Genomic DNA, 130,677 nt, shown 5'->3' with positions numbered 1-130,677 from the left:
ATATACCCATCCTTTAAGATGCAAAGAATCTAATGCTTATCCAAGCTTTCACTGCTTAGCCATTAAGTCAATTATCATCCAAAGTTCCCAAACCAACTAATCAAAAGAGAAAGTCATACTCAAAAAGAATTCTAGAATAATCAATAGACAAAGTGTCTCTATATAGAATGATGAAATTTAATGAATGAATGAATGAATTTCCAATCCCATAGGCAAACTTCCTACTCCTATCTCCACTAATGTAGCAAGTACTATCAAGAGATCAAAGCTCTTTTTAGGGATGTAATGGGGCTAAGGGATTAAAATGAGGCTAAGAAAAAAAGGGTAAAAAGGATTCAAAGCATGAGAATATTTTCAATTTTAAAAATATAAGGTACACTTCTTATTTATTTATTTTTCTTTCCTCTTTTTTTTTTCTTTTTTTCTCTCCTTTTTTATAATTTTTCTTTTCTTTTTCTATTATTTTTTTTATATATAAAGAGAAAAGAAATACACAATGAAAATTTTTAAGTGCTAGCATATTTTACAAAATACATAAAATGGAGGGACACTTTGATACTTTAAGTTTGTATCTTGTATCTTCTCTTGATAATTGTCCTTAAAAATACCACCCCCAAACTCATTTCCTTTAATTACTTTGGGTGGATTTCTTTTAATTTGAATGACAGTAGTGAAAAGCACATATACTAGCACTTTTACAATATGACAAGCATTTCTTCTCCCTTTTGTTATTATTTTTTCCATTTTTTTTATAGTATACCTAATATTATAAATAATTATTCTCATGAAAGGGGTGAAGTGTTTGGTTTATTGGCTAGATAGCAATAAGGATTTCAAGAAAAATTTGAAATACAAAGGCTCAAAGGGGTTTACAAGAGTTAATTGTAATAAAAGGAAGGTTAAAAGTTTAAAATAAGAGGGTTGCAATCAAAGAATGCCTAATCATCTCTCTTTTCAAGTACAAGCTGGTATTTCACCTCGAAAGGTTTAGAAAATTTATTCTAGGATTGGTGAGATATCACTTGACTACCTTTTATCCTATAGCTCCCTCTAAACACTTCCATCTCTAAATGACTAGTTGGGTAGTTTTTTTGCTAAGAATATATAGGCAAAGGGTAAACACTTTAAAACTTGCACCTCTTAGGAAACTTTTAACCCACAAACCCAACCAAAGGTAAGCTAAATTACTCTTATAAGCAACTTCCCATAACTCAAAGCACTTGGTAAAACTTTTATTTCATAAATGCATGATTCCTAAAAAAAAAGAGTAATGCATTGACTAAATAAAACAAATCTATTTGTAATATCTATATGGTATGATTCCTAGATAATGTGCAATGAATGTATATATGTGCAAAATAGTGTATGCAATATATTTACAATGTATATGTATGCAAAATGGAATGAAATGTTCCTGTACTAAGTATGAAAAACTTTTTGCAAGAATCAAAATTAAAGCATTAATGCACACCTCCAAACTGAAAATGGGACATTATCCTCAATATCAAAATAAACGCAAAGATGGGATGGAATGCAAGAAGTTGGTGTATGAAAGTGCAACAAATTAATAAATCACAAGTAAGGGCTAAAATAAGCAAGTGCATAAAATAGACATGAAATATTCCATAGTTTTTAAATAGAAATAAAGCTTACTTATGATGGCAATGATGTATAACATGTTGCATAAAGGGAGAAGAATTTACCTTGAATGAAGAATTGGCAATTTGGAAACAATTAAGGTTGAAAAGTCCCTCAACAATGCTATTAAAGTGAATTGATTTATTAGAAATGAGTTGTTGCATAAGTTAGTGCATAGGCTGTGCAAAAACTATCATAAATAGTAAATTTTGTAGAAATGTGCGTTATGAATAGTATTTTCTGCACAATTAGCTAAGTAGCAGTAAAACTGTATAAGCTGTGCAATAGGCTGTGCGGTTTTTAGCAGAATGAACAAAAGAGCATGAACAGTGCTGCAACTTAAAAATGAATTTCAAAAACAATTGCTGGTGCCTAAAACTTAATTGAAATGAAAAATATCAACTACATAAACTCTATTAACATTAAAATTAGGACCAAACATAAAAAAATATACTATTTTTGCAAAGTAAAAGCACAAAATTCTGCTGTGAACAATAATTTCTGCACAAAAATGCATGTAAACAGTATCAATTTCTGTAAAACTGCTTTGTGAACAATAAATTTTACAGAATTTGCCTTATGAACAGTAAATTTTACAGAAATCTCAGCTTTTGCACTTAATAGGCAATATTAAAATGCTAAAAACCATCTCAAATGATGTCAACTCATTCTCATTCAAAGAATAAGCATTCTAAAGCCCAAAATTTAACCAAATTTGTATTTGCAATAAGAAATATCCATCTCAAAAATCTAAATTCAAACCCAACACATTAAAATCAAAATATACACACCAACTCAATCCTCAATTCCACAAATAAATGAATCATTCATCTTTTCAATCCAAACACACCCTCTGACATCAAACATTAACATCAAGTAAATAAGTTGGTTACATCACCTCAACCATTTATCGAAATGAAAAGCAAGAGATTAACTCCTTTAAATGATGCCCTTTTGCACAATTCAGCTTTTGACAATAACTCTCATTCTCGCCAATTTGACAAAATATGCTGCATAATAAGCACAAATCAAATTTAGAGTCAAATCAATTATGCAACCTAATAAGCACATATTAAAAGAATAGAAAACTCCTTCAATCTGTATTTTCTCATCTTCCATTTGACAAGCATCTGTACAAAGCCAAATTGGACAATTATCAAAAATTGAATCTAAGGGTGATTGAAAACTAAGAAAAACAAAACAAATAAAATCAAATTAACTAAAACAAAATAAAAAGAACTTGGAGTGCCTCCCAAGAGCGCTAAGTTAAGGTCATTAGCTTGACCCTTTCAGGTATGCTAATCAAAAAGCGGCTTCCTTCCATAATAATTGTCATATAACATGACATATGGATCTTGATATAAAGTGCCCTCAAGATTGGCAAAATTTGAAGCACATTTGCATGTAGCACAAACAACAATTGGAGTGGAATCACATGCTTGGGTTAAAGAAAGCTTAAGCTCATGGAGGATATAAAATGGTGAAGGAGGTATCCATGAGAGAAAAGGATCTTTCGATGGTGTATGTGTAAGGACCATCATTGAGCTCAAATTGATGGTTTTATCAATTTTCTCTACTACTAACTTCATTTCTGACTCATTTACATATAAGCCCTCTTCCAATGACCCTCCAAGGATAAAAGAGTTGTTTTCTTCAACTTTAAATTCCATTTCTTCTTCAAGTAACTTCTTTTCTTGTGGGAACTCTATTGGTAACTGATCTTCAAGGGATTTTTATTTTTCTGATTGAGGCTCCACTTCTTCTGCAGATTCAAATTCCCATGAAGTTTTGTCATAACTAAACTCATTGTCCCCATATTGATTTTTTAGTTCCTCCTCATAAGGTCCATTCATCATTTTGATTGATAGCTTATTTTTTCTTCATTGATGTTTCAAGATTATCCAATTTAACTACCATTTCTTTAAGTTTCATTCGTTGATTTTCTTGAATCTTCAATAATTGGTTAAAGAAACTTTCAAATTTATCTTCTTCCTCTTCAAGTCCCACTCCCTTCTCTTCTTCAAACTCAAATGGTTGGTATGAAATATTATATTGGTAGTGGTATGGAGGATATTGGTGACTCCAACCTTACAATGAAGGGTCCCAATGCCAATGGTAATCAAAATCTGCCATGTCATTCAATAAGTGAATGACATCCTCATGACCTCTTTGAAGAAGATGATCACCAGTTGCCCAAGCTCCATAATCTATCCAATTTCTTGTTGCTTCATCCAAACCATTGTAGAAACAAAGAATTAGAGGCTGATTTAAAAGGTTGTGTTTGAAAAATCTCTCTACCATATCATTGAATCTTTCCCAAGCAGTATAAAAGGGCTCCAAGTGCAGTTGAGCAAAACTTGTGAAGACTTGTACATGAAACATTTCAATTAACCTCACAAGATAAGCAGACGAAAACAAAATTAGAAATATAAAAGAAAAATTCAAAAAGAAAAACAAAAAGTAAAGTAATAATAAAGAAAATTAAAAAGAAAATGTTCAAATTAACTAAACAAGCAAATCATCTAATATCAAACAACAAAATGAAAACAACCAAAAACACAAAGTGAAAAGATAATATATAAAAATAAAAATCTAAAATAACTAAAACAATAAAAAATTCAATCTTAAACAAACAACTTTCCGGCAACGGCGCCAAAAACTTGATGTGGCCCAACCGCAAATGCACGGGTCATACAAGTAGTATAAAAAAGATGTCGTTCCCTCGAAGAGTTGTGTTAATTATTGAATTTTTTGATATAAAAATTGACTAATTTAAACTAATTTTGAAATTCAAGTGATAGATTGATAGAATTTGAGGTGAGAAATTTATATATGCAAAATTTAACAATCTAATTACCAATACGAAGATTCAACTAAATTAGCAGTAATTAAAATGAGCAAATTAAAATATGGTAAGAATTAAAATGACAAGCAATTAAATTTGATTAAAAATTAATAATGATAAAAGGGCGATTCCGGAGTTTGGGGATTCATATTTAAGCTATTTTGGGATTTTTAAATTGGTTGTCCAATCTTATGAAAATTATGGATTTTAAAGAGATTAATTCTTAAATCCTTTGAATACCCTTTCGAGTGAAACAAAGAATGCTTTAATTAACTTAATCCTACTTTCATGGAGTTAAAATTAATCAAGACCCATTAGGTTCCTTAATTAATCTGTAAAACCTCTTAATCCTTAGTCTATTTCTAGATCTAAGTTAATTAAGTTCAATTTCTTGATTATCTATCACAGGGTTTTCTCCTTTCGATGCTTCAACCATGAATTAAGAACAATACTTAATGGAATCCTATACTAAGTATGTCATTAAGCACACAAGAAATGGATAAAACCTCATAAAAACCACAAAATATGGATTACCTAATCAAAAGCCACAAAATATCTCAAATATTATATCCCAACTCCAAAATCTGTGAAAAACTACTCACTATCCATAATTATTACAAGAGATTCTGAGTAAATATGGAAATAGAACTTGAAAATATACTAAGAACTAAGAAACTCAATACAAGAAAGGTAGAAAATAGTGAAAAGAAGAAAAAGGATCCAAATCTGGTCCAGAAAAGGGAAGTGACGCCTCTTGCTCTGTTTTCTAACGTTTCCTCTGCTTCTCCCCCTTTCTTGTTCTTTCTTCTTATCACCAAAATGAGATAAGGACCCTATTTATATTATTCTGACAAGTAATCCTAAAATGGTGTGTTTGAAGTGAAGATTCACGTGTGAAAATCTTTCTGCCAGCTCATTATGAAGGATTGCACAAGTTGTGCAAGCTTCCTATGCAGATTTGGTGGTTTCAGGTGCTTCCCGTGATGTTGCATAAGTAATGCAAGCTGGTTATGCATATTTTTTCAAGCTTTGGAGTCCTCTGTGAAACTGCATAAGTGGACTGCATAAGTTATGTAGGCTCTTATGCAGATTTCGGCAGGTTTGAGAGCTCTTTCTGTGATGCTGCATAAGTGGGGAGTGGAATTGCATAAGTTATGCAGCAAGTCATGCAAGTTTCGGCCAAAGCAGTTGTCCCCGCGGTGAAGCTGCATAAGCAAGGCGTGAGACTGCATAAGTTATGCGGCAAGTTATGCAAGTTTCTGTGAAGTTACATAAGCAGGGCGTGTGTGACACCCCTTACCCGTCTACAGTGTAGCCGAGTAAGATATGCCACACAGTGTACCAGAACACCATATTTTATCTTAATTATTTTTTTTATCCTTCCTTAATTTATTTCTTCATGGTTATGAAGTGTAATTTGTGAAATTTAACTCATTTAAGTCATTATTGAAATTATAAATTTATTTGAGGTTCCGAAAATTTTATAGAAAATTCGGCAGAGTATCGGCTAAAAATGAATAAAACAGTTCTTTGGAACCTGTGAAAAACACTTCAAATACATTTTCAATCATTCTCAAACTCCAATATATCAACATAATATCCATATTTCTCAACTATTTCTCAAAAATTCTTCTATTTGTCATTCATTTATTTCATATGATAATCATATACAAATCATAAATAAATACTAAATTTTCATTTATAAACACAAATTACAAATATTTGCATTAATACCAAAATATATTACATGAGTTTCAACTATACATGATAAAATAAAAGTTTAATTACAAAATACCAAAATGGGACCTAGTGTCCTACCAATGCACTGAAGTCTATGAGATGAAATGGACACTATGTAGATCTGTATACAAGTCTCACCCAGTTTGTGGTCTACTGGGCTCTCTGGCCAAATCTTCAGTAGCTACGCGTTGCAAAAGCGACACGCTAAGCATAAAACTTAGTGGTGCCAATAATAAAAGAAAATATAATATGCAAATAAAAGTAAAAATTTCCTAGTTATTGTGCTTATAAGAAATAAATAATTACTAACTTATTGTTTAGTCGAAAGCTAATTACATCTTATGATATTAACTCTTTCTAGCATTTTATTAATCGTTTTCTTGATGATTTTGAGTCTCTTTTTATTGTAATCATTCTTATTCTTTATCTTGATATTTAATTTACTTACTTCCTTTAATAATCAATTCAATTACATTTATACTTTTTCATGCTCAAGTAACCTATACAAATTGACCGGACTGGATAAACGGGTAAACTAGCACTGGGTACCAGGTATCTCGAGCCGTCACACCATCGGTCACAATGTGTCTTCCGATGTGCAGACAGAATGGCTAATAAGTCACAAAAGCAATAAGACATAAAACCAAGTATAACATCATAATCAGTATGGCCATAGGCTATCATATCACAAAATGGCATGAAGCCATATGCAGTACTGCTATCAGAACCCTATTGGCATGCCAACCTATCCAAACCAATCACACTAGGCCTACTAGGGCATATTACAAAGTTATTTCTTGAATATTTGTACTTAACATATAAGGTTACTATTTATTTGGTCATTTAAGTCAAACTATTGACTTTCTCATATATAATAGTTACATGAGTTTTAATCACATAGATTTACCACATTTTGGTTCCCAAAAGTGTTGGCATTAGTTGCTAATCATTACTTCTAACCAATGAAGAATAAATCAGAAATTTTAGTTTTGGGTGCTAGAGTTAACTGTTCCATTAGGCCATTCTACAGTGAGAATTTAGCCAAATGTTCTACATTAAAGTTGTTCCTTATTGTGTGTAGTTACATTTTATTTTTTGAATCATCCCATTTGGAGTTTTCTAACTCAAGTTATAGTTATTTCACCATAACTGATCAGATTATCTTTACCCAAAATTTCTAGGCAATTTTGGTTCTGCCAGATTTGGTAGTTCAACTTTAGCTAGCAATTTCATTTGGTTAAGTCCAGAATTTAAGTTTGTGTTCTACATGAAAGTTGTTCTAATTTGCCGAAGCTTTCCATTGATATAAATTTCAGGTCAATTTGACCTTTCTACACTGAGTTATGACCAAATAAATGAACACTATTTATTTGGTCATTTTGCCTAGGTAAAATTGGTGCTACCCGGATTTGGTCAATTTTTAGGGCATCATAAGTTTGTTTTCTAGATAGGTTTCCTTCATCAAAGTTGTGCCATTATGTGTCTAATTGCATGTCCAATTGGCCTTGCACCAACTGAACTTACACAACTCAAGTTATAGCTACCCAAACATGCTGGACTCACATCCAGACCTGTAGGGCACTCAAGGGAGCACACCCAACCTTAAATCCAAGGCCACAATTTACTTCAATTCCTCATTATACTCAGCCAAATGGTCATTAATTGACCATTAGAACTTCCATTTACCATCAAGGCCAAACCCTAATATAGCTCAAAACCCTAATTTTCAATACCTCAATTCATGCATAAGACCTTATAATTCAACTTCTACCATATACAACTCATCAAGAACATTACTAATCAAATTTAATTCCATCAAAATCATAATTTCCTCAAGGTTCCTCATTGCTGCTGAAATTTATGGCTTTCAATTCCTCAACATATTCTTTCAATTCTTTAAATTTCTAACTCATTTCATACTCCTAACATCAATTTTAAAGAGAAAAGGAAGAGATATGGCACTAACCTTGACTTAGTCACTTTCCAAGACTTCAAAACTTCACTTTCTTCCTTTCTTTTTACTGTCCAAAGCTTGCTCTAGGTATGAGGATGAGTTTTTGTGAAGCAAGCTTAGCATTTTATGGTGATTTTTCAAGAGATTTTCTAGTGAGAAGATTGAATGAAAATGGTGAAAAGTGAGAGAATGGAGTTCGGCTGGAGAAGAAGATAGGTAGCAAATTTTTTTTCTTTTCATTTTTAACTCATTTATCTCTTTTTAATCGAGTTTTAAAGTGTGTGTTGCAAGGTGATTGTGTGGAAGTGGTTTAATGACATCATGTGATGTCAAAATTCAAATTTTCATCCATATTCTTTTCTTTTCTTTTCTACTCATTTTCAATTCAATTTTTAGCAATATTTATTCATATTTTATGTCATAATAATTATTTACTTAATTGGACATGTCCGTCAAAAATCATATCTGAAAACGGAATGACCAAAATGTCATTCGTTTTGCTTAACAGACTAAAATTATTTGTACCGATCTAAAAATTTTTATAAGCATTTTCTTGGCATTCTAATGCCATCGAAATCTCAATGACTCTTCTCTGGAGTCCCAAAAATTATTTCATGAATTTTCTCCAGGGTTTAGGGCTCCTAGCTATGAGGACCGCAACTTCCCATTGGGTTACCCATCGCTAGGGCACCGGCTCATTTAACTTGGTTGTATTTTATTTCTAAAATTTTTCCTACATTTTTCTTATTAATATTTGAGTTATTTATGACTCCTCACTCTAGTCTACATATAGTTCCAGTCATTCTAGCTATCCGGACAGACATTGGACATCGGAACAGTCGAATGTACGAACTAGCTAAAGTGAGGGTGTTATAGCATGAATCTGCATAAGTCATACAGTATGTTATGCAGGTTTTGGCAGGCTCACAAATTGCTTCTTCTCCATGTGCAGAACTGCACAAGTTGTGCAGCAGGTTATGCAGACTTTGGCAATTTTGCATTCTTCAACTTTCAAGCTTTATTTTAATATTTTTGGCTCAGAGTGCAACACCTTTCACTCGTCTACAGTCTAGCAGAGCAATAAGTGCACATTCAGTGCCGGAGCACCCTATCTTATCCTATCGTGTCCATTGTTAATTTTTAAACTTTGTAGAAAACATGTGGTAATATTTTTTTTTATTACAATTTATTTCTGTGAAAACTCGGACAGAACCTCCTCTGATTTATTGGCATCTGGCGGGTTTCAATAGTTACCTGTTAAAAATAATTTAATATCTGTATCATTTTTCCATGTACCATATCATATCATTTCAAGAAAATGAAATTCAGTTCATTCATATGAAAATTTATATACAAAAATTACAAGCTTTATTTACAGTCCAAAATATAAATTCATTTAATTACAATGTTCAAAATTAATATATATCTCATTATACATGACCAAAATACAAAACCTAAGTACATTGGGCCCTACCAAAATAAACACTATTGAGGTAAGTTCTGGACTATAGCAGATCTGGACAACTGTAATCAGAGTACTACTGTGGCGGTTGCTGCTATGGCGGCTGCTGTGTCTGGTCTGCAGTACCTACGCGATGAAAAATCCAACGCGCTAAGCAAATTGCTTAGTGGTGCATAATCTTAAAGCATAATAACTAAATGATTTAAAATGACAATAATATGTGAAATTTCATAATTCTAGGTCAATTGTATATTTCAATTGCACTTTGGGAATAATTTAATTATCAGTATCTTATCTGTGCATTTATTTCTTTCTCTGTCTTTTAAAGTCATATCAGTGGTCTCTTCATATAATTATTTAATTTTTATAGCTTATTACTTATGAGTCGTTTCATAACTTTAGCTACTCCATAGGAGCATATTAATTTACTGGGATCTATTCATATAATCAATTGATTTTTATAGCCTATTACTCATATCTGTGATCTTTTCGGTACTTAATTAAATTTAAGACTCATTACTCATATTTGTGCCCAAGTAACCTATAATAGCCTATAACGCTGGATACGCGGGAGTGTCTATCCTGTATAAAACTGTCATATCAGGTACTAGCCCAGCGAGCAGGCATATAATATTCTGTATACAACTGTCTATCAGGCACAAGGCCATTGGGCAGGCATATAATATCCTGTATGCAACTGTTATGTCAGGCACAAGGCCAGTAGGCAAGCATATAATATCTTGTATACAACTGTCTGTCAGGCATAATGTCACACCCCGGCTTAGGGGGCCCCAGCTCAAGCCCCTCTATGGGTGGCCTTCTTTGCCCGCCAGTCTCTAGAGGGGGCTGACTGACTCCTACAAGGCATGTCCCGCTTGTTAAATTAAATCTCTGCCCTCACTGGAAGAGGATTTTCAACCTATCACTCACATCGGTCTTGCCTCTCACCTCACTTGCTGTTGTAATGATCCGATCCTTCCGTATTGCTTATTATTGTCCGGCGCCTCACCTGCCTCCGGATTTCCTTTCATTCCTGAAAAATTCCCAAAGACGGAGGAGAAGTGAGGACACATATCTATATATATTTTCTTTTCTTCTCTTCGATGTGGACGGTGGTTTCGTTTCCACCCCGGCGTAAGTCAACCCCACAAGTCCCAACCTCACTCCCCAACACCCCGGGTGTGACATAAAGCCGCCAGAAATCATATCAGACATATTTTGTTAATCAATGATTATTCATGTAAAAATCATATCAGTGCATTCTCAGTCTTTTAAAATCATATTAATGCCAAATAACCTATAATAGTCTATAAAGACTAGATACACGGGAATATTCTATCCCGTATATATATCTGTCATATCAGGCACAAGGTCAGTGGGCAGACCGTTAAAGTTAGAAATATAATTATGCACAATGGCATCTGTCATGTTAGGTACAAGGCCAGCGAACAGGCTTTTAAAGTTAGAAATATAATTAGGCACAATGGCCAACGGACAGGCATACAGCCTGTAGAATAATCATATCAAACATATATTGTCAGTCCATGATTTTTCATGTAGGCAGTACTGCTATCTGTAATCCCTAATTGGTATACCAATCGATCCAACTATATACATATAAGCCTAGGTATACTTTGAGCAAATTAGTACTATTAAGCGCTTATAGTTTTATTATTTCATGCTATGTACTATTAAGGGTTCATAACATATTGTTATTTCACTTCATGTACTATCTATGCTTTATACCATTTTCATGTTATTATAATGGGAACATAGGTCCCAAGTACATATTCATATAACTTATGTATTTATTACTCTCATTATTTTATGTCACGTACTATACATATTCGTAGTATTGTTATTTCATATATGATGAAAACATAGGTTCCAAGTGTATTTTCATATGACTTATATGTTTAGCAAACCATTTAGGTAATTTATATTTTATGTATCAAATGATTTCATGTCACCTTATAGTGGTAAAGTAGGAAAAAGTGGAAAAAGTGGAACCCACATACCTGTTTCACATAATTTAGCATGTAGTAACTTATTAGGGATAAGTCAATAATTTATTTTAAGAATCTTTCTTTAGGTTCAGCTTTACTGTCTTGTTTTTGCATATCAAATTGAGTAATTTGTGGCTACTGTTTGGTCACACTTCCTCAATAGAAGTTGTTCCTCTATATCTTGCCTTTATTTTCCTTTTTGAATCATGTCATTTGGATTTGTATAACTCAAGTTATGGTCAAATAACCATAACTGGTTCAGTTGCAAATTCTGGTTCCTTTAGTTAGGCAGTTTTGGTATCATACTTTGTCAAATTATTTGGACAGGTTGTAGCAACATTTTGGCCTAGTGTTCTTCATAGGATTTGTTGCCCTATGTCTTATGGTCACTCAAAATTTCTAGTTGCAATTTCTCAAGTCATGTAGACTTACTTATAGTTACATTATTGGCCTGGACTCAAATGTCCTATACTAACATGATTTCCATTTAGGTCAGTAGCTTTGACCCAAAATTTAAGCTTCTTACATTCATAATTTGAGGAAGATGTCTAAAACAAAATTAAAGCCCCATTTCTTAGGTTCCCAAAACTATATGGCACATCTCCATTGAAGTTTTCTAGTGGTAGATATGCTTAAAAGACTATGCTGAAGTCAATGGTTATTTATGCACATTTCCAGAATTTATACACTAACTTGGCCTAGCCAATTGACCTACTTCTCTTGATTTCTGGGTTTTGGTCAAAATACCAATCTTGTAGGTCTATGTCTTATTGAAATTTTGGCACTAGTTTCAGGGCATTTGGATTTTTTTGGACCAAGTTATGGCCTCTTTACCAAAACTGGTCAAGTAGCCTATGTTTAGCAAATCTGGGCAGTTTTGGTTCTGGATAGTTTTGGTAGTGCAACTTAGGCAAGCAACTTGACTTGGTTAATGGCATTTCTGAACTCTAGTGTCTTCACAAAAGTTGTAGCCCTATATCTAAGCTTTCCAATGGTATAAATTTCAGGTCATTTTGACCTGTCTAGAGTGAGATATGACAAATGAAGGAACACTGTTTATTTGGTAAGATTTTATGGGTTCTCATTTGGTAATCTGGATTAGGACAACTTTTAGGTCACTTTTTAGGCAGAATTTAGACATGGTTTCTACATGAAAATTGGACCATTTTAGGTATAGTTTTACCTCCAATTGGCCTCATACCAATTGGGGCCACACAATTTCATTTATGGCTCAAAAGATACACTGCCCTCAACAAATACTTAACCTACACAAAAATTACACTTCTAATTATCATTCCTCCATCTCCCAAACTCCAATTTTGGCATTAATGGCACTTCTAACATTATCAATCATCTCAATTCAATCAGATTTCCAGCAATACAAAAGTCTCCAAGAATCAATTCACAACCCTAATTCAAATAGTCAAAGTCAACATTACATATTTCATAAATTTTTTTAATACATGTAACTTTAATTACTTATCTATCAACATCACTAATCACTATTGAGATGTATGAATTAATCACACTCACATGCTTCTCAAGGCTGCCAAAAATTCAACAATTACACAAGCCTCATCAATCAATCTCAATTTGTCAAATTCAAGCATATTCACAAAACCTTAATTTATCATCAATCCACAATTCAAGTTTCCCAATTTTCAAACATATTCATGTAAAATCACTTCCATTGCATTTAGATGCATCAACTAACATTAATAACCATCATTCTAGTTAAGAATTCATCAATTCTCAAGGAAATTAAGGCTGCCCAAAATAAAGCAATTAAACAAGTCTTCAATAATTAGTTCAATCCCTAATTTAATTTTCAATCTCCAACATACACATACAATTAAATTCTAGTACATATAATCACCTTAATCAACATCCCAAATCATCATTTACATGTAAGAAATAATCAAACTCCCTTACTTTTCATGGCTTCCAAATTGAGAGTGTTCAATTACTCATCAAATTCTTCCAATTTCTTAGCATATCAACTTAAATAAACCTCAATTCAACTTTTAATGAAGCACGAAAGAAAAATTATGCACTAACCTTTAATCAAGAATTTTCCAACCTTTTATAACTTCAAAATTTTCACTTCCTTTTGCTGCATATATACTTCCCATGGTGTGAGGACAAGTTTTTGTGAAGGAATCTTGTGGTTTCACGTGGAAAATGGTGGGATTGGGAGCTTGCATGGAAGAGCTCTCATGGAGAAATTGGGAGAGAATGAATTCGGCAAATTGAGTGAAGGTTGAAGAAGATGAGAGTTAGTGGATTTAACTTGTCATCTTGTGCTTTTATATCTCCACTAAGTATAATTAATTAATTATAATAATTAAACTTTTCAATATTTCAATTAATCCCCTATATTTACTTTAATTACATTACACATGTAAATTTCATTTTTCATGAGATTTTCAAAATTTAATACTACTCATTTTTAATGGACATTTGGGTCAAAAGTAAACTCTAGGTGTCAAATGACCAAAATATCACTATTCGGGTTATAGTCTCATTTTTTCGGTAATACCGATTTAATTCTTGATCCGTCGGTTCTTTTAATTTTCATTTTCATCGATACCGATTAACTAAATTTTTTTTGACATTTTTAATGTCATTTGTATCTTAATAGACCTTTAATTATGTCCCGAAATTATTTTTCGGGGTTCCTCACGGGTCTGGGGTCGTAAATTGTCTGCAGTGACTTTCCGGTGCGGTCACCCAACATTGCAGTTCCAGTTCATTTAACCTAATTACATTTCATATCTTTTATTTTCCTTAATTTTTCTTATATTTTCTTATCATGTATTCCATCATTTTATGTCTCCTCACTATCATTAAGTGTAATTCCTTGCATTCTGACTGTCTGAACAGACGTTAGTCGTCGGAATAGTATAACGTACGGACTACCTACGGTAAGGGCGTTACATGGAGAATCACTCCTCACTGGCACAATTACTTTTTAGTCCCTCAAAAATACCATTTTTACCTACAAAACAAAACAAATTACAAATTAACCAAAAAATTGACAATTATAAAAAATTATCTAAATAACTAATAAAACTAATTAAGAGTGACTAACAAATAAATGAAATGGTCATAAAATTTAACCTAAATGACTATGCAAAATGCATGTATCAGTGGGTGACCACACTTAGGCGTAGCAAGGCACCAAGCATGCCTAGGCGAGATATAGCCATGGTTCAGCAACAGGTTGCTTTTAAAAAAAAAAAAAAAAACCCAACCCCAAAGCCTACCTCACAACCACATATTATCGACCAAAGAAAAAATAAATAAAAAGGAGGAGAAGAAGAAGAAGAAAGAGAAGAAGAGTCATTCACCATCTAGCCCGCTGCCTTCCATTCTCCATGTATGCTCTTTTTTCTCTCTTTTTCTTGCTTTTTCTCTACTTCTGGTCTTCTTCTCTATTTTCATTGGCATGCTTTTCATGCTGTTACGCTGCCCTTTTTTTTTTCTTTCATGTTTCCTTTCTTCCTTCTATCTCTTCCACCTTCTTCTCTTCTTTGACTTTTTACAATGGATGTATATATGAAGTTGTGAATCCTAGACCTAGAGTTTGTATTGTAAATGAAATTGCTGTGATATTATTATTTAAATTTCTTGTTGCGAGTATGTGACATGAGTTATTTGTGAAAGAATTTGCTGTGAGTATTATTATTTAAATTTCATATAATAACGGATATTGAATATAAGTGGTTCTGCACTTTTATCTCTTAAGCGAGGTATTGATAGCACTTTACCCTTTAGTAAAGATCCATTAAGCTGGAAATACCTATAAAAAAAAAAAATCATACTGAATATGACAAACCCTTTCTTGGTTTGGAGTCGCTTTTGGTCATGGTATTGGTATGTTAGTTATATATAGGTTTTATTCTGCCTACCATATAATTCTGGCACTATAAACGCTTCCTTAGCTCATTCACATTCCATAATCCATATTGAAATCATGCATATGTTCATTATGTGCTCAAGTCATTGCAGATTTTTGAAGTTTCTTTTAATCACTTTTGTTATAATGTTTAATTTTGTATTATTTGCAAATTTCTCATTTATTTATTTTTATATATATTTTTTAAATTTTGTGCCTCACCTCGTTCAAACCTTAAACTCCCGGATTTTTGACACCTTGATATGCTTTGAGCCTTTGATAACTATGCATGAAGACAAAGTTAACTTTGTGATATAGTTCAAGATATCAATATAAAGCAAGTTGCAGCATCAGTAAACAACCTTAAACTGAAGAAAATAACCTAGCTTTATCAACAGCTAATTTAAATCATTAAAAGTGCTCTCAAATATAGGCCCTAATTAAAGCTCTCTGCTATATTAAAACAAATCTTTCTTGCCTCCTTTTCCATACGTTATGTAGAAACTGGAGCAAATGTATCGTAACAGACAGGACTGCTATAGATAAAGAACAAGACAGGCTCAGTCAATTGCAATTATTATAAAAACATGTCCAACCAGTCCTCTAATAGTATAGAAACTCTGTGATCTTTTTAGCACAACCAGCTTATAGAAACTCTTTGCTCGTAAGAACAATACAGTAGCAACAAGAATTCCAAGTACAGTGGTAGACTGGTAGGCTGGCAGCTAAGCACTGGATTGCTCCAAGCATGTGCACCACTGGTCCATCAAGACCTCCACCAGTTGCAGTAGCTGCGTATTGATTAATTAATTAGATATTTAAATAATTTTTAAACTAACTTTTTATTAAATTTGCAATTAAAAAAATTGAATATAAATTTAAAATGTCCTATAAAATGGTATTATTTGAAATCAATTTCAAATAACTTATCAACCACCTTCATCATTCTAATTAATTAAACAATGAAACAACTTTTATTCAGATAATTTCAATTAAAATCAAATCTAAATTCTTTATTTCAAATGATTTTATGAACATAAAAAACAAACTAAAATTTATATGAATTTAACAAGTAGCACATATTGCATTTTCAAGAATTTTGATTTTTTTTTAGATTTAGTAAAATAAAATTTTGCAGTTCCAAGAAGTGTTTATTGCTAGAATTCCTCATATTGCTGCAGCTGACAAGGTTACCTGTTGCATTTAAAATGAATAATTCCATCATTTCACTCTTTACACTAAAAAAATATACACTCGATCACTTAATTATTGATCTAATAGCACATAATATTATAAGAAAATAATAAATAATAGTGAAATACAAACCAGCCAGCCAATAAAAGCGGAGCACATTCTCCCTGAATTAATACAAACTCTCCCGCATCATGTTCTCTAAGAATGTTGTACCCGTCTAAGCACAACCACCTGATAGAACCTCCTTGTCCTAAAGAACAATGCAAGAGCAACAAGAACCCCAAAGAAAGTAACAGATGCCATGATTAGAAAAGACAGCATGAAGCAGTGAGTTCCAAAGCACGTGTTATCTTCACTGGTTGATGCCTTATCATAAATGTACCCGATCACTCTTACAGAGAAAATATATGATCCAAGAGGACTTGCTATGGCAATGGTGTTGAATATAGTACCCATGTGTCCCACACCAAATATTTCAGAACAGATTGTAGGCATCAATGACCATTGTGAACCATAAGAAACCCCCACAAGGAATGAACCCAGGTACAAACATTTAGTAAAACCTGAGGCAATAACCATATGGCCGATGGCCAAAGTTGATAAAGTGATAACCATGAATAAAGGCCTTGCCCAGCCACCTCTGTGCAAGAAAATATCTGACACAAACCCAGCTCCAAAACGGCCAAGAAAATTCCATATACTCCACAATGAAACTAAAGAATTTGTTTCAATGGTTGTGTAACCAAGGGATTCTCCTACTTGACTGATGTTATTTACTGTAGCGAGCCCAGATCCTAATCCACAAATCGTAGCAATAAACAACAACCAGAAGTTTACAGTTCCCAAGGCTTGCAAGAGATTCAGGTCTTCTTCATCTGACGGATTTCTGTCACCAGTAGAAGCCTTTGCTTGACCCTCACCACTAGGCAATGCACGATAATCTGTAGGATTCTCTGCTGTAGAAAACTCAGAATATACTTTTGGCTTTGGTTTGTAACCCCTCTCTTCCAATAATGCTTGTGCAAATCTATCAGAGTTCTCCCTCTGAGCTCTGACTGCAATTCCAAGAGGAGAGGCAAGAAGAAACAGCAAGACTGCAAATGTAATCATGCGTGACCATAATGGCAAAGCAAGGATGTTCTCCAAAAAAATGTTGATTGTAAGATAAGCAGCAATGATCAGAGCAACTGCTGAGAAAGCATTCAAGTGCTTCTTGTCATCTTTTGTGTTTGTGTCATAGTTTCTTACCAAATTCATAAGCAACAGAGAGACCAACGTTGGTGTCAGTGCAAGTAGTAGAATGTAAGTACTTGGGTTACCCTTGCATGCTGTCTCATAAAATTGGATTAGTATTGCTCCACTCAAACCAAGAAAGCCCTGAACAAGAACGCAAAATGGCAAATTTTTATCACAACTCTATTAAAACCTGCCAATTTTAACTTCAAAACAAATTTTAATGGCATTTATTAACATATTTAAGGTGGTACCTCTCTTAACAACAATGCTAAACACACCCTATAAAATCTGCAAATGGATTGAAAAATAAACGTTTTCACATGTATTCATTTGGAAGCACTGGAAGTCCTATACAGGGGCAATGCTGCAATTCCATTTTCCATTTGCCTAATAGTTTCATAGAGAACACTCATATTCTAAATAGGACTATTTCATATAAATTGGAGAAAAATATAAATGGATTTAACCACTTCTAGGAAGGGGTGTGCAATTCTGGTTCGGATCGGGTTCTACCTAGGAACCAGAACCAGAACCAAACTAAAATTTCGGTACGATTCCGGTTCGGTACGATTTCGGTTCGGTTCTTCATTGTTTTGGTTCCAATTCGGTACAGTTTTCGATTTTATTTCGATTTTTGGTTCTTGAAACAACTTTATATAATTTTTTTCTTAAAAAGTCATATTTGAATTGGCATTTAAACTTTGAATTGTATTATTAATACATAATATATTATATAATATATCTTTTAACTATTTTTAAATTATATAATCTTTAACTATAAAGTGCATTTATAATTTAGGATTTAAATATATTATATAATATGATAGTATAAGCATATTACAATATACATTTCAATTATTTATTGATTATTTAATATTTAATTATAATATATAAATATAATTATGAATTAATATATATATATATATATATATATATATTATAATAGTACATTTATAAATAAGAATTATAAGGGAATCTAATGTATTTATAACTAAAATTATTAAGAAAATATAAAAAAATGAAATATAATATTAGATTGTATTTAGTTTATAATTATAATTATATATATATATATATATATATATATTTTAAAACTATATAATACAACTAGAAAAACAACATAGAAAAATCATATATATAAATTTGATTATTTTGGTTATTTTTTCAGTGAAGAATTAAAAACAAATAAAAAAAATACAAATTAAAGTATCAAAATAACTTTATTCGGTTTTCGCTTAGAACCGTGCGAAGCCTACTTCTAGGAATGATATACATCAGTTTATTTCTTCCAAGAGGGACCATTTCATATGATTCTATAATATTTGACACGAAGTACATCTGAATGCCAGAATAGAAGGGGGCAAAAATATGCTACACAGAAAATGAACTATATCTGTTCTGTACTGACAGATTCATTGAATAGACGAACTAAACCACCCCAAAAAAGACACAGATAGATGTGGATGCGTCAAAAAAATCTCATTATTCTGGGTTTTCTCAGCATTTCATCGATTTTTTCTCATCCTCAATTACTTAAACAAACAAACACAATTCCCCAAAAATTATTGAGTTCACAAACAATCAAAGCAAAACTCCAAGCTAAACGAGTACAATTAATGGAAAAAAAAAGTATGAAAGAACAAACGAAGTGTGACGCTGGCTTACCTTCATTATGCCAACAATGGTCCCACCATAGTCACCGAAATTGTGGACGCCGCTCACGACGTTCGAGGTGTTGAAGAACGTCTGCGCGTGAGCCGCCACCCACATGAACAAACACATAAGCGGCACCGGCAGCCGGGGAATCAACCCATTCACGGAAGCCCAAATCACGAAATACCCAATGAAACATTGGATCGCCCCCGCCGCATGGACCAGCCATGGCCCGCTAAAGAATCCGAGACGGCGGTGGTTGCGGTGGAGGGTGACGGCGGAATAGAGAAGGCCAGAGAGGACACCGGCGTTGGCTCCGATATCCTTGAAGACAGAGACGGTGTCGAGGGTTGATTGGTCGTAACCTTGGGTGGACTTGAGGATGGAAGAGTAGATGCCAAAGGTGTAGGATGCACCGCAGCTGCACTGGATCCATATGCTGGCAACTGTGGCTATCCATTTCGATTTTAGTATTTCTCTGTCCATCTCTCCGTCCTTTTGGCGCTCTGACTCTGAGCTGTAGGATATGTTTCGTTAAACGGTTTACTTTAATTTTTTATATAAAAAAAAAGTATTTTTAGTTAATTATTGGTTTTTTTACAATATTTTTTTTTTTAGAAAGATAATATTTATTTCCTTAGCTTTTAAGTTTTAATACACGACAACGCCATGCATATGTTCATTTATTCTTTTAATGGAAGCCATTAAAGCTCACAATGAGTTGTCTTGCTCTTAATTTACGATTAATTTTTTGCATTTATTTTCCACGTGGCAAAATTCTGCTTAGTCCTTTATATGAACTTCCAAGATTATAGTTGTTTTGTATGGTCTTTTTTATCACTGTTGAACCCCTAGCCAAGGCTATTCGTGTATTGAGTCTTAATTATAATTAAATAATTTATTTATATATATAATACAATTTTTAAAACTCAGCGTACATTATAAATTTTCATTAAGGAGTAAAATTTGTTAGAGCAAACTTTCAAAAAATAGACGACGTTCACACTTCAACCAATACCTGTCTGGACCATATTTGCCTCATCAATGAGAAGTGGCTCCATCTTCAGGCAGGCCTTGATAGTGCTCCCACCTCAAGTCCAAGCTCACATCCATCCACAATGTATCCATCCTTCCCTTGAGCCTTTACCATCCACACTGGCCCACCCCAACAAAAACCAACCAACCTTTCTCTACACCTAAGATCTCACAGTAAGCCCAACAACATCATAACCCCAAAAGAAACATTAAGCCCTTTGGACTCGTGCTTGTCCTCCGTTTAAAGGTTTGTTTGGTATTGGTATTGTAATTACTATTAAAAAAAATTATTTTATTAAATATATTAATTAAAAAATATTAAAAAATAATTTTAAATTAAATTTAATAATTTTAATTATAAAAATATTAAAATAATAAAAATATTTTATTTTAATTATTTTTTTTAATATATAAAATAATACTTTTATTTAAAAAAATAATTTAAATTTTTTAAATTCGATGTCAAATAGACACTACATTCTTCACTTTAATTTTGTTCTATTCAAATAAGCTATCTTTTATAAATTATACTTCTTAAAAAATAAATTATTTAATTTATAGTAAATAATTTATTTTTTGAGAAGTGAAGGAAAAAAAATGACTTTTCATTATATGAGGGAGGAATGAACACTTACTCTCTATTAACTTTTTTTTTTTTCACTTCTTAAGAATTTGAACAAAACATAAATTTTTACATAATAATTGTACTTTGCTTACATTATTTTTTTATATCTTATATACAAATAATACAAGATTATTAAATTATTTTTATTATTTTCTTTTATCAAAATAAAATAAGATCGAATATTTGTTTTGTTTTTGAAGGAAAATATCAGTGAGGTTGTGAAATGATTTCAACCTTGCAACATGTAACACCCCAAAATTTTAAAATTTATGAGCATTTTTGGTATTTTAATTTTATTTAAATTTTAGGATTTTTTTTTGAGATTTTTCAGATTTTAAAAATCGGGTTCGATTTTCTGAAAATATAAACTTTGATGATTTTTAAAAATTAATTTAAAAACCACGTGGTAAAACTAAAAATATATTTGGAGTCTACGTATTTTTCTGAGTTTTATGAAATTTTTTCGGAATTTTTGGACCTCGTTTTCGGTCTCGAGGCAGAGTAAAAATTCAAAATTTTGTATTTCGAATCGAACCGGCAGAATCGAACCAGACCGGATCGGACCGGTCTTCTTCTCTTTTTCTCCTCCCTCCCGCGCGTGATGGCCCTCTCCCTTTTCTCTCTCGTTTCTCTCTCCTCCCCACCCCCAGCCACCACCACCACCCAAATCCGCCGATCCGCCACCGATTGGATCGGTCTTGTGTTGAAAATCATCTACTAGCTTTCCATAGACACCAAGAACGCCAAATCCATCGAGCGGTTTGTCCGATTTTTGCTCGGGAAGATTTTAGCCCATTTCGACTTTTGTGCTAGATTTTCGAAACCGTGAATCCCACGAGAAACCGAGGCTACCAGACGCTCCATTCGACGAGCACGACATAAATTTAATTTTTCCGACATTGTTTTTCTGGGTCCCACGAGCTTTTTTCGAGCATTTAATGAGCTTAGAAAATTCTGAAAATTTTATATAATAACACCCGTGTTATGGGCTTCGTGTAGTTATCCTCGATTCTCGGAAATTCGGCGATTGACCAATTTCGAAAAGTCTCGAATTGGACCGAGGTTTTGGCTAGCCCCATTGTCGACGGCGTTCAAGTCGGAATCGGCAAAGGTAAACCCGAACCTTACTTTTTCATAATTTTCTAGTGCTTAAATAGGATTAAAAATCCATAAATTATTCGTGGTAGCTTAGAAAATTACGATTCTTTTTGCTATAGCTTATTAATATTGCTAAGGACAGCTGTGCAAATTTTTATAATTTTTAGATCTTGTTTGGGCAGTTTTTGCAAAAATGATCATTAATAAGGACTAAATTGAAATTTTGCGTATTTTGATGGATGACGATTTGATGTGTGATATGATTGAACTGTGGATATATGGATTGTGAGTATAGAAGTGTGTTTTGAACCCTTTTGCAAGTTGGGTAGGTCCTAGGTATAGGGAGACTCGATTTTCGACTTAGGACGTAATTGATCTTTTCTTTGTTTGTATTGAGTCGATTGTATTAAATAATTGTAATATAATTGTCTATTCCTCCGCCCGCCTCGGTGACCACCACAAGTCTGTGAGTAAAATATTAATTTTAATTGTAATTTGATATTATTATATGTTTAGCATGCCCATGCATCACTTATATACATATATTTATGTAGTTAAACTCTAGGCACGATTTATGATGCATTGATAAATGTTTAAGTGCCATGATGTTGTTGGTAATTTGGAGCGCGTGCGTTGGCGTGCGTGTGATGTGGTGTGGACTATGGATAGGGCGGGTAGTCACGGCTTGAGTTCTTCACTGGAACCCGATCCTTCGAGGGTAGTCATGGCTTGAGTTCTTGGGACCCTCGATTTGGTTTATTAAAGTCCAGTTCTTCGGCACCAGTTGGATTTAAGAGAGCTGTATAGGGGATCAGCTCCCATATGTTATGATTGATGTTACGGGGTGCGTGAGTGCTCCAAATTACCTTTTTGATGTTATGATGTGAAAATGTTGTGGATGTTGCATTTCACTCTACAGGGTGCATTAGTTTTAGATAGTTATAGAGATTATGGTTAAAATTGATATTTTACTCTATGAGTCAAACGCTCACTCCTGTTCAAAAATTTTTACAGGCCACAGGAGGATATTTTATTCTGGGTTAACCTGCTTTTCTACTTCGCAGGTTGTTTATTAATATTTGTGTAATTTTAATTACTCCTAGAATTTCCGCATGTGTTAGCAGTAATTATTTGAATTTGGTCTGTAATATTATTATCATGTTGGACCTGTAAACTTAATATTTTAAGTCTGTTTTGATGGATTGGATGAGGGAGCTGAGCTCCCATTTATTATTATGTTGATGAGTATGTGGAGGGTGAGCTGAGCTCACCAATTGACTATATATTGTGTTTACAGGTCGGGTGAGTCGAAAACTCCCCGTTGGTAAGTCCATTTTATGGCCGGACTCTGTCCGTTTGTTTTCTTGATATTGGGCCCGGCCTTAGAATTGGGTAAATGAATACTACGCCTCGGGCTTTAGTCCGCCCATAGGTTAGTCGTGACACAACAAATTTTCTCTATTGCCAAATTTGTCTTCCAAGTGAAATGATATCAAGTCTTCCAAGTTCCATGTGAGCTTTTGAAATCGATAAGATCTTCTAAGTGAAATGATTTCAGTATTGGCGAGGTTGTGAAAATTTGTTCTCCGAGAGACAACCCATTTTATATTTTGTCATTTACTTTATTATTCTGATCATACGACCAGGTGACAATTCATACTAATTTCATGCTACTGTTTTAACAATTCATAAACATGAAAATCTATATTATTTTTATCAAATACAAATCCCTCATATGATTAAATAATTATAAATTTTATTAAAATATTGAAACGTAAATGCACAAAAAAAAATCCATCTATTATTGCAACAAAAATTTCTCTCCCGCACCTCCCTCTTTAAAATGTTACAATGAAATGATTTTCATAGTTTATTTTATAAAAAAAAAACAGAAAAAACAAATATACAGCTATATTTATAGTTTCACCTCGTTTGGTCGAGGGTAATTAGAATAAAAAAATTTTAAATTTTTAAACAGTATAAAAATTTAATTTATTTAATTACTAAAATTATTTAATTTGACAAGGGATTGATGAATCCACTTTCATGAGCCTAACCCGATTAACTTCCTGAGCATAAAATTCTTCTATTTCTTGAAGCAAACCATGTACCATCCAAAACAAATCAACAACTGATTTTGAATAAACCTTTTTTTAATTTTTCTATTTTTAGTTTCTTGATATAATAATATAGACGAAGGTCGTCACCGGTCAGGTTCACAAGAAATTTTTAGGGATTGAGGCCATAGCAGGGCACGTGGAGCCAGTGGCAGAACACGCGCCAGACCCTAGTTGAACACGTGCACGTGTCGCCACAAGAAGACCTTGCATAAAAAAGTTTGTGTGTATATTTTATGGTTTATACTTTATACAATTGACTTAAACCTCACGACCGTTGCGTCATGATGCAAGGTACGGAAGGCGTGATTCACCGCGCTCATTAAGATAATCGCCCTTATAATCCGGTTGAGGCCCCGGAAAAAAACTATATTATTTGCTAAACAAATCTAAATCCACACTCTTTTCTTGCGCGTTACTCGCACTTACCAGTCCTTTAGTAGAACTAGAAGAACCTCAGTTTGCACTTTCTGTTGGTAATGGAACATGGAAAATGAATAAATAAATTATTTTTTAAATAAATTATTTCATTAAGTAGACAAAAAAGAATTTGATTCCGCGCAGCGGCGGCCTACCGAGATGAGAATCTACGGGCTCATGGAATTAACAGCTGTAATCCGGCCCAATAAAATTGGGTACACCGGATAAAAATGGAGTCCCGCCATTTCGATATTAGGCGCACTTGGGAATAAATTGTCAACCCCTAAAAACAAACGCATCCCGCCATTGGACGTTTGGTATAACGTCTGTGTCACCCTCGGTGGCAGCAAATATACAATCCTTTCTTTTAAAATTTATACCTTCTCCGAGACACGCCCAAAATACACACTCGTCATTCAAAATCCATACATCTTTTTATATCCATCCCTTTCCCCCACTGCCAATTCTTCACCCTCTCTCGCCGTTCATGGTGTCTTCTTCTTATTTATATGGGTGGCGGAGACGACGCTCCAAAATGCCCGCCGGACAAGGACGATCAAGCCACAATGCAACCGTTTTTGCCGGTGGTGGAGGGGGAGTTGGAACCTTTATTCGATGTCCCCCTTTCCGATGCTCCTATACTCTTTCTTGTCTTTTTCCACAAGGCACTGCGCCACGAGCTCTCCGACCTCCACCGCTTGGCTGTTATTGCTTCGGAGAGTGTGTCTAGTAAACGCGATGTTATACTTGATCTCCGTCGGAGATTTGATTTCTTCAGACTTGCTCATAAATATCATTCTGCTGTGGAGGATGAGGTTAGCAAAGCTTTTTATTCCCTTTTTTTTAGTGCACAATCCCTTTTTTTTCCCGTGAAAATGAAGAAAGAAAGAAAAACAACTTCTGTTTTCCTTCTTAATTAACTAGAGAAAAATAATGAATTAGCGAAAGAAATTCAATTTTGGCTAAGCCAAATTGATATTTATGCTTAATTTAATTAAGTCATAATTTATTACCTATTCAGCAGCCATACAGAAAATTAACAAATATTTGATATTTCATATCGTTTTGAGCAATGACAATTATGTAATGATAAAATCTTACTCTAATTGTGCAAATTGATATGCATTAGTAAGAAATATTAACTTTCGACTTAATTTTGAAATTGGTTTCTTAATGTTTAGTGCATTAAATTTATTACTTGCGATACTAACTGACAGTTATACCAGAAAATAAAAACTTACACTTTCAAAAGATCGAGATAAGCTTGCTGTCTTCATGATAAATGGTATTAGCAAAATGAGATTTTTATTAAGTTTTTGGTGCTTGTGATGACTTTATAATACACTAATATATCATTTTCTTGTGGCAGGTTATCTTTCTAGCATTAGATGCCCACACAAAAAATATTGTACATAAATATGCTCTTGAACATAACTGTATAGATGACCTCTTCGACTCTGTTTACCATTGCTTGGATACATTGGTGGATGTAAATAAGGACAGTTCTGAGACTTTTCAAGAACTTATATCATGCATTGGCACCATGCACTCCTACATTTGTCAGCATATGCTGAAAGAAGAAGAGCAGGTAGATAGTCTTTACTTTCTGTTGACAATAGTTGTTGAATTACATTATTTCGTCTCTCAATTCTGCTTATAAATTCTGGTTAGACATTGAGGTTTCTTGTGAAATTTTGTTTCTCAATATGTTACAAACTAGTGATTTTCCTCTTGGTGGTACTTTACAGAACATGTGAAAAAAAGGTTGAACTCCAATATCTCAATAATTTTGTTATGGAAAGATACCGCAATTAGATTATATATTAAAGTAATATTAGATTCTAAACTCTAAAGCCATGTATAAATCAAGCTCTAATCACATGTTAGCAAAATTAGCATATCTAGTGCATGAATTTAGAACACCAAAAATTAATTTAAGCTGAAGTAATCATGCTTCTGCTTTGATGTTTGAAATGGTGTTTGTGTCTTGATGCAGTGTTTGTGTCTTGATCTATGGTATTACGTTACTGCAATCACAAACTCAAGAACAAATTATATTATGAAATTAGAAGACTAGATACTTTCAATGGGACTAGCTTAAAAAGTAGTGCTAGGATGGAGAGAGAACCTAGCCTATTTATAAAGAATCCAATGGAACTATTCATAAGAAGTCCTAATTGGATTAGGCTTACATTTTTACTGTCACATCATACTGTCTCCCCATAGATGTTTATAAGCGTGTAACACATTGGATCATAGTCATAGAAACTCAAATTTGGGCTTTGTTTGTTTCACAGAAAATAACTTGTATATGGAAAATAACTTGTATATGGTAAATATTTTCCAAGGAAAATGTTTTTGGAAAAAATATTTTTCATAAAATTATTTTTCATTATTTGGTTGTAATGTTAAACTAATGGTGTGTGTTGCTTCATGTATTTAGTGTTATCACATTTTAATAAAATTATCAAAGTCTAGAAAATATAAAATGACTTTCTCTTTTGAAAAGAGAAAACTATTTTCCTTAAAAATTACTTAATTTTTCCTTTGACTAGGAAAATATTTTCCGTTGACATATTTTCATGAGTGCACCAAAGGGCTTAAATGCTTGAAAATAAGAAAATTATTTCCCATGAACAAATGGAGCTTTGATTTCATCTATTCACCAGAATAGTCCACTATTAATGGTAGCTCATAAATATTTTATAAAAATTTCTAAGAATTTTGTTTCTCATTGTGTTACAAACAATTGGTTTTCCTCTTGCTGGTACTTTACGGATTATGTTGGGAAAACTTTCACATTGTTGTTGAGATTTAATCCATTACTCCATAGGACTGGCCTCCTTTATATATTGAAGGCTTTTTTTTGGCATTGTGGAAACTTTTTAAAGGGGAAGAGGTGTTAAAGTGTTTAAACGGTTGACATCTTGTACTATAAAACATGCACTCAACCAATGGACCACTGGTCTAATGGCTTTATACGTTAAAGATGAATTTATTGTTTTAGACTTAGTCCCTCATGAAAATTTCAAAAGTGGCCTTTTTGTCCTATATAATTTCATTATTTAATTCTATTCTTCTCTCTGCATGTGGATATCATTAAACTGGAACTACTGCAGGATACTGACTTCTTGCAAGCAAATTTAAAAAAAGAAAAGACAAGAAAAGAAAAAATGGCTGTAAGTTTTGACATTGCATCAGAATCAAGTAATCTTAATGGACACTGCCTGCGAAGGCTCATTGTATGCTAGAAGCTACAAATCATCGATAGCCTTCAAGAATCATTCTTTGCCAACCCAACCAGGCCTCCCATTTTTTATAATGAATATTTGGTTACTATTATTATCATTAAAATGGAATATTTGACCACATTTGCAATTAGTAATCATTAAGTGTATTGATAGTTTGTCATTTTGCCGTGCATATGTTGATAAGAGGGCATTTACCAAGATCTAAAATGAGTTGTAGGAAATGGGTACAAAAATCATATATCCTTTAACAATATTTCAAGCACTACAGTCTCATTATTAATGATTCCAACATCTTTTTTTTTAAATTATTTTTTTGTGCTAAATATGCAATTATGAGGAGGTGCATACATGCATGGGGTGCAGGTTTTTCCATTGCTTCTGGAGCATTTCTCTTCAAAAGAACAGGCTTCACTTGTGTGGGAGTTCTTTTGCAGCATTCCTGTAATCCTGCTGAAGGAATTGTTGCCATGGATGATCTCCTTTCTCAGTCCAGAAAAACAAGTGGATGTGACACATTGTATTAGAGAAATTGTACCCCAGGAAAAATCATTGCAGGAGGTATATCCTGAGCTAAATTCTAATTTAGTAACCTTTCTAATTGGTGATCACATTACAGTGTTGCTGCAGGTGGTAATTTCTTGGCTTTGTAGGAATGATCGATCCTCGTTTGGGGCTTTCACCAAAATTAGAAAAGAAGCTCTTGATGGATGTATGGAAAGTATACTGAAATTGCACTGTTCTGAGAATCCATTGAGAGAACCTAGGCAATTAAGGAAGATGGGTTGTGTCCCAACTTCTATTGGAAACAATATGGTTGAATATCTCCATCTATGGCATTGTGCCATCCAGAAAGATTTGAAAGAAATACTGGAAGAGGCATATCAAAGAAGAAACACAAGAAGACTCCTAAATATAGATTCACTATTAGCCCAGCTGAAATTTCTTGTTGATGTCATAATTTTCTACAGGTAATTGGTCTGACTGCTGAAGCTTATGTAATTGACAAAACTGCAATAATAAACTTCCAAGTATAATGTGTTGCTGATTTTGTTTCCCATGACATTTTATCCATTGTGTTATGAATCTTTTCCTTTTCATCAATTTTTGCATTTCTAATTGAATTTTTTGTGGTAAACAGCAATGCATTGAAGAAATTCTTTTACCCTGTGTTGAATAAAGTTTCCGACAATCACTTGTCTATAAGCTCCAGTGACCAGTTCTCCATTGAAAGTCATATAGGAAGTTTACATCAGTTGCTACAGTATGATACTAAAAATGGTTTAGGTTTGTCCCAGTTTGTAGAGAAGCTTTGCCAGGAACTAGAGTCCTTTGTGATGGATATTGGCAAACAATTTTACTTTCAAGAAATAGAGGTACTATATTGTTGTTTATTGATTTTTTATTTTTCTGACAAATCTCTTCACAGTGCTACTTAGTATCGGCGAGCAACCAACTATTACAAAATGTTCACAACATTTTCATTTGACAAGTTTCAGTTTTTCCCAGGTATTTCCCCTTATTAGCAAGAACTGCAGTGATGATACACAACGGGAGCTTTTGTACACAAGCCTTTGTCTGATGCCACTAGGACTGCTAAAGTGTGTGATTCCTTGGTACGCAGCACATTTGTCCGAGAGTGAATCCAGGTCCTTTCTTCATGGCATAAACCAGCTGGGAGATAATTTTGCCGATAAATCTTTTGTATCCGTCTTACTTGAGTGGTTCCACATTGGTTATTCAGGTAAACCTTCTGGAAATTTTGGAAAGAACTTGCAGAAAATATCCAAGAGTACATGCTCATTTCTGCCTGAGCAAATCAAGGAAACTATTGGATGTTCCTCCTTTTACTCAAACAAACAACCTTGTGGAGAATCTAAACCTAGTATAACAGAACCGGTCACTGCTAACAAGGGCAAGACCCTTGTTTCATACTCTTCTTCGGAATCCCACAAAGCTGAAGCATATGAGATGCCCTATGCAAGTGAAATAAATCTGCATGTATTTTTTCCTGGAACAAAAAGATTGTTGCGCTCTTTTCCTAAATTACCTGGTGGAGAGAGTTCTGCAATTTCCATTACAGAGGAACCAAAACCAATGGACCTCATCTTTTTCTTCCACAAGGCTCTCAAGAAAGACTTTGAATACCTGGTTTCTGGTTCAGCTCAATTGGTTGAAAACATCATGTTTCTTAAGGAGTTCAGTCAGCACTTCCATCTTTTGTGGCTCCGTTATCAATTTCATAGTGGTACAGAGGATGAAATTGCCTTTCCTGCTCTGGAAGCAAAGGGAAAAGTCCAAAACATAAGCTACTCCTACACTATTGACCACAAGCTTGAAGTTAAACATTTCCATGAGATTTCCCTCATTTTAGACAAGATGTCTAAATTGCATATTTCGGTTTCTAGTGCTGATTCCTGCCTGCAGGACCGAAGAATGGTGAAATACAATCAGCTATGTATGAAACTTCATCATATGTGCAAATCAATGCATAAATTACTTTCAGACCATATTCATCATGAAGAAATTGAACTTTGGCCCTCATTTAGAGAATGCTTTTCTATCCAGGAGCAAGAAAAGATCATAGGACTCATGCTAGGGAAAGCAAAAGCAGAAACATTGCAAGATATAATACCCTGGCTGATTGGCTCCTTAACACCAGAGGAACAGCTTGTCTTCATGTCCTTATTGCGCAGGGTGACAAAGAACACAATGTTTGATGAATGGTTAGGAGAATGGTGGGAAGGGCATGATACTGCCCATGTGGCACCGGAGTCAAACACTTTGTGGACTGCTGATCCACTGGAGATAATCTCAAGATATCTATCTACCGATGCTCTTGAAGAACAAGGTGACATCCTTTGTGACAAGGGCATCAAGTTAGATTGTTTTGGTGCTAATATTGACATGCTGGGAAAATGCAATTTGGATGATAATGCAAAGGTTTCTAAGGGAAACCAAAATAATGAAGGTTCAAAATCCGAAAAACTTGTTAGTGAAATTGAAAACAAGACATGCAATGAGGTTGCTGGTGTGACAATTAAGGTAGATAAACCAGGTCAACCTTTTCAATCAAATCCAAAGTCTGGACATCATGAGCACCTTTTGACCACAAGTCAAGATGATCTGGAGGCTGCAATAAGAAGGGTGTCTCGTGACTCTTCCTTAGATCCTGAAAAGAAATCATATATAATCCAGAACCTGCTCATGAGGTTGATATTAGCATTTCTCCTTAATTAACCATATAAAATTTGATTCTGACCATTGCATACACTCACACATGAAGAAACCATATAATCATGCTCTTTTCTTTAGCAATGCTAATATGTTTGATATGCACTAATAGAACTGAAAAGTGGAATCCATGCTTTTCAGTCGTTGGATTGTTCAACAACGTATATCTCACCCACAAGCAATCATTTCAAGTAATGGAGAAGAATTTCCAGGGCAGCATCCGTCTTACCGTGATGCTCTCAAAGTAACCATGGGTTGCAAACACTACAAAAGGAACTGTAAACTTGTCACTTCCTGTTGCAATAAGCTCTATACATGCATACGTTGCCATGATGAGGTGGCTGACCATTCAACAGATAGGTAGGAACGAGTTTCTACCCATGCTTTTTCAAAGTTTTTGCTCTCTCTTCCGATTTTTTTTTTTCTCCCGTTGCTTCTATCAATCACTTTGCAGGAGAACTATTACAAAGATGATGTGCATGAAATGCTTGGCTATTCAGCCAATTGGACAGACATGCTCGACTGTCTCTTGTGACAATTTACCAATGGCAAGATATTATTGCAAGATCTGCAAATTGTTCGATGATGAAAGGTAATCCGGACTGACCTACTTTTCTTAACTGTTTCCATAAAGTATGTGCTAACTGCTATATACCACATCGATCATATGGAGACTTGTGGTTGGATAAACCCTTGGAGCCTCTTCCCACTAATGATTCGCTTTTAGGAGTTCCCACAGTTTGTTAGCAGTTTCTTTTTTCTCTTCTTTTGGACAGGTTTCTGGTGCTAAAGATAAAATAAAATAATTTATAAGCTAAAGTAACTTAAAATTAAATAAAGGGGAGACATTTTATAATTTCGTTACTAAAATTTCAAATTTATTTGATGTTTGAGCATTTTGTGTCATTCTTGTTCAATGTTTTTCATGTCAAAAACTATCATAAAAATCAGGTTATGAAAAATATCATCACTTAATTACAGCAATATGCAATTAATTTGCTACTTATTGCCCTATTTAAAATTTTCAAAATCTCACTTTGTGATGTGACCATGGTTGAGCAGCTGCAATTCACAGCCCATCTCAATGATATTACATTGATTGTCATAATTTTAGATTTTTCAAACGATTATGATTAATTGCATGTTGCCGTAATTCATAATAGATTATAACAAAGACTTCACATCCACAAAATGCATAGCTGATCAAAGTTTGTTGAGCATTGAGATTGGACAGTAAGTAGACATTTCATCTTCTTACTTAGCCAATCTATAGCTTATCCACCAACCACCAAGATGGTTGTATGTCCTCCAAGGCCCCAAGAGTTTCTCTTTTATTTTTATTCATTTCTTCTTTTGATAAATTTTAACAACACTTCAACTCCTCTATATTTAATAGTGGACTTGTTAAGTCTAGATTGGTTTAGGATTTTGACGTAAAACATCTATAACAGGGAAATCTACCACTGCCCTTTCTGTAACCTCTGCCGAGTAGGGAAGGGATTGGGCATTGACTACTTCCATTGCATGAATTGCAATGCCTGCATGTCACAGTCTCTTTTAGCACACATATGCAGGGAGAAATGTTTGGAAGAAAACTGTCCAATTTGCCATGATTACATTTTCACATCCAGCACTCCAGTAAAAGCACTTCCTTGTGGTCACTTGATGCACTCAACATGTTTTCAGGTATTCAACTTCGATTACTGTCCATTTTTTTTTCTTCATATGTCTCATATGTTTAGACAGTTTTAATGTTGCTTGTGATGCTTCTGCTGCCAGGATTACACATGTACTCAATATACATGTCCAATCTGTAGCAAGTCACTCGGAGACATGCAGGTCTGTTATCATGCATTTTCCTTCTTGTTTCCTCTGAGCAGTTCAGTAATTATATTTTGTTATGATCAAAGTTTACTTTCATCCTGCAATCCCTGAATCTAAAATTAGTTTTTCCACGTGTTTAACTTCTATCCTCTCTCTCTCTCTCTCTCCCCCTTCTCTCTATTGATGGAATTCTCATTTCTGTCCTGACTGATTAAGGTAATGTTAAATATGAAGTGGAAGGAATTGATCTGCTGAATCTTAAAAGTTCATGATTCTTCACTATAAGTTTTGCTGGGTTTAAAGTTCTGAACTCTGAAGTATGTCTGGACCAGTTACGAGTAATCGAAATTTTCTATAACCAATCATTTGTTGGTCATCCTTTCTCTGTCAATGTCATGATAAAACAAGGTCCATGTCATTCAGCCAAGGAAATTCAGATTTAGGAATTATTTTGATGTAGTTTTTAATTTTAAAATTAAGATCTTTATTTCAGATTTCTAGTGCAATTTCTATTAGGAAGTTTAGGAATTCTATTATTATTTAGGAATATTTGAAGAGTTCTATTGGGTTTAGCATATTTCTAGTTAGTATTGGTTTAATGTTTTCCTATTTTGGGATTACTAATCCTATAAATACCTATGTAATTTAGGTATTTTTGTAGAGATTATTATTGATATGGACAATTGGAAGTTAATCGAAAATTTGAGAGTTTTATTTCCCCTTTAGCCTACTTTGTGGTTCTACGTTAATTTGATGCTGTGCTTTGTGAGAAAATAGAACAGAAGAAGAATATTGAGAAGGATTGAAGAGCTTTATTATTCTCTCAAGTCAATGGTATCAATTTATAATCTATACAGGACAACTAAATAGGAAATACAATCCTAATTAAATACGTAATTATAGTCACAATTCTAGCACCTAAATATATTTACATAGTCACTACAGATACACGTATCCTAGCTATTTATGGTACATATCTTAACACTCCCCCTCAAGCTGGAGCGTACAAATCATATGCTCCAAGCTTATTGCAAATATATTCAATCCGAGAGCCTGTGAGAGATTTTGTCAGGATATCTTCTAATTGGTCATTTGAGCTAACAAAGCTAGTGGCAATATACCCAGATTCAATCTTTTGTCTGATGAAATGACAATCCACCTCTATATTTTCGTTCTCTCATGAAACACTGGATTAGAGGTAATGTAAAGTGCAGCTTGATTGTCACAGATTAGCTGCATTTGTTTAAGTTCCCCATACTTCAACTCTTGGAGAAGTTGTTTCAACCATATAAGTTCACAAGTTGCTAAAGCTATAGCTCGATATTCTGCTTCTGCACTTGACCTAGCAACCACATCTTGCTTCTTACTTTTCCAAGAAATCAAATTACCTCCAATCATAATGCAATATTCTGAAGTAGATCGTCTATTTGAAGGAGAACCTGCCCAACCTGCATCTGAGTAACCAATAATCTGTGAATGACCCCTGTCTTCATATAATAGGCCTTGTCTTGGGAGCTCCTTTAATATATCTGAGTATCCGAATAACTGCATCCCAATGACTACTACATGGTGCTTGAAGGAATTGACTAATCACACTTATAGCAAATGAGACGTCTGGGCGTGTGATTGTAAGATAATTGAGTTTTTCAACCAATCTCCGGTATCTACTAGGATCCTCCAATGGCTCTCCCTGTTCAGGAACAAGTTTGACATTTGGATCCAAAGGAGTATCTGCGTATTTATAGTCTAACATGCTCGTCTCTAGCAGTATATGCAAAGCATATTTCCTTTGAGAAATAGCGATACCTATCTTGGAGTGTGCCACTTCAATCCCCAAGAAATACTTCAGCTTCCCAAGATCCTTAATCTGAAAATGACTGGACAAGTGTTGTTTGAGTTTTGAGATCTCAACATGACCATTTCCTGTAATAACAATGTCATTAACATAAACAACGAGATAAATGCACTTATCATGGCCATTATGGTGGAAAAATACTGAATGGTCAGCTTCACTCCGAGACATTCTAAATTGTTGGACTACAGTACTGAACCGTCCAAACCATGCTCTCAAAGATTGTTTCAAGCCATATAAAGAATACCATAGGCGACACACCAAACCAGACTCCTCCTGAGCAACAAACTCTGGTGGTTGCTCCATATAAACTTCCTCAGCTAGCTTGCCATGTAAAAAGGCATTTTTGATATCCAGTTGATGAAGTGGCCAATGATGGATGGCAGCTAAGGAAATAAGAAGGCGAACCAAGGCAATCTTAGCCATGGGAGAGAAGGTATCATTGTAATCGAGGTCAAAGATCTGAGTATAGTCCTTTACAACAAGGCGAGCTTTAAGTCTATCAATTTGGCCATCAGGCCCCACCTTGACTGCATAAACCCATCGACAGCTAACAGTAGATTTGCCTTTCGGTATTGGCATCAAATCCCAAGTGCCATTGTTATGGAGAGCAGTCATCTCTTCAACCGTTGCATTATACTATCCTAGATGTTCTAAAGCTTCTCTAATAGTCTTAGGTACAGATACATTAGACAAAGTGGTGACAAAGGCACAGTAGAAAGGAGACAAACGATGATAACTCATAAAATTATAAATAGGATGAGGATTTCAAGACGAACGAATACCTTTTCGGATGGCAATGGGAGGAGTAGCATCGTCTGTTGAAGGCTAGACCGGAAAAGGTGAAGATGAAGGAGGGCGAGAGTCACCAGGAGCCAATGTTGTGCTTGTATCAAGCAAAGGAGTATCAATGGTGTTAGTGGGAGGATGAGAATGACGTGAGTAGACGTGTAGAGGTGGTGGACTGATTGGTGGTGGAGGAAGCGTAGGAACTGGTAAGGCTGTGGGAATAAAAACCTTGGATGTGGTGTTGGAGAAAAAATAAGGAGATGTTTCAAAGAAGGTTGTATCAGCTGATACAAAGTATTTATTTGTAAGTGGATTGTAGCATTTGTAACCTTTTTGAAGTCTAGAATATCCCAAAAAGACAAATTTTATTGATTTGGGCTGAAGTTTGTCTTTGCCAAGAGTGTGATCATGAACAAAACAAATACAATCAAATACACGTGGGGACAACTGATGGGCATCTTGGTAGAGAAACAAAATGGAATGAGGACTCTGATTCTGCAAAACAGAAGAAGACATTCGATTAATTAAGTAACAAGCAGTAAGAATAGCATCTTCCCAAAAACGAAGAGGAACATTATGGTGAATGATTAAAGTGCGGGCAGTCTCAACTAGATGACGATTCTTTCGTTCGGCAACCCTATTTTGTTGAGGGGGTATAAGCACATGAAGTTTGGCGAGTAATACATTGAGAAGATAAGAAATGAGTAAAGGGAATAGACAAATATTCTTTTGTATTGTCACTACAAAGTATTTTAATAGAAATACCAAATTGATTACGTATTTTAGTAGAGAATTTTTGAAATATAGAGAATAATTCAGAACAAGTTTTCATTAAAAATAACCAAGTGCGACGAGAATAATCATCAACAAAAGTAACAAAATAATAAAATCCCAAAGTTGTACTAATACGACTTGGATCCCAAATGTCTGAATGGACAATTTCAAACATGGACTTAGCCCTATTATTGACTCGCTTAGGAAAGAAAACACGATTTTGTTTCCGAAGTTGACAGGACTCGCATTCAAAAGAAGATAAACTAGAAAGACTCGGAACTAATTTTTGCAATTTGGCAAGACTCAGATGACCCAGACGATTGTGAAGAAGATCAACGGAAGTGGTAGAGGTAAGAGCAACTGGAGAATTTGAAGTAGAAAGATGGTACAACCCTTATGACTCATATCCTACTCCAATCATTTTCCCCGTACTCTGTTCCTACACAACAACAGAGTCAGTTATAAAGGTGGGATAAATTTTGACAACCGTCCCTAAACTTATCTAGTATAACATTATAGTCCTTCAACTTAAAAATGCAACATAAAACCCCTTCAACTTTCAAATTTTGCACAGTAAAAATTTTGCACAGTAAAATCCTTCTAACCTCTAATTGTCGGTTTTTCAGTTAGACGCTGACCTGAAGAGTTCGAGCGTGGAGCTTAATCAATATTTCTCTTTTCTCTCTCAAGTTATGTGTAAATTGAATTCTTTTTCTCACTGTAAACAGAATGATTTTTCAGGTGCAGAGAGAATAATTTACAATTTGAATAAGAGAGGAGAGAGAAATATTGACTAAGAGCCATGTTGGGGCTGTTCACATCAGTTTTCAATTAAAAATCAGTAATTGAAAGTTAAAAGGATTTTACTGTACAAAATTTAAAAGTTTAGAGCGTTTTATGTTACGTTTTAAAGTTTAAAGAGTGTAGTGTTATAACCATATAAGTTCAGGGATAGTTATTGAAATTTATCCTATAAAGATGACAGAACAATTGAGATTTTTAGTCAATTTACTAATAGAGATTAAATTATATGAGCATTCTGGAGTGAACAAAATTGTGGTTAAAGAAATAGATGAAAAGATTTTTACTTCTCTTATGCCCTTAACTAAAGTTTGTGAACCATTAGCTAAAGTAACTTTAGACAAAACCGGAGGAGAAACTAGAGATGAGAAAAGACTTTTGTTACCAGATATATGATAAGAAGCACCAGAGTCTAAGATCCATGGACCAGTGAGCGAAGACCTTGTTAGACAAGCAAAGAAATTACCAGAATGAGCACTACTAGAAGATTGTTGTTTGGTTGTTTGATATTGCAAATACTCCTTGTAATCAGCTCCAGTTAATATAATAGAATCTGACACTTGATCCTTTCCATAAGATAATGGGAGAATACCATTTTCACCGGATTGAGCCATATGAGCAGTTGATCGGCCCATATTATTTGACTGAATGGGGCGTGGTGGTTGACCATGAAGGGCCCAACAAGTGTCTCGAGTGTGATTACTCTTATCACAATAAGTGCAATGGAGCCTTTTACCCTTGCCTCTCTTATAAGTACCCTATATTGGTTGGTTTCCACTTTGTGCATCTAAAACTGAAGATTCAATTCCGGAGAAATTATTCTTATTGAGTGAAATGCGTAGAAGCCTGGCAGACACATCCTCTAGAGTGGGAACAACCGGACTAGTTAATATCTGGTCTCTAACAGAATCAAGGTCAGGTCTTAGTCCAATCAATGCCAAAACCATGAAGAACCTGTCCCGCTGTTGCTCAGAAATATTATCAGTACATGGCAATGATAGAATTAAATTCATTTTTCAGTGATTCTACCTGTCCCAAATAACTAGACATATCTTGTTGATTTTGCTGCAGATGAACCATATCTGATACTACCTTATAAATATGTTGCACATCATTTCTATATAAGTTTTTCGTCTTAGTCCAGACTTTGCAACAGGTTTTACAAGACTGAAAAATATTAAGTAATTTTGGGTCTAGAGAATGCCACAAGAGACTACATAATTGAGCATCAATCTTAGTCCAATTAGCTCTATTTGTTAAAGCTATATCTATGGCATTTTTAACCAAGTGGTCATCATAACCCTGCCCCATAAACCATAATTCCACTGATGCAGCCCAAGACATATAATTTTGACTTTCTACTAATTTAACAGTAGTAATAGCTAGTGAATTACCAATGGAAGAAAATATGGATTTGAAAATCTCAGAACCTGTGTTGGAGGCTGTATTGGAGGACTCCTTAATCTCAGACATGTTGGCAAGAGAAGCACACTGAAATATTGCTCAGAAATATGTCAGAAAAGCCTACTGCATGAAGAGGTAGTGACAAAAAGGTGAGAAATAGGTGATGGGACCAGCGTTGTTGAGGTCGCCTAAGGCCGGTGAGTTGATGGGAAGAAGCGCCGACGAGAGACGGTCGTTAGAGAGGGCTCACGCACTGGTGCGTGTGACGGCGGGCTGACGGTTCGTGATGGCGCTTGTACCAGAGTTTTTTGCCGGCGGTCAGTCGAGAGGCCGATACTGGGCTACGTAATCCACTAAGCTAGGCTATGACAGCCGCGGACTCCCAGAAAGTGATCGGAAAAAGAGGGAAAGTTCCTCCCTATGAGGACTTCGTTTCATATTTCAAATCAGGCCCACCGGGGGCTCTGATACCATGTGAGAAAATAGAACAGAAGAAGAATATTGAGAATGATTGAAGAGCTTGATTATTCCCTCAAGTCAATGGTGTCAATTTATAATCTGTACAGGATAACTAAATAGGAAATACAATCCTAATTAAATACGTAATTATAGTCATGATTCTAGCACTTAAATATATTCACACAATTACTACAGATACACATATCCTAGTTATTTATGGCACATATCTTAACACGCTCATCAAAAGCTGTTAAGTTTAGAAGATAATTTGATAAACCAATCTGATTCTAACATAGTTATTTTCATATTCGGTTGATGCATGGAATTTCTATATCCTATGATTGTGAGCTAGAAGGATCGAAGCTCATAACCATTTCCATTGATGTTTAATTTCTGTCAGCTGACAATTAGGCGGAAATTTTAGAAGCCTCTATTACATCTCAATTCTTTATCAACTTCAATTTCAGAAATTTTGTTCATTTTCACCAAGATATTCAGTTCTGTGTGGATATAAGTCAGAGGCCAGTTAGAGCACTAAGGAACATTTATTTTCTTGCAGTGACTTGGATTTATCTCAACTTTTCACCTGCCATTTCTTTAAGTCATATGAATTGCCAAGCGTTTAAAGCCTTTTCTTTGGCTGTTTTAAGTTTTATTCACCAGCTATTATGATTTGATTTCTTTGCTATTGTTGAAAACTTTTAAGTTACATAAGAATGCCTTTCAGGTGTATTTTAAGATGTTGGATACATTGTTGGCGGAAGAGAAAATGCCAGATGAATATTCTGGCAGAACTCAGGTTCTTGATGCTCTTTTCCTTATTTTTCTTGCATGATCTTATTAATTTTTATGTTTACTTCTATTAACTATGAATGCGATTGCAGGTCATATTATGTAATGACTGTGAGAAGAAAGGTGCAGCTCCTTTCCATTGGCGCTATCACAAATGCCAGTACTGTGGCTCGTACAACACGAGGCTTCTATGATGCTTGCTCAATGTGAGTCGTTAACTTTTCTTCAGTTACTACATCTAGAAATATGAGCTTGTATAATCACTGTTTTATCACTAGCATCGAAAGAGATCACTTGAATCCAATTCTTCTGAATAATTCGGTTGTAGTTCCTTGTACTCAAGGTCTTGTTTCTTATCCACGATGTATTAATTTGAAATTCAGATACTCGTTTCTTGATCATAAACTGAAAAATTAATTCTCAAATCAATTAAAGAAATTTAGATTCTCTACAAGAGGGATTTAACTTTACTGGAAAAAAAGGAAGGAAAATAGAAGATCAAAATTGTAGAAGGTACTCTATAATGTGGTTTGAAGGGAAGGGGGAAAAAATAGAAGTATTGAAATCACAGTACTTTTCTCCAGCTCACTGATGAATTTTATCGAAGGAAAAACATGGACATTATCATTTCTGTGCAGTTCATTCATCACTTGACACTCTTCAGTTCATTATCAGCAACATAATGGATTGTATTGTTTCCTTCAGTGATTCTTCTGAGCTGAAATATAAATTTACATCATCAAGTTGGAAACCAATAAGAAGTTGAGCAATAAATATAATTTAAAGCATTTTATAATTGTTTCTGCCTTCAACTCCATGCTAATACCATATCTAAAGCTTAGACAGATGTGTAGCTATTGAAAAAAGGGCCAAATGAGATTCTACAACTTCAGTTTTTAGAGAACATATTAATGAATGATTAAGCAGAAGCAAAGTAATAGATTGTATCTTGCCTCATAGGCATCTTTAGATTCTGCGTCTTGTTGGATAGCTAGTGACTGTGAGGCAACCAACTGAGACTGAATTGCCATGGAATTGGCATTATCGTTATTATTAGTTGTAGCATAGAGTTGCTGAACCCATAAAGAATTCCCTAAATAATACTTACTTAGAGCTATAACTGGCGTTGCTGCTATTCGAGTTGGAATGTTGCCATGAAACAGGGAAAGCTGTTACAGCATTGTAAGTGGAGGGGGGTGTGACTGAAAAGCGGAAGAGAATTACTAGGAATCATTGCCTATGTGTAATGAGTTGTGCGTGAACAGCATGGAGCTTTCTTGAGCCTGTCTAATCTGGTAATGGAGCTGAAAGATGATGCCCTGACAGCCATGAACAGAAATCCATCTCGAATACTGGCTTGGTAAATAATAGAACGCATTGCTTCTGCATGTTGAGAGGCTTCAAGATTTTCAAGTAACTTGGTAATCTTTCTTAAGCCAAATAATTTATGGGCATTCTGAAACAACTGAGGTTGGCCATGAGGGAAGTAAGTTGCCAAAAGACATTCTGAGGAGCACTTTCTCCTTTGATATTTGCAAGAAGCACAGGCTGGTATGGTGCCACCCTCAAGGTTCATATTTCTAGCATCAAAATTTTGGAAAACAGTGTGTGCTACAGTTTCTACAAGGATCGAGGACAAGATAATAAAAATGGCTAAATATATAGCAGAGACAGAGGGAGAGAAGATTGATATGCTTGTTGGTGTTGAAACAGAAATTGTGACATTTTTTATGCTGATGAGGTCTTATATGAGCAGATTTACTAAATGTGAAGAGACTGAGTAAGAGAGAAGATTGAATATCGAAGAGAGAGCGAATTTGGTGGAGTTTTGCTGTTTCTTTTAAGGATTATATTATGACCATTACGGACAAATGTTGATAGTGTAGCAGAGTCCTATTTTTTGGAGCCATCTATGGTCAATCAATGCTTCATACTGACCCATCTCTTGTTAAAATTTGGCTTTTAATCTTTTATTTTTTCTTTCCAAGCCATGTCTGTCGCACCTCTCCAATCTCATTGAATTCTATTACTATTTGACGTAGCATGAAGCTCAAATAGAAACACACTTTATGCACAAGAGTGAAAATAAAAAGAGAAATCTCTGCTGAATTTTTATTAATAATAATCTGTTTCTCAAATTACATGTAAATAAGGGTATTTGTAGATATTAATCTCCTAAACTTAATAAGAATGTAAAATTACTAAATAGGAATTTTAGATAAACTAAAATATAATGAGAAGATATAAACTAAATAGGAAAACTAAATCCTAAATAAACTAGGAAAACATTAATAAGTCCTAAAATAGAAACACACTTCATGAACAAGAGTGAAAATAAAGAGAGAAACCTCTGCTTAATTTTTATTAATAATAATCTGTCTCTCAAATTACATGTAAATAAGGGTATTTATAGATATTAATCTCCTAAACTTAATAGGAATGTAAAACTACTAAATAGGAATTTTAGATAAATTAAAATACAATAAGAAGATATAAACTAAATAGGAAAATTAAATCCTAAATAAAGTAGGAAAACATTAATAAGTCCTAAATAGAGTAAAAGACTTCCTCATTCATTTTAATATAATCTCTATAACTGCTAAAAGTCTTCTCAAGATATCTTAGATAAATTAAAACCATTGGAAATTAAAATTAGTTAAAAAAATGTTTTACCTTGTTGTCCAAGCCCTGCATAACTATTAGTCCAAATTGTTAATGCATAGATGAACATATCCAAAAATTAAACCTTAAAGCCCAAGCCATAGACCTCAATATCATAAGAACAGGTTGCATATTTTAATTCCAAAATATTATCTATTAAATGATTCTCATTATCGACAGAATGCGAATGCTTTTCTAATTCCAATTTGAATTTTAAATAAGAAACCAGAGAGTTGTTGAGTGAAATTTCATATCATAGATGACCTTTTTGACTCAGTTATTCAATTCAGGGACTTGTATCATGCATTGCATTGCAGTTTGGCATCAGGCACTCCTACATTTGTCACCATATGCTGATAGACATTTGAAACCATTCCATACTAAATATTCGTTAAAAAAAAGTGAGTTTTGATTATGATTTTATCAAGGTGTTTTTATTTTTATATTTATATTTTAACTCATTGTTACTTATTGCAATTGTTATTAAAAGATTTATGTTTAATTGTTTTATTATTTTGTATTACTTAAAATTAGACGTATGAATTGAGGGTAAATATCATCTTGAGAATCTTAATAGCTTACTCTTTTATATCAACTTAATATATTTAGAAATATTATTCTTAAAGTGTTTGCTCATATTTTTATTTACATTATGTTGTGCTGTAATTATGCTATTTTAAAATTTTTAATTGTACATATTTAAATTAATTTTTGTAGTATAATTATTTTGAATTAATCGAGAAATATGTTCTAACATAGAAGGCAAACCTGTTGAATATATACAAAGAAATCACTCTTAGCTTGCAAATCAATTGGTTAATGCGGTTTCAATAGAGCTAAATAAAAAAATTGAGTTTCAATAGAGCCAAATAAAAAAATTGAGTTTCAATAGAGCCAAATAATATATATATATATCATGAACAAGGGAAAAAGAAAATCTTAGATAAATGGACTTTGAAGAGTAAGTTGGTTTAGACTGGGTCACGATTTGAGTTAGGCTTGGAGTCGGTCTGGTCAAATTCGAGATTAAAATTGATTAATGGTTTACGAGTTGGAATCATATTAGAACTGTCTTGGGGGATAGTCAGTCTTGGTCCCTCCCCTCCTTGAATTGGACTGGATTATAACTGCTGGTTCGACCAAACGGTCTCTGTTCGAACCTAGGGAAGGAAAAAAAGTTCTTAAAAAGAATCGTATCAAAATAAAAATCCTTTTCGAATTGGAATCAAAATCTGGTCAAATTTGAGACCAAAATCAGTTAATGGTGTTCAAAATTGATCATTGGTTCATGGGTTAAAACCATCTTGGGAGATAGTTAATCCCGATTCCTCCCTAACAGGAATAGGAATTGTAGGAAATTGGCTCTTATGGTCCAGTCCAATTCAAGTCATAAAACCGAACCAGATTTGCCCGTGGCCTGAACTAATTTGGTTTTTCACCTCCATAATATATATCGTTTCACAAAATTGATCAACCTCCAGGTGTCCTAGAACAATTACAGTTATTGAAAACAAGAAAAGTGAGTAACTGATTCTAGAAATTCAGGGTTTTACAGAATGGTTAAGCGTTAAAATGAAAAAGAAGAAAAGAAAAATAGAAGTTCAAAATTATAGAATGTACTCTATGATGTTGAATTGAGGATAAGGGGAAAAAAAAAGAAGAAGAAGAAGAATGGAAATGACAGTGGTTTAGTTTGTCCAGCTCGCTGATCAATTGACACTGGTAAGACTGAAGCATGCAGCAGCACTCTTCAATTCATTCTCAGCAACTTGCTCAATGGATTGTATGGTGTCCTTCAATGATTCTTCCGAGCTGAAATATTTAAACCATCAAGATTGAAACCAACAGAAGTTAAACTATAAATATAAGTTATAGCATTATTTAATCATTGTTTCTTCCTTGTAACTTCATGTTAATAACAAAATCCAAAGTTTACACAGATGTAACTATCGAGGACAAAAATAGCCATAATTTTCTTGTCAAATAATCAAATATCTATGTCATGATAGTTTAAAGAACAAATTAATGAATAATTACCTTGACTCATAAGCCTCTTTGGAATCAATGTAGGATTGCCTGTCATCTATAGTATCAAAAAATGGATGAATTTCATCGTAATCTTGAACAACTTCTTGTTGAATAGCTAAGGGTTGTGAGGCAACCAACTGAGACTGAATTGCCATAGGATTGGTATTATTATTATTATTATTATTGGTAGTAGCATAGGTATGTTGAACCCACCAAGAATTGCCTAGATGATCCTTGGAATCTAAGTAACCACAACTATAACCAGCGTTGTTGCTATTAGAGTAGGAGTGCTGCTGTGTAACAGGCGAAGTAGTTACAGCATTATAAGGCTGAGGAGTGGTAGGGTGACCAAAGATTGAAAGGGCATTACTAGGAGTAGCCATCCCTAATTCTAACTGTGAAGGGGCATCATCAGTTAAAGAAGAAATCTGATGCTGTTGATATTGCTTGTACATGTCAAGTTGTGAATGAACAGCATGGAGCTCTTCTTCAGCTTGCCTAATTTGGTAATGAAGCTGACAGATGATGCCCCAGCAGCCATGAACTGGAAACTTGTCACGAATATTTGATTGATAGATAATAGAACGCATTGCTTCTTCCTTTTGACGAGGTTCAAGATTTTTTAGTATTTTAAGAATGTTGCTTACACCAAATAATTTATGAGCATTTTGAAACAACTTTGGTTGGTCAGGAAGGAAGTAAGGTGCTAAAGGACACTTAGAGGAGCACTTTCTCCTTCGATATTTGCAAGCAGCACAGGCTTGGCTGGTGCCACCCTTAAGGGTCATATTTCCAGCAGCATCAAAATCTTGGAAAACAATGTGTGTTCAATTCTGCAAGGACAAACCAAGAAGAAGAAAATGGTGGTGGTGATAATGATATAGCAAGGAAAGAGATGGGAAAAAAATGGCAATGAGAGAAAGAGAAGGTTGATGATTTTGAAACAGAAATGGGTAAACATTTTAGATGCTGAATAGGTCTGATATGAGCGGATTTGCTGGATGTGAAGAGACTGATTAAAAGGGGAAGATTCAATATTGAAGAGAGAGAGCGAATTTGGTGGGGTTGGATGCTGTTTCTTTCAAGGCTTATATTATGGTCATTGGGGACAAATGTCGATAGTCTAGCAGATTCCTATTTTATGGGCCATATATGGTCAATCATTTGCTTTACACTTCTTTCTTACTTTAAACGTGGCATCCACAGGTTTAGGAGCCAGATGAGATCTCCTATGTCTTATTCACCTTGTTATCAAGTGTAAGTTATGCATGTCCAGATACTCTTTAATTTTAATTACATACAACAAAGATGAGATCAAAAAGCGATTTTCTTAACCCAGAACGCGGTCATAAAAGTTGCATCTTGTTTCAAAAATTGATACTCCTTTGCCTTCTTCAAGGGCAAGGCATTTAGAAAGGACAGATTAATGTAAGTAGCATCATAGTATTACTCTACGTTCATTTCAATTTTTTTAAAAATGAAACTGGATAGTTGCTTAGTTTCATAAAAGCATTCACATATATATATATAGTATAATATTAGAGCTTTAGTACTTCAATATTAGGACTATAAACTGCAGTGACTGTTAAATATCGTGTTTCTAAATTAAATGTTTCACGCATAAAATATCGAATGGGGTAAACTAGTACAAGTCTTAAATCAACCAAGGGAATGCAGAATGAATGAATTCAGTCTACATCAGAAATATACTTTCATGAATAAATTGCAAGGATATGAATATTTTGTTGGGAAATTTTTCTTACAAAAATATACAATATTTATTCTCTATTCCTCCCATCACCAGATATGAAGAAAGAAAAAGAAAGAAAGAGATACCAACCAGAGATATGCAACAATGTAACTAAAAAAGAAACAAATTTACTATTAATTCCCCATTCTCGTTATATGATATGATCATATTCAACAACAATAAGCTGCCTGTGGAAAGTTAGAAAATCTAAGGGACCATGATGTGACCTATACAGAACCTCTTCTAAAGGGGCAAAAATTCTGAAAAATTGTTCATCCAGAAGAGAGTTTCGATCTAATTTTAACTTAATTCCCCACTTACAATTGCTTTAGTATATGCTCCTGGCAATAACCGATCATTATTTGTCTCATGAGAAGCATCATAAGTTCTTTCAATGCATTCACAGGCAGGTAACCAGGAAAATGCTGCTCTTTTTCTCAACCAAACCACCTTATTGGACAGATCCATGAAAATTCCATGCAAAAATCTCCATTACCCTGTCAAAAGTTTTCTGATGCAAGAGTACCAAAAATTTACACCTTCAGTCTCTTGTGTTACTGATTTCTTCAAGCCAAAAGAAAATTCTCTTGATTTGTTATTCTTCCCTGAGAAGGCTTGTATCAAAACTTACAAGTTCTTCAAAACAAAGCTGTATGTTTCATCATATGAACTGTGTCAGGGCAAAGCCGCAATGCATCACTACAAAAATCTCACCCCATACAGCAATCAAATGTCAAGCCATGCCGAACTCAGTGCTCTCTTGTGTAGAGAATAATTCGATAAGTTCCACTAACCACTAGTTTGTAGCTTCAAAGAAAAGAACCTGAGGTTGCAAGTGTCCTCTTTCACACATGGAAAGAACATCCGCCCAGCTCCCAATCACCTAGAAACAAAATTCACACTTTAACACCTAAGAGACGTACACAATAAAAAGTCATGACTTACAATAGAAGATGAATTCACCTTGACAGTCTTGTCATCATACATAATCCATCGTTCATGCTCCTGACTATAGGCAAAGCAATGATAATGTTGCCCATAATAGCATACCTAAAAGTAGGAGTAATACAAGTAATAAATATAATGCAGCCAATCACGTTCCATTGATAATATATCAATAAAAAAATTCATGATATAAGCATACATATAAGAGAAGGCCAATGTCTGTTTGAATATGGAAGCAATTTTATATACCTATCATCCCCAATGCCAACCTTCCACACCACACACACCCCCCCCCCCCCCACCAAAAAATAAATAAATAAATAAATAAATAAAGCGGTAGGCCCCCATCCAAAAATAAATAAATAAATAAATAAAGGGGTAGGCCCCCATCCAAATGTGATAAGCTTTTTATCCAAAAAAATAATATAACAGATGATCATTTAACCATTCTTACCACTGAAACCAAGCTATGCATGTTTTTTGGATCTAGACCACGGTACAGAACGCTGATATCTATCTCCGTGCTAAGAGCTGCCAATGTTGCTGCTATATCCTCAACACTTTCACATGTATTTTGCCATCCCAGAACTGCAGCATAAACATATGCATAATTTTGAGTGTCCACATGAAAGCAACAGTAATCAACTAAGTACAAAATATTTTTGTTGCTAAGAAAAAATCACCTGCTGTAAAAACATGTGGTTGAGTCGACAGAATATGATGGATATAGTTAAGCTTCCCACAACCACCAACATCAGGATCACAAGCTAATTGATGATTCATCTCTACTAGATTTAATAGCTCGTCAAAAGAGTTTTCAGAACACATGACCTGAATGGTAAGGAAAAGTGAACAGTTCAGATTATCAGTGATTATACAAAACTAAAAACTCCAGTGATAAGTGAATACACGAAACAAATTTACCAGCAACACAAACCTTCATTGTCCGGAGGGCACTGGCATTTATATTATGAAAGAAAGAAGTGTACTTCAGATGCCTGGACTCCAAACCACAGCTATAGCAATTCATTTGTTCAAAAATATTCATTCCAAAAAGAGAATGCGCTAAACAAGCATTGTTTGTACAATCCCAAGACCCCATGGCGTTGCTTTCCACTGAATCAGAATCAGAAACACTTGAACCGGAAGTAAATGCTCGATGAAGGCAATCAAATATTACAGCCAATACTTCAGATGCATCATTCATCTGAGCCTGTTCATGTGATTCTTAAGTTAATGAGCAAAAAACAAAATCACAATGAAGCAAAACTTACAATACAAAGTTCAAGAGAAATGCCTCCTGGAAGAAATTACTATCGGGATACAAGTTGCTCAGAGCTATCCTCAGAGATGTAGGAGCAACAGCTTCTCTTCGCATATCTGTAGATGCTGTGCTCAGAGCAGTGAAGATATCATACAATGCACAGACAACACAGGGGTCCCCCACATGATCATGCTCTGATGTTGATCTCTGCAAGAACTCCTCTCGAAACCGTCTTAAATGCCATAAGGACTGAGCTTGGAAGAAAAGACAATCAAAAGAGGACACAGAAAATGAATGAGAAAAGCATATGTGAATTGATCAATCCCATAAATAAAGAAGTTATTGCATGGACAATACCTGTATGATAACGTTCAGAAAACAATTGTATTCACCAACGTCATTCTGCAGGCCTGTACCAACCACATCAGTTTCATTCACATTTTCAATTGGAATTTCATTCGGTGAAACACCAGAACCGTTAACTTCCAGAGGTATATTTTCTGGCATCCCCAAACTTGAAATCAAGGGTGTTTTCTGACGCACTTGGAATGTGTCTGGAATCAACAGAAATACAAACGATAAGTGTACAAATATTTTTTATTCAAGAATCAGCAAAAGGAAAGTAGAATGTTTAAGATGCTGAAAAATGTGTTTAGATGCATGAGATATATGCAACCTCCAAAAAGGCATTCACCCAAGCTTAAGCTAGAAGTTAAAAGCCAGGTCAGGCTACATCAACTACTAGCATAGTAAGATGTGTAATCACTTGAGATTAAGCCGCGCAATTATAACAAAAAATAAATGTATCCTGCCTGTGATAAAATTCATATGCTAATTGCAACTAAAAGTCTAAAACCAGTCTCCCTCCATGTATTTCTTCAAGCAAATTGTATTGGGAAATGACAATTATATGTCGATGATCACCATAAGTCAATGAGCATTTATTGGCCTTTCTTGCAACACGTGCATGCATATCGATTATTTGTGAAATAAGATTCACTAGCATGCCTGTTGGTGCTTAAAGTAAAATAGAAATGACTGCAGGTCTAAGTGGTAATCCCATAATTATGAAGCACATCAATTTCTTATCTATAGAAAAAATAGTTAAGTAAATAACAAACTCAATGAATATTATAAGGAAACAAACAAAACAGACTGACTTAATTGCCCATGTCGCTCAAAATTACCAACAAAACTTGGTTTGGAAAATTGTAGTCCTAAAAGGCTGTCCCATCCTACAAAAACAGACGATAACCTCAACATATTGTGGAGCTTCACAACTCCCAGAAAGTGATAGCAATATGCCATTCTGCAATTTGACAACTGCAATATGCTAAAAATAATATTACTGAAAACCTAAATGAAGTATAGATAGTTCATAATTTCAATCAATAGGATTGCAGGATTTGCATCTTGGTACAGAAATCCCCTCACATGAGGATTCAGTGCCATAAAATTACCCATACCATAAAAGCAAAGGCTACAAGTTCCAAACAGATAGAAAAAAATTGGAAGTAACATTGAAGTAGCTCCAAGGGCAAAGGGCATCAATCTCAACTCTCAATATAACTTATCTTGTTCCCTCATAGTCCATCATTCACCACATAAACTGATAAAGAGTGTAATAATAACAAATAAATAGTGAAAGAACTTTTTACCAAGGCTTTGGCGCACAGCCTTTTTAAGGTCAGCTTGAAACCTTTCCTCATCATCCTCCTCTGCCTGTAATTGTCTCAATGTCCTAGTTCCATTGTCCCCTATATTAGGATTAACTGGTTTCAAATAGACAATCCATGATACAATCAGTTTCAACTTCTTTCTGATTGAATGTAAAATGGCTCTAAGTTATGATGGCAAAATAACATTTGCTAATTCTAGATAACCATTGTCAAGGGGCAACATCTTAGGACAGTAGAAATGAAAAAGTGCAAAAAGAAAAGGAAAAAGAAGAAGAAAAAAGCTGAAGGACCATAATAGTATAGTAGATAAATATAATTAAAAAGTGTATTTCCCATGAGAATGTTAAATAAGCAAAATAGTTAATATTGCTATAACAGAGATGCTACCCTATGTTCAACATTCACAAGATAACTTCAGAGAAATTATTCATGTGCCAATAATGATTTCATTCCAACAAACCAGAAACCTCTCAAACAACCCATTTCAATATATCAGTCTAAGTCAACATTAAATTTCAAGCAAGCAGTGAGAACTCAAAGAAGTAAGAACTAACTTACGACATATAAAACAATTAATTTCCCCAGAGCATTGAAGGAATTAATGAAACATTAATGAAACACTATTAGATGACATGGCAAACTAATATTGACACACTTCATGGTATAACCAGGCCATTTCAAATTCAAGCAACTGTGGTTGATCAGATCACTTTAGAAACATTTAAGTCCACTCATATGAATTGCTGTCCCACGTTAGTTTGGGAAAAGGTATTTGTGCTGAACATAAGACTTGGCAAATCACCTCCCCTTGAGCTAGCTTTTGGGGTAGAGTTAGACTTAGTCCATTTTCTCTACATGAACTTTTCTATTCATCATGAAGTCTGTACAATAAAGAATGCATACGAAAAATAATCACAGAGCAGAAACACATACCACTTCCAACTTCAACATTATTCTTTTCTAATGAAACTGGCTGAAATTTTCCATCAAAAGATCTAGTGGAACTCTTCTGCCGCCTACCTTTCCTTCTTGTCCGCCAGTCAGAAGGCAAAAGACTATCATCTGCTGTTCCTTGATTAGTTGGAACTGCAAAATAGAGAAAATGAAAATGTTTCCAATAATTGCAGCAAAGCCTAGCCTCATACAGAAACTTTATTCTATGATGCTAACCTTCGTTTACGTTTGTGTTATGAGTAAAACTATTCATTTCATTACTAGATATTGAAGATTTGACTGGCATTGCCGCACTATCCACCATAGGCATGACTTCTATATCATTGGGAAACCCATTCTTAAATGTCAAAGGTTCCTGAAAGTGAAAGTTAGTAAGGTTCCCTTTAATGTTCAAATGAAGCTCTCTACATAGAGCATAAAAGTAGTCCAGGTATAATCTGACATTCATTCAAGAATGCCATTAGCACCAATTTCTATCTCATTAGATCAAGTTGAACGGGAGAGCCTCAAAAACAAATGCTTACCAATGGCTCATGTGCATCATCAGCACCACATTCCAAATAATTATCAGGCAGTCCAGCCACCTTTTCTGGAAATGTTTGATTGGATTTCTTATGTTGTTGTTCAGCAAGGTGCTTCAGTTTAGCCTCATTCTCAATTCGTCTTTGATACTCCAGGGTTTCTTCTAGTTTTCTTTCCTCTGCTTCAAGCTCAATTTTACGTCTACATTCTTCCTCCTGTTGTTTCAAGTCCTCGCAACTCACTGAAAAAGGAATCTCAGAATCCGGATCACCACCGGATGGAACTGGAAAGGAACTGTGGCAAGAAACAAATCAAACGCAACAGCCTGTACTTACTATTTGCATTCATGATATGTAGGTGCAAAATAAAATGGCAGCACTCATTGCAGAAAAGCAAACATAGAGGTGCAAAGTGAGATCAAGTGGGACACGTACCTTTCCTCAGCAGTCTCATCATGAAGCAAATGCTGCTCATTGCCAAAAATAGCCTGAAACGCAAAAAGACATTAGAATGGAATTACCATTTATGAATTATAATATCAATCCTACAATGAAAACTTTATATAAAACAAACACAAACACATACAACCAAAATAATGAATTTGAAACCTTTGAATCTTTGCTTTTCCTGTATTCTCTGTTCTTTTTTTTATCCTTTGCCTTCTCCTGTGTATTTCTCAAATTATCACTTCCTCCTCTAGCAATCTTCTTAGAATCAAGTGCCAGTTCTGCTAAAAATGCTTCTCTTGCAGCATCAGACTTCTCTGTGGCATCCTTCTCAGCTAAATCCTCCAAACGTGCCTGCAAAAGAGAATTGTCAAAACATATAGATAAAGGAAATAGCACTCAGAAAAGTTAAGGAACACCACAAAAAGTTATAATTATTCCAATACAAACCCTCATGTATGACTTCAATAAAGGTAATAATATCAACAGATAATCATAGGCAGAAACAGGTTCAAGTTTGAGTTCCAACTGCTGCATCCCAGTTACATTTCGCATGATTCGAGCATCAATTTTGCTCAGCTGCATGACCAAACAACCAAGTTAAAGTAGCAAGAATCATTATCAACACTTGTCACATACAAGAGCTTCTAGACCAAAAACACTGACCTCTACTGATAACTGGTGTTTCTGTCTCCGAATCACAACTTGTATACAAGTGTCCATTTGATGCACATTGTCCTTGGTTTTCCAATTATTGACTTCACCAGATTCCAAGTCACACAACCCAGAACTCATACCACTGTAAGTATCCTCATATCCAAATTGATTGCCATTCAGATCTTCTGCTTCTTTTAATACATTTGCTATGACATCTAACTCAATCCGACTGCTATTAAAAAAAGCATCATTTTCATTCTCGACAAGATCATCCCTCCGCCTTCTAAGTGCATATTCATAGCAGCTACGATCATGTGTATCAGTTTCCCCTTTCTTAGTTTCTTCAAGACAGAGATCCTCCACAGCCTGCAATGCTTCCTCGTAGCTTAAATGCTCACATTTTCTCTCACAAAGGCTCTGAAGGTGGTAAAACTCCTTCTCAAGTGTCTGAAGAATTTCCACTCCCTGGTGCACTTTCTCTTCCTTTGTACGCACCCATGATTGCAATTGCTCCCCACTAGAGGGCCCTGCAAATATCCATGAGAGCAAAGCATCAACATCAGGTAGAATCCCATTTCCATGGCCAACATTAGTAGAAGTTGCTGTGGCCATATTATCAGGAAGACATTTGCCAGGAGCACATTCAGATTGCAATAGACATTCATCAAGGTAGATACACAACACATCACCATCAAGAACAATTTTCTCTTTTATCTCAGGACTTTGAGTAGCACTTACATCATCTATTGTACTACTTTTTTCAGAATATCTTCCTAAACCACAAGAATGAGACAGTTCCTGCAAGAATTTAAGGATCTTTTTAAGCTGTGATGCTCCCAAAAAGCAAATGCACAAGGGTGTCTGGTCCACGCCATGGTTTAGAAGCTGAGAACCAGAAGCAAGAGTCTGTAGCTCATCCATTGTAAGTTGTATCACCTTGTTTAGATGGCTTGCAGCAAGATACTTGCGTTTAATAAGTGCCTCAAATACAGCACGAATTTTTTCAAGGAGCTTTCCTCTCTCAGAGTCCTCTGATAGCGGCCAGCTATCAATAGAGTATGCCATAGAACCCTGGTTTCCATCACACTCTTTGCACTCAATACTGGAAACTCTATCTGCATCATTGCTCCCTTTAGTAAAATCATTATAGCCATCCCTTGAATTTTCCTTCTTTGGAGAAGAATCCCACGCATCATTGAAGCAATCATCACACTCCTCATTATGACTCCCCGAGTAAAAATCCTCAACAATGTCTGCATCTTGGCATTTCCCTTGACTTCCAAGCATCTTGACTGCAGAGGAGATATCCAGTGGTTTCCAAGAACAATTAAGAATCATCTCAATCCACTCATTGTCAACACTCTGGGGCAAAACTGCTTGCATTTTAGGCATAAGGTTCCCCATATGCTCTTGCATAACGTGATGTATATGACTCTCAGAATCTGCAAACTTCTCAAGGCATCTACAACACATCCAAAACCTCCATGCCTTATTCTCCTCTGCAAATGCCAATGCCTCATTTAAAACCTCACTAGCCAAACCATCCTTGGATGACCCAAAATAACTCTTCAAATCACAGACCGTAATTTTTAATAAATCCCTCTTCATTTCCATGCTCATTGAGTTCCAATATGACCGCACCCAATCCTTCCTATCCTTGTTGGTACCACTCTTCCTCACATTAAACCCATACTTCCTCCTCTCTCCTCTCTTATCATTCCCTGATGGCGCTTCCACTCCCTTTTCACCCCGCTCACCGTCATTGTGTCCCGAACTACTCTCTAATTTCTGCTGCAATAATCTGGCAGCAGCGACCCTAACTTCGATCTCTTTCCGCCTCTCTTCAGGCGTCTTTGTAGCCTTTTTAATCTCATTGGGCCTCCTAGTTTGCAATAACCTAAGCTCCATAGGATCCTCGGTGGCTCTCCGTATGGGTATCAATCTAATTTCTTCCCCAGTCCCTAAGTTCTTCATCCAAGTCGAAATTGAAGCAATGCTCGATTTCTGTTTCAAGCTCCTCAGCTCACTCTGCACATGAGTAATCCTCGCTTCCGCAGTTGTTATCTTCTGCTGGCTCTCGTCTTGCAAGCTCTCCTTGGCAGGATCAATCGGGTTCAAGATATCCAAGGCACGTTCACACTCTTTCATAACCTCCTCGTAATCCTTCCCATCATTTGCGGCCTCGTAGAGCAAATTAGCGTAGAAATGCGCGAATTCTATCGAGTTCGGAGACAATAAAGCTGCTCTACGGGCGGCATCGATCGCGTTCTTCAAATGCCGCTGTTTAGCGTTGGGGTCATCGATTATCGAGGCCAGCTTTACAGAGACCGTACCCTGCACACGGTAAATTAGGGCTGCGTGCGGCGAGTTATCACCGTGCCGCATACCCGACTCCTTCATGAGACGGAGGGCTTTGGTGTGATTGCCGCGGCGGAGGGCCGTCAAGGCCCGCTCACATTCAATCTTGATTTTCGAGTAAGAGGATACGTCTGATTCAGGAGAAATAGACGGTTCGATCTTGGCAATGGAAAGATTACTCAGATTCTCAGCTTCATCAGCTACCGCCGGAAGTTGTCTTGAACGAGCAGTGGGGTTGCGCTTCTTATGCCCCATCAGTAGCGTTTATTACAACAATCTGATCATGATGCATATAACCGTCTCTATGTACAAATAAAATGTGTATTGGTTGTAGAGAGAAGAAAAAAGGAAAGACTTACTGGAGAGGGGAAAAATGCAGGGGTAAGTGGGAATTGGAATAGAGTTGCCAGCGACGGCAACGGTGAGTGGAGGAGATGGGGCAGGCGATGAAATCTAGGAAGAGAGCGGAAGATGAGCGACAAAGGAAGAAGAAGAAGAAGAAGAAGAGAGGCTTGATGAGGGAAATGGAAAGAAAAGAAAGAAAATCAATTAATTATTTTATTTATTTATATAAAAAAATGTATAATATAAATAAATTTTAACTAATAATATCAAAATTATTTTTAAATTAAAAAATTTGAAATTTGAATCTTATTCATAATTAAATGGATCAAATTTTATTATATATAGAAAAGAAATATATAATTAAAATAGCTATTTTGGCAATTATTTTCTACCTCGTAGAAACAAAAAAAAAAAAAAATCTTTCTTCATAACTAAAAATATAAAGCAGCGATAGGTATAGAGATTAGACTAAAAATGTTGAAAATGTTTACATTTTAAATATTAATAAATTATTGTTAATGATATTTAAATTATCAAAAGAGGAAATTTTTAAATGCATTAAATTAATATTAAAAAAATATAATTTTAAAATAATTTTTAAAAAATTTAATTTCAAAACTCAAAATTATTTAAAAAAAAACTTGAAAATATGGTCGGTCATAGGAAAGAATATAAGAAAACTTTATGAGGCAATAAACACTAAAATTTATTTGAAACTCCCAAGTGAAAAGAGAAATTTCGTCACATTTTGCATATGGGCATCACATAGTCCTCCATAATTATTTTATTTATTACTCTTTTTGTCTAGTTTTAAGTGTTATCCTAAAAAATAAAAAATAAAAATGCTTTACGATCAAATTGATCAATAGGGGTATAATGGTATTTTTGACGTTTTACTTATATTTATTAAAATTATATTAATTAAATGTTATTATGTAATTATATTAATAACCTTTAGTTTGGGGAAAGATAATATTTGAAGCATTTAATCAAAATGCTTGTTTTCAATACAGTATATTTCTAATGAAACAACTTTTTAAAATTTATTGGCTATTGTTTTTTATTTAATTAATTAATTCATATTATATCCATGAAAACCAATAAAAAATAAATAAATTTTCATTTTAATTTCTCACAGCATTATGTAAATTTTTTTAACAAAATTAAAATTATGATTTTGAAATTACATCATTATGTAAATTTTTTTTTTCTTTTAAAAGATGATGTATTGTGTATATCTTTACTATATGGTACAATTTAATAAATATTATCGAACAGACACACTGATAGATTTTGACAATAATATATCATATTTTCGCTCAATAATAAGGTAATAACATATTTTTTATTATAATAAAAAAATGATAAAATATCATAATTAAAACATTAATTTATTAATGCTATACATTTTTTTCTTAAATGTAATATTAAATTAAATATAAAATAGTGTATGGATTAAATCATATGTTTAAATTATATATGCTATGCAAATTATAGTTTCATATAATTAGTATATAACACTTTAATATATGTTAGATCTTTCATCAATTATTCATCATAATTCAATTAGTATTTAAATCAATTATGAAGCATATTATAATTTAATGTGATATGTATAACTTAACATTATATAATTAGTACATAGCGCTATAATATATACGTTAAATCTTTCATCATCAATTGCACCTTATAATTAAATTAATACCTAAATCAATTATGAAATATATTATAATTAAATGTATCATGTATATCTTATCTCTATATAATTAGTACATATTACTATAATATGTGATAAATTTTTCATTTTTTGTTTATCATAATTCAATTAGTATACTTAAACCAATTATTAAATATATTATAATTAAATTTACTATGCATACCTTAACTCCAAATAATTAACACATAACATTATAATATGTGCTTGATTTTTTATTAATTGCTCTTTATAATTTAATTGATACTTAAATTAATTTTGAAACATATTATAATTAAATATGCTATGTGTATTTTACATAATTAGTACAACGTATTAAATTTTTTATTAATTACTTCTTAATTATGATTCAACTAGAGTACGAATTTAAATCGTATAATATATATATAAAGGAAAAAAAAGCTAATCTATCGATCACTAGAAATCCTTAAAGTTAATGAACACATTCCTTTTGATGCCAAATAATTAAAAGTAGCATGACATATATTTTATAGTATTCATCAAGGTTTTCAAATTTAATCTGATCAAAAATCAATTAAAGCATATAATTAAAAGTTCAAAGTTTAACAACTAAATTTTAATTGGTATAATATTAAATAAATATTAACAATATTATAAAATTAAATATTTATCTGAAAATTATAACATTACATATTATAATTACTTGGTGTATATAAATATTTTAAATAACTTAAAATTTTTAATTTAAATTTATATTTTGTTTAATAATATTTTATAATTAAAATATTTGGATTTAAATGTTATGTTAATAGAATTGTTGATATCAATAAAAATAAATTAATTAACAAATTAAAATTTTATCAAATAATAAATAGAAATATGTATTGTATTGGTGTAGAGTTGTTGATCCACAAAGTTCCTCGCACTAGCTGCTGTAAATTTTTTTTTTATTGGATAACACTAGCATTTATTCATTCTCAATCGTCAAAATTTGAATTACACCAATTTTCAAGAAAACAATAATAAAGATTATGATTGTAATTTCCATCAATTCTTAATGCATTAATATAAGGTTGAAAATTACAATTTTTTTTACTTCCAATAATGCCCCATTTGATCTGGATCAATTTGATCCATTTAGCATTACTAAAAAAAAAAATTCCTACTTTATTTATCTTTTTAAAGAATTAAGAATATACTAATTGTTTATTTTATACTTATTTATTCTTTATCATATTTGTCTATCTTGCTAAACATATAAGGATATTTTAATTAATTATTATTATTATTATTATTTTTATAAAAATAAAATTATCTAATTGTTTGTAAAAATTTCAAAATATACTTAAAATGAGACAAAGGGTGTAATAATAAGAGAGAAAATCATAAAAAATCTTACTAAATCAAGCACATGAGTTAAATAATCTAACCCTAAACCATGATTAAAATTCTTATATTATGTTATTATGTCTTGGACATAATGCTTCTGGGAGCAGAACTGTTGATTTCTGCAAAAGCAACGTGGACAATTTAAAATACCCTTCAACCTAAATTCTTGTAATTTTCATGCACGTAGATTTATTGCCCATCTAATTATTTAAAATTCAAATGGTGGGTAAAAACCCAAAAACAAAAAGAATTCATTATAAATGATTTATTTTTTTATAGACTATCATAATATTAGCATAAATTCTATAATTAAATTGAAAAAAATTTAATATCATATATAACAATTAATATTTAATGCCATATAACCATTATTAAAAAATATTATACCAATTAATCATGTAACAAAGTTTATTAATTTATTTAATGTTTTCCTCTTGCACTGACAAAGTTGAAAAGCCCTTTCTTTCTGCCGTATAAAAAGAAAATGAAAAGCCAGTTACATGGCAAGAACTAAAATTCAACCAACTCAACCATTGGCAGAGGAAGAAACCTCCCCATTTCTGTTCTTTTCCATGCAGTGCCGGCTGATTATAGATACAGCAGTCAGTGGATAGACGTTAACTAGTTATATCTTTACCGTGTTGCAAAGGACCTTGGCAGAGGTAGGAACCTCCCCATTTCACAGGTGCACATGCTCACGCATTGCAACTTTACACATTGGAGCTGCAATCAACCAGATAATCATGTTCACAAATAAGGAGGAAAAATGGCTTTCTATTACTTATCTGCAATCAGATACAGGATGGAGTTCAAAGACAAATCACAGTGAGAAAATACAATGTCATCCAACTCTATGATTATATCCAGTTGCCCTAATACAATGCAATCCAACCCTATGCTCTATCTGCTGCTTATAGATGAACCAGTTAGTGCGTAGAAGTTATCTCGTATCTTGAAATGCATAAATACATAATTATGATCATGACACCGCAACAAAATTGTGCATAAGCAAAAACAAAAATAAAAACAAGCTACTTATAGTAAATGCATCCGCTCTACATAAGATTGGAGCAACCACCTGCTAAGAGGCTCCCCACACCCAACGAAACACCCAGAATTGCCATTTTCATTGACAAAGGGAAAGCTGAAAATATGCAGCAATTCTTGCACAGCCTGCCGCACTAAAGAAGATCCTGTCACCCTGCTTCTCCGGCCCCATCCAGTCACTATATCAATACGACTGGGACAAATCCCTGAGACTAGCATCTGACGACGAAACCAAGCAAGTGTCCTAGACAATGCTGTCACAGCAGTACCATCAGACATAACATGCAAGTTAATAAGCCAATAGCAAGAACTCTTCTCTTTGACAGCATCAGGATATACATTCTTCTGTGAAGCAGCCTCCCAAACTGAGCCAGCCTCCTCCTTGAGCCCTGACTTGTGAAGGAAATCAACCACCGCATCGATGAGTCCCCTTTTGCTCTCTCTATCTTCACTATGTATCAGATCCAAGAACTTGCTCACATGATCACGCACATTTTGACCATCAGGTCCAGCTGATGGCAAAGATAACAGGAACAAATGTGCAGGATGGCCCGTGACTGCCATGAGTTCACAATAAATTCCCATGTCGTGTGGTGAGTGTGCCTCTGTACAACAACTTAGAAGCAATGTATAAGTCTGCAAAGAAGGGTTTAAACCCAAATTCAACATGCTCTGCAGCAAGTTATAAGCATCTGCAAGCCTGTGCACACGTAAGAATGCACTCAGAAGGGAATTGCAAGTGGGCACATTTGGGCGTAAGCCAGTATGGAGCATGGTCTGATACCATTCCCAAGCCTTTTCAACATTCCCAGCCTTTCCCCACAAGTCTACCAGAAGGCCATAGACAGGCTCATCAGGCACCCAATTCTTTCTTTTCATCTCAAAAAAAACTGCTTCTGCTTCATGAAGATGACCACAATGTCCAAGAACCTCCATAACTATACTATAAGTTACTTTGTCAGGTTCAAATCCAGCATTCTGCATGTCACGGTAAAGCTTCAATGCACTCCGGTAATTCCTTGCCTTGGCTTGCAAAGCAACCATGATATTGTAGGTGACTAAATTTGGAACACATCCTTGTTCCACCATCTCACAGAATAGCTTGTGGGCAGCAGCTAAATGGCCAGCCTTTCCAAGGCAGTTTATTATAACGCTGTAAGTGAATGTGTCCGGTGAAAGGCCAGCGACTTGCATCCTTTGGTACATCTCCATGGCAAAATCAAGAAACCCAGCTTTAGCATGAATATCAATGAGTGTGCAGTATGTAACACGATCAGGTTCACACCCTGCCTTCTGCATTTGGTTAAATACACCAACTGCTTCATTCAGGTAGTTTGCACGACCATAACTGTGAATAAGACGATTATAAGTTACAACATTAGGTTGGCATCCATCCTTGACCATCTGATCAAGCAATTTATTAATTGCACCAAACTGCTTTGCACGACCAAGGATGCCAACCATGGTTGTGTAAGTATGGCCATCATGCTTGAACCCAGGTTGCTGTTTTAACCAATAAAAAAAGCCAAGAGCAACTGTGTGATCTTGAAGCTGCTTTAGAACTTGGTTTGCTTGATATGCATCCATTGAAAAATTAAGATTTCCAAGAGCCTTCTCTGCTGCAGGACCCCACCTCAGTTGTTTCAGTATCTGACAAACATTTTCCACAATGCGTCCGCTGCTTGCAAACTGTCTGGTACTTGGCACCATTACAGCTGTCATTTTAGCATCCCTTGAGAGTGTTCTGTAATCTTCACAGAAGCGCTCCCCAATCTTTGCATCTGGAGCCTGTACATGGGCATTAAAATTTGTCATGAACCGATTTGATTGACCTTTCGGTCTCTGAGGTATATTCCTCCTTTTATCACATGAACCTGAAGCTATGCTATGATTTTTCACTGAACTACCAGCAGTAGTACTTGAAACAGGTTTGGAACCTGCGATAAAACTTGAATTTTCACCTTTATCCTTAAAACTGTTATAGTTACTAATATCAGACTGGACTACTGCCTCTGAAGATGGTTTTGGATAAACTTTAGAAAAGTTCTCTCTCCTGATGGGTTTCACATTTGAAGATTTTAGAGTGGAATGTGGCCTGGTGGGGTCAACCATGCAGTTTTTAGGTGAGTTAATTCCACTTCCATCAGATATAGGAATTTTGTAGGTTACCAAATCAGATAGAAAACTAATTGTTGCAATACCTGCTTTCACAAACTGGTCTGAAATTGGAGGTGAAGGGTGTGCAACATCTTTCTCAACTGTATCAATGCAGTTGGCATAGCTAACACAAACTGATCTCCCAGAAGAGCTAGGAGCAGACACATCTTGGGACAAAGTTGGATGCTCAATACTATCAACTTTATGACGACCCAACAATTTTCCAGCATCTCCCAAAACAGAGGTTTGCACACTTGCTGAAGTTTTGGGTACTACGGCGGATGGCTTCTTTACAGGTAGAACACTGCTTCTTGTTTGCTGCTTTCTTGGAATACAGTTTTCATCTTCAGAGCAAGTGCATGAACTACCATCTGCTGCACTAGACCGTGATCCATTAAGAAAAAATGACCTTGCATTACTGGAAAGGTTACTAAGCTGCTTTGCTCGTAACATGATTCACAGAAACACCTGTAATAAGAATGATTCCATGAAAGATTAATTATAATGACTATGAACTTTATAATATTCCGAACATCCCAAAAAGTAATTCATATGTTTTGTTTGCTCATGTACTGACATCAGAAATAGAAGGAATAGCCTGCTCAACTATCCACAAAAGCCATATTCCCATAGCGGCTACAAAATGCGATTTGTAGAGCCATCAAACAACCCAATCACCAAGGTAATAAAATGACATTTAAAAATAACTTCAATATTCTATTTGCAAAAAGGACAATGAAGAGAATAATAAAAATGCAACTTCTTAAAACATCATTGATGTGCTCACATTCACCAAAGCACTCAAAAGGAATACATGAGACTTCAAAACAACAACAAAAAGTTTTAATCTCAAACTAGTTGGGGTCAGCTATATGGTTCTTTTTTCTCCATTCAACTCTATTTGAAATCAATTCACTCACATTCATCAAAGCACTCAAAAATAATACACAAGACTTGACAACAACAAAAGTAGTCTTAATCTCAAACTAGTTGGAGTTAGCTATATGAATCTTTTTTTTGCCATTCAACTCTATTTGAAATCAATTTAACATCAATATCCAAAAATGGTAAATCTTTTAATACTATTTCCCTCTATGTCATTTTAGGTCTCTCAATTTCCCTTCTCACTCTTTTCACCACTAACTTATCAACTTCCGTTCTAGGGTATTCGATGCTCTATGTTGGATATGACAAAACCATCTTAATCGACCCACTCTCATTTTATTCCTCATGTGTGCCAAAGCAAGCCAGGAAGATTAGCTATCAAATAAAGCAATTCATAATTGTAGCACAAAATGGACATTCCATTTTTCATGGGATTACTATAAGATGGTAATTAAGGGGGGAAAAACAACTTAATGTCTTGGAAGAATCAAGGCATAAATCAATTTGTCATATCCACTACTAGCCAAATAGCCCTCTCTATTTTCACTACTCCTAGTTCACACTCACACCACTCTATACATTTGATGCTAAGAAATACCTTCCTCCAGCCCATAAATAGGCTGCAAAGGCCCTCCAACTTGTACGCATCCAATTAAAAAGGCAAAATCTTAAATAGAGCTTCGTTTTTTGAACCATCACATAATTTTCATGTTGATATCACATACTACAACACCCTATATAATATTCATGTTGATTCCACCTATAGTTGATGGTGTCAGTGCAAAACCATAGTAGAAAAAAGAAAGCAAATAGAGCTTATTCATTTCTAGAAATGTAAAGTTAACATAAATAAAGCACATTTGAAGAGGACCAAGAAAAAAAATGGTGGAATAATTATATTATTTATGCAATCATACTTTAGCTTTCACACACTCTGTTTCCCTCTTCCCCCTGTCCCCCTGAATTGCGTTTCTTCTCTCTCTCTCTCACCTCACATTTGTATTTCTCATAACAATTATCTTCCCCATTGTGTTTCTCATTACAATTATCTGTGCATAAAAGGTAGGAGTAGTACCAATTGAGGATAAGTTGAGAGAAAGGAGATTAAAGTGGTTTGGTCATGTAAAGCGTAGACATACGGAGGCTCCAATTAGACAAATAGAGCACATTAGGTTAGAGGATAGAAAGAAAAAAAGGGGTAGACCTAAATTGACTTGGAAGAGAGTAGTATAACATGACCTAGAAGTATTACACATTTCTGAGGATTTAACCCAAAATCATTTAGAGTGGAGAAAGCGAATCCATATAGCCAATCCCAAATTTTTTGGATAAAGGCTTAGTTGAGTTGAGTAAAATAATCTGTTTTTCATCCCAATGCCCTTTTTGAGTACTGCCTTTTATCATTTTTGTTTGAAGTAGCACTTCTTAATACTAAAAAAGAAAGTCACATCCTACATTTTTCCCCATGATTCATGCATTTATTCAGTAATTTATCTCTAGCAGCCAATAATTAATTCATTCTGCTTTTCTAACTATATGGGCCTTAGCAGAAAACAAAGAGTGGACTAGCCTTGCAAAGATGACATGTTTACAATCAAACAGGAAAGCAAGTCAAGTGTTGCAGTGACAATCACTACAAGGATCATGGGAGTGAGGAAGATAGCGCATGTCAGGAACCATGTAGAAGCAGAAGATGTAAACCTGATGGCAGAAATTACATAAATGAAATGCTAATGGAGCTGGCAGTGATGGAAAATGCAGTGACAGCAGCAATGATATGCAAACTTTATGTCCTGTAACATATAATTAAAGGTCTAAAGGGAGCATATGCATTGATAAAATGGTGATTGTAGCAGCTGAACATTCCTGCAGCAACAATCACAGTATATACACCCAGTCCTGCCACTAGCCCCCAACCCCGAACAAAAAGAGAAGGTGGAATGTTCTAAATCAAAATCGGAAAAAAGGTACTTCAACAAAGAACAATGTTAAATAAGATGATCCGCTCATTAATTTAGAAAATACTTTGTCATCCTTAATAGATGGCCCTTAGCTAAGGAATCATCTGTCAAAATGCATATCACTATCAAAACTCCACCATCAGCAACTAACTTAACAAAAACACAAATATTGTATTATCAAAATATTTTCTTTCGTGCATGAACACCATACGAGCATTAATCGCATCAAACTTGCACGCCAAATAAATAATAAGCAAATTACAATGAACCCATGAGAAATCACCCATATAGGCCAAACACAAACGAGAATGGGAAAAATAGAAAAACCGACCAGCAAAATAACAAAGAAAACAAAAGAAAATTAAAAAAAGAAGAAGCAAAACAGCTTAAGCCCAATAAACAATGGCGATGATATAAGGAAACAAACATATCTATTTCAATGGTGGTTGGGAGTACCTGAGGTGATAAATAAGCTTCTCGACGAGCTTAGATAGAGAAAAGAAAAGTAGAGATTTTTCTAATTAGGGATGGGGCGGGGGAGGAGGAGGGAGACAGGCAGAGGCGGCTGTCCTCTCTCTAGCATCAACTCATGGGGTTTTTCTCCAAGCAAGTGGGGCTGGAGAGGGAGGGCGCATCTTTTTTATGTTTTTTACCCTTCTCCATTTATCATGAAGTACTTTTGTTTTGAAATTATTAAAATTTAATAATTATATTATTTAATTTTTTTTAATTTAATTCTATTAATTAAATGCTCTCAAAAATAAAAAATTATCATCTCTAATTTAATCAAAATTAAATTCACTGCCCAACCCCAACCCATTTCATAGCTTTAGATTTTAGATTTTTTTTATTTTATTAATTTTTAATTGAGAGATATTTCTCAAAAATATAATATTTAACAATTCACCACTTGAGCTAATTTATTTCTTTTGCTTTAATTGCATAAATCTGGGCCTTTTAATTAAAAGTGTGTAAAGACAAAAGTAGATGATATCAGCAATGGAATAATTTTGGATTTGAAAGACTTATTTTTCATGAGTGCGCAGTGGGTGACGAGCAAAGATATTGACTCTGGGCATTTGGCCATGCGGATCGATTTTGTTGGGAAGATTGAGAATATGCCATATCCTGAGTGTAATATTCGAGAGATGATTTGGACTTTTTTTTTTTGTGGGCATGAATTTTAGATATAATGGAAAAATAAAAATATCTGTGGATCAATTTTTGAATCGTATTTTACATTCATTATTAATTTTATTTTTTTTATAAAAAAATAATTTATATATTAAAATATCTTTTATAAAATTTATTTTTTAAAAATTATTTTTTATAAAATTATTTTTATATTATTTAATTATAATATTAAATCATTGATAAATATTTATGTTGTGTATATATAAGTGTTAATATTTTAATAAAATTATTATAATTTAAAAATTAATTTTTTTTAATAAAGGTAATTTTTTTTTAAATGACTTAATTTTATCTTTAATCAATTTTCATTGATCAATTTTAGGTCTTATTTACTAATATTAACTGTTTTAATAATTATTAGTAGTTATTAGTTATTTTACTAACAATTAGTTCTTAGATATTAACTATTAGTGGTTAGTTATTAAATGTAAAAATAATAATATAATTTTATTAACTTTTATTAAAAATATTTTCTCAACTTTTAAAAGTTACGAGAATTAACCTTTTATGAACCATTCCTTTAATTTCTAAATATTAATATAAACACTATATTATTGAAGGGTACAAACAAAAAAGATAATATTTTAATTATAATTAAAACATTAGATGCTATATTAAAAGTTATTATAGAACAAAGTCTCAATAAATATCCCAAACATTAAACGTGAAAGAAAATATTTTTCATGGAATAAATAAAACTTTAAATATTTAAAATTTTTAGTTTATTTTTGTCTTAAAAAAATGGCAATATTATAAGAATAATAACCATATTTTATATAAAATTATTTCTCAAAAAATCATCCAACGGGCAACAAAGTGGGTACTAATCTTTTGCAACGAAGTATCACTATTGCAATTTTATTCATTTGAAAAAAACAATAATAAATTAGTGTCACGACTCAACTTATGGACTGGACCGGTACTAGGATCTGGACCAGCTTAAAGTCCCTGAGATCTATAATAAGCCTAACTATTCTTCAATCCAATCCTAAAGCCCATTTGAGCCCAATTTCAAGAATTCAACCGGACAAAGTTCGGCCATAAAATGGACCATACAACGGAGAGTTTTTGACTCACACGACTTGTAAACACAATATATAATAATTTAGAGAGCTCAGCTCACCCTCCACATACTCATAATATCATAAAATCCAAGAGGAGTTTAGCTCCCTCATCCAATCCAGTCATGCATGCATTTAATAGGTTTACAGATTTAATATAACAATATATTACAGTCCCAAACTAATTAAAACACTCTTAACACATGCGAAGTATAAAATTTGACTAAATTGTATCAAATACATTAGATATTACCAATTGACCTGCAAAGAAGAACAGTAGGTTAGTCACAACAAGTAATCCTCCTGTAACCTGGAAAAATAAGATAAACAGAAGTGAGCGTTCGACTCAGAGAGTAAAATATCAATTTTAAACATAATTTCTATAGCTATCTAAAGCTAATGCATCCTAAGGAGCGGAATGCAACATCATCAAAATTTTCATACAAATCACATCATAACAGTAAAAAGGTAATTTGGAGCACTCACACACCCAATACTATTCAAACAGTAAATATATGAGAGCTGATTCCCTACACAGCTCTCTTAATCCAACATTTGCCAGCGAGTATCTCTCAAGCCGGACTTTCGCTAATAAACCAAATGCGGGGGCCAGCGAGTGTCTCTCAAGCCGTGCCTACCTCGACTTATCCATAAAGGACCGGGTCTCAGTGAGTGTCTCTCAAGCCGCGTCTACCCATCCAGTCCATATTTGATACCACACACCACACGCACGCCAACGCACGCACACTGCTCCAAATTTCCGTAAACAATAACTATGGCACTTCATCAATTATGAATGCATTATAAAACGTGCCTAGTGTTTAACTACATCTATACATATTTATAAATGATGCTTAGGCATGCTTGAACATATAATAATATTGAAATTATAATTAAAATTAATATTTTACTGATAGACTTAAACCGAGGTCATTGTGGCGGCTAGGCGGAGGAGGAAGGCTGTCCCAGCTTACCTGACAAATTTTATTACAATTATTTAATATATTGACTCAATATAATTTTGCAAAAGACAAAAAACGTCCTAAGTCGTGCCGAAAATCCAGCAGAGTCTTCCCTATACCTAGGACCTATCCAACCAGCAAAAGGGTTCAAAATGCACTTCTATATCTACAAGTCATACAACCACAACTCAATTATATCACATGGCTCCTCCTGGGCACATATAACAGTCAACAACCATAATTTGAAAAATTATAATTTAGTCCCTATAATTACCCTTTTTTGCAAAAACTACTAAATTGAACTCTAAAAATTCTAAAACTTTTCCCCGCGGTCTTTAGCAATATTATTAAGTTAATGCAAAAGGAATTATATTTTTATAACCTACCACGAATATTTTATAGATTTTTAATTGAAATCAGGCACTAGATAATTAAGAAAAATGAGGGTTCGGGTTTACTTATACTAATTCCGACCCTGGAGACGTGTCCGGGATGTTTAAAAACAGTGGGGTAGCCTATACACTCAACCCAATTCTGAAGCTTTCCTAGTAGTCTGTCTGCCTGGCCTGAAATTGCAAACCTGAGCAACCGTCGAATTTCAGCGAATTGAATATACCTACGCGAAGTCCACTACACGAGGGTTAGTATATAATTTTTACGAAATTTTTTAAACTCATTTAATGCTCAGAAAAAATACTGAGAAGTTTCGTGGGACCCACTGAAAAACAGTGTCGAAAAAATTTGAAATGGGTATTGCCGTGAAGCTTTCGACGAGTAGAGCACTCCAATGCTCTCAGATTTTTTGTGGGGTTTACGGTTTTCGAGAAATCTAACCCGAAAGTCAAAATGGGCTAAAATTTCCTGAGCAAAAATGGACAAACCGCTCAATAGATTTTTGTATTCTTGGTCTCTATGGAAAGCTCTCGAGGTGTATATGTGTTTTGGGACAAGACCCGGTTCGATTGGTGGCCGGATCGGCCGAATTTTGGCTGAGAAGACTAAACATCGCGGGGCGTGTAGGGGGAGTTTTTAGGCCATTTTCCGGTGGCCTGGAGTGTCGGCCGGCGAGGAGGGGTCCTAGAGGTGCGACGGCGATCAGGGAAGGCTGGGGTGGTGGCTGGCCGGCTAGGGGAGGAGGGAGGAGAGAGAAAAAGGAAAGGGAAGTGAGGGTGTCGGGGCGCCCGGGGGAAGAAAAGAAGAAGAGAAAGAGGGCCGATCCGATTTGATCGGTCTGACCCGGTCGGGTTCGATTTGGTCGATTCAATTTAGGGTACCCAAAATTAAATTTTTACTCTGCCTTGAGACCAAAAACGAGGCCCAAAAATTTCGAAAAAATCCAAAAAACTCAGAAAAATTCTAGAGTCTAAGTATATTTTTAGTTTTTCCACGTGGTCTTTAAATAAATTTTTAAAAATTATCAAAGTTTTATATTTTTTGAAAATCGAACCCAATTTCAAAAATTCAAAAATTTTCAAATAATTTCTCAAAATTTAAATAAAATAAAATATTAATATCCACCACAAAAAAAAAATAATTTAAAAATTAGGAGTGTTACATTCTTCCCCCCTTATAGAAAACTCGTCCTCGAATTTTTTATACAAGGCAGAATAAAAGAATAGAATTACACATTTAACATATAAGGGTACTTGCTATGCATGTCACGCTCTGACTCCCAGATGCATTCTTCTACCGATTAGCTCCTCCATAACACCTTAACCATAGGGATATGTTTCGACCTTAGTTACCTTACTTGGTAGTCCACTATGGCTACTGGCTGCTTCTCAAACGTCAAGTCTTCTTTAAGCTCTACTATATTCGGTTGTAGCACATGAGAGGGATCTGGTATGTATTTCCTGAGCATGAAGATGTGAAATACAGGATGAACATGAGAAAGGCTGGGTGGTAACTCCAACTGATAGGCAACTACTCCAACTCTATTAGTAACCTCATAAGGTCCAATATACAGAGGTGCCAACTTGCCCTTCTTTCCAAATCTCATGACTCCCTTCATGAGAGAAACCTTCAGGAACACATAATCACCTACTGCAAACTCTACATCCCTCCGTCTGGGATTTGCATAACTATTCTGCCTGCTGAAAGCCATTTTCAATCGTTCCCTGATTAAAGGAACCATCTCTGAAGTGTACTGCACTAGGTCTACATCATGTACCTTCGCTTCTCTCAAATCCATCTAACACAAAGTAGGCTTACACTTTCTGCCATACAATGCCTCACAGGGTGCCATCCCAATACTGGAATGATAACTGTTATTGTAGGCAAACTCTACCAAGGGTAGCTGATCATCCCATTGACCTCCAAAATCCAGAATATACATACGAAGCATGTCTTTCAGTATCTGAATTATCCTTTCAGACTGCCCACCTGTCTGAGTTGGAAGACAGTACTGAAGCTTAACTGCGTGTCAAGTGCCTCTTGCAGCTTTCTCCAAAATTTAGAAATGAACTAGGGCCCTCTGTCAGATATTATGGAAGCAGGAACTCCATACAATCTGACTATTTCTCGAACATAGAGCCTGGCATACTGTGCAAAATAATAGGTGATTTTCATAGGCAAGAAATGAGCTGATTTAGTCAGACAATCCATAATTATTCATATCGAATCATATCCTCACGTGGTACAAGGCAACCCAGTTTCAAAATCTATAGTGATCATTTCCCACTTCTATTATGGGATAGGGAGCTCTTCCAGCTTCCCTAATGGCTTCTGGTGTTCAAACTTCACCTTTCTGACAAGTCAAACACTTAGACACAAAGTCTGTTATGTCTCTCTTCATGCCATTCCACCAATAGCTATCTTTCACATCATGGCACATCTTGGTGGAGCCTGGGTGGACATTGTACAGTGTATAGTGTGCCTCTCGCATGATTTTATTCCTGAGATTGTCCACGTCAGGCACACATATCCTGAAACTTTGCATAAGAGCGCCATCATTGGCAAATCCAAACTCACTACCTTCACCCTGCTGTACTCTTTCTATAATCTTCATCAATTGTGGGTCTCTATGCTGAGAAACTTTAATTCTGTCTCGCAAGACTGGTCTCACTAAAAAATGGGCTAATAATACCCCCTCATCTGAAATATCTAAGATCAGACCTTAATCCATCAACTCATGTACTTCCTGAATCAATGGTCTCTTCTCTGCTGATAAGTGCGCCAAGCTACCAGAAGAATTTCTGCTCAAAGCATTTGTTACTATATTAGCCTTCCCAGGGTGGTACTGGATGATACAATCATAGTCCTTCAGAAGTGCCATCCATCTCCTTTGTCTCAAATTTAAATTCCTCTATTAGAAGATGTACTTCAAACTCTTGTGGTCTGTGTATATCTCGCACACTTTACCTCACAGTAGTGTCTCCAGATCTTTAGTGCAATGATTACAGTCACCATTTCCAAATCATGGGTAGGGTAGTTCTGCTCATGCCTCTTTAGCTACCTTGAAGCATAAGCCACCACTTTTCCATGCTGCATCAAAACACACCCTAAGCCAACTCTGGAGGCATCATAGTACACGGTATAACATTCACCACTCATTAGTAATGTCAACACAGGGGCTGTAGTTAGACATTCCTTAAGCTTCTGAAAGCTCTCCTCACAATCATCTGTCCAAATGAACGAAACATTCTTTTGAGTTAACTTAGTTAGGGGAGCTGCTATCCTGGAGAAATTCTGCACAAAACGCCTATAGTAGCCAGCTAGGCCCAGAAAACTTCGCACCTCAGTAACTATTGTAGGCCTAAGCCAATCAGTTACTGCCTTAATTTTCTTGGGATCTACTTGAATGCCTTCACTAGAAACCACGTGTCCCAAGAATGAGATGCTTTCTAGCTAAAATTCACATTTTGAAAATTTGGCATATAGCTGGTGCTCCCTCAAAGTCTGCAACACCATCCTCAAATGCCACACATGTTCTTCCTCAATCCAAGAGTATACCAAAATGTCATCTATGAATATGATGACAAAACGGTCTAGGAATGGCCTGAACACCCTGTTCATCAAGTCTATGAAGGCCACTAGTGCATTAGTGAGTCCAAAAGATATCATCAAGAACTCATAATGACCATATCTTGTCCTGAATGTTGTCTTGGACACATCCTCATTCCTGATTCTCAACTGATGGTAGCCTAATCGTAGGTCTATTTTGGAAAAGAATCTAGCCCCTTGGAGCTGATCAAACACAACCTCAAGGACCCCTTTTTCTTTCTCACAAATATAATAGGAGGCCCCAGGGGGAGGTACTTGGACGTATGAAACCCTTGTCCAAAAGCTCTTGTAGTTGCTCCTTTAGTTCCTTCAATCCTGCTGGGGCCATCCTGGAAAGCGGCATTGATATGGGGTTTGTACCTGGCACAACGTCAATGCAAAACTCTATTTTCCTTCCTGGTGGTAACCTTGGAAGCTCCTCAGGGAAGATATCCATAAATTCTCTGGCAACAGGAACATTTTCAATGTTAACAGCTTCTATAAATGTATCTCTCACCAACGCCAAATACCCTTGAAACCCACGCCTCAACATTTTTTTAGCACTAATTACTGACACCAAGTTATATAGAGCCACGCTCCTGTCACCATCAAAGCTTAACTCTTCCACACCATGTATATGAAAGTACATCATTTTGTTCCTGCAGTCTAAAGTGGCATAATGAGTTGCCAATCAATCCATTCCTAAAATTACATCGAAATTCATTATTGGTAGAGGAACCAAGTATGTTGGGAGGATCCTTCCATCCACTACCACTGGGCTACCCAGAAAAACCATATCCATATCTATGTTATCACTAAGAGGGATAGCTACAGATAAGGGGCATTCTAAAGTTGTAGGGTTCCTATCCAATCTCATGGCAAAAACAGAGGAGACAAATGAGTGTGTAGCACCCGGATCTATCAAAACACGAGCCTCATAGGAACAGACTAGAAGAATACCTGCCACAACTGCATTGGAAGCCTAAGCATCCTGGTGGGTCAAGGTGAAAACCCGAGCTTGACCCCTACCCTGCATTGCAGAACCCTAAAATTGACTCCTACCTCCTAATCTGCCTCCAAATCCATGTCCTCTTTGTCCTTGGCCCTGTTAGCCACTGAACTAACTACTTACCATGCTGGAAGTATCAGGATACAATTGACGAGAAACATTTGCAATAAAACCCTGTGACCCCATCTGTGGCTCGCTGAACACGAGACATTCTCCAGCAAAATGACCCTGCTGGCTATACCGGAAATGTACTCCTGAACCCATCATACAAGGTCCTGAATGTCCTCTTTCACACTGCGTGTAAGGTGCCAAGGAGGATCCTGAACTAGACCCAGAACTACTGTAACCCGAACTGTGACCACTGCTGGATATGTACCTTGGTCTGAATCCTCGAGATTTGTGTTTAAAACCACCCTTCTTATTGTTTTTACTCCTTCCTCTGTAGTGACTTTGGCCTCCACTATCCGTGGTACCCATATAGGGAACACCTGAAGAGCCCTCTGCTCTATTCTTCTTTGCCCTTCCATTGTTATCTCCTGTATAGCTAATTTCAATCTGTCGAGCTCGATCAACTACCAAATTGAAAAACTGATCAGACATCATGGCCAAGTTTGCATACCTCTTGTCCACCCCTTTTAGGAACCTCTTTACCTTTATACTTTCTGTAGCCACTGCTGTGGGGGCATATCGACTCAGTTCCAAAAATTTTGTAACATATTTATCTACGGATCTGCCATTCTGCCTTAAGGCCTCAAAGTCCCACTGCTTTTGATCTCTGAAGCTTTCTAGCACAAACCTATTGATGAACAGTTTCACAAACTGAGTCCAAAATAATCCCTCAATACGAGGTAGTACGTAGTCTGTCATCCACTGCCTTGGCACTGGCCCCAATACATGTTGCACACACTCTATAAGCCTCCTATCAGTCAACTGCAACTCCATCCCTTCCTGTTTGTAGGAGTCCAAAAACCGATAGGCATCATCTGACGCATCATAAGTACCAGGCACTAACTTCTTGAAATTAATTATTTGTTTGTAAGGTTCCCTTCTTGGTGCGGTAGGCTGCTACTGTTGTGGAGGGTGGACCATATATTGTGCCATCATATCGATGGTTTTCTGTAATCCGGCCAGGGTAGCTGCCATTGGGTCCATAGGACCCTTGGGGTAAGCGCCTCATCCTGTGCCGACACCTCGTATGGCATATCTCGTTCTGGTACAGTGGCAGCTCTTCTACTTCTATGCATTTTCCTGAAATTCAACAGCATTAGCCCACAAAAATTCAAAACGATATATTACACAGCTCTATAAACTCATATTTACACACAATTATGTAAAGCAAAAACTAGAGGCAAAGATGACAATGCAAGGACGAATGGGGACCCTATTTTTCGCATGTGACTCTTATTAGACTCTTCCCAAAACTTTAGACATATACTCCCTATGAATCTGGAGCTTAAGCTCTGATACTACATTTGTCACGACCCAACTTATGGGTCAGACCAGCACTAGGACCTAGGCCAGCATAAAGCTCCCGAAGCTCGTAGTAAGCCTAATTATTCCTCAATCCAATTCTAAGGCCCATTTGGGCCTAATTTCAAGAATTCAACCGGACAGAGTCCAACCATAAAATGGACCATACAACGGGGAGTTTTTTACTAACTTGACCTGTAAACACAATATATAATAATTTGAGGAGCTCAACTCCTTCATCCAATCTAGTCATGCATGCATTTAATAGGTTTACAGATTTAATATAACAATATATTACAGTCCCAAACTAATTAAAATACTCCTAACACATGCAGAGTCTAAAATTTGACTAAATTGTATAAAATACACTAGATATTACTAATTCACCTGTGAAGAATAAGAGTAGTTTAGCCACAATAAGTAATCCTCCTGTAGCCTGAAAAAATAAGATGAACAGGATTGAGCGTTCGACTCAAATAGTAAAATACTAATTTTAACTACAATTTCTATAACTATCTAAAGCTAATGTATCCTAAGGAGTGGAATGCAACATCATCAAAATTTTCATACAAATCACATCATAACAGTAAAAAGACAATTTAGAGCACTCACACACCCAATACTGTTCAAACAGTATATATATGGGAGCTGATCCCCTACACAGCTCTCTTAATCCAACCTCTGCCAGCGAGTGTCTCTCAAGCCAGACTTTCGCTTAATAAACCAAATGCGGGAGCCAGTGAGTGTCTCTCAAGCCATGCCTACCTGACTTATCCATAAAGGACCGGGTCCCAACGAGTGTCTCTCAAGCCGTGTCTACTCGTTATATCCATATCCGATACCACACACCACAGACACGCCAACGCACGGACACTGCTCCAAATTATTATAAACAATAACCATGGCACTTCATCAATTAATAATGCATTATAAAAAGTTCATAGTATTTAACTACATAGATACATATTTATAAGTGATGCATGGGCATGCTTGAACATATAATAATATTGAAATTATAATTAAAATTAATATTTTATTGACAGACTTAAACCGAGGTCACTGTAGCGGCTGGGCGAAGGAGGAAGGCTGTCCCGGCTTACTTGACAAATTTCATTGCAATTATTTAATATATTGACTCAATACAAGTTTGAAAAAGACTAAAGACACCCTAAGTCGTGCCGAAAATCCGGCAGAGTCTCTCCTATACCTAGGACCTACCCAACCTACAAAAGGGTTCAAAATGTACTTCTATATCTACAAGCCACACAACCACAACTCAATCACATGGCCCCTCCTGGGCCGATCCAACAGTCAACAACCAAAATTTAAAAAATTATAATTTAGTCCTTATAATTACCCCTTTTTGCAAAAACTACCCAATTGAATTCTAAAAATTCTAAAACATTGCCCGCTGTCCTTAACAATATTATTAAGCTAATGCAAAAGGAATTATATTTTTTTAACCTACCACGAATATTTTATAGATTTTTAATCAAAATTAGGCACTAGATAATTAAGAAAAATGAGAGTTCGGGTTTACCTATGCCAATTATGACCCTGGAGAAACATCCGGGACGTCTAAAAATGGTGGGGTAGCCTATACTCTCAACTCGGTTCTGAAGCTTTCCCAGTAATTTGTCTGCTCGGCCCGAAATTGCAGACCTGAGCAATCGTCGAATTTCTGCGAATTTAATGTACCTATGCAAAGCCCACAATACGAGGGTTAGTATATAATTTTTACGAAATTTTCTAAACTAATTAAATATTTGGAAAAACACTGCTAAGTTTCGTAGGACTCATCGAAAAACGATGCCGGAAAAATTTGAAATGGGTATTACTGCGAAGCTTTCGACTAGTGTAGGACTCCAGTACTCTTGGATTTTTGGTGGGGTTTACGGTTTTCGAGAAATCTAGCCCGAAAGTCAAAATGGGCTAAAACTTTTCGAGCAAAAATTGGACAAACCACTCGATGAATTTTTGTGTTCTTGGTGTCTATGGAAAGCTCTAGAGGTGTAAATGTGTTTTGGGACAAGACCCGGTCTGATTGGTGGCCGAATCGATCGGATTTTGGTCGGGAAGACGAAACATCGCGCGGCGCGTAGGGGGAGTTTTTGGGCTGTTTTCCGCTGGCCTAGAGTCTAGGCCAGCTGTGGGGAGGAATCCTAGAGGTGCGCCGGCGACCGGGAAAGGCTGGGGCGGTGGCTGGCAGACGAGGGGAGGAGGGAGGAGAGAGAAAAAGGAAAGGGAAGTGAGGGTGTCAGGGCGCGTGGGGGAAGAAAAGAATAAGAGAAAGAGGATCGGTCCGATTCGATTCTGCCGATTCGAAGCAGGATACTTGAAATTGAATTTTTACTCTGTCTTGGGACCGAAAACGAGGCATAAAAATTCTGAAAAAAATTTCAAAAAACTCAGAAAAATTCGTGGAGTCTAAATATATTTTAGTTTTACCTCGTGATTTTTAAATAAATTTTTAAAAATCATCAAAGTTTTATATTTTCGAAAAATCGAAGCCAATTTCAAAAATTTGAAAAATTTCAAATAATTCCTCAAATTTTAAATAAAATAAAATATTAATATCTACCTAAAAAAAATAAATTTAAAAATTAGAAATGTTACAAATAAGATAAATTTTTTATTTTTACTTTTATTTTATTTTATTTAAAAAATCCAAAGCTTTTACCAATTGTTTGAATAAAACATAAATGATTTTTTTAGGATAAATAATATGTATGATTTCTTGAAAGCGAGAATTTATTTATTTTAAGTACGACTTAGCTTCGAGGTTAAGCCAAGTTATGGCCACAAGCATAGGAATTAGCTAGGGAATCATATTATAATTTGATTAATTAGTTTAATTAATAAATTTGTTTATTTTAAAAATCTTACATTAAAATTAATATTGCATCATACAAAGAAATGGACACATTGGCAGTTTTCCAATTGGACATTTCCTTTCCATTAATTTCATTTTCGCATGTAAAGTTTAAGATTATATTTCTTTTCTTGTCAATTTTCTGACTTTAAAGTTTGAACAATTCAATAACTTGTAAACTTTAACTCTCAAAACTCATGCTTTCAATAAATCCAAAAATAAACCTTTTAAAGGTAAAATTATAATTTCACCTTCTTTAAATTAATTTTATGTTATATGTTTTTCTTTTTCATCAAAATAAAAGGTGGAATATATATATATATATATATATATATATATATATATATATATATATATATATATATATATATATATATATATATTTTATCTTCCTTCACATTTATTTTATTTATTTACATTTTTTCTTTTATTCTCTTTATTTTTTTTAAATAAAGCATTAATTTTAGAATAAACTTCAATTTTGTCATTGAGAATTAATTAAATGTACAACTTAATATATGTAGTTTTAAAATTAATGTGCTTTACATCTTAATAAACCTACAAGTTAATTCATATCATTAAAATTATATTAATTTTCCGTTAAATTTAGCAAAAAGAGCAAAAACACTCTTAACTTGTTTATTTTTTTCAATTTGAAATTAATTTAATCATGAAATTTTATTTTATTAATAATTAATCTTGTATTTTTAAAATACACATTTCATTAAATGAAAAATTTTAAAACATAATTATTAAAAATATAAATTAATTACTTTAAGGTCTTTAAAAATTTTGATTAATTACAAAATCATATATGTATTTTACAAATTGATCCTTAAAATGTTATAACCATTTATAAATGAGCCACGATAATTTTGTAAAATTTTATTTATTTCATTATTATTTTAACAATATATAAATAATTATATATTTATCAATTTATAATAATTTCATACATTATATTATATTATTATGTATAAAAAATGAAAAATATAGTATGAATCTAAATATAAATTGTTAATAAGATAAAATATCAATGATTAAATTATTTGAAGACTGAAAGTAGAGTTAAAGGTATTTTGATAATTTTTGTTAAATTTAACGATAATTCTAATGAGAGGAACTAACTTGTAAGTTTATTTAAATATCAATGACTATATTACTTAATTTTAGAACTATATAAATTAAATTGTAGATATAATTAAATTTTAAAAACTAAAATTTTAATAAAATAAAATATCAGAACTTATGTTATTTTGATAATTTTTATTAAAATTAATAATAATTTAATTAAAATTTTTATAAATGACTAAATTATTTGATTTTAAATTTAATTTTAAAACTATAAAAGCTAAGTTATTTGTTTAACCAAATTTTGAGACCGAATTATAATTTATTTTTAATATTATGTAGTGAGAATAATTATTCTCTTGCTAAGTCAAGCTTATATTGATTTCAAGGATAGGAAAATAAAAAAAGGGAAAAATTCCGTAATTATGGACCAATTCTTTTGTTGAATTTTGTCTGAGAAAATTTTAAAGTTTATTTAACGTATTAAAAAAAAAGATAATAAATTAATAAATTTTAATATACGTTGAAATCTACTCGATATCGAGATGAAATCTAATTCAAGCAAATGCAGTCAAGAATTTTGCATTTGTCCACTAAGTTGTGTTCCATTGTCTTCTTGCAAGCAACACTCCCGTTTAAAACACGTACTCTCGGTACTCGCTTGGATCCACAACCAGGGCCGGCCCGGAAATTGCCAAGCCGGTCCAATACCCACCTCACAACCCTTTATTTTGCCTATTGGATCACTTCCTCACTACTTTTTTTATTTTTTATACCATACCCTTGGCCATTTGATTCGTGACCTTTCCCATAAAACTTTAAAGAAAGTTGCAACAATGATCCTTCTTTGCCGAGAGGGTTGTTTTATCATTTTTATTTCTTAAGTTTTTTTTTCCCATTTATTCGCTATTATTTTTTAAGTTTGGTTATTGATTTGATTTTAACGATAAATTCTATAGGAATTGGATGATCCTATTTGATTAAATACCGAACAACAAACTCTAATTTTTCTTTAATTACAGTATTTTTAAATAAGTTCTTGAATGGCAAGTCTAGGTTGATGAGAGTGACTATCTACAATTTTGGAGAGTTAATGGTCGAGCAGGAAACAAACCCATCAGCTGCAGTGCACATTATACAGTAGCCATATTTCCACTTCTCAAGTCAGAAAGGGAAAAGCTTGTAAATTGTAATCATGCTTTTGGGTTGCAACCCATCATCAAACATCATCACGGTGGTCATGTATCAAAGGCTTTTTATTCTTTTATTCTTTTTTATTTTTAAGATTAAACTTTGGTGATTGGCTTGCTAGCCGTGCCAGGTTATAAAGTTCCCTTCCTTTCAAGGAGCTCTTCCATCATTGCTTATGGGGTTGGATTGAAACCCAAATTGGACCATGTCCATGTCCCACAACAATTCTATTATTATTAATTTAAAATTCGTCGACAGACGATTTCATATATGCATTTTCAAAATAATAAATGTATGAATAGGACCTTGAAATGACGCATGAAATAGCAATTGCAAACAAGCTAAAGTTTAAATGTCACATCAACTAAACCATGGCAGAGCATTTCATGCAGATGACGGATGATGTGACAACAACTACAAATATTATTGCATATAAATAATCCATTTCCATATAACAAGTCATTTTCCATGAGTCATTCCTATGAAGTATATGCAAAACATCAAGCATGCTTCGGTGCTACCCATATTTAATTAATTCATATATGAAACTTTGGTATATATTTTTCAAAAAATATATATATATATTTTTTAAATCAGACTAATTTCGATTTATATTCAGTAAGAGAAAATCAAAATCAACTCCTTATGTCCCAGTTTCAAGTTGTCTCGTGAATCAAACCATTGGCCTGATCCAATCCTAAAATTTATCCAAATCAATCGCAATCTAATTTGCGGGTTGAACTGGCCATGACTATATCTAGTTAGCTGTGCCTTTGAATGACCGGAATTGGAACTTAAAGGACCATTTCAACTATAATTTGAATTTAATGTCAGATATATCTCTTTCAAACTAATTAAATACATGGTAGTTTTCATAGAGAAAGCTAAAGGATACATGGAGAATGATGAAATTGTAGTTTTTACAAATTTTGAAGAGTGAATTGTAAATATATAAAGATTGACCAAATTGTATTTTTTGTAAAATTTAGAGACCAACTTGTAAAATCTTAAATTTTTTATTTAGTCCTTGAATAAATGTATACATTACAAAGCTAAAAATTAAGATAAATTGGCTCAATGTATTAATTTCAAGGTATAATTGACCTAATTTTAAAATTTTAATGTTAATTAAAGTTTACTATGAATTTAGATGAAATAGAGTTTTAATCCAAAGTTTAGAAATGGAATTGGATTTATGGTTTTTTATGTACACAAAGCATCCATTAATTAATTATTAAATTGTTAATTTAATAATTTTAGTACTATATATGTTTAAATTTGATTTATAAATGAAAAACTTTTTATGGGGTAAAATAAGCTAGCAAATCATATCACACATGAAATAATGATTCATGGAGATTTAAAATATATATATGTTTGTAGTTCAAAGCATGAAGATGATATAATTATAATAGTAGCATCAATTGCAAAGGCATAGAAACTTGAAGACTAAATTATATATAAGGTTGCATTGTAACACCCCAACAATTTTAAATTTTATTATTTTATGAGCATTTTTGGTATTTTAATTTTATTTAAATTTTAGGAATTTTTTTGAGATTTTTTGGATTTTAAAAATCGGGTTCGATTTTCCGAAAATATAAACTTTGATGATTTTTAAAAATTAATTTAAAGACCACGTGGCAAAACTAAAAATATATTTGGAGTCTACGTATTTTTCTGAGTTTTCTGAAAATTTTTTCGGAATTTTTGGACATCGTTTTCAGTCCCGAGGCAGAGTAAAAAATTTAAAATTTTGTATCATGAATCGGACAGACCGAATCGAACAGGACCGGATCGGACCGGTCCAATCGGACCGGCCTTTTCTTTTTCTTCCTTCTTCCTCCCGCGCGCGTCTGACCCCTCTCCCTTCTCTCTCTCTTTTCTCTCTCCTTCCTCCTCCTTGCCGCCGCCTCCCTGCCTTCCCACCTGCCGGCGCCCCACCTCGGTCCTCCCCACGGCCGCGCACCTGAAACGGCCTCAGAAAGGATGCGCAGCGCGCGCGCGACGCCTGGACTTCCCGGCCAAAATCCGGCCGATCCGGCCACCAATTGGATCGGGTCTTGTGTCTAAAATCATCTACTCGGCGAAAGCTTTCCATAGACACCAAGAACACCGAAATCCATTGAGCGGTTTGTCCAATTTTTGCCCGGGAAGTTTTAGCCCATTTTGACTTTTGGGCTAGATTTCTCGCAAACCGTGAATCCCACGAGAAAACCAAGAGTACCAGAGCGCTCCACTCGTCGAGAGCTTCGCGGCGACATAAATTTCAAAATTTTCAGACACCGTTTTTCGGTGGGTCCCACGGAACTTCGCAGTGTCTTTTCGAGCATTAAATGAGCTTAGAAAATTCTGAAAAATTTATGTACTAACCCCCATGTTGTGGGCTTCGTGTAGGTATCCTCAATTCACGGAAATTCGGCGATTGGCCGGATGCGTGTATTTCCTACGGACAGATTCTGAAAAAGTCTCCGAATTGGACCGAGGTTTTGGCTACCCCCCATTGTCAGACGTCTCGAGCGCGTTCCCGAAGTCGGAATCGGCAAAGGTAAACCCGAACCTTGCTTTTTCGTAATTTTCTAGTGCTTAAATAAGATTAAAAATTCATAAAATATTCGTGGTAGCTCAGAAAATTATGATTCTTTTTGCAATAGCCTAGTAATATTGCTAAGGACCGCGGCGCAAAGTTTTAAAATTTTTAGAGCTCTTTTGGGTAGTTTTTGCAAAAATGAATAATTATAAGGACTAAATTGAAATTTTACATACTGTGATGAATGACTGATTTGATGGGCCCAGGAGGGGCTGTATGATGTGATTGAACTGTGGATATATGAGTTGCGAATATAGAAGTGTGATTTGAGCCTTTTTGCAGGTTGGGTAGGTCCTAGGTATAGGGGAGACTCTGCCGGATTTTCGGCACGACTTAAGACGTACTTGGTCTTTTCTTGATTGTGTTGAGTCATTTGTATTAAATAATTGTAATGTAATTGTCAGGTGAGTCGGGACAGCCTTCTTCCTCCGCCCAGCCGCCACAGTGACCGTTGTCAAGTCTGTGAGTAAAATATTAATTTTAATTGTAATTTCACTATTATTATACGTTCAAGCATGCCCATGCATCACTTATATGCATATATCTATGTAGATAGACTTTAGGCACGATTTATGTTGCATTCATAACTATGAAAGTGCCATGTATGTTGTTGTGATAATTTGGAGCAGTGTGTGTGCGTTGGCGTGCGTGTGATGTGGTGTGGACTATGGATAGGACGGGTAGACACGGCTTGAGATCTTCGCTGGGACCCGGTCCTTCGGGGTAGACACGGCTTGAGTTCTTCGCTGGGACCCCGATTTGGTTATTAAGTGGAAGTCCGAGCTGAGTTCTTCACGTACAGATTGGAATTAAGAGAGCTGTATAGGGGATCAGCTCCCATATATATTATGATTGATGTTACTGGGTGTGTGAGTGCTCCAAATTACCTTTTTGATATTATGATGTGAATTTATTGCTGATGCTGCATTTCACTCTACAGGGTGCACTAGTTCTAGATAGTTATAGAGATTATGGTTAAAATTGATATTTTACTCTCTGAGTCGAACGCTCACTCCTGTTCAATATTTTTCCAGGCCACAGGAGGATATTTTTGAGGCTAACCTGCTTTCTCCCTCGCAGGTCGATTATTAATGTTCGTATAAACTTGTTAAATCTTAGAATTTCCGCATGTGTTAGAAATGTTTATTTGATTTGGGTCTATAAACTAAATTATTATTGTGGACCTGTAAATAAAATATTCTATGCATGTTTGATGGGTTGGATGAGGGAGCTGAGCTCCCATTTATTTTTATGCTGATGAGTATGTGAAGGGTGAGCTGAGCTCCCCAATTGAGTATTTACTGTGTTTACAGGTCGGGTGAGTCATAAACTCCCCGTTGGTAGGTCCATTTTATGGCCAGACTCTGTCCGGTTGATTTCTTGAAATTGGGCCCAAATGGGCCTTAGAGTTGGGTTAAGTGAATAGTTAGGCTTACTACGGGCCTCGGGGGCTTTAGGCTGGCCCAGGTCCTAGTGCCGGTCCGGCCCATGGGTTGGGTCGTGACAAATGTGGTATCAGAGCTTAGGCTCCAGATTCTTAGGGAATGTTCATCTAAAGTGTTGGGAAGAGTCTACTAGGAGTCACATGCGAAAAAATAGGGTCCACATTCGTCTTGCATTGTCATCTTTGCTTCTAGTTTCTGCTTCATATATTGTGTGTAAATATGAGTCTATAGAGCTGTGTAATGAGTAATTTTGAATTTTGTGGGCTAATGCTGCTGAATTTCAGGAAAATGCGCAGAAGCGAAGAGCTGCCCGCACTGAGAACGGATGTGCTGACGAGGTGTCGGCCACAGATGAGGCGCCTTTGCCAGGGGGCGAGGTAGGAGGCCTAGAGCTGCTCAAGTAGAAGAGCAGCTACCAACAGTTCAGGATCAGTCTTTCATGGCACAGGGTCCCATGGACCCCATGGCAGCTACTCTAGCTGGTTTGCAGAGGACCATTGATATGATGGCGCAGTATATGGTCCACCCTCCACAGCAGCAGCAGTCCACTGTACCAAGAGGGGAACCTTACAAACAGATCATCAATTTCAAGAAGTTAGTGCCTGGTACTTATGATGTGTCAGACGATGCATATCGGTTTTTGGATTCTATGACGGCGAGCAGAGAAATGCGATTGGTGATAGAAGACTAATAGAGTGTATGCAGCATGTCATGGGGCTTATGCCTAGACAATGGATGAATGACTACATATTACCTCGGATGGAGGGTTTGTCGTGGACTCAGTTTGTGGAACTTTTCATCAATCAGTTTGTGCCAGAAAGCTTCAGGGATCAAAAGCAGTGGGCCTTTGAGGCCTTAAGACAGAATGGCAGGTCTGTAGATGAGTATGCTACAGAATTTCTGGAACTGAGCAGGTATGCCCCCACAGCAGTATCTACAGAGACTATGAAGGTGAAAAGATTCCTAAAGGGGCTTGACAGGAGGTATGCAAACCTGGCCATGATGTCTGATCAGTCGTTTGATGTGGTGGTTGATCGAGCCAGACAGATAGAGATTAGCTATCTTTGCGGATGACAATGTAGAGCAAAGAAAAAGCAGCAGAGGGTTCTTCAGGTGTTCCCCACATGGGTACTACGGATAGTGGTGGCCAAACTACTTACAGAAGAATAAGCAGGAATAAGAGGAGTGGTTTTAGACACAAATCCGAGGGGTTCGGACCGAGTGCGGATCCAAGCGGTGGTCACGATTCGAGTCTGGCGATTAGGTGCAGTTCAGATCCTCCTTGGCACCTTGTGCACAGTGTGGAAGAGGACATTTAGGACCTTGTTTGATGGGTTCAGGAGTATACTTCAGGTGTGGCCAACTAGGTCACTTTGCTAGGGAATGCCCCGTGTTCAGCGAGCCACAGATGGGGTCACAGGGTTCTGTTACGAATGTTCCTCGTCGATTGTATCCGGTGCTTCCGGCATGGCGGTGATCGATTGATGGCCAACAGGGCCGAGGACAAGGGGGACGTGGATTTGGGGGCAGATCAGGAGGGAGAAGTCAGTATCAAGGTTCTGCCACTCAGGGTAGGGGTCAAGCTCGGGTTTTCACCCTGACCCACCAGGATGCTCAAGCTTCAAATGCAGTTGTGGCAGGTATTCTTCTGGTCTGTTCCTATGAGGCTCGTGTTTTGATAGATCCGGGTGCTACGCACTCATTTGTCTCCCCTGTGTTTGCCATGAGATTGGGTAGAAACCCTACAACTCTAGAATGCCCTTTGTCGGTAGCTACCCCACTTAGTGACAACATAGATGTAGATATGGTTTTTCCGGGTAGCCCAGTAGTAGTGGATGGAAAGATCCTCCCAGCAGACTTGGTTCCTTTACCAGTAATGGATTTTGATGTAATTTTGGGGATGGATTGGTTGGCAACTCATTATGCCACCTTAGACTGCAGGAACAAAAAGGTGTATTTCCACATACCTGGTGTGGAAGAGTTTAGCTTTGATGGTGACAGGAGCGTGGCTCCATATAACTTGGTGTCAGCAATTAGTGCTAGAAAAATGTTGAGGCGTGGATGCCAAGGGTATTTGGCATTGGTGAGAGATACATCTGTAGAAGGTGTCAACATGGAAAATGTTCCTGTTGTCAGAGAATTCATGGATGTCTTCCCTGAAGAGCTTCCAGGGTTGCCACCAGAATGGGGAATAGAGTTCTGCATTGATGTTGTTCCGGGTACAAATCCCATATCAATGCCACCTTACAGGATGGCCCCAGCAGAATTGAAAGAGTTAAAGGAGCAACTACAGGAGCTATTGGAAAAAGGTTTTATACGCCCGAGCACTTCACCCTGGGGCGCTCCTGTGCTATTTGTAAGAAAGAAAGATGGGTCATTGAGGTTGTGTATTGACTACAGACAGCTGAACAAGGTGACTGTGAAGAACAAATATCCACTTCCTCGGATCGATGATCTGTTTGATCAGCTCCAAGGGGCTAGATTCTTTTCCAAGATAGACCTGTGATCAGGTTACCATCAGTTGAGAATCAGGAATGAGGACGTGTCCAAAACGGCATTCAGGACAAGATATGGTCATTATGAGTTTTTGGTGATGTCTTTTGGACTCACTAATGCACCAGCAGCCTTCATGGACTTGATGAACAGGGTGTTCAAGCCATTTTTGGACCGTTTTGTCATCGTATTCATAGATGACATTTTGGTATACTCTCAGACCGAGGAAGAACACATGTGGCACTTGAGAATGGTGTTTCAGACTTTGAGGGAGCACCAGCTATATGCCAAATTTTCAAAATGTGAATTTTGGCTAGAAAGCATCTCATTCTTGGGACACGTGGTTTCTAGTGACGGCATTCAAGTGGATCCCAAGAAAATTAAAGCTGTAACTGATTGGCTTAGGCCTACAACAGTCACTGAGGTGCGAAGTTTTCTGGGTCTAGCTGGCTACTATAGGCGTTTTGTGCAAGATTTCTCCAGGATAGTGGCTCCCCTAACTAAGTTAACTCGGAAGAATGTTCCATTCATTTGGACAGATGACTGTGAGAAGAGCTTCCAGAAGCTTAAGGAGTGTCTAACCACCGCCCCTGTGTTGACACTACCTATGAGTGGTGAAGGATACACCGTGTACTGTGACGCCTCCAGAGTTGGCCTAGGGTGTGTTTTGATGCAGAATGAAAAAGTAGTGGCTTATGCTTCAAGACAGCTGAAGAGGCATGAGCAGAACTACCCCACCCATGATTTGGAAATGGCGGCTGTAATCTTTGCACTAAAAATCTGGAGACACTACCTGTATGGTGAAGTGTGCGAGATATACATCGACCATAAGAGTTTGAAGTACATCTTCCAACAGAGGGACTTAAACTTGAGACAGAGGAGATGGATGGAGCTTCTGAAAGACTATGATTGCACCATCCAGTACCACCCTGGGAAAGCCAATGTAGTAGCAGATGCTTTGAGCAGAAAATCTTCTGGCAGTTTGGCGCACATTTCAGCAGAGAAGAGACCGTTGATTCAGGAAATACATGAGTTGATGGATCAAGGTTTAATCCTAGATCTTTCAGATGAGGGGGTATTGCTGGCTTATTTTTCAGTGAGGCCAGACTTGAGAGACAGAGTTAGAGTTTCCCAGCACAGAGACCAACAATTGATGAAGATCATAGAAAGAGTACAGCAAGGTGAAGGTGGTGAGTTCGGGTTTGCCAATGATGGCGCCCTTATGCAAGGTTCTAGGATATGTGTACCCGATGTAGACAATCTCAGAAATGAAATCATGCAAGATGCACACTATACCCTGTACAGTGTCCACCCAGGTTCCACCAAGATGTACCATGATGTGAAAGATAGTTATTGGTGGAATGGCATGAAGAGAGACATAGCAGACTTTGTGTCCAAGTGCTTGACTTGTCAGAAGGTGAAGTTTGAACACCAGAGACCGTCAGGGAAGCTGCAAGAGCTCCCTATCCCAGAATGGAAGTGGAAAATGATCACTATGGATTTTGTGACTGGGTTGCCTCGTTCCACGCGAGGATATGATTCGATATGGGTAATTGTGGACCGTCTAACCAAATCAGCTCACTTTTTGCCTGTGAAGACTACGTATTCGGTGGCACAGTATGCCCGGCTCTACATTCGAGAAATAGTCAGATTGCATGGAGTTCCGGCTTCCATAATATCTGATAGAGGGCCCCAGTTCACTTCTCAGTTTTGGAGAAAGTTGCAGGAGGCACTTGGCACACAGTTGAACTTCAGTACGGCCTTCCACCCTCAGACAGACGGACAGTCCGAAAGGACAATCCAAACACTGGAAGACATGCTTCGCATGAGTGTTTTGGATTTTGGAGGTCAATGGGATGATCAGCTAGCTTTAGTGGAGTTTGCCTACAACAACAGTTACCATTCCAGCATAGGGATGGCACCCTATGAGGCACTATATGGAAGAAAGTGTAGGTCTCCTCTGTGTTGGACGGAAATGGGAGAAGCGAAGGTGCATGATGTAGACCTAGTGTAGTACACTTCAGAGGTAGTTCCCTTAATCAGGGAACGATTGAAAATAGCTTTTAGTAGGCAGAAGAGTTATGCAGACCCCAGACGGAGGGATGTGGAGTTTGCAGTAGGCAACTATGTATTTTTTAAGGTTTCTCCAATGAAGGGAGTCATGAGATTTGGAAACAAGGGCAAGTTGGCACCTCGATATATTGGACCTTTTGAGGTTACGGATAGGGTTGGAGCAGTTGCCTACCGGTTGGAGCTACCACCCAACCTTTCTCACGTTCATCCCGTATTTCACATCTCCATGCTTAGGAAATACATTCCAAATCCTTCTCATGTACTACAGCCGGATGTAATAGAGCTAAAAGAGAACTTGACGTTTGAGGAGCAACCTGTAGCCATAGTGGACTACCAAGTGAGACAGCTGAGATCAAAACAGATCCCTATGTTAAGGTCTTGTGGAGGAGCCAGTCACTGGAAGAGTGCACCTAGGAGTCAGAACGGGACATGCGTAGCAAGTACCCTTATCTGTTCAATGTATAATCATGTGCTTTATTCTGCCTTGTGTAAGATTCGAGGACGAATTTTCTGTAAGGGGGGAAGAATGTAACACCCCAACAATTTTAAATTTTATTATTTTATGAGCATTTTTGGTATTTTAATTTTATTTAAATTTTAGGAATTTTTTTAAGATTTTTTGGATTTTAAAAATCGGGTTCGATTTTCCAAAAATATAAACTTTGATGATTTTTAAAAATTAATTTAAAGACCACGTGGCAAAACTAAAAATATATTTGGAGTCTACGTATTTTTCTGAGTTTTCTGGAATTTTTTTGGAATTTTTGGACCTCGTTTTCGGTCCCGAGACAGAGTAAAAAATTTAAAATTTTGTATCCTGAATCGGACAGGCCGAATCGAACCGGACCAGACCGGTCGAATCGGACCGGCCTTTTCTTTTTCTTCCTTCTTCCTCCCGCGCGCGTCTAACCCCTCTCCCGTCTCTCTCTCTTTTCTCTCTCCTCTCTCCTCCCCTTACAGCGCCGCCGCCTCCCCTGCCTTCCCACCTCGCCGACGCCCCACCTCGGTCCTCCCCCACGGCCGGCCGCAGCCTGGAACGCCGGAAAACGGCCTCAGAAAGGACGCGCAGTGCGCGCGCAATGCCTGGACTTCCAGGCCAAAATTCGGCCGATCCGGCCACCAATTGGACCAAGTCTTGTGTCTAAAATCATCTACTCGGCGAGAGCTTTCCATAGACACCAAGAACACCGAAATCCATTGAGCGGTTTGTCCAATTTTTGCCCGGAAAGTTTTAGCCCATTTTGACTTTTGGGCTAGATTTCTAGCAAACCGTGAATCCCACGAGAAAACCGAGAGTACCAGAGCGCTCCATTCGTCGAGAGCTTCGCGGCAACATAAATTTTGAATTTTTTCGACACCGTTTTTCGGTGGGTCCCACGGAACTTCGCAGTTTCTTTTCGAGCATTAAATGAGCTTAGAAAATTCTAAAAAATTTATGTACTAACCCCCGTGTTGTGGGCTTCGTGTAGGTATCCTCAATTCGCGAAAATTCGACAGTTGACCGAGTCTGTGAATTTACGGCCAGACAGACCCGTTACCGGAAAAGTCTCCAAATTGAACTGAGGTTTTGGCTACCCCCCTCCCCCATTGTCAGACGTCCCGAGCGCGTTCCCGAAGTCGGAATCGGCAAAAGTAAACCCGAACCTTGCTTTTTCGTAATTTTCTAGTGCTTAAAAAGAATTAAAAATTCATAAAATATTCGTGGTAGCTCAGAAAATTATGATTCTTTTTGCAATAGCCTAGTAATATTGCTAAGGACCGCGGAGCAAAGTTTTAGAATTTTTAGAGCTCGTTTGGGTAGTTTTTGCAAAAATGAACAATTATAAGGATTAAATTGAAATTTTACATACTGTGATGAATGACTGATTTGATGGGCCTAGGAGAGGCTATATGATGTGATCGAACTGTGGATATATGAGTTGCGAATATAGAAGTGTGATTTGAGCCTTTTTGCAGGTTGGGTAGGTCCTAGGTATAGGGGAGACTCTGCCGGATTTTCGGCATGACTTAGGACGTACTTGGTCTTTTCTTGATTGTGTTGAGTCATTTGTATTAAATAATTGTAATGTAATTGTCAGGTGAGCCGGGACAGCCTTCTTCCTCTGCCCAGCCGCCACAGTGACCGTTGTCAAGTCTGTGAGTAAAATATTAATTTTAATTGTAATTTCACTATTATTATACGTTCAAGCATGCCCATGCATCACTTATATGCATATATCTATGTAGATAGACTTTAGGCACGATTTATGTTGCATTCATAACTGTGAAAGTGCCATGTATGTTGTTGTGGTAATTTGGAGCAGTGTGTGTGCGTTGGCGTGCGTGTGATGTGGTGTGGACTATGGATAGGACGGGTAGACACGGCTTGAGATCTTCACTGGGACCCGGTCCTTCGGGGTAGACACGGCTTGAGTTCTTCGTTGGGACCCCGATTTGGTTATTAAGTGAAAGTCCGAGCTGAGTTCTTCGCTGGCACAGTTGGAATTAAGAGAGTCAGATAGGGATCAGCTCCCATATATATTATGATTGATGTTACTGGGTGTGTGAGTGCTCCAAATTACCTTTTTGATATTATGATGTGAATTTATTGCTGATGCTGCATTTCACTCTACAGGGTGCACTAGTTCTAGATAGTTATAGAGATTATGGTTAAAATTGATATTTTACTCTCTGAGTCGAATGCTCACTCCTGTTCAATATTTTTCCAGGCCACAGGAGGATATTTTTGAGGCTAACCTGCTTTCTCCCTCGTAGGTCGATTATTAATGTTCGTGTAAACTTGTTAAATCTTAGAATTTCCGCATGTGTTAGAAATGTTTATTTGATTTGGGTCTGTAAACTAAATTATTATTGTGGACCTGTAAATAAAATATTCTATGCATGTTTGATGGGTTGGATGAGGGAGCTGAGCTCCCATTTATTTTTATGCTGATGAGTATGTGAAGGGTGAGCTGAGCTCCCCAATTGAGTATTTACTGTGTTTACAGGTCGGGTGAGTCATAAACTCCCCGTTGGTAGGTCCATTTTATGGCCGGACTCTGTCCGGTTGATTTCTTGAAATTGGGCCCAAATGGGCCTTAGAGTTGGGTTAAGTGAATAGTTAGGCTTACTACGGGCCTCGGGGGCTTTAGGCTGGTCCAGTTCCTAGTGCCGATCCGGCCCATGGGTTGGGTCGTGACATGCATCAAGTTATTACAGGTTGTATGATTATTGTCAATATTATTGATTATAAATTATAACATAGTTATGGTCATTAGTAGACTAATGTGCTAGTTAATCTTCAAATTATGTTGAATTAGAAAGTGTTTAAGATAAGTAAATTGTAATGAATTTTAATACATCATAACAATTATAAACACATAATGTGAATTTTAAACATAAAATTCAACTATCACTTTAATAATAAAATTTAAATAAATAAATTCTCATAGATTTAGAAAAAATGCAGAGTTTAATTAAGTTATATTAATAATTGAGAGGGACATTTTCATTTAATAAATTAATTTATCAATTTTGACCATTTATCAAGTAATCATTATATAATTAATATTTATTTTAAAATAAATATCAAATTAAGTAGAAAAATTAATTTTGATCAATTTAATTATTAAAATAAAGGGCAACATCTTACATAAATTACAAATGTACAATGATTCTGAATTTTTTTATGCATCAAAGATCTTTCAAATAAAATGAAGATATTGAGATTTTGTTTGTTTTGTAAAAAAATAAATTTTATATAAAAAATATTTTTTAAAAGAAACATTTTTTTAAAAGAATAATTTTTATAAAATTATTTTTTTATTATTTAATTATGATGTTAAACTAATGATATGTATTTATATCATGTATATATAAATATTTTTATATTTAAATAAAATTATTAAAATCTGAAAAATAACTTTTATTTTTTAAAAGAGGAAAATGATTTAATTTTTTTAATTAAAAAAATATTTTTTATTAATTAAAAATTTAAAGTATTTTTAAATAATAAAAAATAAAAAATATATTTTATAAAAAATATATTTTTTTTAAAATAAATGAAGTATATGATTTTGATAATTATCATTAGTAATAGTAGAAAAATAAAGAATTTTAAAATAATAAAGTTTAAAGTAGAAGTAAAAGTGCATTAATTGGTTGGAGATTGCTTCTTTGGGGTAAAGGGAGAAGAGGGGCAGGTGGTACGGTTGAGGGAAGACTTCGCGGGTGTTTTGGGTTGGTGGGTAGCTTTTAGCAAACAAGTCTCATCATTTTTGTTGACTTTTGAAGGTGGGAACAATTTTTTTTTTTTTTTTTTTCGTGGAAACAACAGGGAAATTTTCTCATTCTTGACCCAGTCCCAGTCTCGTCCTGCCATTGTCCATCCCTTCTCAATCTCCATCTTCATTCTGCAACACAAACATAAAAAAAAAAAAGAATTAAATTTAAAAGGGCTAATTTAATTATTTTAAATATATGATACTATGCTAATTTTTTTAAAATTAAGGGTGCCAATTTAATTTTAAATGTAAGATACTATCATTGCTTGGCAGTCCAAGTGATGATTGATGAGCAGAAATAAGGGCCAACTCAAATTCAATTCTAGGGGAATTTGGAATTTTTGGATTCCAAGATCAAGTCAATCTCATGCGTCGGCACCACTGGCTGCCGTATATCTTCAATCGGTAACAACTTCAACAACTCCATGAAAACGAATATCTCAGCCGTTCATATACCTCTGCCACCATTTTTTATTACTGAAATCAAAGGCCCAGGCTGACTTTTTTTTTTTTTTCTGCAAGCAGATTTTTTTTAGAATAAGAGACATATATAGAGATGAATTTTAGAATAAGAGACAAGAGAATGAGGATTGAAAAGGTTTCACGAGTGAGAGGAAAACGTGTCCAATGTTGAAATCATTAACATCGTTGTATAATTCATTTCAAAATTCAATATTTAATGAGTCAATCGAGTTTCAGCTCTATTTGAAATTAATCAGATCTAGTGACAATTAGTTCAAGTTTGGCAATCTATTATTAGTTTAAAACCGGTCACATTTGATCTCAAATAAATTGATTTAGATCTATTAATCATGTCTCAGCTGGGACAATGATATATTGGTTAAGACGAAATTCAGAATGATATTAGTTTGATAAGGTCGAGCTTAGTGTAACATGGTATGAAGATAAATGCTATTGAGTACGGTAAGCATGATTCACGCCAGGAATCACATATATATAGTACAATTCCATAATGTATGAAAGCAAGTGGTTTGAGATTAGTTAACATAATATTTAAGTTAACAGCAACGATCTCTTATGACAGTGTGAATAGATCATCGATGCATACTCAGATATATTTTCATTATCCTGTAATCTTAATGTCCTATTATTAAGGTTTCACAAGTATCCTCTAACTTGAGTTTTGGAGTCACTGTCACTAGAACGTAAATTTCATTTTGTCTTTGATTTTAAGCAAATCAAAATTAAACAAAATTTGTTAAATAACCTAAGAATTTATGGCAATATCATATGAAATGTGGTTTAGTTAAGATGAAGAGGGATTGGATCATTGCAAATGAAGATGTTTGTAGATTTAAGAAAGACGGGTTGAGAATGAAAGTTGTGCTTATTGCAAGTGTTTTGCTAGGCTTTATGGTCAATGGCAAGGAAGGAGAGGAAAATTGATTTTTCCAGACTGAAGTAGGGAACAAAGCTAGGTGGCAGGGCATTACATAGAATTACAAAGATTAAAAAAAAAAAAAAAGAATTGTAAAGATGTACGTGTGTTTTGTTAAAATGGGATAGAAAAATGCAGCATTTTGTACTAACGTAACCCAATTGGTGTCTCGTACTAATTCAATATTTGCAAAAACCATACCTGAAATAAATGCAACCTCTCGCGTTATGAATCATACATCACTCTTTTTTAATTTTGTCCTCTTGATTTTCATTTCACCTGACTCATTTTTACTGTCTTTATTACTTACTATCACTTCCAACTTAATCATTTAACCCTTAGATTTTCTTATTTATATCATCTTCATCATTGCCAACCTCAGTCTAATCACCATCTGCTTCTTCATTATCAATTTCATCATTCATATCAGCCACATTCTCTGTGTGTATCCTGTATTATGCTGCCAAGAATTTGCCTTACATCTCCCTAGCTCTAATTAACTATTCATCATCGCAGTTGGATCTTCATGATTTTATCAATGCCAGCAATATCAGTTTTAATTGGGTCATGTTAAGATTTCACCTTAATTTGGGATAGAGTAATATATTTTTTATATATAGACTTAAGCACTCATTCTCTTTGAATTAGTTTTTAAAATAAATTAAACTTGATACATATTCTTAAAATGACATCAAAAATATCTCTCGTTAATATTTAGATCTCTCATGAATATTTTATACTTCGATCCTGAACATGAAAGAGCAATACACATCCAAATTTAACACAAAAAAAATATAAATTAAGTCTAATTGGAGCTAGGGCAGAAGTGAGCTTTATTTCAACTTATGTACCAATAGATAATTTTTTGGTAAATATATTAACCAAAGTCCCATTAACCATAGAAGAAGGCGATTAGTGATTACACTGATTTTTCAAACGGCCCACTTTTTCTCAACTGAACCCGCGTTTTCTTCTCCCCCCTCGTCCCTCTTCATCCCACTCAACCCAATCATTTCCTGCCGGACCTTCTACACCACCGCTCACCGCCCAGAAAGGCCAAAACCCATCTCTCGTCACGACCCAGAACCAACTTGCGCCTGTCTTCCTTTTTGTTTTGTTTTGTTTTCTCTCAAGCCTTTTAAGCAACACAGAGCATGGGAAACTGTAACGCCTGTGTGAGACCAGACTCCAGCCCTGACTCCAAGACGCACCGTACTAATCACAGACGCAAGAAGAAGTCTAAAGAGCGGACGCCCAATCCCTACGCTGAAGAATCTATCCAATCCCCGGCTGCTCCGATCCGGGTATTGAAAGACGTGATCCCACTCAGTCACCGGCCTCAGATCGGCGACAAGTACATCCTGGGGCGAGAACTCGGCCGGGGAGAATTCGGCATCACGTATTTGTGTACTGACCGAGAGACTAAAGATGCGTTGGCATGCAAGTCGATTTCCAAGCGAAAACTACGGACGGCGGTGGACATAGAGGACGTGAGAAGGGAAGTCGCGATTATGTCCAGTTTACCGGACCACCCGAATGTAGTGAAGCTGAAGGCGACTTACGAGGACCATGAAAACGTGCATTTGGTAATGGAGTTATGCGAGGGAGGGGAGCTTTTCGACAGGATAGTGGCCAGAGGGCATTACAGTGAGAGAGCGGCGGCAAATGTTGCCAGAACGATAGCTGAGGTTGTCAGGATGTGTCATGAGAATGGAGTTATGCATAGAGACTTGAAACCGGAGAATTTTCTGTTTTCTAATAAGAAGGAGAATTCCGTGCTTAAGGCTATTGATTTTGGACTCTCAGTATTTTTCAAGCCAGGTTTGTGCTTTAGTTGTTCCTTTATTTTCATTTTTTTTATAATTCATTTTTTTTTTTATAAAATTTTGCTTTATGATTTTCTGGCCTTCTTCTGGTGGTCGCTAAGTACTGTGTTGTTAGTGTGGAATGGATTTTATTTGATTATTGGCTGTAGCTGGATTGTGTGCTTGGACTTTTTGGGTTTTGGATTTCTTGCTAGGACTTTGGTTAACTGTTACACTTGATCTTTTGGGGTGGGTAATTATGTGTTTTTGGTTTGATTATTTGTTGAAATTTGAGTTTGAGTAGAAAATTTTGTGAGTTCTCGTGAGATTGCTTTTTAATATACAATTTTGAGTCTTGCAGATGGGAGAATGTTGTGTATTTGTGCTTGTGTTTGTGGTTTTTTGGCTTGATTCTGGCTCGAATTTTGAAGTTTAAATGTTTGTGACAGGGGATAAGTTTGCAGAGATTGTTGGGAGTCCGTATTACATGGCACCAGAAGTGTTGAGGCGTAATTATGGACCAGAGGTTGATGTGTGGAGTGCTGGAGTGATACTTTATATTTTATTATGTGGGGTTCCTCCGTTTTGGGCAGGTATGCTATTAACAATGTTAGTATTGACGTACAGTGATAAAACTATTTTGTTTAGATTCTAAAGTAGTTGTTTTTATTGGTTATGGCAGAGACTGAGCAGGGTGTTGCTTTGGCAATTTTGAGGGGAGTGATTGATTTTAAGAGAGAACCATGGCCTCAGATTTCAGACAGTGCTAAGAGTCTTGTTCGGCATATGTTGGAGCCAGATCCTAAAAAGCGCTTGACTGCTCAGCAAGTGCTTGGTAAGTCCATTTAGAGTTCTTGAGACTAAAGTTTGCCCTGTTCATAGTTTGCTGAGCTTCTGATGTTGATGGCTCTCTTAATCGTGAAGATTAATATGTTAAAGAAATTGGCAAGTAGAAACAACCTCAGACACAAAAATTGTTATGATTGCATTGTGGATTAATTTGAAGATAATGCAGGTTTCTGATCTTCACTTTCCAGATTATATTTGTTTTACTCAAAAGAGCAATAAAACATTTGAAATGACACACTGATACTATATTGGTTTGAGATAAATTCATTGGCATGTTTATCTCAAAGAGCTAGCACCAATTTGCTAGTTTTCTGAAAGAATCATTAAAGCTTTACAACTTTGTTTTTTGGGATTGGAGAGGATAATGTCCATTTTTAGATTATAGCTTGTGTTTTTTCTCCAAGATTTAGTAGGAATGTGGTTTGAGGGAAATGGTCTGATAAAAATGAGAACGTTGTGTCTGACCATGGTTCTAATGGTGGAGGCTTATAGTCCACAGACAGGGAGATATTCTCTTCCTTTCCAATCTGGTTACATGTTGGTGCAGAAAGTATAAATGAGTCCTGGATGATGTGTTTTTTGCAGGGGAAGCCTCATAAACATCTACAAGTTGAAGATAGCAAGCCCTTTAATATCTCTTTGATTTTCATATTTTCAAATTGGTAATTCCTAGATTTTTTTTTAAAAAAAGTACTCATATGTTTGAAGGCTCTTCATGCTATCTTTAAAATTCATATAATGTACTTAAGTCACTTCAATTTTTCTTTTGACTGAGCATTTCTTGACGTGAAATTAAGGTGTGCTCCAGAGCACAAACTGAAATCCAAAGAGTGACAAAGTGCTCCTTACTTTATGTTCTCCTCCTATGTGTTAGGCCATTTCAAAGCATTTTGGTCTCTCCCTTGCATATATCAGTAGAAGTTTGTTTGGCATTGTCTTTGCAGTTGTTACTTAAAAAAGCACCATTAAAAATAATTTTGAGCTAGAATATTTTGATCATAAAAGTATACTGAAATGTATTGAAAAAAATGATGATTTTTTATCATAAAAACTTCATAATTTATATATTGATCATAAAAACTTCATTATGTGTATTTTGCAACATCTAAAATGATGTTTTTTTTTTTAACTCAACTCAATTCAACTAAACTTTTATCCCAAAAATTTTATTGGAGTCGGCTGTATGGATTCTCTTTCACCACTCTAAATGGTTTTGAGTTAAATCCTCGGAAATGTGTAATACTTCTAGGTCATGTTGTACTATTCTCCTCCAAGTCAGTTTGGGTTTACCCCTTCTTTTCTTTCTATCCTTCTTTTCTTTCTATCCTCTAACCCAGTGTGCTCTACTTGTCTAATTGGAGTCTCCGTATGTCTACGCTTCACATGACCAAACTACCTCAATCTCCCTTCTCTCAATTTATCCTTAATTGGCCCCACTCCTACCTTTTTTCTAATACTCTCCTTACGGACTTTATTTATTTATTTTTAAAAATTCAACCTTAATCCCGAATATGCACCAAAAGAATCTTGTTCAGGATATGCTGCTAAAAGTAATACAAGCATTACTATGTCCCAAATTGGCACCAAAAGAATATTGTTCAGGATATGCTGCTGAAAGTGTTACAAGCATTACTATGTCCTAATTTCTTAAGTTATATTACAGTTATTGAGTGCTTTCCTGTTTTTGATTGGACAGTTTTGGCAAAAGAGGACTAATCTTTTTGCTAGTTGCACATATATATTCCACTCGTTTAATGCAGAAGCCTTAGTATAGCCAGGACTCGGGAGGCAATATAGTCAAGTTGAGATAAATTTATAGCATTCCTAGCAAAAGATTTCTATATTGTTAAGATGTTTAATTAATCCTGCAAAATGGCTACTGTTTATAAAATAGTTGTGCTAACTTTTGCTTTTCATTTCTTTTGTTGATAGAACATTCCTGGCTACAAAATGCAAACAAAGCTCCAAATGTCCCATTGGGGGACATTGTGAGAACAAGGCTCAAGCAATTTTCATTGATGAATAGATTTAAGAAGAAAGCATTGCGGGTAAAGCATCTCTTGGTTTATGCATCATATTCAGCTAAAATTCTGACCATTATTATTGTGTTGTGCAATTGTAATCATTTGAGAACCATAAAACCAATTAAATGCTATAGGTAATTGCTGAACACCTATCCCTTGAAGAGGTTGAAGTAATCAGAGACATGTTTACATTGATGGACACGGACAATGATGGTAAAGTAACTTTTGAGGAACTAAGGGCTGGTCTTCGGAAGGTTGGTTCTCAACTGGCTGAACCAGAGATAAAGATGCTGATGGAAGTGGTAAACTCTTATATTTCTCTTTTGCTATCTTCAAATTTATTAATGGATGTGGTAAACTCTTATGTTTATATTTTTCTTTCTCCAAATTGATTGATGGATGCTATTTTGATTTTGATTGTATTAGATGTTATATCATACCTTCTGATATCATTAGTGTTAGATCTGGTGCTGCATTTTACATTTACGTAGTAAACTGTAACTTGCAGTTTTGGATTATCTAATGATTAAGTGCTTCTCATGCTCTGCCAAATTGATCTGGAAAACATATTTGGACAGAAAACCTCCTTTTTATATATATATTTTTTAATTTTATTTTATCTTTGTCTGTGACGGTTAGCCTATCAATGATATGCTTATACAATTTTGTATGATAACTTGTGTCTGTTTGTATTGTGTGTTTCATTTCATTTGGATTCTTATATTTGTAGCAAACGTGCATTGGAATCTTTAATGTCAACATTCCTTAGTGATTTAAATGACAAGAATACTCTCTAAGTCCTCCCCTCTCCCCTCATTAGTTAATTGAAATCCTTAATCCTTCCTTCCATGCCTGATGAAGCCTTCGGTGATGTGTCATTGTTGATAATGCATTGCAAGTTGTCAAAAGCAAGTATTTACATGACTCTCTATTGTCTACAGAATTGCAGAATTGCCACCAAGATTACTTTATGAGTTTTGCATGCTATGCACAATCGTAACAGAGGACTGGTGGTGGATTAAATCCGCACTTGCATTTGTTTGCATGTATATATGTACATAAATAATACACACATACACACTTGTATTAATGAATATAGGTATATCGTAAAAGAGGACTAATGGTGGATTAAATCCATACTTGCATTTGTTTGCACGTATATGTGTGCATAAATAATACACACATATACACTTATATTAATGAACATAGGTATGTATTAAATTAGTCTTTGTTTCTATTTATAGTTTGTTTTTGGCCGTACAAGGTCCTACAACATTAAAACTTTGTCAATGGCCTTCGTTATCATTTTTCGCATAAGTATTTGTACAGAGCATCCTAGATTTCAGGAAATGTTTAATTGCCTTTTAGGTTTAATCTCAAGTCTTTTCAGCGGTATCTGCATTGTGTTTTTGTTATAGGCTGATGTTGACGGAAATGGTGTACTGGACTATGGAGAGTTTGTAGCTGTAACAATTCATTTGCAGAAAATGGAGAATGATGAGCATTTCCGCAGGGCATTTATGTTTTTTGATATGGATGGTAGTGGATATATAGAATTAGATGAGCTACGAGAGGCCTTAGCAGATGAATCTGGTGAAACTGATAATGATGTGCTGAATGACATCATGCGTGAAGTTGACACTGACAAGGTATCACTTATGAATACCGCCATCTTTCTACAGATTCACCTGGACATATCACTTGAAAATTGTCTTCAGAACTGGAATACAAATAATCTGTGGCTAGTTGGTTATCTTAGTACTGCATCTTAGAAAATTTTGAAACTGTTCAAGAATCTGGACTTGAGTGGTTGATATATTCTCTCTATTCCCTCTCAATAATTTTGTACGGTTGATCTATATATTTTCCATTTTTATTTCTCAGGATGGATGCATCAGTTATGAAGAATTTGTTGTTATGATGAAAGCTGGAACTGACTGGAGAAAGGCATCTCGGCAGTATTCAAGGGAGAGATTCAAGAGTTTGAGCCTCAACCTGATGAAAGATGGTTCATTGCAGCTCCATGATGGGTTCACTGGCCAATCTTATGCTGTCTAAATAAAAAGGTTCACGACTTTTTTTTGCTTGTGCTTACTGAATGTTTCTGTTCTATTAATTATGTTCCATACACGATTCTGGCTTGTTTGTGGGTTTCACAAAATGCAAGTTTTAGGAGACATACTGAATCTTCTTGGGTTCAATTGGACAGACTCAGTTGGCTTTAGTCTGCATGAACCAAGCATCAGAGGATTGGCTCACATTAGAAAGCCACAGCTTGGCATTGTGGTGGCATATATAACAGGTTCAAATTAAACTAGTGACATGTTGCTTTGTATATTTGTTTTTTCATTGGCATCAGGTGATTTTCTTCTATATGATTTTTCTGACTTAATGCAGAATCCCTATTGGAATTGTTTTTGTGATGAGAACTTTGAGCTAGTGTCAAATTACAAATGTTTTAGTTTTTGCAACTGTTTAATAGGCATATCCATTCCAGTTTGCATGTTCTGCAGTGGATATTTATAACGGGAAGTTTTCAATGTGGTTTTTGAATAACATCTTATTTGAAGTTAGAGATCAACTTTATGTGCTCAACAGGCTCAGTCCAATTGATAACAATGAGATCTCTCATCTTTTATTCATTAAGGTAGGTTAGACTTTGTTGAAAAATACTTCATAAATAATAGTTTTGAATGCACCAAATCGATGTGTGCGTTCTTAAAATTGCTGTAGAACTTGTTCTACTTACAAATTGAGGGGAAGGATCCAATAGACTAATCCAATTTCTTTTTCCCTTGGAAAATCCTGTCAAGGCTAGCGTAGTCTAACCCCAGTGTTGCATATTGGACCGTATGTCGAAAGCACGAAGAATTCAACCATTCTAGAAACCGTTCTAGAAATGAAATCCCTTTTCATGCAAGCGCTAATTAATTGCATATAATAATGAACCACATATTCTAATTGGTAGTTTGACAATTTCATTATCCTTTCACATCTCCTAGAGAAAGTGATGGCTTCATCTTCCTGTTCTCCACAGGCAAAACTTCATTGTAATCAACTTATTTCCATGTTTTTATATTTTTATAAATTGATGGTAAAATTTTTTGTTGTTGTAGTATTCATGTGAACCATGCATAGGGTGTCTTTTATATGAATTAATGAGTATTAATTTAATAAAATTAAAATTTAATTTTAATAATGTTGAAGAGTATAATTAAAAACTGGATGAGATGTATGTATGTATGTTTGCAAACTTTAAACCTTAGATTAGATCCTCCCAAAGTTTAACATGGGCCAATTTTTATGATTTGCCGTGGATTAAAAGAAAGGCCGAGCAAGGCGAGAACAGAGCACTTGAGCTCATATTTCATAGTTTCGAATGCTAATTTTCTTTCGTCATTCAATTTTCGGACTTTTTTTTTTAATTCCAATTAATTATTATTTATAATAAAATTATTCAATTTTAATTTGATATAAGAGAAAATCCATTTCAGTTAGTTTCTAATCGGTTTTCAGTTACCCAACTCTCTTCCCCCTGTATATCTATCATAAAGTTGAAGTGTAATCAGTGAAAATTGGCTCGGAGAGTCATGATCATTTAACGCCTGATTGACCGAACCAATTATTTTGGAGTTACATAGGCTATCATTGTATAAATTTTACAAAAAGATATTTAAAGGGCGACACAAAATTTTGTATAATTTTATAATTAGATATATATTGTATCACATACTAATTAAAGATTTCATCATTTTTTGTTTAACTTTTTTTTTTTATGCTAATTCTCAAGTTTTCTCTTAAAGCAATAATACAAATATATTTTCTTATATTGACCTAATGTATTTAAAAACCTGCGGGATAAAGAGCAGAGCGGTGCCACATGGAGCTTGGAGGGTCATGTCTCAAATGAAAAAGTTTTGAAACTTAAAATTTTATTCATAATTTTAATATATTTTTTCAAAAAAAATTGTTTGCCCCTTAAAATTTTAGTATTTAAAAAAAATACTATTTACTCCTTTAATATTTTTATCTTTATGTAAATTTTATTTATATTTTTATATTATTCCTTTTTAATTTTTAATATTTTATTTTAATTTTTATATTTTTAACAAATTTTCTTTTATTTTTTTAATATTTATTTTTGACTCTCAAAAGTGAATTTTTAGTTTATTGTTTTCCTTATAGAGTGTTTGTTTCAACCGTTAAATATAGTTAATAGCTAATAAATATTTAAATATTTAAAATTATGTATTTCAAAAATATTCAAAAAACTAAAAAATGATTAGTAGTTGAAGAGATATTTATCAATAACTATTTATATTAGCTTCAAAATAGAAGTTTATTGAGAAGCTATACATTTATATATATATGTGGGAAAAAAAATTCTTACTCCAACATTCTCTTTTGTCATCTATTTTTATTTTTATCTTTTAGCTTTTATTTTAGTGGAAACACTCATTTATTTTATTTTTATTTTTATTATTTTATTTTCTCCTCTATTTTATTACTTTAAAATATTTAATTTTTATTTATATATTTTAATAATAAAATAAATTATTTAAATAAAAAATTAATAATTATATATTTATTTTAATAATAAAATAAATTACAAGATATATATACTTTTATTGATTATTTTACATATTAATAATAATAACTAATATAATTTTATCAAACATTAATAATGCCATCAATTATTAGTAATAATAATAACAACTTTACCTTCAACATTTAAACCAAACATATCCTTAATCTATTATTAATAATTATTTATAAGATCATTTTTTAAAACCCCTGATCAAATCAAATATGAAGAACAAGTATAGTGTTATTTTATTTTAATTAAATAAATTAAATGATTTTTTAGTTTTATTTATGCACGATAGACGTTAGGGGCAGTAAGGGACCCAGATCTATCACATCTAACACGTCTTTCCTCTCATTCCCTTTCCCTCCACCGCTACTATATACTCTCTACGCGCTCTGATCCGCTGCTGTATTTTCCTTTTTCCGGTTACCCATCCAACGCTCCCTAGTCTCCGGCCACCGTAGAGGAAATGGGCGTCGATTACTATAATATGCTCAAAGTTAATAGGAACGCCAGCGACGATGATCTCAAGAAGGCCTACAAGCGCCTCGCCATGATATGGCACCCGGACAAGAACCCGTCTGCTAAGAGGATTGAAGCCGAGGCTAAATTCAAGCAGATTTCTGAAGCTTATGATGTACTCAGCGACCCTCAGAAGCGGCAGATCTACGATTTATATGGTGAAGAGGCTTTGAAATCCGGCCTCTACCCGCCGCCTTCGTCTGCGTCTTCATCTAGTCATTATTATCAGAGGCAGCATACTAATCCCTCCTTCAGGTTCAAGCCTAGGGACGCTGATGATATATACGAGGAATTTTTTGGATCCGAGAGCAGAGGTGGTGGGGGTGCTGGCGGGGGAGGAGGAGCTGGCGGGGGAGGAGGGAATAATCATGGTAGGTATTATTTTAAGAGTAATACTCATTATTTCGGCAATGGAGCAGAGGCGAAAAAGGCTGCTCCCATTGAGAATGCGTTACCGTGTAGCTTGGAGGACCTATATAAGGGTGCTAAGAAGAAGATGCGGATTTCGAGAATTGCTTATGATGCTTCTGGGTACGTGTTAATTATTTACATTTTTGAAATTGGAAGCTTTTAGTGTGTCTATTATGAAGTATTAATTTAAATTTTGGTTAATATTGCTTACGATGGATAACTTTGTAACATAGTGAATTTAGTACAATGTTCACAGAGTGTTTTTCATAGCGTTACTTTATTAACTTATTATATATTAAACTTCGACTAATGGAATCAGTAAACTCTTTGCAGCGAATTGTTTGGACAATGCAACAGTTTATATCTGAAAGTATGAGACAAGAGAACTTCTCTTGTCATTTCCAGGATTGATGTTATGAAAGGAAATCACGACATTTTTTTTTTTTTGATTTTGAGATCCTATTTAAGGTTTACACTCCTAGTGGGGTGTGTATTTTTGGTTTGCTAGATGTCTTATATCACTACTATTGCTGAGTCCTTTTCAAGTTTAGAGATCATGCCACTCTCTAAATTTTTTCTTGATCTGGCATCTTTCACTTAGAGCAAAAGTTCCCTTGTCACGTATCAAAATAGAGAGTATAAAGTTGCATGTGATGAGCATCTGGTGTGGACACTGTTAACTGAAGGATCAAACAGTATATTTGTGGATACTGTCCTGCCCTGTTGGATTGAATTTATGTGTATGAGATCAAAATCCATCACTGGAGTAGATTAGTTTTTCATCCAGTACAAAATTGAGCTAATTTATAAGCGCTTATTCTGTTTTACCTCACTAAATGTTTGCACATTAGGTCGTATTGCACCTGGATATTATATTGTATCCTATTAAAAAAAAAATTATCAAAATTCTTTGGATATTCAGTAAAGCTTTATTTGGTGAATGCTTGTTGAAGTTTATGCGGAGAAGCAAATTATTGGAGGATGTTGATGGAAGGAAAATACAGAATTTGGTGGATTCCTACTTTTCTATGTCTAATAGAAAGCCTCATGGTTTGGGGCCATGGTCGCATCTTAGGAAGAAATGGGATTTTGTTTTGCTCACATTCTTTTAAAGTGGGATGATGGGTCACCAATTTGTTTTTGCCATAATCCACGTTATAGAAATTGCCTTTCCAAGAATCAATTTCTGGTGCTGTCCATGTTAATGGTAATGAAGCTGAGTTGTGTTTCTTTTAGAAGAAAACTCCAAGATTGGGAGATAGTGATGGTTTTCAATTTTTTGGGATCCCTTTGGGCTTAATTTCACCTATAGTCATTGAACTTATCACTCATTTCAATATGGTTTGCTCAATTCAATATGTATTAGTAAAATCCCCCAACTTTCATGTTATTTTAATAAGGTTTAAGTAGCTAGGTTTCTATGGACTTTCATCCAAATATTTTATATAACCAATTAAAATTTTCTACATATTTTGCTATTAAAAAAAAAGGCTATTTCTTAGTGCATCAAAAGTTAGCTAACACCTCTATAAGATTTGGCAATGGTGAACTTAAAACAATATCAAAGTCTAGAGATTTTATTGGTTCTTAAAACAATATCAAAGTCTAGAGATTTTATTGGTACAAATTGAATTTTAGTGATTGTGCTGAAATTTGGTGATAAATTCTGTAACTAGAGGAGAAATTAAGCATTTCCTATATGGTTTTAAACGACATTTGGGTTTGAGGATGAGATTAGGTAGGAGTTATCAGAGAAATGTGACTTAAGGATAAATTTGCTACTACAAACTTTTGTAGAACAGCGATGAATAAGGAAAGGTTTTCTTTTCCTTGCTAAGCTATTTGGAGGTTGAAAGCACTTTAAGTATAAATGTAGTTGGAGATTCTCGTTCTGTTTATGAAAATTCTACTTTCCTTTGATTGGCTGCTTAGTTTTATGGAAACTGTTCTCATTGGTTGAAATGTATCATGGTTGGTATACAAAGTCAAGTGAATCTCATGTCAATATCATCGTGCATGCACTCTCTTTATGAATCGATAAAGTGACAGATACGAGGATAATAAAAGTTAGAATTGAAGGTTCCTATAGTATGAATCTCTCTTTTCTGGACCAGATTAGGAGAAATACAATGTTATCTTGGTAGATAAAGAAGTGAGAATTTTGGAGATTAGTGAAGTTATGGTTTGCATTTCTTTTTTTGGGGGGCCTCCATAACTCTATGAATTCTATCTCTGGATTCTACACAGTAAATCTTTGGAATAGGTGGATTAAAATTCTGAGGGAGTACTAAAGAGGAAATCAATGTCCTAAGCGGTCCCGTCTTTTATCCGGTTCCACCTTCTTTTGGCTTTGGATTATGTTGTGGGCTTTCAGCTAGAACAAGCACTATGAATATCTCTGGCAGTTATGGGCTTTCAACCCTTTTCAATTTGTTGATGTGGAAAGTGAATGTACATTGGGCTGTTATGAGGGTTGGAATATTGCATTTTTGTTGGGTTTTAGGTGAAGCTTTGCCCTCTCTGTGCCAGGTTTTAGCTGGGTTTGTCTGGTTCAAAAGCTACCTTGGTCAAGCAGTGTAAAGATGGTAAAGCAATTTTCAAATGAAGCTAAGGAGAACCTTGTTCTTTGATGAGATCTGGAATGAACTACCAACAGGTGTGTGTCTACATCAGTTGCTGTATCATCACTCAGGGCTCAGAAATTTTTGTTCCTCACTAGTTCTTTGGTTCATTTAATATCATTAACATTCAAAAATTCTCAAAGCATCTTTGCTGCTGAGTGATGAAGAATTTCAATCATAAATCTTCTTGCAGATTTCTATAAAGGAAATTTTTGTGGAAATGAAATGATTTTGCTGCTTATTCATTATTTGGCCTTTAGGCTATTATGACACAAAACAGTCCGGAGATGTTTCAAGTGGCAACAAGATGGAAGCGTTCCACCAGTAGTTACAAGAAGCACCATCTACTAAAGAGTGAAGACTGATTGGCCCTGTAAGGTGAATAAGAGGAGGGAAATTTTATGGAATGGAATTGATTCTCTATGTTTAAGGTTACAAGCATTTTTGGTTTCCTTCGTGGTGGGATACGCCTGAAATTGAATGAATACCAACAATCTAGTTTGGTTTTTCCTTTTTTTTACACCCCCGCCCACCTCTTTGTTTGCTAGAGCAGCTGACTATTACATTTCTTTGAATGAAATGTGTTATTCAATATTTGTATTTTTCTTTCTTTTCAATTTTGTTTTGTCTTACACTTGATTTTTTTTTCATGGCTACTGTAACTTCCCTGTTCTGGATGACAAATGAAAGAGCACAAGGAATAAATATCTGTCTCAGGAGTATCTATTGTCTCAAGAATGAACTTTGAACAAATGTATTTGCCTCTGCATTTTGATATTGACTTCAAATTTTAACAATTCTCTTGCAGTAAGTTTCAGACTCTTGAAGAAATACTGACCATTGATATAAAACCTGGTTGGAAGAAGGGTACGAAGATCACATTTCCTGAGAAGGGTAACCAGGAGCCTGGTATTATTCCTGCGGATCTTATTTTTGTGGTGGATGAGAAACTACACCCTATTTACAAGAGGGATGGTAATGATCTAGTAGTGAATGAGGAGATAACACTGCTGGAGGCCCTCACGGGTAAGACCCTTGAGTTTACTACACTTGATGGAAGGAATCTCATGATCCCACTAACAGATATTGTCAAACCTGGTGCCGAGGTGTTGGTCCCAAATGAAGGAATGCCAATTTCAAGAGAACCTGGAAAGAAGGGTAATTTGAGAATCAAGATTGATGTCAGGTACCCATCAAGGCTTACCTCAGAGCAGAAATCCGAGCTAATAAGAGTTTTGGGTGGAGTTTTACAATAATGAATGATTGCTTCGGAGAGAAAAATGGAGTAGATCGAGTCTTTCAGTTATTGGGATTGCTATTGGATGTAAATATAATGTGTATGGCTATACACTGATGTAGAATGTTAATCCTAGGATTCCTTAAATTGAAAGGGAACAGATTTGGCGTATCAAATGTTGGTAGGGTAAAGGGTACATTGGGTCATTGGGCTTGGTGCCATTCTAACAAGGGAAACAGGTTGGCAAATTCTACTTGATCCCTGTCATTTTTGCCTTTTGCAATTTTTAGTTCGAATTTGGATACCATATATACTCAGAATGATGACGTTGACATCGAGAAATATGAAATTTACTGTATTTTCTGTTCTCTTGATTTCAGTCTGGAAAGCTAATCATGTACGAGTTCCAGTAGCACTTCTGGACATTATAATTTAGCTAACGGACTAATAGTTTAGCAATCAATTCAAATGCTTGTCTTGTGATTATAAGGTATCGACAAGGGCTGCTAAGTGTAAACTCTAGTTTTATCATTTCATTTGAGCCCTGAAGGAGCAGCCTAATTGAAGACGACACATGCTGACAGTGTCTGAGGAGGCCCAGTTTTCGTTTTCCACGCTTATGTCTAATGTCTTCTCCATGTTTTTTTGTTGACGATGATAAGGCAAAGTCTTGTCTTGCACGGCAGCTGCTCTTGCCTTCTTCTTGTCCCTAACGTCCTGCCAAGCCATAATAAGCAGCTCTACATGCTGAATCATGCATGTCATCTACGGAAGTTGGTTTTACAGTTGGGTTGTCTTCAATGTCATGTTTGGCTTTATGTAAATGGATTACTTTATCTCATGTTATCTTCAATAGACGAGTAATGCCCTCCAAATCACATCCAAACAAAGTATTCTCATTTTTCGCATCTCTTATCAAGCATGTCATATTCATATTTTAAAAAAAGCACGTGTGTAGACACTTACTCAATTATTATATAAAAATTTACAAACTCTAAATTCCAGAAGTCATCATCTTCCCTATGCCCACTTTCTACTTGTTCCTAAATACAAACAAGAAAGAAAGCACAAACTGAACACAAACAACAAAGGGCTAGCTAGTTTATCTGAAAGTAGCAACCTTTTCAGCAATTCTCATGGTCTATATATGCAGATGATGTACATGAAGCAAAAAAGACTAGCAATTCCAGACACCCAAACAACACAAATTTCTGGTTGAGCCAAAATCCTTCACCCTCAGGGCTGTAAAGTACACACAGAAGGGTCTCTGCGTATCGGCTACAACCATTCTCTTAAGTAATGTTTTGGAGAAGCCTTTTCTCATTGTCTTGATGCTTTCTTTTGTTTAAACAAATGGGTTGGTTCCTTTTTCAGTTCAAGCCTCTTTTACGGCCAAACGAGGACAAATCATTAACCAAATCATGTTACTAAATGCCATTATTTCCAAATTTACAATAATAATTAGTTTCCAAAGATTGGGAGTTGCCAAGTGAATATGCTCTTCAGTCTTCATTATTGAGATTCGATGTAGAGTAAAGCATATACAAATAGATAGATCTCTTTCACTTCCTTCTTTTTGTGTATCTCACCTTTAATTACATCGAAAAGATAAAATTACTCTAGCATGTGAGTATCGATTCATCTTCATATATAATTAGAAAAAAAAAATATTAAATTTGAGACAAAATTACTCTAGCATGTGAATATTGATTCATGATCATATATAATTGGAAAAAAAAATAGTGAATATTAAATTTGACACAAAATTATTAAAAAATGGATAAGATTTGAATCTGTTAAGCACATCTAATAAGAATATGAGTTAATTATAAACCATTTTCAATTGTTTAAATCTTGATAATTTTTTCTTAATAAAGATATTGGAGAAGTGGTGACTCGAACTTAAATCTATCAAGTGAATTATATGCTTTCAACCATTGAATCAAGTCAAATTTGATAATTCATTATTAAAGTTAAAGAAAAAAAAAATCAATCAAACTTTTTTTTTCTATTTTTTTCTCCTTTTTTATGTCTACTAGTTAAATTAGTGATTCTCATTTCATAATTATTTATTCACATTTTAAAGATTGAAGATCATCTCCATGCAATTTTAATTGAACTAATAAAAAAAAGAAAGAAACAAACAAGGTACAAGACAAGTAGAGAAAGGAAAAAATAAGATTAGAAAAAGTGCTTAATATGCAAGTGTGTATCAGAATCCCACTTGTGGAATTTATAAAGCCTAAAGGTCTCCCTTTCCAATTCCACATCCCATCCTAAAAAGCAAACTTCAGCCCACTCACCCCTCACTAGAGACTAATCTTTTTGGGTTGGTGCTGTCATCACCCACAATTTTTTTTTTCCCCTGAAATTCACTTTATGCTTTTAATTTATTGGTGATAAACATGAGAATGACAAAGAAACTTTTGAGTTTTGAATGGTAGGTGGAAAGTGGAGACTTTGTTTGGATGATTAAATAGCGTCAAATAATATGATGATGTAAAACAATATTGTTTTTATTTAAAAGAAGGGAGAAGATCCCAAATAACAATCAAGTCCTATAAAAATAATAAGAAACATCTATTAAGATTTTATTTGGATTGGATTTACACTTCAATTGAGAGAAGGTAGAATAAAATTTTATAAAATAAAGTTCTTCATGAGTTTTAAATTTTCATCATTTTTTAGTCTCGAAAGAAATGAAAAGTTTTTTTTTTTTAAATATTTAGAGGGTTAAAAAAAAATCTTATTAAGTCACCTAAACCCATGATTTACAAATCATAATATGCTAATAATTTGATAATCATGTAGCAATAATTTGATAATCAATTATTCAAATATCAGCAAGATGACAAATAAGGCATAAATTAAAATCCCATACATGTATACAAAATGGCAGGAAGGAAAGCACAAGCACCTCATGTGCTAGTGTAGTGAAGCATTAATTTCAAGGCAGTGGGTGTATTGGGGATCAATTAATAAGGGAGGGGCCATTTCTGTTTAGATTGCCATTTCTTGCTGGATTGGACATTGACCATACAGCCTACAAATTTCTTACTTTCCTTTCCTGAATTCACTATCATTATATTTTCCTTATTTACCCACCATATAAAGATACTCTATAAGACATTAATCATTTCAATTTTAGAAAAGGGGAAATTGCAAAGAAATCCTTCCCTCTCCTTCCCATTTTCTCTCTTTAATTTTCTCTTTTAAGTAACTACCTGTAAGTATTTTTACTTATGACAAATTATTACCTATATAATTTTTAATGTATTTTTCTGCTTTAATAGAGTTATAATGTATTTTTATTGGTAAATTATTATATTTTTTAGAGATTAGTGTTATAGAAGGGCAATCTTTCATTTAATAAAATATTTAAATTTAAAAATTATTTGATTAAACTCATAAAAAGACTGTAAAATCAAAAAATGAAACACACAACTTGCTTATTAGCTGATTTATATACTCTATTAATACAATATAATCTTTAAAATTTTTGTATTATTTCTTTTTTATAAAAATTATATATATATATATATATATATATATATATATATATATATATATATATATATATATAGGGCTGAAATTGTATTGACAAAAGCTTAACCCCTTGCCACAAGTTGAAGGCTAAGTTGGTCCACAAGATTTGAAGGGACAATGTTATCGGAATGGGCAATTTGAGCTGGATTTCTTCTTAAATGCTCCCTATCTTCTGGCACATAATACGATGGACTCATTCTCATCCTCATCCTCACATCAATTTTTTTGGGATAACCAAACCTACTGTACATTATCTTCTCCTTTTTGTTTTTCTATTATATTAAATTTTCGACCTTTTTTAACATATAAACTAAATTGGAGAGAACTTGATCCAGCGTGTGTATAAATTAATAATAATAATAATAATAATTTCCTATTATTTATTAAAATGTAAATTACATCTTATAAATAATTTTTTTATAATTAAATCTAATTGAGATTTGAATTTGAGAATTTATGAAAATTATTTTAATTATTTTTTTTCATATAAAAATAAAAGTAATATAGTGTTGGTAGAACTTCAAATGGAAAAATAGAATCAGAAAATAAAGGTGAATAACCGAAAAAGCCAACACCATTGGCCATGCTCATACCAATAACCCATCCACACAGTGTCAGTTCTTTCAATCCAACGGCTTATATTTCGCATGGAAGAAGATGATTCTCAGATGAACGGTCACGATTAGCCCACGAGCATATCAAAATTCCCTTCACATCACAGCATATGAGTTTTTTTGTTGAAAGAGATGAGGTGTTACGGCCTGGTACGGATGGTACATTTGCTTGTTAGAATAAACAGGTTTTTTCTATTTATGTGTAGTTTATGTATAAATTAATATATTTATTATTTTAATTAATTTTGTATAAAAATTTTATAATAAGTATTAAATTTAACAAAAATAAAATAAAAAGTTAAATGAATTTGTCTTCATATGAGAATACGTTTTGCCTTGCATTGGGATGGAAAAATTTAAAATGCAAGATTTAGGTTTCATAAAATTATAGATTTTCTTCGATTAGTGGGAGTCATAAATTTATATGAAACTCATAAATATTAAAAATATTTTATTTTAGTGTGATTTTTTATGAAGTGATTTATAAAATAATATTATTTAAAATTCATTTTAAAAAAATTCATAATAAATTAAATAATGTTATTTGAAATTCATAATTTATATATTAATGACTTCTATTAAAATCAAATATACACTTATAATTTCAAAGAATTAATTATCGATTTGATTTATGTATAAGACCCCTATTTTAAGAAAATTGAAAGCATAGTAAATTTAAATGTTTAAGGTTGAAAGCATTTTTATTCTTCAGTTTTACCTTAAAAAATCATTTAACACCTTTATTGTTAATTATACTTTATTTAACACTTAAAATTTATAAAAATATAATTATTTAATATTTACTATTAGCAAATATTTAAAATTTTTTAATTATAATTTTATAAGTTGTGCAAAACTCAAGAAAAATTGAAATGATGATCGGTTTTTGGTGTCAGACATTTTTAATCCTTTAATCAATAGTTTATATTAGAAATTTTGACTAAATATTATTTATGCTTTAAATATAAAACAACGATTTTTTGTAAATTATTTACCTCTTAATTAATATTTTAAAACTTTATATTCAACTTAGCGATAAGGTTTTTTTATGATATTTAATTAAATTAAATATATCAATAGTCTATGGGATATTTTGATATAAGAGGGCCATAATTTTATATTTAAAGAGTTATTTTTTTATTTAAATTAAATTTAAAATATTATATAATAAAATTTATATATTAAATACATAAATTTTATATATTTATAATTTAAATTATAGTAAAATTTTCCACATGAACGTGGGTCCCATACTATGGGTCATGCTTTTACCCATTTCACATGCACCGGCAATCATTGGACCCCATTATAGATTATAAAAATAGTAATGTCTTTGGTAGTTGTCCGCAAGAAAATGGATCTTTAAATCCAATCGCCTATTCCATCACGAACTTTTGATTCACTTGTCTCTCTAAAGTTGTCACAAAAAATACTTGTCCTTCAACCCATCTGCAAGTTTCAATATCTTTTTATTATATTAAAAAAAAAATTAAAATTTCAACTTCTTCTTATACAATTTAAAGAATAAGTAAATAAAAATAATAAAAACCTTGAGAAATTAGATAGTCTGGTCCTCGCAGGCCAAAAAGGACGAAAGCCGCCCACATGAAGAAGGTTACTTTTGAAATTGAGATAAAAAAAAAAATATATATTTTAAAAAAATATTATTTAAAACATTTTAATATTTATTTATATTTACACAAGCTGCTGCGTAAATGGAATCTGTTACCCTATTGCTCGTGATTTGGCGAGGTACAAACCAACAAAGTGACAAAGCTGGCATCTAGATAGGAGAGAGAGAGATGCTGACGTGTATGGAGAGATAGTAAGTAAGAGGGTGAATTAATAAATATTTTATATAAATATTTTGTTTTCGGACTGCTCACCTAAGGTTATGACTTGTTTGGTTTAAATAAATTATTTTTTAAAAAATTTTATTTTTAATAAAATAAATAATTTAATTTGAAATAAATAATTTATTTTATTAGAAGCAAAGAAAATGACTTTTCCATTTTCAGAAATAAATACTAACTGCTATTAAAATTAATCAATTCTTTACATTATTAAAAATTTATAATTTCCTAACTTACTTATCCCAACCAAACAAATCCTTACAAAGTTATATGTATTTGGACGCACTTTTACTCTTTTTCATGTTTTAATCTTCAAGTTGCCATAACCACAGTCTTGTTCCTGTTTGTCATTTTTAAATTTGGCACATTTTAGTATTTTACGCAAAGAATATATATATATATATATAATAAAAAATACATTTAACTGATAGTGATTGAAATTTTCAAAATTTTAACAATATAATTATAATTTAAACAATTAATTTTGAAATATTATTTTTAAAATGTTAATTAAAATTTATATTTATTAAACGCTCCAAATTAAGTTTATAATTAAATAAATAATAGATAAATATATATAGTATAAAATGCCAGTTCAAAGTCTAAGATAACATCTTATATTTTCAAAACTAAAAAAAAAAAAAAAAAGGTTATACGTCATTGCACAATTTCATTTCATCTTAACTTTGTGGATTTAATTTTTTAATTTTTTTTTATATTTTATAGGTATCTCTAATTTTATGGATTAAGACTAATTTTATTGGTATTAGATTGATACACTACGAAATAAAATACTTCTAATAAATATTTTTTCTTTTCATAAAGATCGAATACTTTACCGAGTAAGAGTGTTGATTTTTTTAAAAAAATTTATTATCAAATTTAATAGTTTTTTTATTTTTTTATTTAAAATAGTGTAAAGTGAAAGATTAATAAAAGTAGTTGAAGGTAATTACAAAAGCTTAGGATTCTAATCCTAATTGCAAGCCAAAAGTTACGCGGGAGAAACTAATGAGAAAAAATAAAATATAAAATAAAATGAAAAAGCAAAAATTATATAAAAGAAAAGGGAGAAAAAGAGGTGGACGGAATGCAATGACCAGATCCACGACTAGCAGAGACAAACTAACAAATCATCACTCACTCTCACGACTTTTTGATTTTTTGGTAATTTTCTTTGAAAATACTAAATTATTTATTATATGATTTTTATTAATTTTTATATTAATATTTTTATTATAAATTCATATGAAAATTTAAAATTATTATAATTATTCTTATATAAAGTAAATTTATATTAGTTTTATCTTTTTTTTTTAATTTAAAAAAAAAATTGATTCTGTTAGCTTAATTTAGGTTTAATTACAGTGGAGGCCCTTCTCTTTATCTAATTATGAAACTGTTTTCATTCTTTGCTAAATTCTCTAAGTTGATATTACATGTCTATTTAACATTGAGTTTGGGAGGTTAAAATTATTTTTTTTGATAAAAATATTATTTTAAATATTATTAAAAAAATAATTTTAATATTATTATAATTAAAATTTATTAAATTTAATCTTAAATTATTTTTTAATATTTTTTAAAATAATTAAAAAAATAATTTTTTAATAATAATAATAATAATTTCAATAACAATATTAAATTTGCTTTATATTTTAGAATTAATTTATTACCTAATGATAAATAAAAATAAAAATTTAATTAGTTCTCTAATTAAAGCTGCATAACATTATATATACTAGTATTTTTATATAAAAAAATAATAGGCTCGTGCGGTGCATGTGCAGTTTATTGATGGCTTCGGTTGGTGGCCGCATCCACAAAATTATTATTTTAATAGAAAAATACAAAAGCAAAGAAAAAAATAAGAATTGTTTTTGAAAAATATCACTAGTCCTTTAGAAATCTTGAAATTCCCACACAAGACCATAGTCTGTAGAATTGTGGGAGAGCGCGAGCTAGAGTCTGCTTGTTATTAAATTTTAGAGCTTAAAATTATTTTTTTAAATAAAAATATTATTTTAAATATTATTAAAAAAATAAAATAAAAAAATTATTTTATTATTAAAATTAATTAAATTTAATTTTTAATTAATTTTTAATATTTTTTAATTAATATATTAAAAAGTAATTTGTTAATAATAATTTTAATAATAATATTAAATAGACCCTAAAACCGCATTGAGCAAAAATTAAAATTGAGACAATATATTAATATAATAATTTATATTTTAGAATTCAAATAATATTTTAATTTTTTTCAATAAAATTAAAGGATAATAATGTATACTCAACCATCAATAAATAAGGGTTTTTTTTTTCTCCTCCTTTTGGTTTAAAATTTATTTTGTGTGCGTTTTACGTATTTAATGCAAATGCCTGAATAGAAGGAGGTTCTGGGCTGTTACTTGCGGTGTTGCAGAGTCTTTGCTCCTACTTTCACCGGTTGGTATCTGTCATTGTGTTGGTGGGTTGTCTTCGTTTTTGCCGTCTGAACTCTTATTCAGGCTCAAAATCAAGTCTTTTTAACTGGACATCGCTTGATTTTACTGAACATCTCAAGTTTTCTGGCTTTTTCGTTCTCTTTTTGATGGTGGTTGTGCTGTGACATTTGAGATAGGAAAAGATGGGGGACAAAGGTGAAGTTTTGGACGCTGTGTTGAAGGAAACTGTGGATTTGGTAATAGATCTGAGCATAATTTGAAGCCATTGATAGTCTGGTTGCCATTTGTGTTTGGTGTGTTTGTTTGGGTTGAAACTTTTAAGCTTTTTTGACTGCAGGAAAACATACCCATAGAGGAAGTGTTTGAGAATCTGAGATGTAGCAAAGAAGGTCTTACAACTAAGGCTGCTGAGGAGAGGCTGACCATTTTTGGCCACAACAAGCTTGAAGAGAAAAAGGTAGTGCTTTTGATTCTATAACCCGTCATTATTTTTTTTTTTTTGATAATTCAGGTATTGACCTCCTTGTTACACTTCAATCTTCATCTACCTGGTGTGTTTCAGGAGAGCAAATTCTTGAAGTTTTTGGGATTCATGTGGAATCCTTTGTCATGGGTGATGGAGGCTGCAGCTATTATGGCTATTGCTCTTGCAAATGGAGGAGTAAGTTATAGCATTTTAAGATTCGCAACAAGTTGGAATTGAATTTGTTTGATTTAGACTTTCTTGAGTTGGTCCTTTTGGTATTTTTTACAGGGGAAACCTCCAGATTGGCAAGACTTTGTGGGTATTATTACTCTGCTTTTGATCAACTCGACTATCAGTTTTATTGAAGAAAACAATGCTGGTAATGCTGCTGCTGCTCTCATGGCTCGTCTCGCTCCACAAGCTAAGGTCTCAGATTTAAGAAAGCTTATTTGGTTTTGTACAGAGTGAATTATCCATGAATATGAGGGCGCTTGTGTAGCACAATACAAATATGATTGGACTTTAAAATTGTAATAGATTGACACTTGCAAATTGCAATAATATACATATATAGAGCTTCCTGTTTCTTGAAACCTTGAATTCTTAAATCTGTTCTCATCACTGATTATTGTTTTGAAGGTTCTTCGAGATGGAAGGTGGAGCGAGCAGGACGCTGCTGTTTTAGTTCCTGGTGACATTATTAGCATCAAACTTGGAGATATTATTCCAGCTGATGCTCGTTTACTAGAAGGTGATCCACTGAAAATTGACCAGGTCTGTATGCCGTTATCATGTATTTGAATAATGATTATTGATTTCCTGTTGACTTCATCTGCTTAATGAACTTGCCATCTTTGGCTTGGCAGTCTGCACTTACTGGTGAGTCTCTTCCTGTGACAAAAGGGCCTGGAGATGGTATTTACTCTGGTTCTACTTGCAAGCAAGGAGAGATTGAAGCAGTGGTTATTGCTACTGGTGTCCATACCTTCTTTGGGAAGGCTGCTCACCTTGTGGATACCACAAACCAAGTTGGCCACTTCCAAAAGGCAAGGAGATAGAAATACAATAGAATCTTTGTCAGTTGGTTTTTTATTCTGGTGATTATGATATCTTATCTTCTTTGTTACACATGATGCAGGTCTTGACTGCAATAGGGAATTTTTGCATATGTTCAATTGCTGTGGGGATGGTTATAGAGATCATTGTCATGTACCCCATTCAAGATCGAAAATATCGTCCTGGAATTGACAATCTTCTTGTGCTTCTCATTGGAGGAATTCCAATTGCGATGCCAACTGTCCTGTCGGTGACAATGGCTATTGGTTCTCATAGGTTATCTCAGCAGGTTGGCTAGGTTATTGGAGATGTTTTGGCTATTGAGCAATAACTTTTGGGTATAATGGGATGAATTATGATAAAAATGTTGAATGTGATGCAGGGTGCCATCACAAAGAGAATGACTGCAATTGAAGAGATGGCAGGCATGGATGTGCTTTGCAGTGACAAGACTGGAACTCTGACATTAAACAAACTCACTGTTGACAAAAACCTTATTGAGGTCAGTCGGAGGATACTATAGCTCCAGCATCTAATATAGAATGTTATTTCTTTTTTGATATGTATCTGATTTTAACTTTTCAGGTTTTTGCCAAAGGAGTAGATGCGGATACTGTTGTTTTGATGGCAGCTCGAGCCTCTAGAACAGAGAATCAAGATGCAATTGATTCTGCTATTGTTGGAATGCTGGCTGATCCAAGAGAGGTAGTTAACTGATTAAATTCATTGTTTTCTTGTGATTTTTGTGGTCACTATTGCTTTCTCATTATCCATTTAATTTGGGAATATATATATATATATATTCATTTTTTTATTCTGAATTTGTTTCCTCTTTCCAAAGGCTCGTGCTGGAATTCAAGAAGTTCATTTCCTTCCTTTTAATCCAACTGATAAGCGGACAGCCTTGACTTACATTGACAGTGAAGGTAAAATGCATAGAGTCAGCAAAGGTGCCCCAGAGCAGGTAACCTGTCTGCAGTCTGCACTGCATTTTTGGTTGTAACGTGCTCTTGGAAGTCCAAATGAGGCTCTAATTACTGCGTGCAATATCTTTTTAGATTCTAAATCTTGCCCACAATAAGTCAGATATTGAGCGAAGAGTTCATGCTGTCATTGACAAGTTTGCAGAGAGGGGTTTACGGTCCCTTGCTGTTGCATATCAGGTAATTGGAATCTTGTCTGACCTTTCTGATCCTCTGTTAATGTTATTTTATGTCATTATAGACTTTTTATCATTTGAATTTTTTTTTTGGCTGTTACTGGCTTGAACAGGCTACTAACATCATGGTATGCAGGAAGTTCCAGAAGGAAGGAAAGAAAGTCCCGGAGGCCCTTGGCAGTTCATTGGCCTCATGCCCCTCTTTGATCCACCTAGGCATGACAGTGCTGAGACTATAAGGAGGGCTTTGAATCTTGGTGTAAATGTCAAAATGATTACAGGTTTGTTCTTGTTTTGTAGTTGGAAGCCATGTTTCCAGATATAAACAATCATAATACAATGCCTTTTTATATTGGGAAGTAGTTATAGCTCAAAAATCTCACTCCAAGTCAAATTGTTCTATTGAATTATCTCTACTAAATATTGTGCCAATTGCATGTCTTCTCTTGGTATAGTGAATGTGCTATCACTGAAAATTTTTATCTGGAAAGGAAAATGTTATAGTTTGTACATTCATAAATGCTTTCACCGTGAGAAATTTTATGTCAGTAACATGGCATTCTGTGATGCATCCAACATAACTGTGTCAAATCTGTGAATCTAGAGCCCAAACATCGTCCATATTTTGTTTAATGCCCAAACATCGCCCATATTTTGTTTAATGTGTCTAGATGCAACAGTCTCATTTCAGTTGATTATTAGTGTCACCTTTTATTATTCTGAGTTTATGAGCCTTGTGGCCTCTTCAGGGGATCAACTGGCCATAGGGAAGGAAACTGGACGTCGTTTGGGAATGGGAACCAACATGTATCCTTCATCTGCGTTGCTAGGACAAGACAAGGATGAGTCTTTTGCTGCTTTGCCAATTGATGAACTGATTGAAAAAGCTGATGGCTTTGCTGGTGTTTTCCCTGGTACTTCTTTTTATTTTTTTCTCTAGACTGATTTTGGTATTCTCTTGTTTAGATGTACTGCATAGCATGGGGTTCAGTTTTCTTTCCTAACATTTGTGGGATGACGTATGTGTTATTTTAGAGCACAAATATGAGATAGTAAAACGCTTGCAAGCTAGAAAACACATCTGTGGGATGACTGGTGATGGAGTCAATGATGCTCCTGCTCTTAAGAAGGCTGACATTGGGATTGCTGTTGCTGATGCGACTGATGCAGCTCGTAGTGCTTCAGATATTGTCCTTACGGAACCTGGCCTTAGTGTTATCATTAGTGCTGTCTTGACAAGTCGAGCAATTTTCCAGAGGATGAAAAATTACACTGTAAGAATTGTTATCTGACTGTGATGTGATGTTTTGCTATATTGAAATGACTGAACTAAAAGTGCAAATGCTTTGTTGTACTGGATAGTTGGTGTTCTTGGTCGTAATGGTCTGCTGATATTGTAATCTATAAGCTGATATCAGCAGCTTGACATTTTGTTTGTTAACTGACCCGCCCTTTCCTTGTCTTTGCCAGATCTATGCAGTTTCCATTACAATTCGTATTGTGGTAAGCTAGAGTGCTGCCTCTCCCTTTCTTTATATCCATGTACAGCATAAAGATTATCTGTAAAATTTTTTACTGGAACATTTTTGTAATGTTTTTGTACCCTGTCCTGGTGGTTTGATTGGGTGACAGCTTGGTTTCATGCTGCTGGCTCTGATATGGAAGTTTGACTTTCCACCTTTTATGGTGCTTATTATTGCTATTCTTAATGATGGTTTGTCTCTCTCTCTCTCTCTCTCTCTCTCTCACACACACACACACACACACACCCATTGTAATCTTCCTTATTGTTTTTTTGGTTAATGTAGTAGGTGTTCCCCTCTCTTCTTATTGGGAACTTACTGACACCAAGTAATTACAGGTACCATTATGACAATATCCAAGGATAGGGTGAAACCGTCTCCTCTGCCAGACAGCTGGAAGCTGGCAGAGATTTTTACTACTGGCATTGTTCTTGGTAGTTACCTGGCAATGATGACAGTCATCTTCTTTTGGGCAGCATATAAGACAGACTTCTTCCCTGTAAGATTGGATGCCTTCTGTATATTAAGTTAATAAATTTGTTGTAATCACATAGTACATTTGCCTGTAAACTATGGATAACTTGGGCTGACTTTCTAAAATTTGAATGCTTGTAGCTTGTTACCTTTTTCATCTATTTTAATTTTTTCCATCAGTAATTTTTAAGACTGGAGTGACAAGATTTGATTGTGATACAAAAGTCTGCAAGTGTGAAGTTAGAGAAGTTGTGGGAATGCACATATTTGTTTATCTTTTGTTGATATTGAAATTTATGTCCTGTGCTATCAGCATGCTTTATGGTTGTAGTTTAGATGCTGGTGGTGAACTTGGAATAGACTACTTGGGGATCAATAATTGTTGTATTTTAGCAATTGGTAGTGGACTTGTGATAGATTACTCATTATCAATTTTCATTGCCTCTTAATTTTCCAGAGGGTATTTGGAGTATCAACTCTTGAGAAAACAGCTCCTGATGACTTCAGAAAGCTTGCATCAGCAATTTACTTGCAAGTGAGCACTATCAGTCAGGCCCTTATTTTTGTGACACGTTCTCGAAGTTGGTCGTATGTTGAACGTCCTGGATTACTACTTGTGGTGGCTTTTTTGGTTGCTCAGCTGGTAAACCAGTGGTCTACCCATCTATTTTTTAATTATCTAATAGCCTGGAAGGAACATTTATTTTTACCGTTTTGTTTTATGCAGATTGCTACTTTGATTGCAGTCTACGCAAATTGGAGTTTTGCTGCAATTGAAGGGATTGGTTGGGGTTGGGCTGGTGTAATTTGGCTTTATAACATCATCTTTTACATCCCACTTGACTTCATCAAGTTCTTTATACGCTATGCTTTGAGTGGTAGGGCCTGGGATCTTGTGATTGAGCAAAGGGTATGTATGACATCTGGCCTGCTGGGCTGTTTAGATTGGGGTCTTTGTTGCTACTTGGTGTTTGGGGGTGTGCATGTGTGTATATATTTTGTGTTAAGTTCTGATATATATATATATATATATATATTTTCTGCAGATTGCTTTCACAAGGCAAAAGGATTTCGGTAAGGAACAACGTGAGCTTCAGTGGGCACATGCGCAGAGAACATTGCATGGGTTACAACCACCAGACACCAAGATGTTCACAGAGCGAACCCATTTCACTGAACTCAATCAGATGGCTGAAGAAGCTAAAAGGAGAGCTGAAATTGCCAGGTATGCAGTGATGTTAGCAAGCTGTGACTTGTACCTAATCTCCCTAAAGGTTAGGTTTTAGATCTTGTTTAAAGACAATATAGAATCGTACTTGCAAAAAATAAGGTGTTATTTTAAAATTTATACATTTAACTTTTGAGAATAGATAAACAACGGCAAAATGTTCAATTTAACTCTGTATTTATTGGGGAAATTCAATTTAGCTCATTTTCAACTTTTTGTTCAAATTAACCCAGAAGTTTCAATTTAAGTTCAATTTAGCCTAAAAATTAAAATTTATGGCGAATTTCTTAATTTCTTGATTTAAATAAAAAATCAAGAAGTTTAATTTCTTAATTTTGGAACGAAATTTCTTGATTTAAGCTCAAAAATCAAGAAGCTCAATTTCTTGATTTTTGGGATAAATTGAGATTAAATTGAAATTTTTGGACTAAATTGGACAAAAAGTTGAAAATAAACTAAATTAAATTTCTCCAACAAGTATAGGTGTGTAATTGAGCTTTAAACCTAGGTGTGTAATTGAGCTTTAAGCCGATAAATAACCCTCCCTTTTGCTCTTTGTAATAAGGTCATTGTATGAAATAAATCTTCAAGTTGCCATGACATAGAAGATTCCTTTTGTGTGTTACTTCAAGTTGCCATGCCGGCTGGTGGTGGCCTTATTGTTTGTATTGGTTCATCAGAAGCATAATTATGCTCTTTCTGATTTATTATATTTGGTTGCAGATTGAGGGAACTTCATACGCTTAAGGGTCACGTAGAATCAGTGGTGAGATTGAAGGGCCTAGACATAGACACAATTCAACAAGCATACACAGTCTGAAGATCTGCTCGGTTGTACAAGAACAATAAATGACTATTTTTATTGCTTTCTAGAGTAGAGGCCTGTAAACACCAGTCTTCTATGAGTTATCTGCCCTACAACTTATTATCCTCAATTTTTTGTGTATTTGTTCTCGAGTATCTCTCTCTTATCTTTTGATGCCCACAAGAAGGGAAAAGCTTCATCTTTTTTGCTATTTGTGTCTATATTAGCATAAGTTATGGCTGGTTGGTCTCTTTCTTTGTGTACTACATATGATAATTGGACAAGTCAATAATGAAATTGCTGTTTTCAATTCCTATCAATTGTTTCAAAGTGGTACATTATTTCAACATGGATTGAAAGTAGAAAATCAAGATCATGCAAGGTGCAATAGAGTCAAATCAATATGGTGTCAACTGTCAAATCTAGTGTTAACATGAATTCATCTGGAGGCTGGAAACTTGCTTAAATTTATTTCTCAGCTTAATATGCTAATATGAAATGCTATTTGGTTGTTAAAAACAAGATTGAGTTGGGTTTTTAATTTTATATATCTAGGATATATGCTGTTACAAGCTAAAAATATAAATAATTCTGCAGGGGAAAAATACTTGGAATCTTTCAATGATGCAGTATCACTTCAGGGCCCATGCGCCAATTCATTGGGTTGTTGTCAGTTCTTTGAAAATGATATGAAGTAATTGGATGCATGATGGGGATGAGCTTGCAATTATTGAAGCAATAATCCCGAAATTTTGTTATAAATAAAAAAATATAAATTTTAAAGTATTTGTAATATAATAATTTAAGTGTTAAAAATATATTTAAAACTATCATAATACTCATTTTTTAATTCAATTATATTTTAAATAAAATAAATTATTATTATTAAATTAATTTTAAATTAAAATTTCTCTCTTATTTAATTTAATTTTAATAAATTTTTACCTATCATAATAATAAATTTTTAATTAATTTATATTATAATTAATTAAAATACCTATTTAATTCTTTTTATACATTTATTAAGAGTAATTTTCATTATTATTTTGTTTAAAATGTAATTAAAGTACTTTATTTAAAAAATAATTTAAATTTCATAAAATTTTTATATTTTATCTTATAATTTATATAAATTGATATTTATTTTTTATAAATTATAGAAAATACATTAAATTAATAAAAAAATAATATTATTTTAAAAATGTATAAATATAATATTTTTTGTTATTAATATAATAAAAAATTATCAAAACAAATTGAATTGTTTAATTTCAATAATAATGAAAATATATAATATTATTATAAATTAAAAATAATATTCTATTATATTATTTTTAAAATTACATCTAAATGTAAATTTTTTTTATTAATCTCAATTTTTTTTATAAAATAATTATTTGACAAAATGGTTATCACTTTACATAAATTTGTAATATAAAATAAATATATTTTATAAAAGTTATAATTTTAAAATGTCATAATTTTTTATTATTAAAATAAATACTATAAATACATATTATTTTTTAAAAGGCAAATTTCATGATTATAAAATTATAACTTTAATTGTTGTTAATCATTTTTATTTGTTGCTAAAATTTCAATGTTATTATATTTATAATTTATCTTGAAAATTCTACTTCTATATAAAAATATAATTAAAAGATAATTTATGCACTAAGATATAGATATTTAATTAAAATTTAAAAATAATTTTGATGAAAATTAATTATAATAAAATATAGATAATCAAAATATTAATTATAATTTTATTCAATATATAATTATAATGAAATAAGATATTCAAAGTTTAAGAAATATTAAATAAGAAAATTTAAAAAATTAATAATTAAGTAAATATTAATTAGATATATTTAAATAAATAAATTTTGAGAATGATAACTAATAAGTTCGAAAGAAATAATAAAAAATAAAAAATATTTGAGCACATTTAGGTTAAATAAAAATACTTGGTGAAAGAATCGTCCTTAATGTGTATCAAAAATCTCCTATGATATTATATATTGACAAACAAATAAAAATCATTTAAATAAAAAAATAATTTATAACTAAATATTATTGAATTGAAAAATGGTAATAAAAATATTTAAATTTAATTTTTTAAAAGTAAAATATTTCTTATTTACTTGACCATTTCAATTAAATGACCATAAGTTGGCCATAATGATGAAGATAATAATAATAATAATAATAATAATAAACATTAATTAATTTTAGGAAAATAAAATAAAAAGAATATTAAATTATTAACATAAAAAATAATATATACTAATTATAAATATGTAACAACCCATATAAAAAAAAAAAAAAAATTGCTGATGGGATTTTTGGCGTGTGGCAGTGGGTTTCCCACTGTCACAGCCAACTTTTCTTTAAAAAAAAAAAAAAAAAATTCAAAATCAAAAACGGGAGGAGGAAGCCCCCCCCCCATTTTCTCTTCTCTTCCTTTCCTTCCCTCTCTTCTTCTTCTTCTTTTCTCCGGTGACCGGCCGGCGACCCTCCGGCGACCACCAAGACCACCAGAAACGGCGGCAAGAGAGGGAGAGGAGAAAAAAAAAAATTCAAAATCAAAAACGGGAGGAGGAAGCCCCCCCCATTTTCTCTTCTCTCCCTTTCCTTCCCTCTCTTCTTCTTCTTCCTTTCTCCGGTGACCGGCCGGCGACGTCCCAAGCAGCTCCCCACCGGCCGGCGACCCTCCGGCGACCACCAGGACCACCAGAAACGGCGGCAAGAGAGGGAGAGGAGAGAGAAAACGCGCGCACAGTGGGCAGCGGCTTTCCGGCGCGATTCCGGCTTCGTCCGACGTCCGATCGAGGCGATTCCGGTGGCGTTGGAAAGCTTGTTCCGAGAGCTTTCTTTTGACACCAATTTTGAAGCAAATGGAGGTCGGATGAGTGAGATATGGAGGAGAGAAGTTTCGGGTTTTTCAAGCTTTTTCGTCAGATCTACGACGATCCGACCGTTGGATCGACGATCCGAGACCACATATGGACTGAGGAAGAGGAGAGGAACATGGTGGTATGATCAGATCCGGCAAATGTCGCCGGTGACCGGCGGCCGGCCACCGTGCGCGGTGGTGCCGGCGGTGGCCCGGTGAGCTATGGAGATGGTTCAACTTCCAGAGGCTTCCTCATAAATTTTTGGAATTTTTGAGACACAGATAAACTTCGGGTAAGACAATTTTTATTATTTCTCTGTCTGTGGAGCATAAATACAGTGTTTCTTAAACAGGAAAAATTGGAGAAAAATTCTAAGAAAAATATATGATGAAAGTAAAATTATTTGGAGATATTCTATGGTGTTAGTTGAATTTTTGGGTGATCGTAGAATATTTTTGAGAAATATGGATGGATTTTAGTTATATTTTTAGCATGTGGGCATATAAGATTAATTGAAATTAAGATAATTAAATTTTATATAATTGGTTGAAGCTTGAGGATGGAGGTTTAAATATGTGAATATTTAATTGGGTTGAATTAGGAATATGTTAGCTGTTGGAAACTTATGGAATCGAGTAAAATTCTTGAATAAAATATTCATGGGTGATTAGAAAATTACAATTCATTTTGCAATAGCCTTATAATATTATTAAGGACCGCGGGGCAAAATTTTAGAATTTTTAGAGCTTGTTTGAGTGGATTTTTGAAAAATGTCAATTATATGGACTAAAACGTAATTTTTAAAATTTTGAGTATAGTCTGATTTGGAGGGCCCAGGAGGGGCCATGTGATATTAATGAGATGTGATTGTGGAAATTGAGAATTTAGCAGTGTTATTTGAGCCTCTTTGCAGGTTGGGTAGGTCCTGTATAGGGAAACTCACGATTTCCGCATGAATTAGTCGTCTATTGCCTCTTTAGAGTTTTATTTTGAGTTAGTACTAATAAATTTATAATTTAATTATTAGGTGATCGAGATCAACTATTTTCCGCATCCAGACCACAATAGTCGACGATTATCGTGAGTATAATATCAATTTTAATTGTAATTTCGATATTATTATATGTTCAAGCATGCCCATGCATCACTTATATGCATATATTTATGTAGTTAAACTCTAGGCACGATTTATGTTGCATTCATAATTGTTGATGTGCCATGGATGTTGTTGTGGTAATTTGGAGCAGTGTGCGTGCGTTGGCGTGCGTGTGATGTGGTGTGGACTATGGATAGGACGGGGTAGTCACGGCTTGAGTAATTCGCTGGGACCCGATCCTTCGAGGGGTAGTCACGGCTTGAGTAATTATTTGGGACCCTCGATTTGGTTATTAAGTGGAAGTCCGAGCTTGAGTAATTCGGCACCGTGTTGGATTTAAGAGAGTCGTATAGGGATCGGCCCCATATGTTATGATTGATACTACAGGTGTGTGAGTGCTCCAAATTACCTTTTGATGTTATGATGTGAAAATGATGTTGATGTTGCATTTCACTCTACAGGGTACATTAGTTTTAGATAGTTATAGAGATTATGGTTAAAATTGATATTTTACTCTCTGAGTCGAATGCTCACTCCTGTTCACCACATTTTTCCAGGCTACAGGAGGAGACATTTTTCGTAATAACTGTCCCTTTCCTCTCAAAGTTATGAAAAGATTACTTAATTGTATTATTATTCTCTAAATTTGTAATTTAGGACTCCGCATGTGCTAGTAGTAGCATTAAGCCTATCAGAGACTGTATGAATTCAAGTTTTCATATTAATAAATGAAAAGAAAAAATTTTTATGAGTTTTAAATGGTTATAAATGTGGTAATAGGGTTGAACTGGCTCTCGATTTTAGTTTTACGAAAAGTTATGGGCTAAGTTGGCCCAAAATGAAATTATAACGATTTAATTTAAATTATCTTATATGCATATTGGGTCTAAATTGTGGGTCTAGTTATGGATTTGAGGAATGGTTAGGCTTACTACGAGCCTCGGAGGCTTTAAGCTGGCCCAGGTCCTAGTGCCGGTCCGGCCCATAGGTTGGGTCGTGACAAAGTTGGTATCAGAGCTTAGGCTCTAGATTCATGGGAAATAATATAATTGGGACTGAAAAAGGAGTCTTGTTAGGATGTTACATGCGGAGTATAGGATTCTGTTTCGTCTTTTCTCAGAATTCTTTGTTTCTAGATTCTGCTTTATACCTCGGGAAATATAAAAGTGCCTCAATTAGTGTCTTGATTTTCGTGGAGTACATAGAAATGTGAAATAGAGTTAGTAGACATGTGAGGTCCATCATGAGGATACGTACTCCAAGAAATGCTATGTTTCTGTCTGTATGGGTTTAAATGGTGTGCCCATTTCGTGCAAGGCACGAGTACATAAAGGTGAGTCTTGAAAGTACAGTTGCCCTAGATAAGGATGAGGATACCACTGCTAGCAGTCATCAGTGGATGACCCAGTCAGAATAAGTTTATGATAATAGAAGATTAAAGAGAGATAAGAAATTAGGAGACCTAGTCGGTCAGGACGTATCGTAGTAACTATACAATGTTCTCGATGTCTGCTCTGTAAGCTGCAGATTACAGTACCGACATGAGATTATTGTGTAGAGCTGCGTACCTCCCTGTAGTGCTTATGATGAGGATGTTTGCAGGCAGTCTCTGTTTTGGTACAGTAATACCAGAACAGAGTTCTATATCTGCAGAGGAGTTGGAAACTCTTGATTAGGGGTCTAGAGTTAGAATATTGAAAGGTCACAGTTGGGTGATAACTAGAGTCAGTGACTCAGTTACCCCAGCATGAGCTAGAGTTACAGTAAAAGTTGCCATCAGACCAGAGGTTTCGGACTAGTTGCAAAGTAAAGGTGACACCTATAGAGTGAGACCGTCTAGTCTTCGGTATGGAATTTTGGATGGTTTTTGCAGAACGATAGACGTTTTGCTTAGAACTTAGTGAGAATAGTATACCTTGTGTGTATTAGTAAGGAATAAAGTACAACCCTACTACCTAGGGAAGTTTGGAACTATGAATTGATGATTTACAAGCTATGATATGATAAGAGAGTCATTAATTTGACGTGGTTTTGGCAAGGTAGTAAATGTAGTACATTTGTTGCAACAAGTTAGGGTATAGTCCTATCTTTTCAGAAGGGATCGAAAGTTATTATTAATAATAGTGACGAACAAAAATAGTGTCCCAGATGGGACTGTAAAGTGTGGTAGAGAGTAGTTGGCTCGGGTATCCTGCAGAGGGTACAAGTTCCATTATAGGAACTATATATAATCAGATCATGATGGATGTAAATCCTTTGAATTGGATGATGGGTTTGGGTGCCCGGAATCTTAAGTTTTGGCTAATTGAGTAAACATGGAAAATAATAATAATAATAATAATAACAAATAAATAAAATTACTGCAGAATCAGTTCTCGAGGTAGTAAGGGTATTATGTAAGCTAAAGGATAAGAATAGAAATCATACGATAAAGGTATGATTGCAATTTCCTGAGTTCCTTTCTAACTTCATATTGTTCAAAATAATAGTATAATCTAATTATAACAGTATTAAGAGTAATAAATTAGCAAAGATAAATCATAGAAGGCCAATGGATAAAGGAAGTGCAGAATGAAAGTTTGAAAAATTGATTGCCGATGCAATATAATCTAAGTGCTAGTGGAAGTACTAGCTAGAGTGGTCAAAGGACCAAATCTGAGTAACACAGATATGTGATAACGTGGTAGAGACTCTGGAAGATATAGTTAGCAGGTACAGTTGTCATGTTAGGAAGAAGAATGGAACCAGGGATAGAATAGTCAAGTTCTATTTTGGGTAAGACAAAGGAAATAAATGAAAGGACAATTCGAAGGGCGCATAATAAAAGGAACAAAGTTAAGATATAGGGTAGGCTAAGTGTTATTTTTGGCAAGGTGAATGACAAGGATGGAGAACCCAAAATGGAACCATATTAGCAAGAATAGTGATGGAGGTATGGGATAACATAATAATGAGTAAATACTAGAAGGTGTGCGATGGTATTGCGGACTACCTAATTAGGTAGAGAAAACGAAGTTAGTAAGTAGTAAGTTGAATAAATGTCAATCTAAGGGATCAAATAGGTATGATGAGTGGAAAGAATTATAGATAATGACACATAAGTTTTAGGTTAGACTTTTGAGATAGTGAGAAGGTAGTTAGAGGTTCGTTATGAATGTCAGGCAAACATTTTTAGTGTGATCAACAGAATCACTTTGCAGTGAAGCAATAACGACAGAACAACAGTAGGGGTAGAATGAAAAGTGACAAGTATGGATGGTAATAAATCACTAGAAAGTTCAAGGATCAAATTAATGACCATATATAAGGGTGGAATTAGTGTTGGAAGAATCTATTAGTGAGAGAAATTTTTCAGAATTCAACAAAAGTTAAGGGCACAATATAAACGATGATAGATATGAATCAGAGGTCGAGTATAAGTAAAGTTAATAAATTATAAAATATTATGTCAGGAAGGACAATGGTACGGTAAAGGGTTCATGCAGATGATACCTTATAGGTAGGGCACAATTGTGCTAAGAGATGATGAAATTTGAAGAGAAAGACCAAGAAACATAGGTTA

The 130,677-nt window shown here is 34.5% G+C and overlaps 7 protein-coding genes and 2 pseudogenes across 13 annotated transcripts; 4 read left to right on the top strand and 5 right to left on the bottom strand.

Annotated features, from left to right (window-relative positions):
• Nucleotides 1–15,912: 15,912 nt before the first annotated feature.
• On the bottom strand, nt 15,913–20,191 carry LOC110654345 (protein NUCLEAR FUSION DEFECTIVE 4). Of its 2 annotated transcripts, XR_009142613.1 has the most exons (3): nt 19,639–20,191; nt 16,870–18,114; nt 15,913–16,334 (listed from the first exon to the last, which is right to left on the bottom strand). XR_009142613.1 is itself a non-coding variant. In XM_021810296.2 (2 exons), the coding sequence occupies exons 1-2, from the start codon at nt 20,110–20,112 to the stop codon at nt 16,936–16,938; spliced, it is 1,653 nt and encodes a 550-aa protein (XP_021665988.2). In that variant the 5' UTR covers nt 20,113–20,191; the 3' UTR covers nt 16,783–16,935. The 2 variants fall into 2 exon arrangements, 1 of the variants encoding a protein (XP_021665988.2); XM_021810296.2 differs by lacking the exon at nt 15,913–16,334 and having other exon boundaries at nt 16,783–18,114.
• Nucleotides 20,192–25,163: 4,972 nt separating this feature from the next.
• On the top strand, nt 25,164–46,121 carry LOC110654341 (zinc finger protein BRUTUS-like At1g18910). 4 transcript variants are annotated; one of them, XR_002494709.2, is made up of 14 exons: nt 25,164–25,736; nt 26,291–26,509; nt 28,536–28,730; nt 28,800–29,140; nt 29,311–29,545; nt 29,679–31,381; nt 31,545–31,763; nt 31,858–31,995; nt 32,855–33,089; nt 33,183–33,242; nt 40,034–40,105; nt 40,191–40,304; nt 43,050–43,160; nt 45,479–46,121. XR_002494709.2 is itself a non-coding variant. In XM_021810293.2 (13 exons), exons 1-12 carry the CDS (start codon nt 25,431–25,433, stop codon nt 40,290–40,292), a joined length of 3,825 nt encoding a protein of 1,274 aa, XP_021665985.2. In that variant the 5' UTR covers nt 25,164–25,430; the 3' UTR covers nt 40,293–40,304; nt 41,262–42,087. The 4 variants fall into 4 exon arrangements, 3 of the variants coding, with proteins under 3 accessions (XP_021665985.2, XP_021665984.2, XP_021665983.2); XM_021810293.2 differs by lacking the exons at nt 43,050–43,160; nt 45,479–46,121 and adding an exon at nt 41,262–42,087; XM_021810292.2 differs by lacking the exon at nt 43,050–43,160 and having other exon boundaries at nt 25,165–25,736.
• On the bottom strand, nt 40,745–41,738 carry LOC110654344 (LOB domain-containing protein 3-like; annotated as a pseudogene).
• Nucleotides 44,434–45,748, bottom strand: LOC110654342 (LOB domain-containing protein 27-like; annotated as a pseudogene).
• A 524-nt stretch (nt 46,122–46,645) lies between the features above and the next one.
• On the bottom strand, nt 46,646–55,895 carry LOC110654340 (uncharacterized). 2 transcript variants are annotated; one of them, XM_058132473.1, is made up of 15 exons: nt 53,014–55,895; nt 52,798–52,926; nt 52,510–52,701; nt 52,336–52,388; nt 51,904–52,195; nt 51,596–51,734; nt 51,359–51,511; nt 50,405–50,518; nt 49,104–49,300; nt 48,780–48,995; nt 48,420–48,695; nt 48,166–48,313; nt 47,937–48,070; nt 47,501–47,587; nt 46,646–47,420 (listed from the first exon to the last, which is right to left on the bottom strand). In XM_058132473.1, exons 1-15 carry the CDS (start codon nt 55,615–55,617, stop codon nt 47,334–47,336), a joined length of 4,821 nt encoding a protein of 1,606 aa, XP_057988456.1. In that variant the 5' UTR covers nt 55,618–55,895; the 3' UTR covers nt 46,646–47,333. The 2 variants fall into 2 exon arrangements, with proteins under 2 accessions (XP_057988456.1, XP_057988457.1); XM_058132474.1 differs by having other exon boundaries at nt 51,596–51,716.
• Nucleotides 55,896–59,525: 3,630 nt separating this feature from the next.
• Nucleotides 59,526–65,473, bottom strand: LOC110654318 (pentatricopeptide repeat-containing protein At1g18900). Its single transcript, XM_058132476.1, has 2 exons — nt 65,278–65,473; nt 59,526–62,443 (listed from the first exon to the last, which is right to left on the bottom strand). Exon 2 carries the CDS (start codon nt 62,426–62,428, stop codon nt 59,807–59,809), a length of 2,622 nt encoding a protein of 873 aa, XP_057988459.1. The 5' UTR covers nt 62,429–62,443; nt 65,278–65,473; the 3' UTR covers nt 59,526–59,806.
• Nucleotides 65,474–94,789: 29,316 nt separating this feature from the next.
• On the top strand, nt 94,790–100,995 carry LOC110654336 (calcium-dependent protein kinase 10). Of its 2 annotated transcripts, XM_058132472.1 has the most exons (8): nt 94,790–95,715; nt 96,149–96,292; nt 96,382–96,534; nt 98,481–98,596; nt 98,707–98,874; nt 99,991–100,221; nt 100,457–100,638; nt 100,782–100,995. In XM_058132472.1, the coding sequence occupies exons 1-7, from the start codon at nt 95,049–95,051 to the stop codon at nt 100,628–100,630; spliced, it is 1,653 nt and encodes a 550-aa protein (XP_057988455.1). In that variant the 5' UTR covers nt 94,790–95,048; the 3' UTR covers nt 100,631–100,638; nt 100,782–100,995. The 2 variants fall into 2 exon arrangements, with proteins under 2 accessions (XP_057988455.1, XP_057988454.1); XM_058132471.1 differs by having other exon boundaries at nt 100,457–100,995.
• Nucleotides 100,996–103,468: 2,473 nt separating this feature from the next.
• LOC110654338 (uncharacterized) lies at nt 103,469–108,319 on the top strand. Its single transcript, XM_021810284.2, has 2 exons — nt 103,469–104,213; nt 107,523–108,319. The coding sequence occupies exons 1-2, from the start codon at nt 103,630–103,632 to the stop codon at nt 107,968–107,970; spliced, it is 1,032 nt and encodes a 343-aa protein (XP_021665976.2). The 5' UTR covers nt 103,469–103,629; the 3' UTR covers nt 107,971–108,319.
• Nucleotides 108,320–116,338: 8,019 nt separating this feature from the next.
• Nucleotides 116,339–123,436, top strand: LOC110654335 (ATPase 11, plasma membrane-type). Its single transcript, XM_058132470.1, has 22 exons — nt 116,339–116,412; nt 116,588–116,647; nt 116,749–116,868; nt 116,974–117,072; nt 117,166–117,303; nt 117,517–117,651; nt 117,744–117,923; nt 118,016–118,222; nt 118,316–118,435; nt 118,519–118,638; nt 118,775–118,897; nt 118,992–119,096; nt 119,229–119,373; nt 119,842–120,006; nt 120,128–120,366; nt 120,563–120,595; nt 120,725–120,806; nt 120,954–121,114; nt 121,547–121,732; nt 121,817–121,999; nt 122,136–122,314; nt 123,041–123,436. Exons 2-22 carry the CDS (start codon nt 116,594–116,596, stop codon nt 123,135–123,137), a joined length of 2,871 nt encoding a protein of 956 aa, XP_057988453.1. The 5' UTR covers nt 116,339–116,412; nt 116,588–116,593; the 3' UTR covers nt 123,138–123,436.
• The last annotated feature ends 7,241 nt before the right edge of the window (nt 123,437–130,677 follow it).

The sequence above is a fragment of the Hevea brasiliensis genome, chromosome 13 (genome assembly GCF_030052815.1).
Source record: "Hevea brasiliensis isolate MT/VB/25A 57/8 chromosome 13, ASM3005281v1, whole genome shotgun sequence".
Classification (NCBI taxonomy): Eukaryota; Viridiplantae; Streptophyta; class Magnoliopsida; order Malpighiales; family Euphorbiaceae; genus Hevea; species Hevea brasiliensis.
This window is presented reverse-complemented; position numbering and strand designations above follow the sequence as displayed.

What these genes read in the sequence shown, in the direction of transcription:
- LOC110654340 (XM_058132473.1), bottom strand. Translation starts at nt 55,617, where the DNA reads ATGGGGCATAAGAAGCGCAACCCCACTGCTCGTTCAAGACAACTTCCG. An exon ending in TATTGAAGTCATACATGAGG is followed by an intron (nt 52,702 to 52,797) that starts GTTTGTATTGGA and finishes TCTCTTTTGCAG; the next exon opens with GCACGTTTGGAGGATTTAGC. An exon ending in GGAAAAGCAAAGATTCAAAG is followed by an intron (nt 52,389 to 52,509) that starts GTTTCAAATTCA and finishes TTTGCGTTTCAG; the next exon opens with GCTATTTTTGGCAATGAGCA.
- LOC110654335 (XM_058132470.1), top strand. Translation starts at nt 116,594, where the DNA reads ATGGGGGACAAAGGTGAAGTTTTGGACGCTGTGTTGAAGGAAACTGTG. An exon ending in ATAAGACAGACTTCTTCCCT is followed by an intron (nt 121,115 to 121,546) that starts GTAAGATTGGAT and finishes TTAATTTTCCAG; the next exon opens with AGGGTATTTGGAGTATCAAC. An exon ending in ATCTTGTGATTGAGCAAAGG is followed by an intron (nt 122,000 to 122,135) that starts GTATGTATGACA and finishes TATTTTCTGCAG; the next exon opens with ATTGCTTTCACAAGGCAAAA.
- LOC110654345 (XM_021810296.2), bottom strand. Translation starts at nt 20,112, where the DNA reads ATGGACAGAGAAATACTAAAATCGAAATGGATAGCCACAGTTGCCAGC. An exon ending in CCATTGTTGGCATAATGAAG is followed by an intron (nt 18,115 to 19,638) that starts GTAAGCCAGCGT and finishes GTTCTTGTTCAG; the next exon opens with GGCTTTCTTGGTTTGAGTGG.
- LOC110654338 (XM_021810284.2), top strand. Translation starts at nt 103,630, where the DNA reads ATGGGCGTCGATTACTATAATATGCTCAAAGTTAATAGGAACGCCAGC. An exon ending in ATTGCTTATGATGCTTCTGG is followed by an intron (nt 104,214 to 107,522) that starts GTACGTGTTAAT and finishes ATTCTCTTGCAG; the next exon opens with TAAGTTTCAGACTCTTGAAG.
- LOC110654341 (XM_021810292.2), top strand. Translation starts at nt 25,431, where the DNA reads ATGGGTGGCGGAGACGACGCTCCAAAATGCCCGCCGGACAAGGACGAT. An exon ending in GATGTCATAATTTTCTACAG is followed by an intron (nt 29,141 to 29,310) that starts GTAATTGGTCTG and finishes TGTGGTAAACAG; the next exon opens with CAATGCATTGAAGAAATTCT. An exon ending in AATATTCTGGCAGAACTCAG is followed by an intron (nt 40,106 to 40,190) that starts GTTCTTGATGCT and finishes ATGCGATTGCAG; the next exon opens with GTCATATTATGTAATGACTG.
- LOC110654336 (XM_058132472.1), top strand. Translation starts at nt 95,049, where the DNA reads ATGGGAAACTGTAACGCCTGTGTGAGACCAGACTCCAGCCCTGACTCC. An exon ending in CTCAGTATTTTTCAAGCCAG is followed by an intron (nt 95,716 to 96,148) that starts GTTTGTGCTTTA and finishes TGTTTGTGACAG; the next exon opens with GGGATAAGTTTGCAGAGATT. An exon ending in TTAAGAAGAAAGCATTGCGG is followed by an intron (nt 98,597 to 98,706) that starts GTAAAGCATCTC and finishes TAAATGCTATAG; the next exon opens with GTAATTGCTGAACACCTATC.
- LOC110654318 (XM_058132476.1), bottom strand. Translation starts at nt 62,428, where the DNA reads ATGTTACGAGCAAAGCAGCTTAGTAACCTTTCCAGTAATGCAAGGTCA.